The sequence below is a fragment of the Daucus carota genome, chromosome 2, assembly GCF_001625215.2.
Source record: "Daucus carota subsp. sativus chromosome 2, DH1 v3.0, whole genome shotgun sequence".
NCBI classification, from domain to species: domain Eukaryota; kingdom Viridiplantae; phylum Streptophyta; class Magnoliopsida; order Apiales; family Apiaceae; genus Daucus; species Daucus carota.
Genome location: NC_030382.2, coordinates 54,061,546 through 54,202,148, shown reverse-complemented (window position 1 = coordinate 54,202,148; position 140,603 = coordinate 54,061,546). Strand labels below are relative to the sequence as shown.

The window sequence follows — 140,603 nt, the reverse complement described above, 5'->3', positions numbered from 1 at the left end:
TTTAACTTGTGTCCAGAATATTAACCGGGTTTCAAAAGTGTAGGCTGATCAGCAGCTGATGGGCTACTGTCAGCATTTGACCTACTATGGACCGGGTCATTTGCTTCTGGACCATGCCAATTGTTTCGCATAATTCAACTTTTACCGAAAAAATTTCGACAGACAAAAATAGGTTCAAACCTAAAATCAGACTGATCTGAATATATTAGGACTTCATTTTATCAAATCCAGATTTGACCAGATTTACTAATTTTTTATTGAATGGTTAATTTTTTCATCTGTATTATCGGATAATCAGACCGGATATGATATATATTGAACAAATTATTTATATAAATAAAAAATAAATTTTTTAAATGCATAATCTTGAAATCTATTACTATACTTGTAATTAAAAGTTATCATATACAAATGACTTGTTTAACTTTCATATTCGAATTTTTAAAACTTTGATCATATGTAATAGTTTATTTATGTTATATTTCTTAAAATTGAAATATACATTATAAGTAGATTAAATAGACTTTCAATTGACATATAATTAAAAATTTCGTAACTATATATTATTATTTGTTAGTTAAGATTAATTTGCTTCGCAGCGGGTTTGAATAAGCGCCTGTCTGTCTCTATTTAAGGTCGGGACTTAAGTTTTTAATTTTAATTTGATTAATATTTGTTTGTGTAATAAATTAGAAGTCAACTTAAAATTAGAAATAAGCCGGAAACTGACTTAAAGTCTTAAGTTAGTTTGAAGTATTTTTTTAGTGATTTAATTATTTTAAACTTTTTTTTGATAAAATTTATTCACAAGACATAAGTTTCCCGTGGAATATTTTTATTTTTATTATTATATTTTTAATGACTCGTAAATAATTATATTTCAAAATTATCCAATCAAATATTATAAAATCCGAGCTTATCATATAAGTCACGTCAATTTATAAGTTATAAACTCAGCCAAACAAGCTCCAAGTTTAAAAATAGTATCTTACTATTTATGGTATTTAACATAATTATATGTACTTTCTGTAACTTTATATTATAAATAATTTGTGAGTCATTAAAACTGAAATAGTAAAACTAAATATATATTATACATTTTTTTCAGAAACATAAAATAAAAAATAGCACAGACATATCTACATAAGCATCAAATATGAGAAATACTAATTATTTAATTATAAACTAACTCATAATGAAGCTATATCATTACACAATGCGTCAAAAATAAAGAATAACCCACCAAATAAAATGTTCATTTCTTTACAGAGTGGGATCTCTAGCTACACACTACATGAATGATTTTTGAGGTCATATATCTTCGCAACTGTAATTTGTTTGAGCTATTATAATAGATTGTTTATGTGAATTTGAAATAAGTGTTTCTAAATTATATAAGTACAATTTTGAAAATTTTGTTGACCGGTAATAATTGACGTTGGAATAATATAAAAGTTAAGTTGAATAAAGTAGAGAATAAATAGTATAATATATATTTTTGACAAAGAAATCATTAAAATAAAAAGAGAGAGAATATATTACACTACTTTTTGTAGTCGTCGAACGAATATAACAATGCAAATTCAATTATCATAAAATCACAAAAAGGTAAATAAAAAGAAAGCATTTTTGTCACAAACAGTTTCCTTTAGAAGGATAACAACAGAATCTGAAAACAAACAGCCAAGAAGAACTCATACGCACTCGCCGCCATTGTTAAAACTTAAAAGCGTAAAGAATTTTATCTTCTACGGGCGATTTTTGACTGCTCCTGTTCTAATTTTTATAATCAAAACTACTCAATTTCTGTAATTTTTTTGGTTTGACTACCATTAAATCATCCAAGAACCAACCGCTTTTAATCAGATCAATAATCCGATGGAGGCGGCAAGTTCAAATCAATATCTAGTCCTTTCCGGGCCGGATTCACATCAACCCTAGAAGAAGAGGACACGAAGTCACTCCAGGAAGCAATGAGGTTGGCCCGAAACTCCGGGTACGTAAAAGGTAACCCGTAACCAGACCCATAACCGAGTGAAGACCCGACCCCACCATTGTGAGCAGCTAGGTATGGGTTCAAAGCCGCCGCAAACCTTTCCCGACCCGAAGACTCAAGGGTACTCTTCTGATTCGCTTCAGGCGTGGGAAAGTTTGTTATGGCCTTGTCGCCACGCAATTCTCGTGCGGCTGCATCATAAGCCCTCGCCGCCTGCTCAGCCGTGTCGAACGTCCCCAACCATATATAAATTTGGGTTTCGGGATCTCTTATCTCGGCACCGTATTTTCCCCACGGCCTCTTTCGCACGCCTCTGTAACGGACGTTCTGGCCGCTCCCACAGGGTTGGAGGGTTTTGGATGACTCCTCCCCATTCAGGCTGGCTGCCACTGCTTTGGATGACTCCGCCGCATTCTCTTTGGATGCCATTCTTTTTATTTTTGTTTATATGTGGGTGTATTATGTTTGAGAAAGGAAAACAACGTGTGGTGGTGAAGACTGTGAGTGATAGAAGAGAGTGTATGGGTGTATATATAGCTGCGCTCTGACAAAAGAAACCGGAAGCAGTCACATTAGGGTGGTGGGTGTTTTCGTAATTTCAACTGCTACTAGGGTTTATTGCGGCGCCCTTATTCTTTTTAGACTAAAGCGATTGTATGCCCTTTTTTTTCCCCTTTTAAAACAAATTTAGTGACAAGAATTAGCAGCTTGTAATTAATCTAAATTAGGGGAAGATCTATGGCAAAAAAAAATTTACTAGGGGAAGACTATTTAAGCTCCTGGGAGCTTTAAAGCTTTATTTTCTTTAAGATGATACTCCCTCCTTCCCATTTTAATTGTCTTGTTTTGACTTTCAACAGTCAAATTGACCAATTTTTGACCAAGCGTATAGAACAATTTGTTATTATTTTTAAAAAGTAAAAATTACGTTCTATAATATATTGTATGTACTTTAGAATGATATAATTTTTTTTATTTTTTTAAATTATACTATATGTGTAAAATTCAGTCAAAATTTGGTTAATTTGACCATTCAAAAGTCAAACTGGACAATTATAATGGGAAGGAAGGAGTAAATATTTCGAAAGACTACTGAAAACAACCAAGTCAATTTAATGACAAATCTCTTGTATTTATTTGGAAATTTTTGTAAGGTACTCTCCCACCTCCTAATATAAGGATTTTTTAAATAAAATTACACATATATTATAAATTCTAACATCAACACGTAAATTTCATCTTTGTTTAGATATACTATACATTTTTTTTTTGAAAAAGGAAAATAATTCAATAATGAAAAGTCATACGGCATTTATAGATATAATCGAAATTGAACAAACGCAGAATCATATCGCTGTGAATCCTTCCTTCTTCGGTAGGCAACCAAGCGATTTTTTGAAGAGATATGTACATGGTGTAATACTCCCAATGTTGTTTTGAGCAATCGACCATAAATGCATCACCATAAAAACCTTTATTACTGAATCAACATCATGAAAATCCCGCAGATCTGTAATCCCGGACATGATGAACACACAAAATCCAAACAATAACCAAACTCTCACAGAAAAAGAGACCAAACAAAACCCAAATAAATTGAGAACTTACTATACATCTTGATTTAATGATAAATAATTAATTTCAGTATAAAACTGAACTGACAAGTATTTGATATATGGAAAATGTCCAAACTTATTCTTGAAAAACATATTATTGACTAAAATTAAAATGAAACTAATTATGTACACGTATTCCGGAAAACCTGTTAATTAAAAGCTAGCATTGTGAGATGGATAGGATGGGTTATAATTTTATAAAAATTTTGCAATTATATAGAGGGGTGTATTGGATTGGGATTTTAAAGCAGTTTTTTGCATTTATGAAATCCGAGGGTATTCGATTGAGATTGTTTGAAATCTATTAAAATCTTGAAGTATTCAATTGGGATTTTAAATTATGCTACAAAATCTGGTGTTATTCAATTGGGATTTTAAATTATGCTTTAAAATCCGATGGGTATCAATTGGGATTGTTTACAATCTATTAAAATCTGATGGTATTCAAATGCTGATGGATTTTTTTTCATTTCATAAAATGATGGATTTTGTGGCATTCTTCAGTATATTTTAAGTTCTTTGAAATCCCATCAAATCAATGGGATTTTGAAGCATTGTACTTAAACCTATAAACTCTGCGACATTTTATCAAGAATCCGCACAAAATCAAAATCACATACAATACATTAAAATCCATAGACTAAAAACAATCCATTAAAATCCCAATCGAAGCCGTTAATTTCCAATCCGGGTCGCCAATGTGTCTGGAAAATCTGGTGTTATTCAATTGGGATTTTAAATTATGTTTTAAAATCCGATGGGTATCAATTGGGATTGTTTACAATCTATTAAAATCTGATGGTATTCAAATGCTGATGGATTTTTTTTCATTTCATAAAATGATGGATTTTGTGGCATTCTTCAGTGTATTTTAAGTTCTTTGAAATCCCATCAAATCAATGAGATTTTGAAGCATTGTACTTAAACCTATAAACTCTGCGACATTTTATCAAGAATCCACACAAAATCAAAATCACATACAATACATTAAAATCCATACACTAAAAACAATCCATTAAAATCCCAATCGAAGCTGTTAATTTCCGATTCGGGTCGCCAATGTGTCTGGAAAATTATTTAAAAAAACTGAGAAGTGTTCTTGTTTGGAGGAAATTCGATTGAGATTTCAGATGAATTTTTAATTCAGGAAGATGAGAATATTCAATTAAAATTGTCTAAAATTCATTAAGATCTTAAAATATTCAATTGAGATTTTAAATTATACGACAACAACTGATGGCATTCAATTATTCTAAATTATGCTTAAAATTTTGATAATATTCAATTGCGATTGTTTAAAATTCATTAAAGTTTAATGGTATCAAATGTTGATGGATTTTTTTGAATTTCATAAAATGATGGATTTTGTAGGATTACACTGTGTATTTTAAGAGGCTGTATTCAATTAAGACTTTAAAGATTTTTTTTTTCATTTATGAAATCCGAAGAGGATATTCAACTCGGATTTCAAAAAATGTATCAGATTCTTGAGGTATTCAATAACGATTTTAAATTATGATACAAATAATGGTGGCTATTCAATCAAGATTTTGATTATACTTAAAAATTTGATGTTACTCAATTGAGATTGTTTAACATCAATTGAAATCTGATGTTATTTAGATGTTGATGGATTTTGTGGGATTATTCAGTGTATTTTAAGATTTTTGAAATCCTACAAAAATAATAGGATCCTCAAGCAATGTGCTTAAATCCTAAATAATCTATATCAACTCTACGACATTTTATGAAGATAACATACAAAATAATAATCAAATACAATCCATTAAATTTCAAAGATTAAAAGAAATCCATCAAAATTCCAATTGAATACATCTCTAAATTTTTTGAAATCCAACCAAAATTCTTGAAATTTTGAAGTATTGTGGTTAATTCCTAAAATGAAAAAAATTGTCACTACTTATTTCGTAGTCGTCGAACAAATATTATAATGCAAATTCAATCTTCATAAAATCACAAAAAGTAAACAAACAAAGCATTTTATTGTAACAAATAGTTTCCATTAGAATGATAACAACTGAATCTGACAACTGACAGCCAACAAGAACCAAGTACTCGCCGCCTTTGTTAAAACTTAAAAGCATAAAGAATTTTATCTTCTACAGGCGATTTTGACGGCTCCTGTTCTAATTTCTATAATCATCACTACTCATCTTCTATAATCTTTATTAGTTTGAATACCATTAAATCATTCAAGAACCAACTGCTTTTAATCAGATCATTAATCAGATGGAGGTGGCAAGTTCAGATCAAGATCGAGTCCTTTCCGGGTCGGATTCACATCAATCACAGAAGAAGGGGAGGCCAAGTGACTCCCGGAAGCAATGATGTTGGCCTGAAACTCCGGGTTACTCGGCAATCTATAACCCTGCATCGGCACATAAGGCTTGCCATAATATGGGTACGTAAGAGGGAACCCACCACCAGACCTATACCCGAGTGAAGACCCGGCCCCACCATTCAGAGCAGCTAGGTTTGGGTTCAAAGCCGCCGCAAACCTTTCCTGACCCATCATTTCCCCATCATTCCTCCTCTTGTGATTGGCATCAGGCGTGGGGAAGTTTGTTTTGGCCGTGTCGCCACGATATTTCCGTGCAGCTTCATCAAAAGCCCTCGCCGCCAGCTCAGCCGTGTCGAAAGTCCCCAACCAAATGCAATTTTTCGTTTCGGGATCTCTTATCTCGGCGCCGTATCTGCCCCCTGGCCTCTTTCGCACGCCTCTGTAACGAACCTCCTCGCCCTTCGGTTCGAGTGTTTTGGATGACTCCTCCGCATTCACGCTGGCTTCGACTGCTTTGGATGACTCGGCCGCCGCCTTCTCTTTAGATGCCATTGTTTTTGTTTTTGTTTTTGTTTTTATTTGAGAGAGGGAAACAGGGTGAGGTGGTGAATAAGGTGAGTGATACAAGAGGGTGTATCCGTGTATATATAGCTCGAGAGGTGCGGTCTGAAAAAAAAAAAAATCGGGGTACAAAATGAGTGGGTGTTGTCGTAATTTCCTCATCCCTGTCAGTTACGTCCTCATTTTTTTGACTAATATTCCTTCAGGTCCCACCTGGCACTCGAAAATCAATTAAAAGGATAAAAATTGAGTAAAGTTAGACGAAACGTCTTTATTTCTTTTACTAATATTCCCTCAGGTCCCACCAATTGAATAAATTCGGTTGGCATTCGAAAATCAATTAAAAAAATAAAAATTGAGTAAAGTTAGACGAGACGTCCTTAGTTTTTTTACTAATATTCCCTCAGGTCCCACCAGTTGAATAAATTCGGTTGGCACTCGAAAATCAATTAAAAAGATAAAAATTGAGTAAAGTTAGATGAAAAGTGGTTATAGTAATATTTATTTATATCTAATAGAGTAATAAATTTGAAATAATGAAGAAAAGTAGTAGGTGTAATAATGTTTATTTTATTATAGAATGGAGACAGTAAAAAAAAATATTTGGTGTAATAGTGTTTTATATTATCAAAAATTATTATTTGTGAAACGTATAAAAATGATGAAAAATCTCAGAAAAAATAATATAGAAGTAAATGGGAAGGAGTGAACATTGATGGTATGCATTGTTTTCTCTTTTTTAGACAATTGAATTTAGTAACAACAATTAGCAGCTTGTAATTAATTATCTAAAATAGGGGTAGATCCATGACAAAGAAAAAAAATACCGGCAGGGGAAGACTGTGTAAGCTCCTTTGAGAAAATCCTAACCATGCACTTTAAAGATTTATTGTCTTTAAAATGATAACTATATCCAAAAAAAATAAAAACAACAAAGTCGATTTCATGGCAAATCTCTTGTACTTATTTCAAAATTATTAATTGTAAGGTGCTCTCCGATATCATACTTTAAATTCTTTCAAATAAAAATATATCAAAAAAATTTGGTATGAACATATTTTTCATCTTTAATTATGTATATTTTTAATCAACAAGAAATAATTAATTCTATCGTATAATTGAACTGATAATTGATTAATATATGGAAAAAGTCCACTTATTGTTGAAAATTTATTAATGATAAAACTTGAAATCAAAGTAATATGCACAAGTATTTGGGAATAAAACCATTAAAAGTATATAAGCTAGTATTTTGGGATGGATAAAATATATAACATGATTTTATTGTTGGATCAAAGGTGATATTTTTAGTTAGGCTCGTGCGCCTACGTAGGAAAATAATTATAAGTGTACAATCACAATATGTGTTATAAGCTTTTAAATAAAACAAACTATTTCAAACCTATACCCCAAAGTCCAAAATATGAATTTTTGATACGGAGAAGGGAGGTGGATATGAGAATGGATTTATTTTTCATTTTTTTATCTATTTAAATAATTAAATATTAATATTTGATATAAGAATACTCAGTGATGCAAAAATATACTGATAAATGCGTGGAACACAAAATTATAGGGACAGTTATAATAATAATTTTATTAATATTTTTAATGGATATAAATTAAAAACTTATTTTTTTTAAAAATTCGTATATATCTAATATTCAAAAACTAAAGAAAAAACATGATATCACACATTATATCTTAAACTCATGTCAACTCAACCTGATTTGTTATTCCAACCTCGTACCATTCCGCAAACATCAAGCTAATTAATTAAAATCTTTTTTCAAAAATATTATAAGAATTTTTTCAATTATCTTTTCAGAATGGCTTGAATTTGACATCATGACGTCTAAATAATATTACAAGAATAATAAGGACAAAAGTTTTCACGTGTGAGTATCGTAGTAATTAATTAAAAAGTCTTTCAATTATTAATCAAACAAATTTTTCTCCAAATTACGAAGAAATTGAGTATAAAAATTTAAAATGTCCAACTAGACCTTGTAAACAGGCATCATACATAATCATATACATTATTATGTTAGTTTAGGGCTCCAGTAAAAATATAGAAGATGGAGAGTATTAAATATACAATTTTGTCAAAAAAATTTAACAACAAAATATTAGATAATATATATGATGATTTACTGCATGATATATTAGATTTCTATGAAGACACACATATAATATTTATATTATTATATTTTTATAAAATAAATAAAATGATTATGTATTACTCAATAAATGAAGACATGTTAGATCGGCAAGCACTTAATCACTTTTAATTGATTTTCTAAAAATCGCTCCATGTCCCAGGTAGGTTGGGATATTTTTTTATTATTGATTAACAAGTTTGAGATTAATAGTAAGTATTAAGGATTGTAGTAATAAAATATATGTTAACTTTAAATTAATTAAAATGTCCCTAATTTAATGATTGTTTTCGTTTTCTATTTACTAACAGAGGACTGGACTCCTAAATAAAGAAATTATACTTATGAATATAAATTTATGTATTATATATTACAAATTATGTAAGGGAAATATGAATATAAATTATATATTTTAATTATCATAGGATGTTAAGATAAATATAGGAGATTACTTAATTTATTCTACTTAATTTAAATATAAGAGATGTGTTTGTCTATTTTATTTGTTGATTTATTTTATATAGTATGTCAAGTATTTATTAATATATGATGTTGTGTTGTGTATTAGTAAGCAAATTCTAGTGATGAAAAATGATTATAAAATTATCAGTGATTATGATTATTTTAAAATATATATTTGATATATGATTTGACATCACAATGTGATATTTAGTATTAAAATAGAATCATTTATACAATATTAGTTCAATATTTTGTTTTGAGTCTTCCAAGTATCCTGCTATTTGGAACCTTAAATTACATTTGTTACATAATTTTTTATTTTCGATGAGGTGTGATAATGTGTCAACTATAACTTCATTCATCTATTGCTCAATACTTTCTTTATTTTATACTACTTTATTTTTGAATTTTAACAAGTTAAATTAATCAAATTTTAATTAAAATTTACAAATCTTTTATACGATATTAATTATCTAAAAGTTACATTTTAAAATAAAATATTTATATACTACTTTTAAATGTTATTTTCAAAGAGATTATGCTATAAATCTGATAGATGGAACTTGCCCTTGCAACACATTTGGCTGTGGTTTGATTGAGGAAGCTCAATGGTGCACAAAATGTTCTCAGTCAGTATGGCAGAATATGGCCCACACAAAAACGCTCGTTGTTATTTTATAAACCCAGCCCGTTCACATGGGGTCCACAACATTAATACTCTATACATTCAATCATATGCCACCAAAAACTCATTCCAATCTGTTCTCTAAGTTGTACGTATTGAGGAAACGAGTGGAAGGATGTATTACACATGACGCAATAGCCGCAGCTCAACTCTTTCTTCCCTAAGTGGGTCCCCCATGAGAATTATTTCCGGTTAGTTTTTCACCCGAAACCGCTAATTTGTGGGACCCACATTTCTGACTGTTCATCCCGATCCCGGATCCCCACTTTATCTGCTCTTCTTTTTAACTCCTCGCAGTCGCATTTGCACACTCTTCCCTTCCTTACCGCTGTTTTATTTAATATTTTTATATCTTTTATTTTATGAGAAAATCATGTATTTTTACTCGGATGCTAATAATCAACATTAATATCAGAGCATTTGTAATTTGTCAATTAAAATAATACAAAAATTTATGCAAAATCAATTTAAGATGCATCAGCTTGTGAATATCATTTTATATTTCATAACATAAATTTCCATTCTATATGTGTTTATGACTTCAACATATGTGATCAATATTTTAAATTTGACTAAAATTTTAGTTGAACACATGTTCCGATGAAATGGAGAATTTTTACCTAATTCTATAGTTTGTAGTTACTCGCACCAGCTATCACCGTACCGACCAGGCAACCACTGCCGCCGACCAATATATGTGCAGTCTCCTGTTTAAACAAAATCAGTATCCAGTCATTGTGCACTGTGCAGTATATTACACTACTTTCTGCAGTCGCAGAACAAATATAATAATGCAAATTCAACATTAAAACATCTGAAAAAGTACTAGAACAAGACATTTTTCTAATGGATAAATTCCATTAGAAGGATAGCAACTTAATCTGAAAAAAACAGTCAACAACAACTAAGCACTCGTCGTTGTTAAAAACACATCACAGTCTTATGGTCTACAAGAGCAAAACTACTCCTGTTCTACTGTCATAACTCCTACACAATTAAATCATTTCATAACCAACTGCTTTTAATCCAATCAGTCCTCCGATGGAGGTGGCAAGTTCAGATCAATATCCAGTCCTTTTCGGGTCGGGTTCCCAGCAATCACAGAAGAAGAGTCCGAGTCACTCTGGGCAGGAAGCAGGTTGGTCCGAAACTCCGGGCTCCTGTTAAGCATTGGGGGAAATCCCCACTGCATCGGCACATAAGGCAGGCGATGATACGGGTACATAGGAGATAACCCATAGCTTGACCCGTACCCGATCCAAGACCCGGCCCCACCAGTAACTGTAGCTAGGGTTGGGCGCACAGCCGCCGAAAACCTTTCCTGATCCGCCGACTTACCAGTACTCTTCGGAATCAAGATCTTACTCAGCTTGGTTTGGCCAACATTCCTCCTCTGGTAAAACGCATCAGGCAATGGGAAGTTTGTTCTGGTCTTGTTGCCACGGAGTTCCCTTGCCGCTTCATCATAAGCCATCGCCGCCTGTTCAGCCGTTTCGAAAGTCCCCAACCAAACATTAGCATTCTTTAGAGGATGTTTTATCTCGGCAACGTATTTTCCGCTCAGCCTCCTTCGCACACCTATGTAACGTACCTCCTCGCGGCTTCCGCCGGCTTCGACTGCTTTGGCTGACACCACGGCGCTGGCTCCGGCTTCGACTGCTTTGGATGACTCCGCCACCTTCTCTTTGGATGCCATTGTTTCTATGTATTCGGAAAAGAAGTGAGGGGGTGAAGAATGTGAGTCCTGGGGGCTGTATTAGTGTATATATAGCTGGAGGGGGGGTTAACCAAAGAAAACCGGACGAAATCTTACTAGGGTGGTGGGTATTCAAACTTCATAACCAAACTTTGTCATTAATATCTCACTCATTTTGACTCTGTTTTACATGATTTAAGGGTATATTCATGTAACTTTTCGCAAGCATTTCAAATATACAATTTGTTTTACAGTCTGAAATCAATAGAGAGTAGATCAAAAGTACACGAGTGTACCATAGAGAGTAAATTAAAAGTACGAGGGTACCACTAGTAGAAGTCAAAAATGCGATGGTACCATTGAGAAAAACCAATTCTAAGAGTGTACCATCAAGAATTTTCCTTTTTTTTTTTCAAAAGGGTCATATAATTTGGAATGAAGGGAGTACTTGGTAACAACAGTTATCAGCTGATAATTATTCATCAAAAAAATAAGGAAAGGTCATGTGATCAATTGATTGATTTTATTTTTCAGAAACAAAAATTTATTTCAAAAAATATATATGAAATTATATCTTTACATTGAAATAAGTCTTCATCTTATTACCATAATCAAAACAAGAGAAACTTATGAAATTTTATGCTTAATGTGTGCCCATGAGCATATTATAGAAAAACCGTATTTATATTCAAAAAAATTAGAATATATATTTTCATAAAAAATAAATCCTTAATTTGTGATTTTTTTATGCCCCAAACAGACTCCATATAAGTTGTGGGGGATAAAATTCCTAAAATGTGCTTTAAAACTCCTTTTCTTTTAAGATTGTACTACTTTATAATTGTACTTTTTCTAAGATTGTACTACTTTACAGTTTACAATTGTACTTTCTTTGTTCATTATTAGTTGTCCAGTTCTATCTTTGTGTAATCAAACTATTCGATGTTTAACTTGATATTTGTGATTTTTTATAATTGTAATACTCAAAAATTATTAAAAGCCATAATACATCAAATATTTATGTACTGGGGGAGAAGGTCTAAACACAAACATAATAATTTCTGAAAACCATATTCTTCATAGCAAGTCACACTCACGTGAGACTAGTAACCGTCCCTCTCAAAAATAGTATTCATGCTAGTCATCGTCCACATATGTGAACATCATTGTATTACGACATGCTCTTTACGTACTTCTTTTAAGATTGTACTACTTTACAGTTGTACTTTCTCTATTCATTAGTTGTCCAGTTCTATCTTCGTGCAATCACACTACTAATGCTTGATCGGATATTTGTGATTTTTGATAATTTTAATACACGAAAATTATTAAAATACATCAAATACTTATGCATTAGGGGAGAAGGTCCATACACAAACATAATAATAATATCCGAAACCCATATTCTTCGTAGCAAGTCACACTCATGTGAGACCAGTAACCGCCCCTCTCAAAAAGAGTATTCATGCGAGTTATCGACCACTTGTACATAATGTGAACCTCATTGTATTACGACATGCTCTTTATATATTATAAGAATTTCTGTCACACTCAGGGGGAAGATACACTCATATGTGATAAGACCATAACTACACATGTATTCTATCTAAGATGTAAATTTATCTAAATGTTAATATAATTAATGGAAAATATGAGAGATACAAACTCCAAAATAATTTTGCGATTACTTATTTTTTATTTTGTTCATAATTTATTCGACAATCATTACACATATTATTTTCGATATAATTTCATTTTCTACCTACTTTTTTATTCGAATCGTCTCTTACTTTCACATCACAAGTGTTGTGGGACCAAAAATCCTTTCGATATCATTTATAAGGACCCATCTAGCAAATGCACCGCTTTATCACCTAACCAAAAATACATCAAAGAACAAGGACAAGGGAAAAATTTGGAGTTACATTTAAAATTTTAGAATAGATTAAACATACTTCATGTTCAAAAACAATCGTTTTTTTCTTGCTCTCCCTTACCAGCGGGAAAGGAGTTGATATAATATTTTTTATATTTTCTTCTAATTATATGATAAATGTACTATAAAAGTTAATGAATTTAACAAATTAAAAAGGTCAAGGACAACTAGTTAGAAATAAAAATAATAATTTTATTAGCTAAATTTTGAAATAAACAAATGAATAACTACATCAATAACAAACTCTGAATACTTACCTCCAAAATTTTAGAAAGGTAATAAGAAAGGACAAGCTTAGTTTCAATGGCAATTATCAAGCTGAAAAACACTAATCTTGTTAATAAGAATAACATGAAAATAAGAGACAAATATCTTAACCCTATAGGAATATAAATATAGAAAACGAAGAAAAAAATCAATTGAAACAATATTATATTATATATTTTTTAAAAATATAGTACATGCTAGTAAATATATAACTAAACTCATATCGTGAATTTCCACAAACAAGCAACTAATACCAACTCATCTCAGCTATTCCTAACTTGTTCCTTAACTCATGTTGTCGCATAAGTATTAGAGATCTAGTTTGCCATACTCTTTCAGCTAGCACCACTACTAGAAAAACGGGTAAAATTGACCGCCATTTTCGGTCAATTTTAGATAAAATTGACCGGGTTCGGTCGAATTTAGTTAATTTTGACCGGAAACGGCGGTCAGTCTTAGCGTAGTGGATTTTAGTCATTTCCGGTCAAAAATAGTTAATTTTGACCGGATAAAACTGACCGGTTAATTTTGACCGGTTAAAATTGACCGACAATTTGGACCGTTTGCGGTCAATTTTGACTGTTATTTTCGCACTTCAAATTTTCACGAAAATTCAAAAATCCCGCCTATTTTTAAATTATTTTGACCAACTCAGTCAAATTTATTTTTTTGACCACTTATATCCAGTCATATTTATAAATTTGACCACTTATTTCAATTGGTCAATTTTATATTTTTGACTAGTTGGGGTGGTCAAATTTATAATTTTGACTGCTGTTGGGTGGTCAAATTTATAATTTTGACTGCTGTTGGGTGGTCAAATTTATAATTTTGACTGCTCTTGGGTGGTCAAATTTATAATTTTGACTGCTCTTGGGTGGTCAAATTTATAATTTTGACGGGATTCGTTCAAATATAATAAGTTTAATTCGACCGAAAACAGCCAAATTTATCATTAAAATTACCAAAAAAAAACGGCATGACCTTGCTGTATATACTACTATCCCACCTGTAATCCAATCACAACAATCCAATTCAATCCAATCCAATCCAATCACAACAACCAATTTAATGTAAACTTAAATTAGATAAACATTGTAAACAAACTTGACTATGCACCATTCATAACTACTGATACCATTCATAACTGATAGAATAAGTTTTACGCTGCAAAATTAATAACTACAGCAGTTAGAAATTGTATCACCAAGGTTAGGCTAACAACTTACAACATTATATGCATACATCCACATGGTTTCAAAAGTCTAAGTGAGTTTCAAAAAGTTAGCCTCAAAAGATGAGTTAGTCGCTCATAAACCTTGCATCAGTTACAAGGGAAATTGATCTGCATCTTCGTCTATGTCTTCATCAGCATGGTTTCCTGAGATGTCGCGATCCACTGGAGCTTTTTCAATACTAGTACCCTGCACGCAATTATTATTGATGATTAATTATGCATCACTTTAATATTCTTATTTGAAGCCTGAGAAAACTATTACTTAAACTAATTTCCAGTATAAGGACTATTTTTAAGTATGTTTTATTAAGGCTGGTGAAAATTATAGCACCAGATGGAGTGCAGACTTAATTTCGCAAATTATATGGTTGTCTGTACTCACTGTTACCAATTCTATCATTGAAAACTGTAGTCTTTTTAGTTAAAGACAACTGCCTAGTTAATTAGCTCGGTCAGAACTTTAAGCTTATATTTGTACAGCTTGGTGGTGGTTATATATTACAACAGTACAACAGAGAATGATATCAAAAATAGCAACTTAAATACAAGAAAACTAAGTAGAAAACACTGAAAACAGTGATATCAAAAATAGCAACTTAAATACAAGAAAACTAAGTAGAAAACTATGAACAACGACAAAATGCAAGAAATGCAGAAAATTAAGTAGAAATCTGGACCAGCTGTATTTCCCCCAATGAAACTAGTATCTAAATGCAAGAAATTTTTATGAGCTCCTATTGTAGTTTGAGCAAAATCCATGAATGTGACTTAACCGGAGGGACTATCTTGCTGATTTTGATCACTGTACATTACTTAACCAAACCAAGTGTCAAAACAAAATCAAACATATTCAGTATAAGCAGACCTTAAAGAGCAGAGGGACTATTGTCTACTGTGCAAGTATGGCCTAATCAAGATCAAATTCCAACCCTACAAATCAATCAGCATGCAAAGAATTGGTCCAGCCTATAATCCTTGGATACTAAACTAAAACAAAGTCAAACATAGTTCCACTTGACCCATCACCTACATCTATCAATATATCACATCTGTTGCACCAGCTATGACTCTTAAATCGGATCACTGACACTTATTTTTGCCAAGATTTCCCCAAAAGTACAAAGAAAAGCAATGAAGCACGTTTAATCAAAAGAAAGTATGAAGCAGGTATAGAAAAAGAAAGTATGATGTACAACATTACCTCTAAAATGACCTTATCGTTCATTTTGAGGGCATCCACAACAAAAGCCGTTGCCAAGCGCATATACAGACTCCACGATTCTTGCTGCATCAGATCATCACGATCTGGAAAGGCCTCATCAGCTAGGCGATGCATCTGCTCATTTAAAAAGCTACGTGGGACCTCGCGCATCTCTAAAGAACGAACCATTCGATGCACCTCTGCTGAAACCCTCACGACGAGATCCACTGAATCAGTAGACAGCTGTGATGGAGTAGAATTCTGTTTGGGCTGGGTGCTCGCAAACTTGGCTGCCTCATAGGCTCCGAGAACCTCTGTCACTGGATGTCGAGGGAAAAGGATAGCTTTTCCCTTTTTCGGAGGCCTCACTTGTATTATTAAGCTCAATGCCTTCCTTCGCTGATTCATTTTGAGAGTATTCGGTGATGGTGGAGGATCTGTCATCTCCTCATCCTCTGGTTCTGTGGGTTGTGAAGCCAATGCCTTTTCAATATCTTCCTGAAAATATGTAATATTTGAAAAAATAAAAATTAATCCAGTAAATAACTAAAAGAGCTGCATTTGTGATAGACAAATTAATCTACATATTTAAGATCAGATCCAATAACTTGGACATCTATTTAAATGTAAGATTTTATTTTATAATTAAAAGTGCATTTACTTATAACATAATTTATGCAGCGAAAAAGCAACTCAAGCTATATCAATTTAATAAGCATAATATTAATATACCTTTAATTTCTGAGTTTTTGGATCGTCAAGGCAGTACACCTGGGATATGAAGTCCAACTCAGAAATTTTCCCATTATTTTTTTCTTCGAGCTCCTGTATGCCAAAGTAGAATATATTTTAATATCCATGAACATGTGAATTGCATTCAATATTGAGCAAGAAAATTGCATTCAATAACAGAGGGGGTACTAAACATTGAAATCCACAATATTGAGCAAGACAATTCCATTCGGTTAGTTGACAGATTTATAGCAGATAAAGTATAAATCAGTTAAATAAAAGTAGTTTCTGAATCAGGGAAGAAAGAAAACTGTTTAACAAATAAAATCTAGTTATAATTCCTGCCAAAATAAATCACAGTAAACAAACTTCACTTGAATCTAATGTAGATATCTAGACATGACAGCATTTACAAATTAGGTATCACTAATTGTATAGGGTATGTTGTTCTAACAAAGTGAATCGTGTATGAAATAACATATTTATAGTTTTAAGATCTGAACAGGACAGCCTAACAAGTAATATATAGTTTTAAGATCTGAACAGGACAGCCTAACAAGTAATATTCTAGTAGACAAGGTACCAAGTCTGTAGCGCTCGGGCTTGAACACATTGCACATTGACAGATAAAATATTATTTAATATTATAATAATAATTTAATGCTATTGATTTTTTTTCTGAATGACACTTTTTGAACTCCTTTTATTTAATAATTAAATTTATACATCTTTCTAGTAATATTAAAAAATATTAAATATCTCGAAAGAAAATTTATTTTTTCTCAAATCTTAGTTGTAATTGATTCCACCAGCTCGGACTCCTGTATATATATAAAATTATTCGATTAAAAATCATTTATTAGAACGCCATATCATTTTGAAAAAAAATTAAGACAAAATTTTGGGATACATTGCCATTGGTTCCCATGTTATTACACCTAGGAAACCCATTCAATGTGATCTATTCACGTGAATGCAAGCCTAAGTACACATGTAAAATGAAGAAAATTCCTTAATTTCCTTAACCAAATCATTAAAAAAAACAAAAGCAGATTGACATTCACATGAACTGCAAGTCCGGAAACAAGCAAACTCACCATCTCATCTCTTTTAACTTGCACTAATCAATGCTAAGCTTGAAAGAAGCGAAAATTACAATGTCATTGTCTAGCAATGGATTAGTGTCATGGATGTTGAGATTAATACTTATTTTTGGATTATATCTCTGCATTTTAATTTGCCTATTCTTCTTTAGCTATGAACCAAAATCCCTGTCTACAGACACTAACTTATCTCCTTATGATCTTGATACCAACGTTAGCCACTTGGTTATTGGCATTGCAAGTTCTATGCCACCCTATCGGATTTCAGAGGACACTTTGAGGTACAATGAGTTCAACAAGCACAAAGTAAACTAGGATGTACCAAATTATTATTATATTTACAGGCCACCAACAAAAGTTTCCGGTAAACCTTGCTGATAACTCTGATCAGTTGCTTTTGCCTAATTTATAACTTGACAAGTACGCATAATTACTATCTACTAACATTATTGTAGTGCAAAAGTTGCAATAGTTTTACAATTCTGGAGATAATTAAAATCCAGGTTGCCTAAACAAAATGTTTATCTAGGAAGTTCTGACACTGTAATACATTCGCAAAACAGGATTCAGCAGAGCAGTGAACATCTTCAAAATAAGACAGAGAAAAACAAGATAATATTTTTCCAGGATAGCAATCAGTAAATATCAACTACGATAAGTTAAGCAAAATATACCTGACGTCTCTCGTCAAAAGACTTGGCCCCGCTGTGATGGATGTGTTCCACCTTCTTTCGGGCTTCTTTTCCATTTTTTGACTTAATAAGAAACTCTTCGCTCTCCCAATAATTACACAGTTTATCCCAGGTGCGTTTGTTGAAGTAATGAGGCTTGAAATCACGCCGAGTAGCTGATTTCAGTCCCCCTTTCCTTGCATTTTCAGCTGATAAATCAGCCCGACTCTTTTCCTCATAAGGGATACTCTTCCATTTCTTGCTCATGAACTCTTTAGCAGCTCTATCCCCCTCTCCTGGCTTCAGTCCCTTTTCATAGACATAATAGTCCTATAAAAAAACAGTAAAGATCACATATGCAGTTCATGTAATTAAATACAACTTCTAATTGTTTGAGACATAGAGAGTAAATACAACCTTGAATTCTTTGAGGCATGAGTCAAAGAAGCCTTCACGTTCCTTTCCTTTTTTTTCATGTGTATCTTCATTCCATTTCACTTTCATAATATAACTTAAAGTCTTTTTCTTCCTTTTATCTCTAATACTGTAATACATAACATTACAATCAGAATATATTAAACAAGTGTATAGTGTATGCGTGTTACATATATATGAGATGGAATATAACATACTTTGCGCCATTCAGGAAATGGACGGTCTGCTTTTCTGCCTCCGTGGCTGGTACCTTACCATAATCACCAACAGAGCAGCTACGCTTGGCTCTCCCATATGTATTTCGTACTACGATACGGCTCTCCTGTCCTTCACTACCATTATCCCCCGAATTCTCCTCATCATTATCAGATCCCTCATTACCAGCCCCACGATCCCTTCCTTCTGCACTATCATTTCCCCTCCCACCAGCCCCGCGACCCCCACTACTGGTTCCCCGTCCCCTGCACCCTTTACTGCCCCTGCCCTTGCCCCCTCCACCACCGCTGGTACCAGCTCCCATTGCCATAAGAACCCAGAATACAACTAACAAAAACTTGACCTGCCAACCTGCATATTTAATAAGTAAGCAGGTCAACACCATTTAAAATCTCCTTCTACAAATTGTAAAAATTACACAAACACAGAACATAAGTGACACTGGTTCTCTAGACTTTAATTGTATAAATTACAAGTTACAAACAAATATATAAATTACAAATAGTTTTAACTCATAAGTTAGTGCTAAACATTCAACAAAAATAAGCCATAAGTAGCTTATAAGTACATACATATACTTAAATCTACTTCCCCACAAGCTTAATTAAGTACTGAAAACACTTGATATGTCTGCAATATCATCACCCACGAGCTCCTAAAAACCAGTACCCCGGATTAAAACCAAAACAAAACAAAAACAAAAATTAAAGAAGCAGAGCTACAATAAGCTAAAGATTAAGCTAACAAGACCCTAAAATGAAAAGGGGGCAATCGAATTGATTGTTCAATTCAAACCCAGTCGAAATGAGAACATAAACCCTAGTCAAACTCGCAAATGAAAACAAACTCGCAAACAAAAACAAACTGAAATCGCAAAATAAACTGAAATGAAAGGACTAAACTCAAAAACAAAAACAAACTCACAAACAAGAACAAACTCCAAACGAGACTGAAACTCGCAGGTTGAACACCAAGAAAAATCGATGTTCAGGACTAAACATACATATATATACATGTATATATAAGCAATCGAGGTTATTACCTGAGATATAGCCATGGATTGGAAGAGTTTTATGACAGTGAATAAACCCTAGTCTCAAGAGCGGCGCTGTGAAGAGGCAAATGTGAGAAACAAGAGAAAAAGGGCAACGTCGGTTGTTTTTATATGTTTGGTAAATTTGACCGTTTTCGGTCAGATAGGTAAATTGACCGGGATCGGTCAAATATAAGCGAACATATGGATTCTCGGCAGTAGCTACTGGAGTAAAACAGAGCAACCAAATAAAACAGAGTAACAAAACAGAGCAATTAAATCAATTTGATTTTAAATATTCAAAAGAAATATTAAGGGCATATTTATAAATTTGGATAATTTAGTACAAATTATCACAATAAGTATTAATACAAATTTGATTCAACCAACACTAAATTAAACTAAATCATCATTATCACTTTGGTCATCATCATTCATATCTTCATTTCGATCTTCATTGTCACTTGTAATTTGTTCTTCTTCATAGTCATCCAAATGATTGCTTTCAAACATTGTCAAATCAATAAAAAAATTCGTGGGATCACGAATAATCACTCTTTCCACATTTGATGATGACGAATTTGATACCTCATTTTGGAAAGCATCTTCATTTGCTCTATTTGTTTCTTTAGATGTCACGCTTTCATTTACTTCTCGACTCTTTGTTGTTAGAATTGTGTACCACGATGACTTCGGATTTGATATACTTGGCGCATAATATACTTGATGAGCTTGACTAGCCAACACAAACACATCTTCAACATTTAACTTTGATTTGATATCCACCGTAGTAATCCGATTTCTATCAACTTTGACGTGCCTTGTGTGATCAAACCAATGACATTTGAATACTACAACTTCATGACCATTATGATAATTAAGCTTTAGAACTTCTTCCAATCGTCCATAATTATTTTCATAACTTTCTTTGTAAGAAGTTCCTACAATGAAAATTTTATGAGATATATATATATATACGCACACAAATATCAAACTATGTGAATATTACAATTGTATTAAATATCTTACCAATCACAACGATGCCGGAGTTAGATGAAGTGAGGTCATGAGGATTTACACAAGCAAATTTGTAACCATTGCACTTGCATGTTTTATAGGATTCAACTTTAAATATAGGACCTCTTATTAATTCCATAAATTTCTCCTTTAGCTCTTCATCATGTTGTACCTAAAATATTATAGAAAATCAAAAAATGTACCCTTCTTTGAAATTTAAGGATGAGTATGACAATTATGTATAGATTAAAAAATGTACCCTTCTTTCAAACCAATCCGTAAATTGTTCCTTTTGAATTTCATCCATTTGAGCATCATTGTAATGCGGGTAATGCTTCTTTACCAACCGTTGGAATCCACTGCACATTCAAATAAATTCGTAAGTTAAATAATTATTTGGATTAAATATGTCTATTAAGATGGTAAAGAAGAAGATCTCACCGCAAATATTTTCCAACCTCGGGTGAATTGATAAGAACATAATATTTTATAAGTTTATGTTCATCATCACTCAAGTATCTATCTCTAATACGTAAACCAAGTAGTGTCGGATAGGTGTAAACTTCTAACAAATTGGGATCATGAGATTGTCGGGGTGCCTCATTTCGCCGAAGTTGATTATGCACTGTTGCCACTTTAGAGTCGAAATATAACGAACAAAAGTGGACACACTCTTCCTCAATATATCGTTCTGCAATCGAACCCTCTACTCGAGCTTTGTTTTTTACTTTCAATTTCAAGTTGTGCAAGTATCTTTCAACAAAATACATCCATCTCCCATTACATGGGCCACCCAACTTGGCCTCGGTAGCTAAATGTAGCGGCAAATGCTCCATTGGATCGAAAAGACTAGGAGTATAGATCACTTCAAGCTTGGACATTATTCTCACTATGTCTTTCTCCATTTTTTCTAAGTCGCTGTATTTCAAATTAGCTGAGCACAAATCTTGAAAGAAATTGGACAACTCAATAAGAACGTCGGCTACATGTCTCGGTAGCAAGTCACGACAAACGATAGGCAACAGCTTTTGCATAAAAATATGACAATCATGTGATTTCATACCATGAATAGAGTTCTTTTCAAAATTCACACACCTGGCTATATTTGAGACGTACCCGTCAGGAGGTTGAAGTTTAGAAATCCACCTGAACAACAAATGGAGCTGATCCCTAGAAAGCACGTATGGCGCGCTTGGTATTGTGCCATCCTCTTTTATCCACAACTCACGATGTATACCCAATTCCATGCAATCACGTCTTGCCTTCAAGTTGTCTTTCGACTTCTTTTTGTCATTAATCAATGTGCAAAATATGTTGTCAAAAACATTTTTCTCAGTATGCATGACATCAATGCAATGACGAAGTCTAAGTGTCTCCCAATACGGGAGCTCAAAAAATGGTGAAAAGTGAGTCCAATTATGTGTCACACCATAATCCCTGGGTTTTCTCCAGGTTGTCTTTCCCGGAGGGGGAAACTGTATCTGCTCGCACATTGTCTTTGCTATTATTCCAGAATGTCGATATGTGACTGATAGTGCCTTAGTTCTACCGAACTTTGTACTCCTTCTAAGTGGATCATCTTGGTCCAAGAAATATCGAGCAGTGCCATAAAAGCTAGGTTTACCACCATGTTTTAGTTGAGTGGCTTTAACTTCTCCCATACAAACTGGACAAGACAACTTGCCTTTAGTTGACCATCCACTAAGCATGGCAAGTGCGGGAAAGTCACTGATTGTCCACATTAGTGTTGCCTTCATCATGAAATTGGTACGTGAGAATCTATCATATGTTTCCACCCCGGTGTGCCACAATAGTTTCAATTCATCAATTAGTGGTCGAAGATAAACATGAAGGTCTTTTGTAGGATCACTCGGTCCAGGAATGAGAAGAGGCATGAACATGTACGGAGCCTTCGTGCACATAGATGGAGGAAGGTTGTACACCACAACCACCACAGGCCACACTGTGTATTCCCTTGCATGTGCATCACGAAATGGGTCAAATCCATCAGTGGAAAGGCCAAGTCTAACATTTCGAATCTCCTTTGAAAAGTGCGGGAATCTACTATCAAAATGCTTCCACTCATCACCATCAGCGGGGTGAGATAACTGGCCTTCAACTACAACTCTGTTGTGGTGCCACCTCATACACTCAGCTGTCTTTTCAGCCATAAACAAGCGTTGCAACCTTTGGGTAAGAGGAAAGTAGCGCAAGATCTTTCGTGCGATCTTCTTCTTCTTTGGATCCTTTTGCTCCTTGTATCGGCTTGTATAACATATATCACAATGTGTCTTGTTGATGTCTTCCTTGTAAAATAACATGCAATCATTTTCACAAGCATCAATTTTTTCATATCCCATATGCAAACCCGATATCATCTTTCGCACCTCATAATAGCTCCCGGGAAGTTTGTGACCATCAGGTAACACCGATCCAATAAGGCAAAGTAACTCATCGAAGCCATTATTACTACAATGATGCTTGTTCTTGAAATGTAGTAGCTTGTTTACAAATGACAATCTTGTGTAATCCTTGTTATTTGGATAGATTGGTTCAGAGGCATCATTCACCATATTGTAAAATTCTTTGGCATCGGCATTTGGTTCCTCCTCAAAATTCTCAAAATATCTATTTGCATCTGCAAAATCTCTTAGCATGTTATGAGCATCATACATGTCAGCATCATCATTACAACCGGAACTCATTCCAACTTCAACTCGGGGCATATCCTTCTCCCCATGTAACTCCCATTTGGTATACCATTGCATAATCCCATGAAGATACAAATCAACTTTCACACCACTAGGATCTTTGAAATACCTATTTTTACACTTTTGACATGGACATCTCATAAGGCCTTCATCTTCATCTTTAAGATTATCACAAGCAAATTTAAGAAAACTATCCACACCATTCTTGTATTCTTCCGTTATATATTTGAACTCATTGTATCGACTACGACCAACCCAACTACGATCGGATGTCATCTACAAAATATACACACAATTCAAATATAAATGGAAATAAAATAAAATCACAAAATTCTAATTAACTCATACCCTAAAATGTATACTAATACACACACCTATACTAATTTCATCATACATGAGTAACATAAAACATTCATACCAAGTTCAAAAACAACACTCTACACTAATTTAACAAATTTAGGAAACACAATTTAACTTATATAGCTATCATAATTTGGTATTGAATTTACATTATTTAAAGGAAAAAAACTAGTAAAATTTAAATACTAGAATGTGATACTTACTTGATGATCTCAAAGATTTGATGAGAAGAATATGATATATATGATGGCATAAAAAAAGAGAAATGGTGGAAAAGGGAGAATAGAAAAGAGAAAGGGAAAGAAACAAAAAAAAGGGAAAGCGGCGTGAAAGGAAGAGAGCAGTAGGTTTTCAATCTGGGAAGGTTAAAATTGACCGCTTTCGGTCAAAATATTAAAAATGACCGCAGACGGTCATTTTTATATATATGACCGACAACGGTCAAACGTTAACAACGACTGGAACCGGTCAATTTAATAATTTTGACCAATTTCTGTCAAAACTACATTTCGGTTTTTTTTAAAACTTTGTGCGGGGAAAATCCCGCCTAACAAATAATTTCGACCGAACTAAAAGTGACTGACGGCGGTCAATTTTATTATTTGGACCGCATCCGGTCAAAAATAGTTTTCACATATTTTTGAAACTTTGTGCGGGAAAATTCCCGCCTAGGCAATAATTTCGACCGCAGGCAAATTTGACCGCGAGCGGTCAATTTTAATGACGTCATCGAATTAAAGTTTGGCGGGAACTTTCCCTCCATTTTTTTCGGGGCCCGCCATTTAAAATTGACCGACTAAATTTGACCGAAATCTTATTTTGACCGCAAACGGTCAAAATTATGAAGCAGTCAAAATTAATCGGTCAATTTTAGCCTTGACTTGGTGGCATGCGAGTTTGACCTTATATTTGACCGCGTTCGGTCAAAAATAAGGCGGTCAAAAATAACCGGTCAAAAATAACCGGTTTTTCTTGTAGTGCACACTACTAAACAAAATACATAAAACTGTTACTTAAATAATAAATTTAAAATTATATTTCAACAATCACCTTTTTAAACTTAAACTTGTCTAGTAATCTTTCCACTCGATTAATGACCTCACCTTACTATCCATATAACAAAATCATTTGGCCATCTGACAACTTTTTTATCAGCTCATTTGAATTTTAACTGAGCCCGTTTAGTCTTTTATTTGTCCATTTCACACGTTGCTTCTTTGTCCATGTGACACTTCTTATTTACCTTGGTTGGTATTTTTTTACACCTTTGTTATCAACAACATTATGTTGCTTTCATGTTTGCACTCAACATTTATTTTATACATATACGAAGACGTTTTCACAAATGCTTCTACCCAAAGAACAAGCTTCCAAAAATTATGCGAAATCTTGATTCTAATAGTTCAATGGGACACAACTATGACACAGCCCATTTGTTGTGGATCATCATCTCTCTGTGCAGCCTCTCTGCTGCAACCACCTTCTATGATGATAAAAAATTCATTTTTCTTGTCTGTTACTATTGCTGAGGCTTCTTTGAAGACCCATCCTCGGGCCTTCTTATTTGGAGGATTTTTTTAAGAAATCAAAATCATATACCATAAAGATCAGTAGCTCTCGTATAATATATAGAATTAAAAACACAGGTGTTTTAAGAGAAAAATCAGCTGAAATTATATTGTATTATTTCTTGATAAAAACACAGCACTCCCTACTGAATACTCCCTCTGTCCCTCTCATTTATTTATAGTTACTATATAGGGATGTCCCTCTCATTTCTTTACGTTACCATAAATAGTAAGTTTTTTCCATCATTACATCCACTATCTTCCCTCACTATCTCATATTTAACAATAAAAACTACTATTACACCCACTAATTTCCTCCACTATCTCAAATCTATGATTAAATATTGATGGGTCCCACCATTTTACCCACTTTTCATCAAACTTTACTCATTTTTCATACATTGTCTTGGTCTCCGTGCCCCCCTCCAATGTAAACAATTGAGGGGGACGGAGGGAGTATATAATTGGTCATGTAGTGATGTCCTCAAACCGCAACTAATGCCTATATTATCCTCCTGACTTATTCCATTTACTCCTGTTACCACTTGAGAAATAAAGACCTAGCTAGTCTAGCTAACAATTATACAAACTAAATACAGTTGACTAAACCAAAAATTATAAACAGTAACTTAAATAATAAGTTTAAGAATATATTTGTACATATGCCAATTCCCGTAATTTGGTCTACAAATGAAATCAAACACAAGAAATTAATTTTCAAATTTCATCTTACATGTATATAATATATTTATGTGATAAACTTTTTTAGATATCTAATATTACGATCTTCGGTATATATATGAATAGTTGTCGAAGTTATGAAATTTTATTTTTGATTCCAAATACATGTTCTTGAAAAATATTAAGGAAACTGATTACTATTCATCTGGTTTATGAGATCCTAATATTATTACTCATAGAATAAGAGTAATGATATTTATCCTAAATTTTTATCTTGAATTTTTTTTCAAATAGCATGACAGATACATAAATATTTTTACAAACAAACTTATACCTGGCAGTGCAAATGTACTTCTGACTTGAGAGATCCAATAGGAGTACCATTTGCAGTGGTACAGAAGACCAAGTTTTACATTTCAGATACATATCAAAATTCGGCAAATATATAAATAATGTTACTAATTTAATCATTCACTTGATCATTCTCCTGACGTTCAAGACTATTATTAAAACATTAATCCTTCTTCATCTACATTTTTATGAAGTATTTTTCTGCATTCCCTTCTTCTTTTCATAATAGTTTTATAACATAATTTCTTGAAATTAGTCAAACTTTTGTACAAGAGGCGTGTTCAGAATCAAAAGAACGTTTGCTTAGCCCATTGCCCATTCATGTGTCTAGTCTTGCAACTGGGCAGGACATACGACTCTCTCGGCCCAATTAGAAAGTTTTTAACACCGCCTTAAAACGGATGCAACCAGTACTAACTTTCGGCCCAAAAAGGTCAATATACTTGGGCCTAACGCTAATCTGACGCGGCTAGTCATTTTGTGGTCTGTTCATTTTAAGCTAAATCTGGCCCACACCTACAGAAATGGCAGGGTAGGGAAATATATCGTTATTCTCATCAAAAATTATTAAGCATTACCCATTTGCCTTCAATTAAAACGCTCTACATATAGTATTATTATTACATGTTTTAAATACTTTTTACTATTAATTTTACCAATTCAGCAGAAAAATTGTGGCAAAAAAGATTCTACTTCACAATTATCCCTCGTTTGTAGTGAAGTCAACAATTTAAAATCTCGTATAACACTAAATGGGCGTACACAACTGTAATCGCACCATCGCTTCATAAACTTTAAGGAACTATAAATTAAAAAATGTAACTTATATTTTACTTTACTATTTCATGTCCCTGTCTTACAAGAACCAATGGTAACAGAAAAAAAGCAGACGACAAGATATTTTAACTCAACTAGACAACTTGTAATGAAAATATCCGCCGCCGCCTTTTGCCGTTTATAAACAAATTCACTTAGGCTTATCTCTCGTAAAATGGCGCCAATATACTATAAGTACGCGTCGCTGTCTTAAATTCAGGGACTTCGTCAAATCTACGAATAAATTCCTAGTCAACTATCTTGCTTCTCTCTCACACATTAACTCTCTCTCACACATTAACTCCCAATTTACACACACAATTGTCAACTTTCTACCTAACTAAATAAACCATGTAGTTAGCCAGATGATGAGTTGATTATTTGATATACAATATTTTATTTAGATTTTTTTGATGGCGTTTAATGCGAATAGGTTGGATCCTCAGAGAGCAGCGGAGAGTGCGGTGGTGGCCATAGGATCAGGGTATGATCTGACGACTGATTTGCGTTTGAGTGCGTGTAAAGTGGGGCCGTCTGGTAAAGGATTGATCGAGGTTGATCGGACACGGTCCAAGGAATTGGTCTGTCCTGGAGGGATTGTTGTTTCTGATGTTGCGGCTTCGATTAAGTGTGACAAGGGTGATCGGACTAGGTTTCATTCCGATGTTGTTTCTTTTAGTCAGGTCAGCTCAACTTTTCTGCGCTCGATCTCTTTCTTTTTCTGTATTGTATCTTAAAAGCTTCGTATATGTGTGTATATGGAATAATCTGAATTTTAAGATGTTGTCAAGTTATTGTTAAGGTAAGAGTTCTTGCCAAACCGAATTTAGAAAGTATGTTGTCAATTAGGAGTGGATTTAAGATGTATCTGGAGTGTAGCCGGTCAATTCCTTTGAGTTTCATTCTTGCGGGCATACTCCATCGACGGATGTCTTAGCTACAGAAATGTAGGGATTGACACGTGACTCCCCTTGCATTCATAGCTTATAGCTAGGACTATGAAAATGTGAGAATTAGGATTTTTGTGAAATGCTTAAAATTTTAGGAAGTTTTGAGAATATTTGAGAAGGTGAAGAAATTCAAAAGAAAAAAAACAAGTTTCTCTTTTAGGAATGCTGTGGATTCACATATATTTCTCACAAGGTTTTTGTTAAGTTTATGCATTTGAATCATCTCATGTAGCTTAAGTTTGTTCCATGTCAATTTCTTGAATTTTGCAGAATGGCAGAGTAACTCGAAGACACATTAGATTCACAATTCACAAACATCTTTACTACATTGGCCTTTGGTTATTTAGTTTACAAAGCAAAATTTACTATGTATGAATAAAAAATGATATTTTTGATTACTGAACTTTTAATTATATACAGATGTCGGAGCAATTAAATCAGGATGTATCCTTATCCGGTAAAGTACCATCTGGTCTATTCAACGCAATGTTTGATTACAAGGGGTGTTGGCAAAAGGACGCAGCAACCACTAAAGCTCTTGCATTTGATGGTTGGTTTATCACTCTATACTCGATTGAATTGGCAAGGTCTCACATTACACTTTTAGCCGATGTTAAGAAGGAAGTGCCTTCTTCGTGGGATCCTGCTGCACTTGCAGAGTAAGAAGTTTTACTTAAATTATCTCAACTTTTCTATTTGAGCACTTCTATTAGATTTCTACATCAGATGCGTGTATATAGTGCTTAGAATTATATGTATACAGAACCTCAGTACATATTTGGTAAGCATTCATGTTACCTTTATACTTTTGGTAGCTTATTACATACATCTCTTAACTATGAGGTGAGTACTTTGAGGCTATTAACCTCTTCTAATGATTTCCAGCCAGAATTGACGAGTTTGTAAATCCGTCTATGGTCTAATAAAAAATGATGAAGTATCTTTCACTTATTTTGTTATCAGATAATGTTGCATAGAGTATGTTCTGAGCACATATAGTTGACTGCTGCAAAATCTAGCACACAAAAACACATAGAATGGCATGCAAATCTTCGACACTAATATGAAGTACTAATGTCCCTCTGCCTACTTTGGCGGGGGATGTTCCAATTGGTTACCTATTTATGAAGAGTTTTGATGATTGCAATATTTAATTACACCACTTTTCAGGTTTATTGAAAAATACGGTACTCATATCATAGTGGGGGTGAAGATGGGAGGTAAAGATGTAATTCACCTCAAGCAGTTACAAAGCTCAAACCTTGAGCCAACGGATATGCAAGTTTTGTTAAAGAAATTAGCAGATGAACGATTTTCCGAATCTGAAAATGAGATTCTGACACAGGCACCAGAAGGAAAAAAGAAGGTATCTTAAAATTTACTATCGCAGTACCCTTTTTTTCCCAGTGAACTCATCATAATACTCCTAAAAACCCTTCAGTTGCAAACCCAACTTCTAATATGAATTCTCAGACAAGACCATGCTTTACAGGCATTTCTCGGTTTTTTTTGTACTAGATTTTAGAATATAAGATCCTGCTAAAATCCTTACCCTAACACCTCGAGTTGGACTCCCTATTCCCATCATTTATTTTGGACACGAAAGGCAAAATTATGCCCCGAAGATGGGCGCCCATGATCCACTCTCGACCCAGAAATGGGCTTTTGAGTGAAGGGGAGTGTTAGAGAGTTAGAATATAATGATCCTGCTAAAATCTTTTCCCTAACACCTCGTGGTTTTAGTCACTCAAAAAAAGTTGCTCTTAAGAGTTCCCAGAAAATTTGAGTTTTACCCCATAGACAGAAGGATCAACAGAGAATTTAATTTAAGCAGACAATTTTTTTGTATACCGCAAGAATAATGTAGCCATTAATTTTAGTTTTCTTGAAGTCTATTAGTACTATAAATACAATCTTATTCTTACACTAACTGTTGTATATATGTTTGTTACAGGAAACACAATCAGTGGTCTGGGATCTCAATCCACCATTTGCACACTCATTTAGACCACCTGTTGTTTCACACTCTAAAAATAATGTAAGCTTCTTAAAATTTAGTAAGTGATTTTTCAAGACGCATCATGTCAGAGATGTTATGCAATATCACATATATATTGCTGCAGGACATGTTGAGCATCCGTATTAGGAGGGGAGGTTTGGATAATGGTCAAAGTCATAAAGAGTGGCTTTCAACTATATCACAGTTTCCAAACGTCATATCAATGTCTTTTGTGCCTCTTGTTTCCCTTCTTAGTGGTGTTCGAGGTAGTGGATTTTTAAGCCATGCAATCAATCTCTACCTTCGATGTGAGTATGCTTATCTCACTTTATATTCTTTAATCAGTCAGGTTTTCTGCAGGTAAAACCTGTGTTTGGTTTTTGATTCTTGAACATTGCACAATATTTACTATATTATGACAAGTTTAAAACCGGCTGCCCTATGTCCCTAATTAAGTATTTAAATTCGAGGAGACTATCCAAGTAATTTGATGAACTAACAAAATTGTGTTGATCATTCTATATACATGCACATGTGATATGTATTATATGCATCTCGGTAGTGTCCTCATATATGAAGTTCCCATTGTCTACCTTGACGACATGACCCTGTGATTGTACCTAATGGCATATATCAAATGCAGATAAGCCGCCTATGGAGGATCTACAACAGTTTCTAGAATTTCAAGTACCTCGACAGTGGGCTCCAGCATATAGTGATCTTCCACTCGCTCCTAGACATAGAAAATTCGGATTTCCATCACTGAAGTTCACTTTTATGGGTCCTAAACTTTACGTCAATACAACAAAGGTAATTTTTCGGTGCTGCAGCATATATGTCATATCTAATATAGTGATGCTTGTCGTAGTTCTTTGTCATAGCATAATAACTAATATCAATATTTGGAATGGCAATCATACTTCAGATCATATTAATCTATATACTAGACATCGCACATTTTTCAACAAGAGCATGAAATCTAATTGTAGATGATTTTGACTGCTGGCATTACTCTTGCCCTTTTATTTGCTTTTGATTATTTCCTCCCTACCAATCTATATATCAACAAATAAATTGCAGGTTGACTCTGAAAATCGGCCTGTGACTGGAATCCGCTTATACTTGGAAGGTAAGAAGAGCGATCACCTCGCTATCCATCTACAACACCTATCAACTCTTCCAGAAACCTTAAAACTTTCAGATGATCTGAGTTATAATCCAGCTAATGATCCAATACAAAAAGACTACATAGAGGCTGTCAAATGGGGTGTATTCTCACATATATGCACTCAACCAGTTCAATATAATGGTGCACGCATTGATGACTCTGCTTCTATAGTTACCAAGGCCTGGCTCGAGGTCAAGGGCATGGGTATGAAAAAGGTCCTCTTCCTGCGGCTTGGATTTTCAATGGTGGAATCTGCAGAGATTCGAAGATCTGAGTGGGATGGACCTACAACTTCCACAAGAAAATCAGGGGTAATCTCGATGTTGATGACTTCACCATTTAGTACCGGACTGAATGAGCCAGAGTTGCCACCAAAGGTAGATATTAATTCAGCAATTTATGCCAGAGGACCACCATTGCCAAAAAAAGCACCAAAAATGTCGAATTTTGTTGATACAAAAGAAATGGTGAGAGGCCCTGAGGATCCCCCTGGTTATTGGGTGGTCACTGGTGCTAAGCTGTGCGTAGACGGAGGCAGGATCGGAATGAAAGTCAAGTACTCCCTCCTCACAATAATGTCAGATGAGACCTTGTCTATATAAAACAGTTTGTTCAGGACACGAACGTCTTCAATTGTATGATTTTGTATATGCTGCTATGTAAATCATCAGGTCAGCTCAATTTTTTTATTTCATTTGTTTACGTACATCAGTCAGCTTAAATCTGTTTTGATGACTGAAATATCAAAGGAAGAAGATCCTGTGAGCATAAATTCTTTTGTTCTTTAAATATAATTCCAAATTCTCGACTAGCTGCTACTTTGCAATCTACATTTCACTGTACTCTATGGTAACCTTTCATCCTACATTCTTATTGTAATATTTACTCTGCATTCTACATACTTAGCATACTTTTGTTCTTGAGTAATGGCTCGCCAAGCCATTACTCAAGTAAACCACTCACTGACAACAGAAAATGAATCCTAAACTTTTGCAAAATCTTCAAATGAGATTCTGGGAAGCTGAGTAGGAATAGGAAAACAGAAAGATAGAAGCATAACAATTATCCGGGTATTTCAGAACCAAAATAGAATCTGCAAAAGAATTACAATATATCCGCAAAAAAAAAAAAAAAAGCTCTATGATACTATTGTTAGTACTTTTTAATACAATAAACCGCCAAACTTTGGCGGAAAAGATAAACTATTTGTATATCACCTTTTGTCAGATAAAACTGCAGGAATGAACTGCTACAGGCCTTCAACAATGGGTAGTCATGTACACATTAGCATTTCTTCGACAAAGTGAAGTGTTGCTCAACGAATACTACCAATAATCACCACAAGAACACAGACCATCTTTAAAATGATGGAATCTGTTTATGTCTCTAATAATTAACTCTCGTGTAACGATTTTACTAATGAACTTAAATGAAGTATGGCAGTCTATACAAATTCGAAGATTCTTCTTCACCCTAATTGGGGCTCCTGGTGGAGTAACAATGAGTCCAAACGCCACAGCAAGCTTCTCACTATGGTAGGATAGAAGAAGCTCCTTTTCGCCATGTCCAACATTATGAATATCGGTCTCTAGCGCAGGAACATATCCAGCTTCTCCTATTAGGATGATGAGCTCCTCAAGTTTTGCATATATTTCCTTACTTCTTGAATGGCTTCTGTCTCCAACTATAAATGTGTAAACTTTGTCTTTCACTTCAATCCAACTCATTCCTGGCTCCTTCTTCACCTTGCTATCTTTCATCCGCCTCCTTACTTTCGCTACATCATCCCACAACCCAGCCGACGCATACACATTTGCAAGAAGAGCATGCGTCCCAGATTTTTCTGGTTCAATAACAAAGAGCATATCAGCAGCACGCTGCGCAACTTCAACATTCTTATGGATCCTTGCAGCACCAAGAAGTGCCCCCCAAACAGAGCCATTGGCTTCAAAAGGCATTTTCTTAACAAGTTCCATTGCCTCATCCAGTTTTCCTGCACGGCCAAGGATATCAATCATACAAGCATAGTGTTCTTGAGTTGGTTCGATTCCATATAACTCCTCCATTGTGTCGAAGTATTTCCTTGCTTCATTGACTAACCCAGCATGATTACAGGCACAGAGGACACTAGCTAGAGTTACATGATTTGGAGATATTCCATTTTCAAGCATCTCATCAAATAAATAGATGGCCTCTTTCCCATGTCCATGTTGAGCAAATCCTCCTATCATTGAAGACCAAGAAACTATCCCTCTATGAGAAACCTCGGAAAATGCACAACCAGCATCATCTATGCTTCCACATTTAGCATACATGTTGACCAGTGAATTGCCAGCAAAAATATCACATGTAAATCCAAACTTTACGATATGAGCATGTATCTGTTTTCCCTGTTCATAAGCAGATAAACTTGCACAAGCATTTAGAAGACTACTACATACAAATGAATCTGGCTTGAGCTCCAATTCTTGCATTTTCACGAAGAGCTTTAGGGCATCTTCCCCTTTTCCATGTTGAGCATAAGCGGTTATCAAAGATGTAAAAGATGCCAAGTCCCCAATACGAGATTCTTCAAATATCCTTGTTGCATCTTCTAATTGATTACATTTTCCATATGAGTCGATTAAGCTGTTTGTGACATATATATCTGACAGATACCCTGCTTTCTCGGAAAGTGCATGTATTTGCTCACTTATACTAGTGACCTGTGAGCTGGCAGCGGAGTTGAGGACTGCCAACAAGGTTGCCTCATTAAATCCCATTGCTTCTTTGTGCATATCACCAAAAAAAGATAGCACTTCAAATTCCCCTCCATTCTGTGAGTAACCAGAGATCAGTGCATTCAGCGCAACCAAGTCCTTCTCAGGCAATAAATCATAAATCACCCTTGCGTTCTTTGTCAATCCGCACTTGCAATACATATCAATAAGTCCAGCACTCACAAATGAATCCAATTTTAAATCAATTTTCAACAGTTTTGCATGCAACTGTTTCCCCAATAATTGTAGTCCCAGTGCCGCACAAGCTTTAAGAGCACTTGAAAAAGTGAAAATATTCGGAACAGTTCCCGAATCTATCATATTTTTCAACAGTTCAAGACCCCTCTGATGGAAATCATGAAGGATACATCCAGCAATAACAGCATTCCATGAAACAATATCAGGCATTTCAATATGATCAAAAACTGCAATAGCATCCTCAAAATGTCCCAGTTTGGCATACATATCAACAAGAGCATTTGCCGAGTACGGATCAGATATAAATCCCAGGTTCACCAAATACCCGTGGATTTTCTTCCCCTGTCCAATATCTCGTAAACTTGTGCAAGCATTCAATATAGTCGACAAGCTAAACTCATCAGGTCGAACCCCACTACTTACCATATCCTGAAACAAAGCCACCGCCTCTCCACAAAAATCACCCTGCGTATAACAAGCAAACAACGCATTCCAAGAAACAACATTTCGTTCAGGAATCCAGTCAAAAAGCCTCCTCGAATCCAAAATCTCACCACACTTAGCATACATAACAACCAAAGTATTCGCAACAAAAACATCACTCTCAAACCCCGTAACCACAACCACCCCATGAATCTGCCTCCCCTTCCCCAAATCCTTCTTCACCGCACACGCCTTAAGCGCACTAGGAAACGTAAACTCATTACACTTCAACCCCAACAAATGCATCTCACGAAACCCATCAAGCGCTTCTCCACAAAACCCATTCTTCGCATACCCCGATATCAAAGCAGACCACGCAACCAAATCCGGTTCAGAACTTTCATCAATCACCTTTCTTGCATACCCAAAAACAACACATTTCGAGTACAAATTCACCAAATGGTTGCGTATCGTCGCGTCTCCGAGCAACCCAATTTTTGTCACACGGGCATGAAGTTGTAGCCCTGAACTAAGAGACTTTGATTGACAACATTGTAATAAGAGTTGGGACAAGTGAAGTGAGTTGGGTCTGAAATTTTCATCTGGTGCTGAGTTGAGAGTGGAGATGTTGTGATTGTGTTGGGGATTGATGAGAATAGCTGAGGCTGATGAGGAGGATTGTGTCAAGTAGAGAGAGTGAGGAGGAGTTGAGAACAAGTGAAAAGGTAGGTAAAGTCGTTGGCGAAGTGAGATTTGGAGGGAACATAGATTGCTGAACATCATGGCTCCATTTGCCCTACGACAAGAAAACATTAACTCGTGGTTGATTATAAATTGTAAACATCGCAGCAAAAATGGGAAATTATAATTAATCAATTATCTAAATTTTTCAAGATTAGAAAATTTTAGAATACTGAATTATTGACGTTAAAATGGATTGTCATTTTAAAAATTTGTATATTCAAAAATAAAAAATAAAAAAAATTTGTATATGAGCACGAATATATTAGTCTGAGCATCGTTCAATGACACTCGCATGACTCCAGTATAATTTTTGTTTGAATATTCACGGTTGATTTTATAAAATATCATATCAATTCTAATTAATAAATTATTAATCAGAAATTTTTGAACCTTCTATGATCAAAAGTCAAAACCGCGTTAAAGTAGAGACGAGCATTCACCCGCCCCGCTCGACCCCGATCCAATCCCCGTCCTATTCAGATCGGGGATTTGCGGAATTTTCAGGATGAGGCGGGGAACGGGGAAAGTTCAATAAAAAAATTCAAGGATCGGGGCGGGGTCGGGGATTCGTGTCTCCCCGCCCCGATCCCCGACCCCGTTTGTATATTTATAATAATAATAATATATTTATACATATTATACTATATAAATTATAAAAAATAGATATCTTTAATAATATTTATTAAAATTAAAAAAATAATCTTTATTTTTACTGATCGATTATATATATATTGTAATAGAATATTTTTTATAATTTTAAAAATTGTCTTTTATTTATATTATTAATTAATTTTAATATGATCTGATGTTGATAATAGGAGATGTGTATTAAATTTGGGGATCGGGGATAACATTCCCGACCCCGAAATGCCCCGCGCCCATCCCTGCGTTAATGTTTTAAAAATTATTTCTACAACATATTATCTTATACATTACCTGTGACAGTCCAGGAATCCGGGGGTCTGGATTCTGACGTCACCACACAAAACCCTTTTTAAAACACTTGTGAAACCCTGTATTTTTATTAAAGATAATGAAAATCCACAAGAATTTAAAACTTGAAACATTTAATAAAAGATTTGTATGAGAACATAAATCAAATGATTTCAAAACCTGAATTTTAAATTTGAAAACCATCATAAAAGAACTTTTCAGAGAACATTTAAACTTTAATAGCTGATTCGAAAGAGAACATTTTAACCCCCAAAAACAACAGGATCGCTTCCAGGTTACAGTATTGAAATTAGAATCCACCACTAATACTACACAACATCCCTTACCAAATGAGATCATCTTCGATAAGAAGAATCACTGTCAACTTACTCCAGCCATGACTTACATCTGAAACTTCATAGCATAACTCTAGCTAGCACCAACCTTATCAACTTTCCTGAATACTCCTCGACCACTGGATCCTCAACTCTGTCTCCTCGCCTAGCATTAGCCTTATCCACAATCTCAATCAATCATCTTATCTTTCAGCCTTTCTGAAATGGTTAGAAAGGAATAGCAAGGGTGAGCAACAATGCTCAGCAAGTAATAATAAACAATGATAGTTCTGAAATGATATAACAGAAGTTCACGAGTTCAAGATATAAGAGAATTCAACCTGAGTTCATGAGTTCATGGTATTGTATAGAATGATTTACAATACCTTGCATCATTTAAACTGAGAAATTCAATCTTTCCAAAGAATTATTGAATTGGACTATTACATTTTAATTAAAACCAAGGTTAGGCAGCTGATCAGTTCCGCACTAACCCCGAGCAGGCCCCGCCATGCTCTATCACTGGATCCAAGGCACTCATTGGCCTAACATGACCACGAATCTGGTCCACAGGTTTATATAAAAACAATAATCCAATTCTATAATTCAATAACAGGTCAACGTATAACAACAGAACATAACCACAATCAATATCCATGATAAAATAATTCCAAATCAAACATTTGATAATCAACTTTTCATAAACCAGAGTCCATCCTTCCATAAATCATAATCCAGGAAATCCTTAACTATTCAGTATCCTCCATTATCGGCTAAGCAACTGAATTTAGCCTGCTAAACCAGCATGACAATGGCGGGTTGAATAATCAAGAAGATCCCAAGTCATTCTAGGTTCTAATCATCACTGAGCAACACATGCTTCAATGACAATCTGAACTTCGAATTAATTTGTAAAACTGGAATTATCTGAATTTTTTGAGGATTAGAAAAGGATGGATAAAAATATTTGCACTTGCCAAATATGAAAAAGAGAGGAACGAATATTTGCAACACATACGAGAATAATGGATCAGAATAATCGCAAGATATCCAAAAGAAGGGTATAGGATACTTGCCTTAAATCTGACTCCCGTCTCACAGCTCATTCTCAACTTTCCACTTTCACAATATATGCATCTTATAATCTCTAGACCATCTCTAGCTATACTCTATTCGCCACAGCACTTCGCTTACTCGACTCATTCTTTATTCGCTTTGGAACACCACTTGTCCTTCTGAACGTCTTCGGTCATCCACGTCTCGTCCAATCCTTAACGAGAATAAGATAATAATATAATCACTAATCAATCGATCGTATATACATATCACGCATATCGATACCCACTTATATACCCCTTTAAACTTATCACATATCACTTAACACGTATCATGCTTTGACTCTACCATATAGTCAAGTCATATTCCACATAACATATCACAAATCAGTTATCATATAAGTCCTATCGAAAATTTGACAGCATCTCGTCTATTTATTAGACTATCCACATGTTATCCTATCTCCATCAACAATCAACCAACCAAATCCAATCACCATAATCCATATGTTCTTATCCAATATTAATCAAATCATGACACTATGTCATATAAGTCATTTATCACATATATAATATCAGGAATAGACATATATATCACGTACTCATCAATTAATAGCAATCAAATAACATATAATCACCATTTGCACATTTAACAAAAATTATTCACATTCTCGACTCCATCATAATATTATGTTATATCAAACTAGACTTTATAAGCTTCTGTCTCTCTTTCGTTTCACTTGATTCCGACTTACGGATCAAAAGTTATGCTCAAAACAGTTTTCTCACTCTCCTATCGGCACATAACACATCCAACCAATAGCAGACAACACATTACACATAAGGTTTCCCACCCCGATTGATATCAAATCAACTCTTGGGTTAAAAATGATTTTTCGGGAATTTTCTGGAATTTTTAAACATTTTTTCGGAATTAAAACGGATAAAAGAATCATTTTTCAAATAAATAATCAAGTCCGGATGCTCAAAACTGGACTTGAAATTATTCATAAACAATTGTCGAGCCTTGAACATAATTTAGAAAAATATTTCAAAGCTCGAAACTATTTTTCGGAATTTTTAAATCAAAAAGGATTAATTAAATCCAATTAATTAATCAATTAAAATCAATTAATAATTAATTAAAATAATTAATCAATTAATATTTAAATTAATTGACTAATTAAAATAATTAATTACTAATTAAAATTAATTAATAAATCAATTTAGATTTATTTTTAAATAAAGAAATAATTAAAAACTATTTTTGGAATTTAAAATAATTAAATAAAACAATTTTTAAAAATTAAATCAAAAGGTTTATTTTGTAAGTTTTTGAAAGTTTCTGGCAAGGGTGTAAAGTGTAACTTTTCAAAGTTACAGGGGTCAATTCGTCAGAATTGAAACCCCAGTATCAAAACTTCACCATTTTCGTAAGTTGGGTGGCCAAACGGCAATTTGCCGCCGGCCACCCCTGCTCTCGCCGGAACTAGCGTTCCCGGCCACCCCACATCCCCAAAAACTCCAGATCTGTCCTTCAACCACTCAAAAACATGATTACACTCTTAAATCATGCTGGAAGCTCTCGAATCAGCCGGAAAAATCCGAAGAACGGACGCCGGCGACGTCCGTTTTCCAGATTCCGGCACCTCCATTACGGCTCCAACACCACAAATGATCATATACACATATTCTACTCATCTCCAGGAACATTTTTATAGCTTTAACATCTACCCAGGTTAAGCCGAAGTGATTCTCCGGCAAGAATTCAAAATTTTCCGGCCAATATTCAAGAACACCAAGAACATGACTTTTGAAGATTAAACCTCATTTTCTATATGTTATCGAACTCCGTTTTTGACATATAATATACCAAAACGACGAGAAAAACATGCTCTACAACGTGGAATCATCCAAACAATCAAACAAACACGTTTTCAAAAATTCACTATTTAACTCATAATATTTCGAAATTTGTAAAATTAATAACAATTCACCTGTTGAATCTGCACACAAACAGATGATTAAACTTGATTCTACGCATCGATATCTTCGTTTTGACTATTCATACGCCTCCATCGGATTCCAATAACACCTTCAAATCCTCGTTTGAATATGAAGAACACGAAGAACACCGCTCGGTTTCTCTCGATTATCGTGCGGAGAAACTGGTGAAATGATTTTACGGGTGAAAATAAGCTCTAGAAAGGTATATTTATACTTACAAATAATTGGTACCCCTTTGGATCGTTTATGACATGAAAATACGTATTTAATAGCTTTATATTAAGAAAGTGGGGTCCAATCGGTACTAGTTTTCAAGATAATCATCAAAACGGGGCTTTTTAACTCAATTATTGGTCTGCGGGTCCCACTGCAATTATTACATGATAAGGATGAAGAAAATATCTCGGTTCACGTTTATCGAGACAAACTGGATAATTATCAACAATTACAATACCCGAAAAACTCCGCCGGACCGACTACGGGGAAAACCGTACTCCGGATCGAAAAAGTCAAAACACGAAAAATGTCCGGAATATTCAAATTAGGCTAAAGGTGAGTTTTGTTGAAACTTCCGGAAAGAAAATTTGCTACCTCGTTACGAGTGGACGGTTTTACGGAAGTCAAATAATTAATCAATAAATATAAATATACGCAATTAAATCCGTAAATCGATTATAAAATCAACTAACATTCCATAAATCGATATGAAAATATCCAAATAAACTATATTTTCTCCTGAGCATATAGAAATTGAAATCTCTCAGATACGAACACATATGAGCAGTCAGCTCAATAAACTGGATAACACAAAATTCACAAAAATTCATATATTAATCATATAATATTAATAATTAATCATAACTAATTAACAAACAAATTCACCACTACCACTTCATCACATAACACATATACTCACATAATATTCATACAGAATTTTTATATGAAAATCCATTTTGAAATTACAATTATTTATCAATAACACAATAACCCGGGGTTTAAATATAAAACCTTGAAAACTCATTAAACTGGAATAAAATATTAAATCTTATTCCTTTCTTTTTAAGAAAATCATTTATAATATTAATAAAAATATTTTTAAAATCCGGGTTATTACAATCTACCCTCCTTATAGGGATTCCGTCCTCGGAATCCGAGAAAGAAGGAGGACGCATAATCAGTATAATCCATATTAATCCATAGAACAAGTATACTCATATAAAACTATTCACATAATCAATTCACTTTTCAATTAAAGCCAACAACAATATTTAGACAAATAGATTTATAATAATCAAATCTAAATTTAATAATACGGGATATTACATTCTACCCCCCTTATAAGGATTCCGTCCTCGGAATCCTCCGAAGAAACTAAAACGTATTACTTAGGAGATTCCACTATACGCTTCGTCATAACGTATCATCATACACCTTTGATCGGCCTTGGCATACCTTTAGCTTTAAAGAAATTGGAGAATCAACTTTCGCAATTGCAGAATTCATTTCCCAAGAATCAATCTTTGGGAATTTTGAATAGAACAAGATGTTTTCAAGGTAGATCACCTTTGAATAAAGGAGTGACTGAGAGATCTATATGATCAACGAACTTGGTGTTGCGTGTCCACATTAGACACTACTAAAGGTTGTTAACCTTCTTGTAATCACAACACACACAAGTGATGGCGTCCCATCCAACTCCTATCACACAGACAGGTATACCTTGTGTCCCCTATAAATAGGGTTGTTCATCCCAATCAAATTGAAGAAATGTTAAGGAATATCAAAGAATATCAAAGAATCTCGAGAATATCAAAGAACATCAAGGGATATCAAGGATGATGAAAGAATATCAAGGAATGTCACTATCTCTTCACAACAAACCTTTATCACACATCTTTGCTTTCCAACTCATACCAATAATCAATATCAATGTCACCTTAGAATTTGAGAAATTGAAAATCTCGTTTATCGAAATGATATCATAATAACTCACTGATGAAAAACATATAATCAAAAGAATCTTTAGTTGAAGAGAGGTACTGCCAAGGTCTTCTCAAATTACTGCTCTACTTCAAAAATCATCGTTCGTTGTATATCTCCTTTTCAACCTTCTCGATAATTGATCGACGTTCAATCGTAATAGCGTCGTAAGATGTCATTGTTCGTAATAAGTCTGGCCCAAGTAGTTTACATTATTTCATCCCAATTGCCTTTGAAGCCCATAGCATGACATGTAACATATCTTCAATCGTTTGGATCGTCAACCTGTGGGTTATGGGCCCACCTTGATATCGTTTGAAGTCCCGATTAGCTCGAAGCGTTGTCGTCGAGGACTAACGTTCTAACTTACTCGTAGACATCATCTCTAATAACTGGACTCAATTCCACGTACTCTCTATCATTCACTTCTCACCTATCAACTTCTATCTACCAATCTCTCCTTCTAATCCAATACAACTCATACTCTACACTTACTGTTCATATCTTCACTCCAAAACAATATACATCTTTCAAATATCTGACATGGTCAACATACTATGAACCATGCATTTATATCATCCTCAAATCAATACAATAATCTAATTTCAAATATGCAGTATAGTCAGAATACTCTGAACTCTGCATTCTCACCATTTTCAACTCAGTCATTCATTATCAAACTCTTCTGTATAGGTCTAATACTGACCTTTCTCACAATTCATCATCTCAATTAGTCAACATACTAAAAATCATATGTCTAACTTAGGAATCAAAATCTCTTTAAACTTATGCACTCAACTTAATCATTTAACTAGATTCTATTTCTCTATCACATCCCTAGACTATTTCTAAATAGTCTCACAATACCTCTATCCGAGGTCACCCAACATTCTTCTCTAGAAAACCTATAACTATGATCTATATTCTAATTTCAAATACTTATAACCTGTGGCTCTGATACCAACTGTGACAGTCCAGGAATCCGGGGGTCTGGATTCTGACGTCACCACACAAAACCCTTTTTAAAACACTTGTGAAACCCTGTATTTTTATTAAAGATAATGAAAATCCACAAGAATTTAAAACTTGAAACATTTAATAAAAGATTTGTATGAGAACATAAATCAAATGATTTCAAAACCTGAATTTTAAATTTGAAAACCATCATAAAAGAACTTTTCAGAGAACATTTAAACTTTAATAGCTGATTCGAAAGAGAACATTTTAACCCCCAAAAACAACAGGATCGCTTCCAGGTTACAGTATTGAAATTAGAATCCACCACTAATACTACACAACATCCCTTACCAAATCAGATCATCTTCGATAAGAAGAATCACTGTCAACTTACTCCAGCCATGACTTACATCTGAAACTTCATAGCATAACTCTAGCTAGCACCAACCTTATCAACTTTCCTGAATACTCCTCGACCACTGGATCCTCAACTCTGTCTCCTCGCCTAGCATTAGCCTTATCCACAATCTCAATCAATCATCTTATCTTTCAGCCTTTCTGAAATGGTTAGAAAGGAATAGCAAGGGTGAGCAACAATGCTCAGCAAGTAATAATAAACAATGATAGTTCTGAAATGATATAACAGAAGTTCACGAGTTCAAGATATAAGAGAATTCAACCTGAGTTCATGAGTTCATGGTATTGTATAGAATGATTTACAATACCTTGCATCATTTAAACTGAGAAATTCAATCTTTCCAAAGAATTATTGAATTGGACTATTACATTTTAATTAAAACCAAGGTTAGGCAGCTGATCAGTTCCGCACTAACCCCGAGCAGGCCCCGCCATGCTCTATCACTGGATCCAAGGCACTCATTGGCCTAACATGACCACGAATCTGGTCCACAGGTTTATATAAAAACAATAATCCAATTCTATAATTCAATAACAGGTCAACGTATAACAACAGAACATAACCACAATCAATATCCATGATAAAATAATTCCAAATCAAACATTTGATAATCAACTTTTCATAAACCAGAGTCCATCCTTCCATAAATCATAATCCAGGAAATCCTTAACTATTCAGTATCCTCCATTATCGGCTAAGCAACTGAATTTAGCCTGCTAAACCAGCATGACAATGGCGGGTTGAATAATCAAGAAGATCCCAAGTCATTCTAGGTTCTAATCATCACTGAGCAACACATGCTTCAATGACAATCTGAACTTCGAATTAATTTGTAAAACTGGAATTATCTGAATTTTTTGAGGATTAGAAAAGGATGGATAAAAATATTTGCACTTGCCAAATATGAAAAAGAGAGGAACGAATATTTGCAACACATACGAGAATAATGGATCAGAATAATCGCAAGATATCCAAAAGAAGGGTATAGGATACTTGCCTTAAATCTGACTCCCGTCTCACAGCTCATTCTCAACTTTCCACTTTCACAATATATGCATCTTATAATCTCTAGACCATCTCTAGCTATACTCTATTCGCCACAGCACTTCGCTTACTCGACTCATTCTTTATTCGCTTTGGAACACCACTTGTCCTTCTGAACGTCTTCGGTCATCCACGTCTCGTCCAATCCTTAACGAGAATAAGATAATAATATAATCACTAATCAATCGATCGTATATACATATCACGCATATCGATACCCACTTATATACCCCTTTAAACTTATCACATATCACTTAACACGTATCATGCTTTGACTCTACCATATAGTCAAGTCATATTCCACATAACATATCACAAATCAGTTATCATATAAGTCCTATCGAAAATTTGACAGCATCTCGTCTATTTATTAGACTATCCACATGTTATCCTATCTCCATCAACAATCAACCAACCAAATCCAATCACCATAATCCATATGTTCTTATCCAATATTAATCAAATCATGACACTATGTCATATAAGTCATTTATCACATATATAATATCAGGAATAGACATATATATCACGTACTCATCAATTAATAGCAATCAAATAACATATAATCACCATTTGCACATTTAACAAAAATTATTCACATTCTCGACTCCATCATAATATTATGTTATATCAAACTAGACTTTATAAGCTTCTGTCTCTCTTTCGTTTCACTTGATTCCGACTTACGGATCAAAAGTTATGCTCAAAACAGTTTTCTCACTCTCCTATCGGCACATAACACATCCAACCAATAGCAGACAACACATTACACATAAGGTTTCCCACCCCGATTGATATCAAATCAACTCTTGGGTTAAAAATGATTTTTCGGGAATTTTCTGGAATTTTTAAACATTTTTTCGGAATTAAAACGGATAAAAGAATCATTTTTCAAATAAATAATCAAGTCCGGATGCTCAAAACTGGACTTGAAATTATTCATAAACAATTGTCGAGCCTTGAACATAATTTAGAAAAATATTTCAAAGCTCGAAACTATTTTTCGGAATTTTTAAATCAAAAAGGATTAATTAAATCCAATTAATTAATCAATTAAAATCAATTAATAATTAATTAAAATAATTAATCAATTAATATTTAAATTAATTGACTAATTAAAATAATTAATTACTAATTAAAATTAATTAATAAATCAATTTAGATTTATTTTTAAATAAAGAAATAATTAAAAACTATTTTTGGAATTTAAAATAATTAAATAAAACAATTTTTAAAAATTAAATCAAAAGGTTTATTTTGTAAGTTTTTGAAAGTTTCTGGCAAGGGTGTAAAGTGTAACTTTTCAAAGTTACAGGGGTCAATTCGTCAGAATTGAAACCCCAGTATCAAAACTTCACCATTTTCGTAAGTTGGGTGGCCAAACGGCAATTTGCCGCCGGCCACCCCTGCTCTCGCCGGAACTAGCGTTCCCGGCCACCCCACATCCCCAAAAACTCCAGATCTGTCCTTCAACCACTCAAAAACATGATTACACTCTTAAATCATGCTGGAAGCTCTCGAATCAGCCGGAAAAATCCGAAGAACGGACGCCGGCGACGTCCGTTTTCCAGATTCCGGCACCTCCATTACGGCTCCAACACCACAAATGATCATATACACATATTCTACTCATCTCCAGGAACATTTTTATAGCTTTAACATCTACCCAGGTTAAGCCGAAGTGATTCTCCGGCAAGAATTCAAAATTTTCCGGCCAATATTCAAGAACACCAAGAACATGACTTTTGAAGATTAAACCTCATTTTCTATATGTTATCGAACTCCGTTTTTGACATATAATATACCAAAACGACGAGAAAAACATGCTCTACAACGTGGAATCATCCAAACAATCAAACAAACACGTTTTCAAAAATTCACTATTTAACTCATAATATTTCGAAATTTGTAAAATTAATAACAATTCACCTGTTGAATCTGCACACAAACAGATGATTAAACTTGATTCTACGCATCGATATCTTCGTTTTGACTATTCATACGCCTCCATCGGATTCCAATAACACCTTCAAATCCTCGTTTGAATATGAAGAACACGAAGAACACCGCTCGGTTTCTCTCGATTATCGTGCGGAGAAACTGGTGAAATGATTTTACGGGTGAAAATAAGCTCTAGAAAGGTATATTTATACTTACAAATAATTGGTACCCCTTTGGATCGTTTATGACATGAAAATACGTATTTAATAGCTTTATATTAAGAAAGTGGGGTCCAATCGGTACTAGTTTTCAAGATAATCATCAAAACGGGGCTTTTTAACTCAATTATTGGTCTGCGGGTCCCACTGCAATTATTACATGATAAGGATGAAGAAAATATCTCGGTTCACGTTTATCGAGACAAACTGGATAATTATCAACAATTACAATACCCGAAAAACTCCGCCGGACCGACTACGGGGAAAACCGTACTCCGGATCGAAAAAGTCAAAACACGAAAAATGTCCGGAATATTCAAATTAGGCTAAAGGTGAGTTTTGTTGAAACTTCCGGAAAGAAAATTTGCTACCTCGTTACGAGTGGACGGTTTTACGGAAGTCAAATAATTAATCAATAAATATAAATATACGCAATTAAATCCGTAAATCGATTATAAAATCAACTAACATTCCATAAATCGATATGAAAATATCCAAATAAACTATATTTTCTCCTGAGCATATAGAAATTGAAATCTCTCAGATACGAACACATATGAGCAGTCAGCTCAATAAACTGGATAACACAAAATTCACAAAAATTCATATATTAATCATATAATATTAATAATTAATCATAACTAATTAACAAACAAATTCACCACTACCACTTCATCACATAACACATATACTCACATAATATTCATACAGAATTTTTATATGAAAATCCATTTTGAAATTACAATTATTTATCAATAACACAATAACCCGGGGTTTAAATATAAAACCTTGAAAACTCATTAAACTGGAATAAAATATTAAATCTTATTCCTTTCTTTTTAAGAAAATCATTTATAATATTAATAAAAATATTTTTAAAATCCGGGTTATTACATTACCTCTTACAATTGTAAAATCCAAACTCCACGAGAATAAATAATGTTACTACTTCGGTTTGCTGCAACATGAAGGGGCCATTTAGCTGAGTTTAAAATAAGTTCTTCTTGATTAGAGTAAAAAAATGTGAAATTTATATACATTAATTAAAATTTTATACTCCAATTTACCAAATTTTATTGATGAAACGAGACGAGGTAAGTTTTCTTTTTCAATTTTAAAAGACTTAATTACCAAAAAAACTATTAAACTTATGTGATTTTTTCATTTTAACCATAAAACTGTTTTTGTTGCAGAGTAATGCAACTAAGTATACAAAATCAATTTGACATAACCCAATTTTAATGAATCTTTAACCATAGTTAATTCATAGCTGACATGAATGTCACATAAGACATCAATTTTTTTAATTTAATTTTAAAATTTTACATAATTTATTATACATACATTAAAAGTCAGCTATATTTACATTTTCTTTTTGTGTATAAAAATTCAAGTGATAAATTTTTATTTAGAAAAAATAATAAAATAATTTATCAAACTAAATTTTTTAGAAGTATTAAAATGCGTGTAAAACTCTCGTCATCAGATCACCAAAATATTGCAAACTACCACAATATTTTAATAATGCTAAAAAGAATAATATAGTGTTGATAATCAAATCCGAATCTAACATCAGTGACAAAAAAAATCCGAACCTAACACCAGTGACAAATAAATCATAATTTATTGCTAAGTTTCTAAATACACAATAAGTTTGGTGACGGAAAAATCTATTTTTTCTTAAATAAAATTATCAATTTGATATAAATTAATATAAATCGCATGATAAATAATCGATATACAGTACCTGATAGACGGTGGTTCCAAAAAGTCACACTAACATCGTCGCCTTCGAACATAAATTTTAGTACGCTCTGTGTTAGTGTAGATCGTGAATTAGGATTTTGACCCTTAATGAGATAGTAAAAGTATTAATAAAACCCATGTACCAAATAATTTCATTAATAACTTGATAATATATGTGGCACTCATCTTAATTTTAACTTAACCATGGTTATGAACTAGTGAGAATGGGTTTTTAAAATAAGTTTTTTAAAGTTACTTGCATTATCCTGCAACAAATATACTATTATGGTTAAACTGAAAAAAACACGATAGTTATATAGTTTTTTTGGTAATTAAGTCATTTTAAAATGGAAACTTCGTCTTTTACTTAAAATCAGTGCTATATAAACAAAACAATCTCGAAAGCCACACACATCCTCAATTAGGCGAAATCAAAATTAGGGTTAGGGTTTCACATTTCATCAATTTCAATGGCGACGACGAACACTAATCAACAACAAGAAGGAGCCGCCAGCGTGCCCGCAAAGCGAAAGCCTGTGTTCGTGAAAGTAAACGATCTGAAACCCGGCACGAAAGGCCACAATCTCACCGTCAAAGTCGTGTCTTCCACCACTGTTCTCGACAAGAAATCGATCCGTAATTCCGGCAATACTCGCATCGCTGAGTGCCTAATTGGTGATGACACTGCTTCTATTCTCTTCACTGCTCGTAATGACCAAGGTCTTTATTTCTATCCCTTTCTTGATAGCATTTTGTCTGTGTGTTTGTGTTTGTGTTTGATGAATTTTGTGGTTTGGATGTGTTGTCGTGTTTTGATTCGGTGAATGCTAGATCTAGATTCTTTTGTCTGCTCGTATGTTATGTCGATTACTGTCACTGTAGATTGGCAATGTCTGTGTCAGTGCGTGGAATTTTGTAATTGTTTGCGTATTTGTTACGTAATAATAATGTTGCCAAAGTTAGGTGTGTTTGATGTGCATATTTTTTACGTTTAGTGTTTAGACGGCGTGTGAGTGTTTGTGTACATGAATGTTGATTTTTTAACTGTTCGAGAGTATAACTAAATTGTACTAAGGTCTTTACTGTAGTAGAGCTAATAATTTCTTAAAACAAGGATAATAATGAAGAAGTGTTTGTGTGTGTGTGTGTGTGTGTAAAATATTATTGTTTCAAATATTACTTAGAGTGGCATCTTATAGGTATTAGTATCTTATAAGTTTTGATTGGTGGTTTTGTCTAGCACCTCTGTAATTTTTTTAACAACTAAAGCTATACAATATGTTTGCTATATCCTTGCTTAGGTATCAGAAGTCGATAATGTGCTTTCAGTTTCGGTTGTTGGTAATGTATAGCGGTTTTATAGTTTTTCTTAACGCTCTAAACCGAAGCTATGCAATATATTTGCTATACCCTTCATTTACTACAAAAGCCTGAGATTAACTATATTATTAAGAGATGTTACTCCTCTGTTCCCTTGTATATTGCAGTTTGAATTTTTTGCATGCATCTCAAAGCATTTTCAAAAGTAGTTATATTATAGTATTATATAAGTAAACATATTAATGATTATATATATTTTGAACTTTAAATGTATAAACATGAAAATTTTTAAAGCAGGATATGTATATGAAATAAAAAAGAAAAGGTAATATAAAATTTATAGCATTATATCATGCACTTTGAGATGCATGTGAAAATTTTGAAGTCCCTATATAAGGGACTAGGCACAGAACTATTTATATGTTTATGTTAGGGGAAGGAAGTGTTTGAGGCCAATGACTAATATTGTCAGTGCATACTTTTCTTTTATGCATAAGGATAACTGGAAGCAGTGATTTTCATATGCAGCCTTTACAAAGTCTATGCAACAGTGCACAAAATTGAGCCTGAGGTTTTGCTCAATGCACTTGAGTTCAAGTTTATATAGAAGTAGTAGATTAGTTGTGAAACTTAGAACGAGTTCGCAAGTGTATTGTAGATGAACAAGTTGAGCTTATGTCATTGAATTGGAGCTAGGACTAGGAAAATAAACATTTTCGCATCTTTTGACCATCTCAGTAGAACCAGTAGTCAAAACCATCTAAGTTTGACCATGCCATTGGTTCCTAACCATCGAAGTTCAACTAGTATGTCTTGTATGTAGAAATGTGGGCGTGGGTAATGTCTATTATGTACTATTGACTTATAAAATGTTTTTAATGCACGAACTTGTACAAGTGTTAAATGTACAAGTGACCTTTACCAGTTAGTTTTATATCTACTTCTTTATATTTGATGGTAGTGTACACAAATTTGTGTTGATTTTTACTCATGTTGTAGGCGACTCACTTTTATCAGCATTTTGTAAAATTTTGTTAAATTTCATAGTTGATTGTTGTAACTTTGCCTAGCAATGAGAAACGTACACTACATAATGGCATAACTTCTCTTCATAATGCTTTATTATCATTATATAGGTCAGTATTTCTTGTTAATGTAAAGGTGTCTTGCTTTTTTGCAGTTGACTTGATGAAGCCCGGAACAACAGTTATCATACGGAATTCTAAGATTGACATGTTTAAGGGTTCTATGAGGCTAGCTGTTGACAAGTGGGGCCGTGTTGAAGTCACTGAACCTGCGAAATTTGAGGTTAAAGAAGACAACAATTTGTCTCTAGTTGAGTATGAGTTGGTCAATGTTGAAGTATGATGATTAAGATTCCTTACCTTTAGTCTATCTTTATTAATTGCCATAAGATGTACTGACATAAAATTCTGTCACAACCGGTTTGGTATACAAATCTTTTGGAGTTATCTATGCCTGTCATTTGATAATATGGGTAATTGAATGTCAAGTTGAGTAGTTTGCTTGTAAAAGTGACCCCAAATTGCTTGCTTTGCTTTATACATATCAATGGGTGAAGATTTGACCACCACTAGACTATTGCACTTCTTCCTAAAAAATTCTGGTTTTAGCTTCCAAGATATATCTTAATGTGTGTTTATATCAGGTCTCTGTGGTCTAGCATTCCAGAACAAGTAAAATATTGATAGAATGAATTAATGCATCATGTATACTATTTGTGTACCATATATTCAATAGAATTAACTCAGGGGGTTCTATTAGAATTTCTGTCTTGTTTGCATATTAGAATAGTATAAAGTTGCTGCCTGATGCTAAAAGATCTTCAGGTGTGCAGTGTGCCCTGCATTTTTATTATATATTAACCTTCATTACTATTAACCTGTATTCAATACTAAGAACAAATTTCTGTTTTCTAGGCTCAAGGCTTGTCGCCTGTTGTGTGATTAGGGGAGGTGATTTTTTTTATGAATTCAAAACTTGGGGAAAGTTAGACAAGTGACAAGAATAATTAATATTTAATCTGTAATTGGTGACAAACCCATCTATGTATGAACTTGTGTAATGAAATCGTGGTAAGAACTTGTGAAGTGAGGACTGAGGAGTGACCTGTAGTCTGAAAATAGAAAGAAGCTGATATCAAGCACAAGGAAACTTGTACATGGAACAATTTTAATTTTTTTTATTCATCCGTTCCTTTGAAAACATGAATCGCCCATTTTTTATTAACCCTGATGTAGATGATAACTTTGCAAGTACAGATTAATTTCCAGACTCACCATATTATACAATGGCCTTTAGGCTGTAGCCAATTGATAATTGAGTGTTTTTTCATGTACTAAGCTAACATAAAACGACTTGATATACTCGTATCAAAGATTAGAAATTAGCAATCATAATTCATATGTACTTTATAAGTTTTAAACATACTGGACAAGAAATTATTTCCTAAACCAAATATTGTGGGAAACAAGGTGTAGCTGATAGTATGCACGCCATTTTATAAGGTGTAAAAAAGTGAATAAACACCGTTTGCAGCCTATAATTACATGCAATCTGTGGCATATAATCAATCTTTAAAGATCCTTTCAAAAAAAAAATAATCAATCTTTAAAGCCTAGGAGAAACACGTATTTTACACATTTTATAAATAAACAATTTGGTAAATGCCTCTGAAAGTTAATACAAAAATGGTTCGTGAATCTCATTCTGTTAATGCCGCTTGCATTCTCAAAAAGTTGCTTGGCAAGTTGATTTCTTTCCTAGTTATAACTTAGCATAGCACCGCCTGATGTTGCATCATTAGAGCATTCTCCCGACATGCAATTGAACTGCCGACAAATGCAGCCGTCTCGGCAAGTCACGGTCAGGAATCTAGAAAAGGAAACAAAAACCCATGCTTGTGATAGAGTAAGCTGTTGGAAATTCCAAAAAAGCAAGATGCAACCCATAAAACAAAAATTGCAAAATGACAAGTAAATAGAAATCATAATGTGCTGGACCATCGGCAGCAACTTTCTAAGTTCGGTAATTACAGCCGAAACTCAAAAGAAGAGTAGTTTGTTGGTCAAGATTTTAACAGAAAATATGTTGATACAAAATGCAGGATGCAGCAATGGAAGTAGTATATATCCAATAGAACATAGCTTATCAATTAAGCCGTCTAAGCTGAAATATAATTTGGAGTGTGTTGGACCATGCTGTGCCAGACAATCGAATATACATGTTAAGATGAAAAGTAAATGGCTACAGTAGAAGTAATATGAAGACTCTACAATTTAAGTCAAACATGATTAGTAATCACAACTCTAAAAAGAAATAATCTTGACAGGAATTGGTGGAAAAAAAAAAGATTTAAGAGCAGGGTGAACAGCGTGATTATTTCATGTGATGTCACCTTCTTTAGATACTTTAGTATTTATTTCAAATTAATAGAAACTGATAGTTCTTGGCTAATTACTTCATACAGGAAGCTTCTTTAGCTAAAAAAACCCAAAATTAATTAGAGTATGTAATCAAACAGATAACAGGGACACAGACTTCATGAACTTCATAAAACACAAAAAAGATTATATTAAAAGTAAAATGAGATTTAATATGAATTGACTGCTTGTGATGGTATCGAGATTCCTAGTCAGTGTCACAAGTGTTTCATTTAATAAAACCCAACTTTTATTTTTGCACTAGTGAAATAAACAAGCATTCAATACTTTCATGACCTATACTCGAGATGTTTCTTTACTCTTTAGGCTATACCTAAGATATCGCCAAGAGTAAACAGCAATATAAATCAGCAAACGTAGAGGATGTATAGGAAAATGTAATCAAAGTTCAAAGCTCTTGTTTATGGGACTACACAGATATCCCATTGTTCCGTAGTAATGAAGTAAAATATTATGCAATCACTTTCAGATAAGATTACACATATTTACAATCCATTTTATACTGTAATTAGCCTCCACACCATCTCCAACCCCCACCCCACCCCACCCAACTGAGAGATTCACTTTTCATTTTTTAGATTCAAAACTATTTGAATCACCTATTTACTTCACTCTATGAAACTACAAAAACATATAGTATGCTATAAATCAGAGTACTTCTAAGAGTCAATTCAGTGCACCACTCATCAAACCATTCTGTCTAAGTTACCTACACTAGATTAACTCAAATCCATGTTAACAGGTCTTACATTCTACTAGCACGATTAGACAATCTGATTGGTAAAAACTCTTGGAATAATATAATTATTATACGCATCACCTTCCCTTTACAAAAATAAAAATGCCAGGAAAATGCGAACCAAAATGTAACAATTTGGGAGGACCTAAATACTACACGCCTCACACCTTTGAGAGTTGAGACACACGATGGATGACAGCAAACCAGCAATGAGTGTCACAAGACTTCAATGCCAGCAGCCGACTATGGCGTAGCCCAATTCCCAAATGAATTTCCGTGTTGTATTCCTTTTTCGGCATTTCTTTTTAACTTAGGCGTTCATCGCATTTAAACTTAATTTGTTTTAATTCATTCCACGATTAACTTCATAGCAACAAAATTTCACTAACATAAAACAAATCATTCAGAAATTGATTAAAAAAGAATCACACCTTCAAGGGTCCAAATATAGAACCGGGGAGAGACAGAAAGCATAGAAGTGAGCGACACAGAAGCCGTAGCTGTATGGAATGGCAGCATTGTTCTCATAACAGCAGAGCTCATCTCAACTGGCATCCTGCAATAATCACAATTCCAAATATAAATATCAAAAATTAAAATTTTTATAAATCTACATACATATTTGTATTTATTGATTTGGGGTGACCTTGAAATTAGTGAAAATTGGGGTTTTTGGTTAGGGAGGTGAAGAGGGGACTTGTTGGGTTTGGCAACGGCCGCGAATCTTGTCGACCCGACCCGCACGGAGCGCAGAACTAACCTAGTACTTATGCCGGCCATGCTCCTTTTCTTTGTGTTCTGTTAGAAATTGTGTTTACTGTAAACCATAACTACGGCGGCCGAATCAGTTTACTCGCGATTCAACGGACTCTTCGGCTCACTTTATCTTTTAAAAATGAGGCTTATTTTTGGTGATGTTAAAATAGATGCGGTTATTGTTATAATTTGAAATCAAAAAATGGTTTTTGGTGCTAAAATGGAATTTATGATCCAATAGTAAATGCAAAATAACATCAAACATATCCAAATATAGTTATATTCTAATTACATAATCTTAAAGTACATAATTATATTTGTCACTATTACTTTATTAATGTATTTTGTCAATTGCATACTTATGTGGCAATTATAGCACCAACTATATTTGGTTCTATATTTAGTACTGAGTATAACATTTTGTTATTTTACATTTAAGAGCATCTTATTGGAGTTGAGTTTTTTGCTTGGTGCTATATTATTATAGCAATAGCACCTATTTTAGCACCACCAGTGCACTTGCTCTAAGAAACATATCTGAAACAAATTTTTTTGTTAAATAAGAATATAAAATATTTTTTGATATTTATATTTAAAAGTTATCAAAAACTTTTTTTTTAAATAAATATAAAAACTTATTTTCTGAAAAAAGCAGTTGTTAAACAGACCCAAAATATGATTGATTATCTTTTAAATTCGGCATTATAAAGAAGTATAAAATGACGTAATTTATTATTGATAATTTTTATATCTATTACATTTTCTTAATCATCGAACTCTATTCTTTATTTTAGGAGAAACAAATTCATATATTCTGTAAGACTTAAATAAAATATTTGAATTTCTAATACCTATATTTTATATGCAAACTATTTTTTATTTATAATTGGAAATTTGAAATTTTGAATTTCATGTATTTTTAAATTACAAATTGATGTTTCTGATTGCTTCTCTCCACTCTCAAGATGTTTTCTATTTAATCTTATTCTGTTTATCACAAATTAAATAAAATTGATATTATCGATTCCATTTTTGATATACTTCACATAAGAAAATAATAAATAATTATATACAACTGTGTAGTTCGCACATACAGTTGAAGCTCTGACTAATTGATAAATAAATTTGATATTTTTGCTGATCATAGTGTTCTTTCAGCCTCAATTAAATAATAAATTTCATAAACTAATATTTTTCCTTTCCCGGTTTAAAGAGATTTAACTGTATGTCCGGACCTTGGTTTACTGATAAGTGTTACAAAGAGAATTACAAGCGAGACAAACAAATAACCATTTTACACTACATCTGCCCAAACAATCTTTTGTCCATTGACAGCACCAGAAACAATTCAAACCAAAAGATCTCAGTATCTAGAACTGCCCTTGCTCTTGCTTCTCAACACCATAATATTCTGCAACAATGGAACACATATTCCCCTAAACATTTCCTTATCTCCATTAACACAGATGATATCACCCGATTCTTGTTCCACTTTCATCTCATGTCCTGTTTGTGAAGCACGACTCTTTCCTGGTATGGGATTCATCCCAATTAACCGGCCTAATGTCACACTTTGGTCGATGAAAAATGATGCTGTAGACTATAACAAGTATGTTCAACAACTTTAACTCGTCTATAATTTTTATCACAACTGCAGATCATAAGCAAACAAAATGAAAATATCAAAACCAGTACCTCGGTGTCCAGACCAGAAGATGCAAATGATGAGAAACTATACGATGGCACGTGACATGTCGAACTTGGCTCGGATGCAGCCTCTGTTGCCTGTGATGAGCTATCTGCAGGTGCAAGTACTAACTTGGTGCTCATGTTTTCGAGCCCTAGAGGCCATCCATTCGGCATCAAAATTTCATGAGAAGCCACTGGTTGAAAAAATCATCCAAAAAGCAATTGTTAAAAAATTTCATGAACAAAGAACAAAAATAATCATTTGCGTGAACAAAGAACTCACTTGTGTTATGTGTAATCATGAAAACCGCAAAAAGATTGATGATAACAAAACCAGGCAATCAAATACAACTAAAGCTCCGTTTTCCAAATAATCTCCAAAATTTTCCTTATAAATTACTACAAGGAGTTCTCTTGGGCCCCTTCTTGCAGTTGGGTCACCCTCATGTTCTCCTCTTGGATCTGCACTATTCTTTTTATCGCCCCACGGCCATGAATCATAATTACATATAATATTATGAATATTATTATATCAATTGTCTGATCATAAATTGTACTAATAATCTGAAATTCAATGCACCAAAAAAGCTAATGTCCCTTGAAGCAATTTTATCTTATAAGTGTGTTCTGATATGGATAGATTTGACTTGCACTAGACACATCAAGGTCGGATATAGAATTATTGAGCAAATAATTTGAATAAAATATAAATACAAACATATAAATCGTTTTATCTGAATTGTTTGTTGATGGCGTTTATCATGTTGCATTGAAAACCAACATAAAGTTATTTAAATAATGAAATTTAATTAAAGCATTGTCAAACGGTTGTCCACTTTGATTATTAAAAATTAACTGTACAAATAGATATAATTTTAAAACTTTTTTGCATTTAACGCTTTATTTTTCTGTGATAAAAAAGGTATTTTGTCTTCCTATTTTAAGTCGGTACCTAACTGGGTAACTAATTTTCTGTTTTATATTGTTCACGGTATTTTTATCCTTTTTCAATTCTACCGACACTATTCCAACTACCTAACTGAGCAAATGATACGGCAGTCGTTCGTCACTTTCATCTACGTTATCAACATCAGAAAAGTGTTAATTCAGATGATAGCCGTCCAATAATTGGCGTTACGATTTTTTCAAACGAAGCTCTGGTTGATGAAAGAAATTTTTTAATTTCATTTCACAAATAAATTTCAAAGTTGTACTCAAAATTTACACCGATTTTCAAAACATTGATCATAGTTTCAAATTTTCAAAAATAAAGATGATCAAACTGGTTTTTGATTCCTGAAATTCTCAAAAATTTCCGATTTCCTCATGGCTTGAAAAGATATCTGATTTTTCGACTCAAACCAGTGGGGATCAAATGGGATCGAGTAGAAGGTAGAAAATGCGCGTCCCTAATTATAATGTTTTTCAACAAAAAAAATCGACTTATTTTAAAAAATTTACTATCCACATTGGGATGGTTAAAAACAAAATCGACATAATAACTTTCAGATTATTTTTCTCAAATAATATAACAGTTTCAGATTCGATTCAAGAAAATATGATCACGAATTTGTTAATTGTTATTGTATCTAAAAATCGAGAGTGGTGTATGCCCATCCCAGTAACGCTATCCTCGTGTCCGCGCCAGTAGTTCACGAAACTTAAGACCGGAACTGTGACACTTGATAATTATAATGTATGCAATGCATGTCAAAGGGCCCTCTATTAAATACTGCCCACATTGCTTCCCTCGAGTCTCAGTCAATTGCAATAATTTCAGACAGACCCAAGGACCCAGATTTGTTAAATATATTCACCGGTTTATATCAACTCGTTGATGAAGTTTTGTTTTCAAAAGCAAAAGGGAAAGACAAAAGTAAAATGGAAAAAAGCATAATGTAGTTATATGTCTGCTTGAGCTCTCTCAATCATCCGATAATGTAGCTGAGCAAGTTTTTAATATGAGCCAAGAAAGAGTCTAACTGTTTACTTTATATGCATAAATTTTGTCTATACCCTTTGATAAAGAACTAGTTCATTGCCTACTCTGGTTTAAGCTTTAGTTCATTCTCGTTTCATTTAACTTCTAGTACCCACGAGGCCAACCAGAGTATGTCAGGTCCTCGATGGCTCCTTATAAGCCCCCTTTCCATCGAATTTTGGAAAAATTGGTCACTTAACAATTAACATGTAAGAATAAAATACGAACCTATAAATTGTTCCTTGCGTCCTTCTAGAGCCGCCACTGTCCGGTCTTGGTATCAGATCGTGATCAGTACTCATCAGTCATAACAGAAATCGGAAGGAAATATACAGGAAAAGGACAGTACACTCTGGTCTCACTAAATTTCATGCTCTTCAAAGTAAATGCCACAAAATATTTATTTCCACTGAGCCACTATGAATCATCACTGAACTCACTAACAAACCAGTACATGTACATCCACGCATGCATATACGAGAGAAAAAGAGAGTATTTTCATAATAACACACACTTCCATTCCAAGCATGGAGCTTAACTATATAACAGTACATAGTTGGTACTGACTACAGTAATTGATAACAATTGACAGAAGAAGGCCCCTGCAGCCACATATTTATCTAATTTCTCCTTCTAAAACATTTTACAACACAGAGATTGAAAATCACACTTAATAATTAAGATTCATTCCATGTAATATAGAACACAAAAGCTCAAGGCATGAACTGCTCATCTCGGACCTCCTGAAACTCCTCTTGGTTCCCATTGTAGCCTTCCATGAAATTCTCATTGTTTCCGTTTTGCCCTTTAAACGAGTTCCGGTAATTGCCTCTGTTGTTGGCATACTCATTTCTCGAGTTGAAGGATCTTGAATTCTCGTTGAGATTATTGTTGTAATTATTAAGATTGTAATTCTTTTCGGTGTTAAGGTCATAGTAATACCTTCCGTTCTCCATGACCCTTGTGTCGCTCATTCCATTTTTCTCATTTTCATACATGTTGCCTCCATTGTTGTAATTGTTGCCATTAGTCACACCTAGCTTTGCTTCTCCAATGTCATGCTCCCTATTGTTGTACATATTCTCACCATTGTAATTGTTGTCGTTGTTGTTGTTGTTCATGCCTTGTGGCTTCGTAACATAGGCATCATTGTTGTAGTACCGATCACCATTGTTGTTGCTTGTGATCGGAGTGGTGTAGGCATTCTCCATGAACCTTGTGTCACTCATGCCTTGTTGATTAGTAACATAAGCCTCATTGTTGCGGAACTGATCACCATTGTTTGAACTAGAGTAAGACTCTGTATTCACATTGGCATCATTGTTGTAGTATAGGCCATCAACTAAATTAGGGTTGCTTTCTTTGTTGTAAGAATTTTCTGTTTGGGTTCTGTAAGGGAGGTTCTCAGTGGTGGGGGGAAGCTGGCCGGACTCGTGACCGTTAAGGCCATAGCCCCCCGGGTTTTGCTGGTTTAGTGGGACAAAATTCGGCTCTTGCTCTTGTTTGTTCAAAGGCTCTTGTTGTTTTGTTGGGAGAACTTCTTTGGGAATGTTGTTACTTGTGACTTTGCTAAAGAACTGACTATCTCTTGCATGAACATGAAGAGAAGCAGCTAAGAGGGCAAGGAGGAGGAAATAAGAGAAGGTGGTAGAGGAAGCCATGAGGGTCTAGATAGAAATTATTCGGTCTCTAGGTGGAGAACTATCATCAGTGTGTTGTTTTTATAGAGAAGTTTTACGATATCGGGTTACTTCGGGTTCGGGATTATTTGACTGTAAAAATTTCAAGTGAAAAAAGTTTAATGAACTTTACCAAACATATATCCACCGAAATTGATGGCATTTTCAAGCAATTAGGTAAATGAGTAGGTAAAATGGCTGGAAAAAGAAGATGGGGATGATGAATGTGGCCCCTTGCTAATATTTGCACTTTAACAAAAGAGTGCCCCTATCTTTCTGGGGATACACAATCTATGCTTATTCTATGTCTGTGTAACTACCAGTAATTCTTTATCGTCCTCGTGTTTTTAAACCTTTTTGTACAAAATGGTTACTGCCATCAGTTTATGCGATCCATTACAGAAGATAACATGAACATGACTGTTTAATCAAATATTTTAACAACGGTTTTTCTATGATGTGCCCATGGGCACATGCTAAGCGCGGAAAATTTTGTGCTTGGATCATTTTGATTGGCTCCTATCTCATGATAATGGTGGACCCCCTGCAAATACACCAACCACACCAATCAAAATCTCCCAAATACAAAAATTTCCGCGCTTAGCATGTGCCCATGGGCACACACTAGCCAAACCGTTTTAACAATATGCTTTTCACTTAATTGTATACAATGCACACATTTTCAACTGAAGCAGGTAAAAGCTGGCTCATAGCCTACAGTCGCCTGTACCCCTAAAGCCTTAAGGAATCGATTCTTATTGCTGGTAATAAATTAAAAGAAAGCACAATGCAGTAACATTTACGATTGTTGCATTCATTCTATATATGATACTTCAGCTCTTTTGCTGATTGTATCTTGGTCCCGCTTATTTCATTACTTTCATTAAATTTATAATTACAATCAAAAGCTATAAAATTTAAAAATAAAAACATTATAGTCAGATATGAAATATTTATTACAACATGAGAAATTAACGGAAAAGGGGTGGAGAATTTGCTAAAACAAAAAGAAAAGGGGGTGGAATGTGGAGTGGGGGAGTAATTATGGGCTGGAGTAGTTTGGTGGGACCTTACATTCTGGGGACAGTCTCGACTCTCGAGTGCAAACAGAGCATGTGCCATGGATGAATATAAACCCTAAATCTTTTTATATATGGCAATTGACAAGAGGCCACAAGTTACTCATTGTGTACATTGACTATTGTTTTCCCTTTATGCAATTTATTAAGCTTTACTCTATTGCCAAAACAAAACAAAACAAAAATGAAAAATGGGGTTGGAACAAAATTCTCGACTAGTGTTCCGCTCTTAAAATGAGAAGTAAAGCATGTAAACTCAAATATATTTCACCGTATTTAGAACCACAATCTTTACTCAGATTTTTACTATTGTGCATACATGGTTATAGCTACAGCCTACAAATAAATTACCATGAGCATAAACTTTTATGTAAGAACCTCGTTCCACTTCTTTTTCTCACCTTGTTTGGTATCATTCACTTTCCCTTTTTAGTTTTAACTTTAATTCAACGAATTGATATCCATGTTAACGATATTTTTCATTCATTTTCTCCACATAAAAAATAAATATGTTTTAGTAACTTATCATAAATTTCTGTCCAAAAAAAAATATCATAAATTAATTCTGTTTTCTATACTCATACTGAGATATTATCATATTCTAAAATTTTGATATATGAAATTTAATATATCTTAGTTATTAAATATGAAAAAAATATTATGCGCAGGTCATATAAGAATTGTGGTCATGAACTCATGATGCTGGAGAAATAGATTTGTAATACACATGCATTAATACTACAATCATGAAATGTTGTTCAATATGTTACTCTGACAGTTACAATACGCGGTATTATACTAATCTGGAGCTTAGAGAAATTATGAGCTATATAGTTCAAATTAAATGTCAACGTGTGTGGTAGATAAATACATCAAGCTTTAACTTGACTCCATTGTCGTCTAACGTCTAATACAATTTGTTGCGCAATTGATGCTGCAGGTGGAGTTGTTTAGCGTTTAATTCAATTTTCTAAACATTTGTTCTTAAATTGGGGCTCTGATTATGCTCAATGATCTCCCTATAAAATTAAAACACAAAGTATCGTTTTGTCTACGTTTTCTTTTTCTATCTTAGTGGAGGAATCTTTTTTAGCATTATCATGAAAATCAAGAAATTAATGGCGGGACATTGGCATGTCCTAATTTTTTATACAAGTAAACACGATTAGGAGAGGAACCCGGGGGATTAGGGTTATGTAAACACTATTTAACTCATAAGAAAACTTTATATCGGCTCACTTAGAAAACTCAAGTGTAATATTTAGCCGCAGGTATTTTATCTTCCTGGTTCCTATTTTACAGCACGATGCTATGCTACTTGCAACATAAGGTTACAATGTCATCTATGTACGAATTATATAGATGTAATCAATTCGTTGGGAAAGCAAGCAAACCGGGATGTCCATTTGATGGCTAAAATCCCATGTTCAATGAACTGTTACAATGAAATCATGTATCCTCCTCCCTATATGGAGGAGACTCAGGAGCATGATGCTCTTTTCTGATTAATAAAACTCAGATTTCGTTCAAAAATAAAATATATAAGTACGCAAACGAGTAAATCACTTTTTTTGGTACTCTTAGTAAGCTTGTAACCTTCAGCATCTTAGGATAAATGAATCGAGGAACACCTAAATATATTCGTGTCTTTAACTTGGCAAAAGTAAAGGGAGATCCAAAATAAAAACAAATGAACATGGGACCAAGGCAGTTTACCAAAAGATAAGATGGGACTTGAGAACCATCTACGTATAATGGCAGTAATGATTTGTGTGTCTCGTCAATAATCATGATGTCACCGTTATTTTCACTGACTTCTATCGTTCGGTTGGGTTCACACAACACGATGAATAGTCAGCAAACAACCCCCTCCATCCCAAAAAAAACAAAGAAAGAAGAAATTACATAATGGTATGTTGGGAGAGTTGAATTTCATTTGAAATTCTGGATTTAATCAAATATGTTTGAATATATAAAGATATATTTGAATTTTATTTGAATTCTAGGACATTCAAATATCACTATAAAGCTGAAAATTTAATATGACACCTTCACATCATGTCAATTCACAATTGAAATCCTTGAAATTAAATACATGTTACCAAGGGTAATCAATTGTATCTGACATGATGCATGAACAAATTTTGTTACCGCGGACACTATATACAACCATGAGTATCAGTAAGATTTTTAAAATATTGGCAGGACAATATCAGCAAATTTAGACCCAAAGACTAAATTCAAACAATGAACTCTCATCCATACAAACGTAATGTGGATAGCCATTTCAACATCTTATACTGTTTGTCACAGTGCGAATTCAAGTATGACAGCCCATTAAAATTGTGTGTTGATCATAACCTAATTCTGTTTATAGGAAGAAATATAATTGTATCCCTAAAATAAGAATTACCATAAGAGTTTACTAATTAATAAAACAATCAATGAATCAAGCACTAATTATTGTATTACTATAACTTAAGCAAGTTACTAACCTTCAGAGAATTCTAATATCATTGCCCTCGGGGGAATATACACATGTAACACATCTATGAGAATTTGTTATGAATCTGCTCTGCAGGCATAACATAATTATAAGCAATAGCAATATTTACACTTTCCTTAATCTAAGAGATAATTATCAGAATTTGCATAATACATTTACATTTTACATGTTACCATAATTAGAATTACCAAAAAATCGAACAAGCAGGTGTTGGGACAACTTGATTGCAAACTGTACTTGACCATTTTATATACAGATTGCAGTCACAAGAAATGATTCCATTGTGATTGCAGCATGAACAAATCTGAAATTTGTGTACACCTCATGCATGCATTGAGTTTGCGTAAGACGTATCAAAGACAAAAAAGTATCTATTGATCTTCTATCACAACATTATAGAATCCATTACGACTTTTGTAACATCAAGCTCATTTCAGCTTGAACTTTTCTGTAAACCAGCCTAACATAAAGATAAAAAGTTTTCTTCAGAAAATATTTACTTAATAAAGATATCAAAAAATAACCAGCACATTCCATGTAGAAGAATTATGATGTGAGGAACATCCAGGCACTCAGTATAGGGAAAGTGATCAGAGCAGATGCCTAAAACATGGAAAGTATGGTTAAATCCAGTTTTAAATGGTTTCACAAATAAATAATTTATTTTTTGCCTAGCAAATTTCATCAGATGAAGAAATGAGATGATACTTACAATGACAAATACCACCTCGTTATTTGCAAAAGCTGCAGTGAATTCATTTCCTTCCATTTCTTTCTTAATATAGCCTTGCAACTGTAAAGAAAGAGGATACTACTAAGGTATCTAGTTTAATCAAAAATATCAAGTTGCTCAATATGACAATGACTGTACCAAATGTATATACTGTTTAGTGTTCATTCATTCAAATGATATATAAATGTTGTGTTTGGTTGGAAGAATGATAGTAAAGTAACTAAACGGATCTGTACTATTTTCAATATAAATACTTATAGTTTTGTTCCTTCATCCACTCCATTCCCAGTCATTTGAATGAGATCTAAAATCCACTAGTATAAGAATGAATGCTCTATTTCCTTGTTACTCAATATCCTCCACAATCTTTATTAGAAAAACTGTACTCCCTTTTTTCACTCCTTCCTCTGACCCCCCCTTCCCCCCCCCCCCCCCCCCCCCCCTTCCCCCCTCTTCTCTCTCTCCAACTTCTAATTATTTTTCACAATCTTATATTCAAACCTGTTAAACCAGACAGATCACAAGGATCTTTTCTAGTGAGTATTCAATTGAAATTAGTGCATTTATGCTACGTTTTCTGGAAAAACCAGCAGATGCTTGGGAAATGACTTTAAACTGTAGGAACTTTTATGGGAAGGTATCTAGAGGATTTAATTGGAATGAGTAACATGACCAAAAAGAGAATACAGAGACTCGCTAGGAAATTTATAGTTTTAACTCCATTTAAAGATGCATCTGTATCAATATTTTCTCTAGGAACTTAGATACATTTTAAGTAGGTCATAGGTGGCTTACCTGGTGGTGATGATACTTTGCTGCTGCAAATATTCTTTTCAACTGATGCGTTACTTGAGACAAGTAAGAATCTGGTGCAGACCAATTCTCATATAAGTTTGGATCCAGCACCCTCATCAACTTTTCGAAATGGCCTCCAAAAAGGTTATTGAAAAACTATAACAAGCACGAAACACAGCCGTTTTAAATCTGATAATGGTTAGAAATACAGAAAAAAGGTGATTAAAACATCAATACTTTTATAATCCAAAGTTCTACATAAAAATTCCGAGTACAAGTGACTAAGAGAGTTCAATTTGGTCAAGAAAATATACAGGTGGTTGCTACCTTGAAATATGTGCATCTTGTAAATCTTAGTTGCCACTTGGCCTTCCAGGTTCTCATCTAGGTAATAAGATTAGCATATTTAGCTTCAGTACAAATTCCAAATGTTTAATTTATCATCGCACAAAATTTTGTAAGCAGGAAAGAAGTGGTAAGAACTAAGATTATGTAAGTACTTGTGCCATCTGAAGAGCCTGTTCAAGCCGCTGAACTTGAATCCACTGTTCAGTCACAATGTCAGCCATCTGCATTCAAATTAATTAAAGAGAATTTAATTAACAGTTAAACTTTTAGAAATAAAGTTTAGAGGGTAACAGTAAAATTTGGCAGATTTTTACAGGTGATACAATATGACTAACTCAAAATATATATTTAATGGAAGCATTACCATGACATAAATGTCAATTAGCAAAAGACAACCAAGCTCGATATACCCACCATAGATACAGACTTATACTTTCTACCCATAAGACTACCCATTATGTCTTTTTGTATGAAAGACAGCCATAGACTTGAACATAGTGGCACTAGTGAGGGCGAGATGCGAGTCAAGACACAGTCATTTCTAATTCGGTTCATTCAAGTAAGATCCAAACGGGATTCGATCAATAGAAAACCTTACCTTTTGAGCTTTTGACGCAACTGTATCTAATCTTTCCTCAGCATCTTGTGCTTTAAGCTCTAGAGTATGGAGATCAAAGTTATTTGTTCTTGAAACGTCCCAGAGAGTTCGAACCTGAAACACCCCAATATCCACTGCCTAAACATGCCAAGCAGTTAATTAAACAGGTACTGTGAAATAACACAATAGAAGAAAATAACCTCTTCTTCAAGTAGTGCAAGTCTTTTGTCTGCATGAGATGGATCATCCTGGAAAACAGAGGCATTACAAAATTGCTAAATTCCTATTAATTTAAATACAAAAACACCAGAAGCATAGCCTTCATCAGATTATACACATACACGTTTATTTTCCTTCGAGATTGCTGTCACATTATATCAAGAATGACTTGACGAATTTATCTGGAATTAAAGATGAATGATAATCTTGAATGATAAATTTTAAAAGTGTACTAGCTGCTTCAGTTAATTTTTTTTAATATAAAATTTTAAAAAAAACAGTAGCCTATTGTGCTTATGTACTGTATCACCTTTGTGCATTTTGCGGAAAAAAATCATAACCAATAGACTAGGTCAGACGACGGACATAGTTGCTACGTCATAACACTTGGTTATAATGATAGAGTTTGCATAAGATAGATATATCTTTAACAATTAAGATGTAAATGGAAGTTTCGTTGGAACAAATAGCGCAGGCCAAACTGCTAAATTTCTAAAAAGAGCAAAACACAAAGGACTGAAATGAGGCGACAAGGCCACATCCATGTTCCTCAAGAAGCATAAATGTGTCTGCCTTAAGGATTTGAAGAAGTTCTTTACTATTAAAGTGTAACCAAAAATAATATTGGCTTATATGAGAAATCTAAAAGGCATATATGAAGGGTAAGTAAAACACCTTCAACTAAAAGCCTAACCTTCAAAATAAGCAAAACAGATTGTAGATGATCAATCTCATGATTAATCTCCTCCAGCTGCTTTGTATATTCTCCAAGATGTTGGCTCTTAACATCTAAATCATGCATGCGGTCTTCAAGGACAGATTCTGCATTTATACCCATTATCATCAGAGCATACACAGTTAAAATGGGGATTTTTTCCAAAAGTTGCAGCTTTAAGTGCCAACAAATCGACAAAAACTCAATCAATGTTATGGTCATATAATTTTCATAAGAACAAATTAGCAAAGTGCCTTCTAGTTCAAAAGAGTTTGGCAACAAAATATTATTGACTTACGAATAAAATAAATATTTGTCTTTCAGGGGGATCATCTTACCATTGGAATCATGTTAGGGATAATATGGGAACCACTTGAGAAGAGCATACAAGTACATTCATACATTGTTTCTTGGGTCCTGTTCCCTGACCATCGGTTGTCAGGGAACATTTACCCAACACATTGTGTCCTAGCCGTTGGATCGTCGATCCAACGGCTGGGACAAAAGGAAAACTTTTTAAGTATCCGCGGTAAATAACCGCGGACACTAGGTCTTTCCGCGTGTTTCTCCCGCGGACACGCATGACTATCCGCGGTTAATAACAGCGGACAACACATACTGTCAAAACCCTAAGTGTCTACTTCTAAAAAAATATGAAATTATACTCTTTTTTTTTTTTTGAATTTATGGATTTAGATGATTATTATGATTAAACTAATTTTGTTTTGAATAAATAACAATTAACTTTATTTTATATTATATGTTTAGAATTCTTTGTTTATATATTTTTAATAGTTAGTAGATTATTATTAAAATTATCATTATTACCTATACATTCTTATGTTAGTATTTTATTATAAATTTAATTATTTTTTTTAAAGTTTTTTATATTGATTGACTAATTTTTTTTGTGAATAGTTAATATATAATTTTTATTCTTGTCACATATTATATATTATAAGTATTATTTATTTTTTGTGTTATATAAAATATATTTAAATTTAATTTATTTAACAAAAATATAAAATGCTACTTAGACAGTGTATATTTTTTAGACGTTTTTCTTATTTTAAGTTTTAAATTAATTTAAAAGAGAATAATATTTATGTGGTATATATATCCAATAAAAAGAATAATATTTATATATTTTACAGAGAATAATATTTATGTGTTATATATACCACATAAAAGAGAATAGTATTTATTATATATTCTCTTTAAGTACATAAATATCACCCTAACCACAAAGTCTTTTACAACATTACACAAGCTTGTTAAAGTAAAAGAAAAAAACAATATAAACAGCAAACCATGCAGCTAGAAAGCAAGAAGGATCGAGAAAATACAAAAATATTTAGCATAAACGTCTAAAAACATACATTGTCTAAGTAGCATTTTATATTTTTGTTAAATAAATTAAATTTAAATATATTTTATATAACACAAAAAATAAATAATACTTATAATATATAATATGTGACAAGAATAAAAATTATATATTAACTATTCACAAAAAAATTAGTCAATCAATAAAAAAAATTTTAAAAAATAACAATTAAATTTTAAATAAAATACTAAGATTAGAATGTATAGGTAATAATGATAATTTTAATAATAATCTACTAACTATTAAAAATATATAAACAAAAAATTCTAAACATATAATATAAAATAAAATTAATTGTTATTTATTCAAAACAAAATTAGTTTAATCATAATAATCATCTAAATCCATAAATTCAAAAAAAAAAAAAATATAATTTCCTATTTTTTTAGAAGTAGACACTTAGGGTTTTGACAGTCTGTGTTGTCCGCTGTTATTAACCGCGGATAGCCATGTGTGTCCGCGGGAGAAACACGCGGAAAGACTTAGTGTCCGCGGTTATTTACCGCGGATACTTAAAAAGTTTTCCTTTTGTCCCAGCCGTTGGATCGAAGATCCAACGGCTGGGACACAGTGTGTTGGGTAAATGTTCCCTGACAACCGATGGTCAGGGAACAGGACCCTTTAAGTAATTAGCAAGAATTCTGATAAATGCATTATGTATAATGGAACAAGTATACATAAGTGACGGAACCAGGATTCCGAAACAGCGAAATAATGGAATACACTACGGAATCAGGATTTCGAAACGGTCAGAGAACGGGAGATTACCTAATTGTGAGATTTTACGCTTGGCTTGGTCGAATTCGCAGATCAACGGGCGTTGAGTACATGAGTTGTGAGCAGCTACTAGATTGTGTGAAGCGAGAAATAATAAAACAACAAAAGGGATCGTCGAGACAAGTTTAGTACCGGTTAATGGAACCGCCATTTGGGGGCTCGGCGGTCACACAGCACCGCTTCAAAACGCAAAATAGAGGCAAGTCAAGTCAAGTCTTGACTCTATCAGCAACGGTGGGATTTTAGAAAATATATTAAAATTTTGAGATATTAGCTATGATTTGATATTAGATTATAAAATCAGATGTTATTAGTTAGAACTTTAAATTATGTTTAAAATTTTGATATTATTTGATTAAAATTACTTAAAATTTATTAAAATTTTATTATATTAAATGATGATAAATTTTTTAATAGAATAAAATGTGATTTTGTTAAATTGTTAAGTGTGATTTAAATTTTTGAAAATCACGACAAAATTTAAGAGATTTTGAATATTATTCTAAAATTCTAAAATTCTATATCAATTTTATGATATTTATTTAGAATCCGCATAAAATTAAAATAAAATATAATTCTTTAAAATTACATTTAATTACACTCTTTAATATTAATCTTCTTGAATCCTAATTATTATTATTTATGATAATTTGTTAATTTATATGGAGAATTGATAAATAAGCTCTAACTTTATTATTTAAATTCCAATCCAATTTTTTTCTTTATCCGAATCACATTACCACCTATTGATGAAACAGGTGTAGAAAGCATTGATAATTATGATATAGAATTTAGAATTGAAGTTTAAATAATAAAATGTGGAATTTATTTATTAATTTATTTATCTTTTTAAAAATAGCTTTATTTGAAGAACCCATTTTCTAAAATAATTATTATGTAACTAATAATTTATCGTTAAAACTAAAGTTTTGAAAATCAGAGATTCTACACATCTACGTGCACTACGAGTCTAAGATTACAGATGACTGATTATACCAGGCCCACTTATCCCAAATCACCAAGAAGTCTGATCCAAACATAATAATGAACTAGTTGAGTTTTTCTTCAAAAATTTAAATGAACATTATAAAAAAAAAATCCAAAAAATAATTTTCTTAATCCATTATACTATGATAATATTTAATATTTAATTTCATGCAGTGCAAGGACGGTAAGATTGTAATTGATCCATGATATTAAACAACTTTTCGGGAGCTTTTCTTAGGTAAATCTTATGATTCTTTAATTCTTGAGCATATGTTCATTAATATGTTTACTATATACTGATCATTTGGTTTAATATATTTTTGTTTGTTTTTTTCTTTGCGCTTAGTCTTTGATGAGGTTAATATTACGGATAGTTATGTCCAGTTCTGCGGACTCTGATAGATGAGCAATTTGAGCATTGTACTCGGAGTGTGACCAGAATTTAGAAGTTTTTGTCATTGTGAAGAGGATTCTAAAGAAAGTTCATATGTGATGTACTAAGGTCGATGCGCAGTTGAGAACCATGCAACACATTTTCAGTCTGACTAATGTGATTTAGATCAGTCACTATTGATATAGTCTTAAATTTAGCATATACTATAGAACTTACTTGAATACATTATACATGTATAGAAGCTCATGTTTTCCTATGGCAGTTTTGGTAGTATATATAACTACAAGCCAGATAAGCTCGAATTGTAATTTATAAAATAAGACAATAAACTTGAAGTGGAGATTTATTCCTCAGTTTGCAGTGACTTGAGGAAAGATTGAGTTGAGCTGCTCTTTATCTCTGCCGGATCTTCTTTTGTATATAAAAATGGTTTAGGAGGCATTACCAAGTGTTCAACAGGTCCTTCTAGCATTTCAATAACTTTGTTCATTGGAGGACGGTCACTCGGTTTCATTTGTATACACCACAATGCTACTATTATCATCTTCTTCACCAACTTCCGTTCTTCCTGGGTAACATCTTCCATCTCAAGCTCTTTACCTTCGCTAAATTGGTTGTATACCCACGACGGGAAGTGAACCTGGCTAACATGATCCACAAATGGATTTGAATTTTTCCTTCGACCAGCCATCTCCATGAGCAACATTCCAAAACTATAAACATCTGCTTTGTATGAAATTCCACCAATATTTTTGTAAAACATTTCTGGAGCCATGTAGCCCATTGTACCTCTTGCTGCAGTAAGAGTCACAATGCTATCGTCGGTGGCATATGATTTTGCAAGCCCGAAATCCGAAATAATTGGATTGAAATTCTTATCGAGGAGAATGTTGTGAGGTTTGATGTCAAAATGCAAAATTTGCATGTCACAACCTCGATGTAAGTAGTCAATTCCACTTGCTACCTTGCAGGAAATATCGTACATCTTTATCCAACTCAAGGAAGCAATTTCTTCTTCTGTTCCTTCCTTACAGAAAATGTATTTCTCTAAAGATCCATTAGGCATGAACTCATAAATTAGAGCACGCTTGGAACCTTCAAAACAAAAGCCAAGGAGTTCCACCACATTGACATGATGAATTCTTCCACTGGTAGCAACTTCATTAATGAATTCTTGGCCAGTTGATGAAGACTTGCCCAGTATCTTTACTGCCACAAAAAGACCACTGCGAAGCTTTCCTTTATATACGGTGCCAAAACCTCCTTCACCCAGTTTATCTCCAAAATTATTGGTCATCTTCTTAATATCAGAGTACGCATACCTTATAGGCATCAAGTTGTTTTGAGCTTGAAGAAAATCCTCAATGGTGTTATACATTGATAAATGCCTTCTTCTAGCTCTATAAGCCACCACAGCGAGCAATAGTAGTAATCCTAAAAAGAATCTTACACCAAAATATATTCCTGCAATTTCATGATGAAATTGTTTGAAAGATAGAAATAAATTATCTAGAGATAAGTCCGCAAGGAGACAAATTTAAGCTTCTAAATGCCTTTTAATTCCAATTATACAGCAATGATATATATGTTGTGGGAATAGGATACAGAAAGTAACAGGAAAATTCATTTGGGGGGCATTTGGTTGAAATACTCCTATATGGGACTTGCCTGAGGCCCTCGGACTAGATTCTTTTCGGATCAGGCTTTTGGATTTACATTTTGTGCATCTCTATACTGGGTACAGACATGCCATATATTTGTTAAACATTGGTATTTCTTTTCTTAGTTCTAGCCTAATTGTGTAAAACCTGTTATTTTGTAACATGTGTTAGTACAATCTAATATACATGGCCATGGCCCATGGACATTCTAACAACACAGGTATGGTAAATTATGAATAATTCCTAAATCTAGTTTCGATAGGATAAAAAAGGAATACTAATAGAAATTATGTCAAAAAGGGACTATATTATATGTAATTCCTACAACTTCGAAGGTAGAAGCAAAAGAGAAACGAAAAAGAAGTATCTTACCAATGGCCCTTTGATTTTTCCGGCCTGTCAGGCAACAAGCAGAAGAACAGAGTCAGAAAAAGAATACTTACTACATGGACTTTATAATGCAAAACTGCAATACACATTAGCAAAAAAAACTGCAGTACTCACTTGTTACGATGTCATGTATATTTTTACGGATGCCTGCACAGTTCATGAAAATCTCAGTCTGTAAATTATTCTGACAAGCATGTACTGATTAATTAGAAACTTAGCAATATGTCACTTAGGTAAATGTTTAGAAATGGTTGGAACATCTCAAAATGAAAAAAATAATAATTAAAAAACGAGTATAACAGAGCAAGTAAATGTTGTAAGCCTCGTTTATTTGAAAAAAGTAATGAAATCAGATCTTGAAGATGAAGGGAATCGAATTTCACTCACACGAAATTGTAAGATTGTAAGAGCTTAGATGACCGACGTTGCAGTGTGAGTCGTAATTTTTGCAAGCCCAGTGATGATAATCGCGATTTTGGGTATCACATGAATCCTCTCCGGACAGGGTTGCATCACACTTCAGGCAGTAGAAGTAACTCCAGGGAATTTCAAATCCATAAAGCATTGCATCGTGAATTGCAGACATATTGGATGAAATTGAGGGTCTAGAAGGCGCTCGTAGTGAGACCCAAGCTAACTTGCTAATCCTGCAATTAACCTTCAATTCGGATATAGGTATAAATCCAACCACCATATAAGCATAAGCGTAGATATAATCCTTCCCGAACACTGAAGAGGTATACGAAGAAGTTGGTGAAGTTGTATTGATGTAACGATTAGAAGTTACAGGAGACGGACATTCTATCATTGCAATAGGCTGATTAAGCTCGCTTAAGGAGAGCATTGGTCCGGTTCCTGAGATACTGCCATCCTCGTAAAATACAGCACGATAAGCGGATTGCTGTAGGTCTTCTTCTGTCAACGAACGAAGCGGACGAGAAGAAGGGTTATTCTTTCGAACGCCTGGATCAACGATCCTAATCGAAAGATTATCATAGTTTATACTCTGGACATAATATAGGAGCTTATCTGGAAGCAAATATAAGATGGTACGATTATTGCGGCAGGACAGCTCCTGGGTGAAGAAAGAAGAATCGCATTTCTGACGATCACCTTGCAGTTTGAAAGGACAGCTTATGTTTCGAATATTACCGCAAGAAGAAGGAGATGCAGCAGCTTCGCAGCAGTATGAGCTTAAAGAAGAGACTATTATTGTAAAAATGAATATGAACAACAATGAGTGTTTTGTGGAGATTGGAGATACAGATGGCAAAATCTTCCTTCTCATATTGTTCTCCTTTTCAGTTAGGCGCAGAGCCATAGTTAGTATTCTACCTTGGTGATCTATAGTAAGTTGGGTCAACAAGTTGTGCATCGTTTTTGTAGCAGCTTAGTTCAACTTAGAAACACTTAATAATGAAAATAAAATAATAATTTCAAAAAGACAAGTTCCCATCATCAATTGAAAAATCAAATACTTTGGTTAAAAATAAATGTCTTATTGTACATGCGTGGAAGGACCCGAGGGACAAGGGGGTCTTTAGTCTCCTTGTACACAAGGGGGTCTTTAGTCTTCTTGTACAAGCGTGTGAGGACATATCTCAATAAGTGACTTCTTTTTTACTAGGGATTGGGTCTCCATTCCCCAGCTATAACTCCAAGTTGTTACCGGACATTATACTTTATTTGACGTTTTGATCAAAATTCATTTACTATTTTCTATTCCATGAGAGTTTGAACCGGCTACTTCATTCCATGGGATTTGTATTTGTTCATCTGATACTAGTGTTTTCAGTAATAGGAGTCGTAGCAGCAGGAGGTGAGGAGTGCAGACCGATGAGATGCTCCAGTCATGGTCCAGAAATTTGGTTCCCGTTTCAGCTCAAAGGCCGGCAGCCTGAGCACTGTGGCCTCCCTGGTTTACAAGTTTCTTGTCGCAGAGGAAAGGCTTTAATGGAGGTACACTATCTTGAAAACACATCCCTTTCAGGAATCCAGCTTTTAACTTCTCAAGAGGTACATGTCGTATACATCGGTTATCAATATCAAGACATAGAGTATAGGATTATTAGCACCACTCTAAAACTTGTTTCCACCTCAAGTTCATCGTCATTTTCCATAGCTCCTTTTCCCCCTGAAAGCAAGATCACTAGCTTTAATTCAAAAGCTACATGTGTCAGTTGTTCCTCAAGATATGCAACAGAGCTTTACCCGCCCCCCAAAATGGTCACTATGGTCGGCGGGCAAGATTTCCCAATTAACTGTTTTTCCAACTCCTTAAACGTTAGTGAACTATCCCTAACCTCCTGCACCATAGTTTTTACTTCTTCACTCCCGCCAGAGTATCTTGGACCAGTTTCCGAAGGATATGTGACCTCCTGGTCAATTCCGAATTGTACAAGATGTGAAGCCAATGGAAACTACTGTAAAGTGATCAAGTATATTAACTTTCTTAATAACACCGCACCACCTGATTACAGAACTACATGTGTAAGCAGAGGTAGATTCACTATAACTTTTGTTCTCGTAACAAACCCACTTGCTTTCACATAACTATGAGTTGAGCATTTATATAATATAATCTACTCTAATATATTGCAGCAGTTCCGCATCAGGATTCAGTCAAGCCTATTGCAGGTATAATCCCAGGTGTTGCTCTTGTTGTGCTTATCCTCATAGCTTTACTGTATTATGTAAACCGAGCACGCAGACAAAAGAAATATGATGATTTGAAAATCGAAATGTTTCTGGCGAATTACCAAGCCATGAAGCCGACACGATACTCCTACGCTGATATCAAGAAAATCACCAGCAACTTCAGTGAAAAATTAGGACAAGGAGGTTATGGATCCGTCTACAAAGGTCAAATTACAAGTGAAATTATTGTAGCAGTTAAGGTCCTAAATAGTGACCCAAACGCTGACGGGGAAGATTTCATCAATGAAGTGGGAACTATTGGACGGATCTATCATGTTAATGTGGTTCGCTTGGTGGGGTATTGTGCTGATGGCTGCAACCGAGCTCTTATATACGAGTTCCAACCTAATGATTCTCTAGAAAAGTTCAAATACTCTGGTCGAAATCACAACAATTTCCTAGGCTGGGAGAAGATGCAAGGAATCGCTCTAGGCATAGCTAGAGGAATTGAATATCTTCATCAAGGGTGTGCTCAACAGATCCTGCATTTTGACATCAAACCTAATAATATCCTCTTGGACAGTAACTATAATCCCAAAATTTCTGATTTTGGTTTAGCCAAGTTGTGTTCCAGGGACCAGAGTCTTGTGTCTATGACAATGGCCAGGGGGACCATTGGCTATATTGCACCTGAAGTATTTTCTAGAAATTTCGGAAAGGTGTCATCCAAATCAGATGTATATAGTTTTGGTATGTTATTGCTTGAAATGGTAGGATCAAGGAACAACACCGCGGTAAAAAACGACACTGAAACTTACTTTCCTGAATGGATTTATCATCATCTGGAGGAAGGTGGAGAAGTGGCAATCCAAATAGAAAAAGAAGAAGATTCAAATATAGCAAAAAAGCTAACAATTGTGGGACTATGGTGCATAGGGTGGCATCCGGTGGACAGACCATCAATGAAACGTGTTATCAATATGCTAGAAAGTCAAGAATGTCCGGCAATGCCCCCTAATCCTTTCGGAACATCAAGCGTTAGGTCCTTTGCAACTGATCTCGAAGCCATTTCTGATTCTGAGTGACACAAATTATATAGTCAAAAAACTACCTTCCTGTTTACCATGCCAGGCTATTTAGTTATACTTTTCGTACGAATGTTGTGTTCATGTATTGTCTTGTTTGATGTATGTTGCTGTAACTGTTACTTGTTTGTAGTAGAACTTAGAAGCTGTTTTCCGACAGTAATCACCAAAAAGATCAAACTCTGCAACTAAAATATACGAAAACCAGAACCATGCAAGTGTAGAACTATAAAGATCTGATTTGAATGTACATCAAAAAGACTCTTTCTGAACAGCAATCACCAAAAACACTCTTTCTGTTTACTGGAGAAAAAATTATTCTCCACAAAATTACTTGTTTGGTTTTCTGGCATTTTTTTAACCTCTGGCCGAAAGTCAAATAAATACAGGAAATTATTTTTTTGGTATTTGTATTGTATGTATCGTGAAAAGTAAAATATTTTTCAGAGCAGGGAAATTGTTTAAATATCGATTCTCTCTCAGATTTTCATAATATTTTTTAAATTAGTTATTATTTTTCAATAAATTGAGATTTGAGGAACCCGTTATAATCTTAGCCGCGCGCAACCAAACCAAACCAAACCAAACATACTCAGTATATCCCGCTTAGAGCAGGGTCTGAGGAGGGTAAGATGTACGCAGCCTTGCGCCTGCCTTTAAAGCAGAGAGGCTGTTTCCGTGAAGACCCCCGGCTTAGTGCACAATAAATAAATAATATAGTATAATATTAATATACCTTAGCCCATGGCCTTCTTCACATGGGACTTACCTAAACAGTTCCCGTTTGTCGATGATGGGTGACAATGATCTGAAACGGGGATATCAAACTGGATAAGAACTGCCACTATTTGCACACTTTTTTGAATTAACTTGATTTCTTCTTTTGTAATCCATCTATGTCGGTTCTGCTTCATCAAATCCTTCAACAAAACAACATCCTGATGATCCATTAGTACGCACTAAACCTTATCAAATCCTTCAACAAACCAATATCCGTGATAATCCATCCGTGTCGGTTCTCCTTTATCTACACTACCAAATCAACAACCGCCGCTAATCTAACGGAGCCTATTTCATTCCTGCCCCGACCCCATGTAATACCATTGTAGACTATGTTGACACGAATTCAGACACCCCCACCACAAGAATACGATTGCCACGTCAAAATCATTTGTAAACAACGTGAAACCTTGTCAAATCTGTCGACGAACCAACATCCGTGATGATTCATTGGTATGCACCGATTAACGTAGATGATTCTAAACTATGAACGTTGATCCCATGTATTCCAATTTCAAATTCAAATAAAATCTAATCAAATTTCATTACAAGAACTGCTCACCACACAGATCTTTGGTGTGATTAAGTTGGATGAAATTTGAAATGCTCGGAGAAGGAAACTCAAATAAATTTTAATCAAACCCATCCACTAATAAACAAAACATGTTATGATTTCATGGCGCGGGTGGGTCTTTTTAAAAGTATATACACTATGAGACAATCTCCTCGTTCAAGTATTAGAATATGACGATGCGTTCCTGGGCTGCAAACCTTTTTCGATATAGTCAAAACCCATATGGTTTTTGTTAATCTCTGCTCTGTAATGACAAACCCTCGTGGTTTAGATTAGAGTATGTACTTTGTATTATTTCATGTCGCCCAGATGCATTTCTATTAAACTAGGGGATCAAAGTAGGTAACGCATTCACATTCAAACTTTTTGACGGTTTAAAGGGAAGCAGCCAAGGACAAGGTATCAATGAATAAAAATATTCGCGAATCATTTGAATTTAAATCGTTAAATATCTCAATTTAATTTAATAATAATTAAAGAGAGCTTAAAATCAAATTATTCGAATAACTTAACGAGTCATAGTTTAAGCTTGAAATTACTCAGTTCTGCAACACTAACTTAACGAGTCATAATTTAAGTTTGACCAAAATTTAGGTCAAACTATTGGAATGGAAAGATAGTTCGGTCTAAATTTGGAACAAAATTCAGGCCAAAAACAGATTCCACTGTTGGAGATGGCCTAATACTCCCTTCGTCCCAAAATATTTGTCGCATTTGAGTTTGTGCCGGTCAAATTGACTAAAGTTTGACTGAAATTTATTAATATTTTATCAATTGACAAAATAAAAAAAAATATCACCGGAAATAACTTTTAATCTACATTAAAATGTAATTTTCAGTTTTTTAAAATAATGAGTCATTGACTTATAATCTTTGGTCAAAACTTAATCAATTTGACAAATAAAAATAAAAATGTGACAATTATTTTGGACGGAGGGAGTACTTCGGAACGTCAAGCATAACGTTGTTTAGAATTGATCTTGAAGTTATTCATGAATCCGAATGAGACAAATCATATATAAGAATCAAACAGCCTTCCTGTCTAACATGTCAATTGTTTAGTAATATTTTCTGTACGCATGTTAAGTTCATATAAAGTTTAACTCGATGTTTGTTACTGCTTGCCGCTTGGAGCTCTTAAATTGTGTGTAGTAGAATATGGTTGTAAGTTAGTGACCACTGACCGCGTAGGAGAAATTGAAATACCTGAAGAGGCTGCTGGCAAGTACGAGTGCGATGCGGATGTACGGTACGGAGTTATGAAAATTCGAAATTTCGAAGACAAAGATATGAGTGCGGGAATATGGGAAATGTTAAAATAACAACATTTAGTCAAATTTATGACTACTTTTTCAATTAAACTTATTTATACTAAGCATCCAACTAAATATTTTCAATATCCAGAAGTATATTTTTAAGTTTATTGTAATCATTCAGTGGCTCCGTGTTGATGGTATCTCTCGTTTGTAGTTTACGAGAGAGGCTACGGTGGTGGCCAAAGAGGATGACGGTGGCCGAGGTTCAACATTAAAATATTGTAATTTACGAAATTTTGAGGATAGCCGATTGAAAAAGATATAAGTGTACACATCATTGGATGCTAATTGGGCAATAATTGTACCTTAATTAAGAATAATTAAATATTCTTAATTAATGGTTTTTGTACCATTTATGGCGACCATGATTGGGGCATTTATGGCCCATAGAGGCATTTAAGTGCCATAATGTTGGCTCATTTATGTCTTTATTTTAATTTTTTCAAATTCGCTCACTTTCCTTCATTCGATTTTGTCTTATTTTCAGGATGGTTGAAAGAGATTTAAAGAATTTACTTATTAAGGTTGCTTCCAACAAGACGCGAACTTTGGTGTCCCAGACAATTGAGCTACAAAAATTGATCGAAAGGAATAAAGAAGACATCAGTTTTTAGTCTGTTTTGTTATCGATGTAATTTTTGTAGGGCACTCTTTTTCCCCCTTGAGTTTTTTTCCCACAGGGTTTTACTCTTGAGGGGTTTTAACTAGGGGTGGCAATCGTTTCGTTTCGTATACTTTCGTTTCGTGTATTTTCGTGTTTCGTGTACTCGAAGGTGAAACCCGTATCCGCCCGTTATTAATTTCGTGTACCTAATTTAAAACCCGTATCCGTTTCGAATCGTTTCGTGTATATTTCGTGTACTTTTCGTGTATATTATATATAAAAATATTAATATATTTTTTAATCAAAAAATGGATTTAATATATATTTTCTTTTATAAATTTATTAAATGTGAATGATATATATTATACTTGTATACAATTCTTTATAAATTTGTTAATGTATCTACAATATATATCCACACATACATATAAATATATGCTTTATACTCAATTATATATTTAATATATCATTACATATATATAATAAATATAATCTACAAATATTTCGTGTACTTTCGTGTATTTCGTGTACCCCAAATGAAAATCCATATCCGACACAAAATTTATCGTGTAATTTCGTGTTCGTGTACTTTCGTGTTTCGTGTATCGAAAATCAAAACCCGTATCCATTTTTTTCGTGTCGTTTCGTTTCGTGTTAGCGTGTTACGTGTCAAATTGCCAGGCCTAGTTTTAACGAGACCTTTTTTTGTGGGTTATCTCTTCTGACTTGAAAGGCTATGTTATCTAAGCTTCCAGAGTATTTACATACTTTCGGTTAGATGATATACCTTCTTGAATGAAGGAAACTCTGTCCATCCGGATTTTGTAATTTTCAATCTTGGTATAATACAACCGTCTTATGACAAAAAAAAAAAAAAAAAACTTATTTATACCAAGCATCCAACTAAATATATACTCTCTTTGTCTTTTATTAATTGACGCTTTAACTTTTGGCACACATTTTCAAGTGCTTTGATCGGGTAGTTAAAAATATTATTTTTGATTAATTTTTTTGTGAATTGAAATTATGATTATATATTTTTATTCAAAAAAAAGAAAATTTTAAAAAATAATATTTTTAACTACCCGATCAAAACACTTAAAAGTGTGTGTCAAAAATTAAAGCATCAAATAGTAAATAACAGAGGGAGGATGGTGTAATTTTTCAAACTTTTGCTTTTAAAGAGAAGATTTAAGAAATGATATCAAGTATTTAGCCGGGTGTAAGATTTTATATGTCAAATTCATAAAAATTGAGTCATTAATTTCAATTCATTTAGAATACTAGTAAAATTATTATTATAAACATATTATAATATTAATAATATAATTTTACTAGATATTTATATTTAACTAGTTTCAAAAGAGATGAAAATACTAAACATAAGATTGATTTTCATATTCCACTCTAATATCTTTGGGCATCAAAAACTCATCAAAGTTTCAAATTATATTTTCTAGACCAAATATCAAGTGTAAAATTAATTAGGTGAGTTTAAAATAACCAAATTAATGGGGGTGTTTGTTTCCGGCTTAAAAGCCGGGCTTCTGTTTTATAAGTTAGAAGCATTTATTCGTACCGTTTGTGTAAAAAATCGAGAGCACTTATAAAAAACTAGAAATGCTAACTTTTGTTTCAGAGCTTCTGTGTTTTTCCCAAACACTTTAGTCACTTATAAATCTTAATTTGCTTCTAAGTTCTACTCTTTTTTTAATTTTAAGCAAAAAGTATTTATTTTAAACCCATCCAAACGTTCTCAATATCATGATTCTGATCCCTCTATTAATAACAGTGCCTACACGAAGTCTTTCGAGAAGGGATCTCAAATAAAATCTTATCAAATCCCCGACCTCCTCTTATTCTTTTTGTTTTTTGTTTACATAAATTCATCTCATCTTTCCGCATCTTTAAAGTACCGCAAAGAAAAAAATGACCAAGTACACGTCTCACTTTTTATCGGTGCTTAATATTAAAACATATATTTTCCTATTATTTGTTACCTTTATTGTTCAATTCTAGTACAGAGTACAGACAGAATAAAAAATATCGGTTTAAAATAAAAGGTAAGGCATTCACATTCAACTTTTTTTATTTTAATAACGCATGACTCAGCTGACAAAAAAAATAATGCACGGGTCTTGTATTCGATTGGATATGGGTAAAGGGCGACGCTTACGATTATAAAGAATCACGAATGACATAATTTGTTATTTTTCCAGAGTTGTTGCAATTCATTTTTAATCTTGTTTATGTGTAACAGGATCTCAGGACTTGAATAGTGTAAAGTTTTAGCTAATAATAAATAAAACTATGAAAAAAATTTTATGACGATTTGTTGGCGCCGGGCATTGCGTTTTGCCATAGGGGCCTGAATATGTTAAGATGATCCTTTCCCGTGAGTAAAAGAAAATAAATCGCAGTATCTGTATTAGGGAGGAAAATGAAGTGTTGAAATATAATCATTCTCTCAAACACTTTTAAATTTTAGATTGATCTCTGTCAGTATGGTATCAGAGCTCTGGTCTGAAAGTCTCGGATTTGAGCTCCTGCCGCCCTTCAATATTCTCACACTTTAAAATGGACAAATAATAAGATTTCGCTTGGCTAAAATTGTTATATCTGAGCCATACCTGTCGAAAACTAATAAATTCATAAATTGATCCATGCTAATTCAGTCCAATTTTGTTTATTTACCTACTTGACTCTGTGATCTTCCATTTAATGATTCATAATTTTGTTCGTTATATATATAATATTATTTATTTAAATAATAAAGAATATTATTATTTACTGGTATCAAAGTATATAAGATTTTACAGTATTATAAATTTAAATATCCGAAAGGAATCAGATGGGGTCTCGATGAAATTGAATTTAGTTTTCAGAAAGAAAATAAATTTATTCAAAATAATATATCGCAGAGTAGTAGAGTCCCTTCTTTCATATCATCATTTTCGGTTATTTTTAGATTTTAGTACACATTGCAGGAGTGCTGGGCGTTGATGTTGTTTACTTTCTTTTGAGTTCCATGGATTGTATTTAGAAGCTTATGCTCCATGTGAAGAGGGTGCTGTAGAAAGTTCATATGTGATGTATTAAGGTCCCCGACTCCCCCGGACAGTTGAAAACCATGCAACCGGATTCTCATTCTGCTAATGTGATTTGTATCGCTCGCTGTACAAGAGATATATAGTCTTAAATATATCACATAGTACTATAGAAGACAAGAACTTGCTTGAATACTTACACATGCACCGAAGCTCATGTTCCTATGGCAGTTTTGGTGGTAAATCTACGAGCCAGATAAACTCGAATGGTTTATAAAATTAGAAAATAAATTTGAAGCGGAGATTTATTCCTCAGATTGCAGTGAATTAAGGAAAGATTGAGTTGAGCTGCTATTTATCTCTGCCGGATCTTCTTTTGTATATAAAAAAGGTTTAGGAGGCATTACCAAGTGTTCAACATGTCCTTCTAGCATCTCAATAACTTTGTTCATTGGAGGACGCTCACTGGGTTTCATTTGTATGCACCATAATGCTACTATTATCATCTTCTTCACCAACTTCAGTTCTTCCTCGGTAACATCTTCCATCTCAAGCTCTTTACCTTCGCTAAATTGGTTGTATACCCACGACGGGAAGTGAACCTGGCTAACATGATCCACAAATGGATTTGAATTTTTCCTTCGACCAGCCATTTCCATTAGCAACATTCCAAAACTATAAACATCTGCTTTGTATGAAATTCCACCAATATTTTTGTAAAACATTTCCGGAGCCATGTAGCCCATTGTACCTCTTGCTGCAGTAAGAGTCACAATGCTGTTGTCCGCGGCATATGATTTTGCAAGCCCGAAATCCGAAATAATTGGATTGAAATTCTTATCGAGGAGAATGTTGTGAGGTTTGATGTCAAAGTGCAAAATTTGCATGTCACAACCTCGATGTAAGTAGTCAATTCCACTTGCTACCTTGCAGGAAATATCATACATCTTTATCCAACTCAAGGAAGCAATTTCTTCTTCTGTTCCTTCCTTACAGTCACAGAAAATGTATTTCTCTAAAGATCCATTAGGCATGAACTCATACACTAGAGCACGTTTTGGACCTTCAAAACAAAAACCAAGGAGTTCCACTACATTGACATGATGAATCCTTCCACTTGTAGCAACTTCATTAATGAATTCTCTGCCAGTTGCCGTAGACTTGCCCAGCATCTTTACTGCCACAAAAAGTCCACTGCGAAGCTTTCCTTTATACACCGTGCCAAAACCTCCTTCACCCAGTTTCTCACTAAAATTATTGGTAATCTTCTTAATATCGGAGTAAGCATACCTTATAGGCATCAAGTTGTTTTGAGCTTGGAGAAAATCCTCAATGGTGTTATACATTGATAAATGCCTTCTTCTAGCTCTATAAGCCAACACAGCGACCAATAGTAGTAATCCTAAAAAGTATCTTACACCAAAATATATTCCTGCAATTTCATCAAATTTCACCAAAATCCATAGCATTCAAATACCAGTATAAAATTAACAATTTGAAATGACACCTTAATCATGTTATTTGAAATCCAAAATTTGAAATGAAATACATGGTTCCAAACATGAAATCCATTTCGGGTTTGTAACGCTTATTAGTACAATCTAAACTACATGGCCATGTACATTCGAACAACACAAGTTCTCCATGCTAAATAGTCAATTATTCCTATATCGAGCTTCTGATATACAAAGCGTATACTAATTGAAATTATGTCAAACAGGGAACATAAAATTAAGAAAAGAAGAAACGAAAGAGAGGTATCTTACCAACGGTCTTCTGATTTTTTCTGCCTGTTAGGCAAGAAGCAGAAGAACGATGTCAAAAGAAAAAAAACACGGACTACAGTGGTTTCATAAAGCAAAACTGTAATACTAATTAGTAAAAGAAAACAAAACAAAAACTGCAGTACTCACTTGTTAAGATGTCATGTATGTTTTTGCGGATGCCTGCAATAACATGTACATGTAATAATGAACTTAACAATTTGTCACTCTGGTAAGTGTTGAGAAATGGTTGTAACATCTCGATATGAAAAAAGTTAAGACATGGGTATAACGAAGGAGAATGAATGCTATATGCCCCTTATTTGAGAAAAAGGTTATTAATGAAATCAAATCTTAAAGCTAGATGTAATTGGCAGGGAATTTTTTTTACTCACATGAAGCTGTAAGATTGTATGAGCTTGGATGAAGGACATTGCAGTGTGAGTTGAAGTCTTTGCAAGCCCAACGACGAAGATCTGGATTTAAAGCATCGCATGCCTCTTTTCCTGAGTAAGTCGCATCACACTTCAAGCAGTAAAAGTAACTCCAGGGGATTTCAAATCCATAAACCATTGCATCGTGAACTAGAGATTTATTTGACAAGAAAATTCGTCTAAAAGGCGACCGGAGTGAGACCCAAGCTACGTTGCTAATCCTGCAATTGACCTTCACTTCTGGTATAGCTAAAAATCCAACCACCTTATAAGCATAAGAGTATATATATTTCTTCCCAAACACTGAAAGAGAATAAGATGAATTTGGTGAAGTAACGTTGATGTATTGAGTAGAATTTACTGGAAAAGGACATTCTATCATTGCAATAGGCTGATTAAGGCCACTCAAGTGGAACAATGTTTCGGTATAGAGACTTCGATCCTCGATGTTTCTACTCACACCTCTGTAAGCGTATTGCTGCAAGTCTTCTTCTGCCAATGAATGAAGCGGACTAGAAGAGAGATTATTCTTTTCGAGGCCTGGATCAACGATCCTAATTGAACGGTAGTCATAATTGATACTTTCAACATAATACCAGAGCTTATTAGCTGGTGGCAGATACAAGACAGTCTGATTGTTGAGGCACAAAAGCTCCTGGGTGAAAGCTTTGCATTTCTGATGATCACCTCTGAGTTTGAAAGGACAGCTTATATTATGAATATTGCCGCAAGATGAAGGAGACGCAGCAGCGGCTTCGCGACATAGGAATGTAAAGATGAATATGAAGACTGAAGAGTGTTTTGTGGAGATTGGAGATAGAGATGGCAAGCTCTTTCTTCCCATAGTGTTCTGCTCTCAAGGATATGCAGTTTGGTGCAGAGCAAAATATTGCATCTCTGAGCATAATCTTCTAAATTCTAAATCTTCATGAAATTAAGTCTAGTCAAAAAGTTATGCAGTATGATTGTGGTCTGTATTGTTATTAAAATTATATATATAATTATTATGTCTTTTTCTTTTTCTCATCCACTCGGGAACCTGGACAGATAATTTGGAATTTTTTGACTTCCTTTGCAACAGGAAACTGTGTCTATACTCTGTGTTTCCCAAGTTATATATCCACCCCAAGTTAGTGCACCGCAAAGACATGAAACTTTACTTAGCAGAAAAGAAAAGAAAATAATACTTTGTTCAGCGTTATGATTACAAATCTTTAAGTATAATTAACCTTGGGAAAGTTGGAACTGTCTAATTCATTCCATGGGTGTGCGACTAGTTGTTCATCTGATACTAGTATTTGTAATAAGAGGAGTTGTCGCAGCCGCTGCAGTTGACGAGTGCAGGCCTATGAGATGCTCCAAATATGGCCCAGAAATTCGGTTCCCCTTTCAGCTCAAAGGCCGGCAGCCTGAGCACTGTGGCCTCCCCGGCTTTCAAGTTTCTTGTCGCAGAGGCAAGGTTTTAATGGAGTTCCAATACTTAAAAAACACATCTCTCTCAGGAATCCAGCTCCTCACTAGTCAAGAGGTAGAACTCCTATTTATTGATTACACAAGGCAAAGCACATCATACGGTATTAATTACAGCAAACTAAGACTTGTTTCGACCCTAGATCCATTGTCATCTGCAATAACTCCTCCTCCCATGGATATCTACGTCTTATACGAGGACACCACATGTGTCACCTGTTCCTTAAGAACTGGATCTGAAATTTACCCGCCCACTAAAATGGTCACTTCTCTTAGTGGAGAAGAAATTCCAGTCAAATGTTTTTGGGACTCCTATATGAACATTAGTGAACCATCTATGACCTCCTGCACCATACTTTTTAGATCTACTATCCCGCCAGATTATACTGATGCTAGGCCTCCCATTGGAATCGTGACTAATTGGGAAGCTCCAGATTGTAAGAAATGCGAAGCCAAGGGGAAGGCCTGTAAGCTTTTAAAGAATGTCAGCAACAGTACCAGACCAACTGATTACACTACTACATGTTTTTCCAGAGGTATGTTCGTTATAAATTTTTGGTATCATAATTACCTACCTGCTCTCACATAAGTAGGAGTTAAGCATGTAAATAATGTACCCTACTCTATTATTTTTCAGTTCAGCATCATGATTCAATCAAGCCAGTACAAGTTGAAATCCCAGGTGCTACTCTTGTCATGATTGGTCTCATAGTTTTACTGTATTATTCAATCAGATCACATAGACAAAAGAAATATGATGAATTGAAAATCGAGCTGTTTCTAGCGAATTACCGAGCCATGAAGCCGACAAGATACTCCTATGCTGATATCAAGAAAATCACTAGTAATTTTAGTCATGAATTAGGACAAGGAGGTTTCGGATCAGTCTACAAAGGTCAAATTACCAGTGACATTATTGTAGCGGTTAAGGTCCTAAATAGCGATCCAAAAGCTAATGGGGAAGATTTCATCAATGAAGTGGGAACTATTGGACGAATCTATCATGTTAACGTGGTTCGTTTGGTGGGGTATTGTGCTGATGGCTGCAACCGAGCTCTTGTCTACGAGTTCCAGCCTAATAATTCTCTAGAAAAGTTCAAATACTCTGGTAAAAATCACAGCAACAATTTCCTAGGCTGGGAGAAGATGCAAGGAATCGCTCTAGGCATAGCTAAAGGAATTGAATATCTTCATCATGGGTGCGCTCAGCAGATCCTGCATTTTGACATCAAACCTAATAATATCCTGTTGGACTGTGATTTTAATCCCAAAATTTCTGATTTTGGTTTGGCCAAGTTGTGTTCCAGGGACCAGAGCCTTGTGTCTATGACTATGGCTAGGGGGACCATTGGCTACATCGCCCCAGAAGTATTTTCTAGAAATTTTGGAAAGGTGTCATCGAAATCAGATGTTTATAGCTTTGGAATGTTATTGCTTGAAATGGTAGGGGCAAGGAACAACAATACAGGTGAAAACATAACTGACACATACTTTCCCGAATGGATTTATCATCATTTAGAGGACGGTGGAGAAATAGCAATCGAAATAGAGAAAGAAGAAGATTCAAACATAGCAAAAAAACTTACAATTGTGGGACTATGGTGCATAGGGTGGCATCCGGTGGACAGACCATCAATGAAACGTGTTATCAATATGCTAGAAAGTCAAGAATGTCCGGCAATGCCCCCTAATCCCTTTGGAACATCAAGCGTAAGGTCATTTGCAACTGATCTAGAAGCCATTTCTGAGTCTGAGTGATATATTATAGTCAGAACTACATTCCTGTCTAACATGCCAGATTATTTAGTTATACTTTCCGTATGAATGTTAATATGTTATGTTCATGTAGACTGTAGTGTTTTATTTGAAGTATGTTGCTGTATGGAGCTCTTAATTTGTTTGTAGTAGAACTTAGAAGCTGTTATTGGACAGCATTTACTAAAAAGATCAAATCTGCTAGTAATATGCTAAAACCAAAACCGTGCAAGTGTTGTAACAGAACTATGAAGATCTGATTTGAATGTACAATATGCTGGAGAAGAAATCAATTTCCTCAAAATTTGGTTTTCTGGCATTTTTCTAGCTTCTGGCCAAAAGTCAAGTAAACACTGGAAAATTTTCTTTAGTATTTTTATGTTTTCTAAAAAGTAAAATATATTCTGGGGAAATTTAAAAAATGTTATCAATTCTCTCCCAGCCGCTCATAAGTATTTTCGTGATAGTCAAATTATGAAAACATATTAACAGATTAAACTTTGGAAAATATATTTTTCAAAATCTAGTTATCTTTCGACAAACAGAGAATCGAAGAACCTGTCCCTTCTGATCTTGGATGCGAACAAATATGGACATGGGAAGGAATTGAAATGCTCGGAGGAGGAAACCAAATAAATTCAAATTTGATTCTATTATAATTATTAAAATTTTAATTTAAATGAAAATCGTTCAAAATAATTTTAGATACATAATAAATTTAACATACCAACAATGATATCATGTTTTAATTAAAATTATTGAAAAAATTATAAATCGGTGGAAGAATAAAATATTTACGACTTTGCACAAATTATAAGTGGGTACTTTAAGGAAATGGGAATGAAGCAGATGTGAACATCTCACAGCGGCTCATTAGTAGGGTTTTTTTTTTTTTTTTTTTTTTTTTTTTCAAGATAAGCGGCTCATTAGTTATATCAGAATTACTCTTTCGATCCAATTTAATTGTCACCTTTGATTTTGTGCCGAGTTTAACTAAAATTTATAAATAATTTATTAATTTAAAAAATAAAAAAAAATATCACCAGAAATAATTTTTAATTTATTTTAAAATGTAATTTTCAGTTTTTTAAAATAATGAAAGAGTGGCTTATAATCTTTGGTCAAAAGTTAGTCAATTTGATCAACAAAAATAGAAATGTGACAACTAAAATGGGACGGAGGGAGTAATTAATATAATACATGAAATTTACAGTGATCTATCCTAATTATAAATTCTATTTGTTTTTTTAACCTTTTTTCTGATAAATATTGGTTTTGATCAATTTTTAGTGCTTCAATCAACACTCTCGTCTCGTCTCATCTAATCTTTTTTTTTGAAACAATTATGATTTTTACTTGATCTAAATAAAATTTGTAATTATTTAATCAAAATTAATCACTGTAGAATAAAGAAGAAAATATATAAAACAATCGCATGCAACCTTTTTAACGGGTTTTAAAAAATTATAACTAAGATTAGTGTTGATCAAAAAGCATTACAATGCGTTCAGACTTCAGCCCCATTTCTTTGACCTAACTCGTGTTGAAAAGAAATATACAAAAGTTCCCTTTTGTTTATTTTAACATGCTCGGCTCTTCCCCTGGATTGGCATTGGAAATAGATACTTTTCCGTCAATAAAAAAATATCCACGTGACTATTATATATGCTTAATTTGATACTTTTCCGCGTGTTGCTTTTCTTTTTAATATTTATTTATTTCTGTCTTCACCCTTAATTACTGGTTGATTGAGAATTTTTCAAATATATTCGATTGGTTTGCTAGAATTTTAGGTACCTAACACGTGACTACTATTGCTTTTAAACTCAAACGGAACCTGACAAATATAAAATAAATTAAATTTCCGTCCAAATCGCGTGTCAAGTATTTAAATATTTTTTTTTGAAACCAAGTATTTAAATAATTAAATCTCAGTTTCATACTCTCGACTCTCGTCACAGAAAATCCACAAACTCACAGTTTTGCGAAGAAAATAACCACTGGACCAATCAACCCGTGGGCCCAATTGGATCTTTTAATATTGATATGGTGAAATTTAGGTGCTGCTCATCTGTTGTTTTTATATATGGGCCTGACTAGGTATTTGATAAGCTGCCTTGTCCAAGGCCCAAGTAACGAAAAATCAAATAAATTGCAGTTTTTTTTTTGTCAGGAAATAAATTGCAGTATTTTGTTTTAGGGAAAATCATGATTCTAATTTCTAAACATCTGTTTGGCCTATTGGATAAAGTAGTAGTATAGTTTGGGCGTATGTTTTTAGATATTTCGTTATAGTACTTTTTTTTTTTGAACTTATATGTGATTTATTTGTGTAATAAATTCTACATAATCCGTTATCTTTAAATGATTCAATCATCCTCGTATTATATCATTTATTTATCAAAATATAGATAAATTATTACTATATAACATAATTATAAGTTGTTTTCTGTAATGAAAGTATTAATATATATATATAAATAAATTTAGTAAAAACCTTGGTCAAGTATAATTCACTTAAAAAGAATATTTATTTTTCTTTCAATCTCGATAAAGTTTCGCTATGAAACGGTCTTTCATATCCTCTCAATTATTTGGGCCAGACATGTAGCCCAAACCCAAAAGGTGGAATGAAATGTTCAGGCGTATAGCCATTGTGTATTTGGGTTTCATTGTTTCACAAACTTTGCAGTTTGCAGTTGAGTAATCTAATGTTCCAATGAACTCCGTTAAATTTTTAGTTCCCTGGAAAATAATGTATCTGCTACATTGAATTATTGTGCTGATCTTCCAAAACAAGGAATTATTTCTCAGCTTCAAAGTTAATTCTAGGAAAAATGAGTTGAGTTGTTTGACTCAGCTTGATCCTCCTGCAGAGGATAAAGAAAAGGCTTAGGAGGCACTGTCAAGTTCTCACTGTCTCCTTCCAGCATTTCAATAACTTTGTTCATTGAAGGGCGCTCACTTGGCTTCATTTGTATACACCATAATGCTACTATTATCATCTTCTTTACCAACTTCCTTTCGTCCTCGGTAACATCTTCCATCTCGAGCTCTTTTCCTTCGCTGAATTGGTCGTATACCCATGAAAGAAAGTGACTCTGGCTGACATGATCCATAGACGGATTTAAATTTTTTCTCTGTCCCGTCATTTCCATGAGCAGCATTCCAAAACTATAAACATCGGCTTTGTATGAAATTCCACCAATATTTTTGTAAAACATCTCCGGAGCCATGTACCCCATTGTTCCTCTCGCTGCAGTGAGAGTTACAATGCTATCATTTGTGGCAAATAGTTTTGCTAGCCCAAAGTCGGAGATAGCTGGATTGAAATTTTTATCAAGAAGAATGTTGTGAGGCTTGATGTCGAAGTGCAAAATTTGCATGTCACAACCTCGATGTAAGTAGTCAATTCCAGTTGCCACCTTGTATGAAATTTCATACTTCGTCTCCCAGCTCAGAGAAACCATTTCTTCTTCTGTTCCTTCTTTACAGAAAAGGTATTTCTCTAACGATCCATTAGGCATGAACTCATAAATTAGAGCACGTTTTGGACCTTCAAAACAAAAGCCGACGAGTTCCACCACATTGACATGATGAATCCTACCACTTGCAGCGACTTCATTAATGAATTCTTTCCCGGTAGCCTTATAGTTGCCCAATATCTTCACTGCTACAAGAAGACCACTGCGAAGCTTTCCTTTATATACAGTCCCAAAACCTCCTTCACCTAGTTTTTCTTTAAAATTATTGGTAATCCTCTTAATGTCTGAGTACGTATACCTTATAGGCATCAAGTTGTTTTGAGCTTGAAGAAAATCCTCAATGGTGTCATACATTGATAAATGTCTTCTCCTAGCGCTATAAGCCACCAAGGCTAGTAAAAAGGGTAGTCCTAAAGAAAATCTTGCAGCAAATATTATTCCTGCAATTTTACCTGATATTTTGGAAGAAGGAAAAAGAAAATTTATCTTAGATACACAAAAGATGAATTAGCAATAAAGAGTGCAAAGTGGAGTCTGTATCTTTCTAGTACCATTCATGTTTCACTTTCTTTGACCTAATAGATTATTAGAAACTGGATTTTGAGCACAAATTTTTTGGACTGTCCAATATACAAGATAAATTCTGTTTGATGTGTAATTCCTGATAAGAACTTGATATAACAGACACCATGTTACATGTAGCTAAAAAGGAATATCAGATAGCAAAAAATGAAAGAGAAAGTATCTTACTAATCCTTCTCTGAATGTCTGCACCTGTTATGCAACAAACAGAGAAACAAAGTCAGCAAGAATGATGATATTTCTTCCCAGCTAAAGTTAAATGTGCCAAAAACTGCAATACTCACGTTCAAAATACTCAACGATTCCATGCCAGTTTTCGCGCAAGCCTGCATTTTCAAACAAATCTCAGCTAGTATGTATTACCTCTTGAAACTTTATGTATTGGTATGTATTAAACATTACTCGATTCTCCATCCTAATCGATTTTCTTTGTAAATCTCATTATAGAATATTTATCTTTCTCATTCTTTTTCCTCCCTAATTAAACAGACATAAGACTGACTCAAAAGACCACTAAAAAGAGAAGACTTAAATGTTTGATAAGGCCAAAATTTTCACTTACACGAAATTGAAAAATGGTATGAACTTGGATTACTGAGGTCGCACTGCCTATAGGATTCGCAATTCCAAAGATGATGGTCCAATGCAGTAGTATCACAGTAGTCACCCACCCCACACTTTAAGCAGTAGAAGTAACGCCAAGAAAGATCAAATCCATAAACCATGGCATCATGAATGTCAGAAATACGAGAGGAAACGTTACTTAAAGACGACTGGTTTGAGACCCAAATCATGTTGTTAATTCTACAATTATCCTCTAGTTCAACTATATCTATGGATCCAACTACTAAATAAGCATAAGAATAAACATAAAACTTTTCCAACACAGAGGAAGAATAAAAAGAAGAATTCTGGTAAGAAATATTGATGTATCGGGCAGAAATTACAGGATACGGACATTCTATCATTGTAATGGGCTGATTCAATTCCCCTAAAACTGTCCTGTAGAAAAGTGATATCATCAAGTCACCCTCTGAGATAAAATGAGACGGAAGAGATGAATAATTATTCTTTTGAAGGCCTGGATCAACAATCCTAATCGAAAGATCCTGATAATTGATACCCTCAACATAATAGTATATATCCGGAATTAAATATACAATGGTACGATTATTGATGCAGGACAGCTCATAGCTGAAAGAAGCATCACATTTCTGATCATCACCTTTCAGTGTAAAAGGACAGCTTATGTTTAAGATATTACCGCAGGATGGAGAGGCAGCTTCGCAACCAGATGAGCTTAAAACAGATAACACTGTAAAGATGAATACTGTTACTGGGAGTTTTGTGGATATTGGGATCATAGAGTGCAAGCTGCTGCTCCCCATATTCTTCTTCATAGCTTAATATGCAGTTTGGCACAAAGAAAAATTATAGTACAGATCCGTCTTTCTTTACTCAGATACAAATCTTTGAAAATATATTTTTCAACTGGAAAATTAATTAACGCAAGCCAAGTCAACAAGTTTTTATGCTGTCTGGTTGTAAGTTTTAGTCAAAACAAAGAAAAATTCAGTGGAGTATATTGATTGTCTTCTTTGAAAAAGAGTTCTGGTCAAATTCATGACTTCATTATTGAACCAAGTTATCACACGACTAAATAATTTGTACCATAAGTTGGATCTATTGAATGTCGATATGTTCTGAAAATTTCAATTAGCTAATCCATATTATCCATGGGTTTCCAGGTTATAGTTGATCTTCTCGTGATTATGCTAGTGCTTACAATAAGAGGAGTTGAAGCAGCAAAAGCAGAAGATTCTGATACAGAGGAGTGCTGGAACAAAAGATGCTCCCATCGCGGCCCAGATATCCGGTTCCCATTTTGGCTCAAAGACCGGCAGCCTGCGCACTGTGGCTATCCTGGTTTCGGAGTTTCTTGTCACAGAGGTCAAACTCTACTGGAGTTCCAATACCTTGCAAACACATCTCTCGATGAAACACAGCTCTTTCTTTCGAAAAATATATCCGTCCAATCGATCAACTACTCATCTCAAGAGATAGTGTTTGTTAGTCACCAGCTAACTAACAATCTTAAACTTGTTAACCTGTCAAATTCATCCCTGTTTGCACCTACTCACTTTGAAAACATACGTCCTTCTAGGTACGCAGAACAAATAGCAGGAGGTCATTATATATACTCAACTGCTACTTTTGTCAGTTGTTCCTCAAGAATCAAAGATAATTATGCTTTCTATGGATTGCTCCCTGGAATGCTTACATCCGTCAGTGGGCAAACTTTCCCAGTCTACTCTTTGGGGGATGTAAGACGCAGGTTATTTCTACCATCCGTAACCTCCTGCACCAAGGTGTTTGATTCTACTCTCACATATGAACTTCTTGAGGCATACAATAGCTTTGTCATGAAATGGTCAACTCCAAATTGTGGGAAATGTGAAGCCAGGGGGCAGTACTGTAAGCTGATGAAGAATAGTAACAACCAAACAGCTGGTCTCAGTACTATATGCTTCTCCAGAGGTATGTTTATATTAACTCTAATAGACTTTAGGCATTGGGATGCATGCTAACAATCTTTGCAATCATTATAATCCTTATTGTTTCTATTACAGGTCGACGACATAGGGATTCAGTTGAGCCTATTACAAGTAAAATTGCAGGTGCTATTATTCTAGTGCTTGTCCTCGTAGTATTACTGTATTATCTAATTAGAACATATAGACAAAGAAAATATGATGAACTGAAAATCGAAATGTTTCTGGCGGATTACCAAGCCATGAAACCGACAAGATACTCATATGTTGATATTAAGAAAATCACTGGTAATTTTCGTGATAAATTAGGACAAGGAGGTTATGGGTCAGTCTACAAAGGTCAGATCACCAGTGAAATTTTTGTAGCAGTTAAGGTCCTAAATAGCGACCCAAAAGCTAATGGGGAAGATTTTATTAATGAAGTGGGAACTATAGGGCGGATTTATCATGTTAATGTTGTTCGTTTGGTGGGGTACTGCGCTGATGGCTGCAATCGAGCTCTAGTTTACGAGTTTCAACCTAATAATTCTCTAGAAAAGTTCACATACAGTGGAAAAACTCATCAGAACAATTTCCTCGGCTGGGAGAAGATGGAAGAAATCGCTCTAGGCATAGCTAAAGGAATTGATTATCTTCACCAGGGGTGTGCTCAGCAGATCCTGCACTTTGATATCAAACCTCATAATATCCTATTGGACCATAATTTTAATCCCAAAATATCTGATTTTGGGTTGGCCAAGTTGTGTTCCAAGGACCAGAGCATTGTGTCGATGACTATGGCTAGGGGGACCATTGGCTATATTGCACCAGAAGTGTTTTCTAGGAATTTCGGGAAGGTGTCATCCAAATCAGATGTTTACAGTTTTGGAATGTTATTGCTTGAGATGGTGGGAGCAAGGAACAACAACTCAGTAGAAAACAGCAGTGAAACATACTTCCCGGAATGGATATTTCATCATTTGGAGGAAGGTGGAGAAGTAGCAATTCAAATAGAGAAAGAAGAAGATTCAAAAATAGCAAAAAAATTAACAATTGTGGGATTATGGTGCATAGGGTGGCATCCAGTGGACAGACCTTCGATGAAGCATGTTGTTCATCTGCTAGAAAGCAAAGAATGTCCGTCGATGCCACCTAACCCGTTCGGAAAATCAAGTGTCAGGTCCTTTACAGAAGATCTAGAAGTTATTTCTGAATCCAACTGATAAATTGATTGCTACTGTGTCTGTGACCTGTATATTGAAAACCTCTTTATTGCTGGCAAGAATCGTTCAGCATCATAAAGGGATTTTCCGTCAATAAGATTGTTTTTATATCACACTATTTAATGATTTAGGTTGCTGTACTATTAAATAACAGTCTTAAGAATTTTTGACATGCATGTTTAGGAATAGAAATTCATTATTACCTTTAGTAGTACTAGTTTCTTAATCCTTATATCAAATAAAAGTTCAGATTGTAATAAGGTTCAGCTTACGAGTATTCACAGTACACAAGTAACAACTTGCAACTGCAGGCTATTTTCTCATCAAATATTAAGGTGACGCTAAAAGAAATGATCATTACAACTCTGTTGAGACTAACCTGGAATCTGGATATCAAAATTGGCACACTGAATGCTTACAGATGTCAACTCAACAGACAAGGTTGGCTCTGCATTCCCTTTGGCGATGCACCACCTTTTGTAACCTAAGAAACACGAAACCAATCTGGACTTAATTGGAAAAAGGAAGGCAGAGTTACAAGTGCGACTAGCAGTTGTCACTCCATTTTAGAGACTTACTATGCTGGTATTACGAGAAGTATGAATGACATAACATATATATCTCATCATAAACGTTCCCATCTTTGCCATACTTGACCAATAATTTAACAAGAAGTCATCAGATACCATACATCATGTTCACGCAATAACATTTAGCAGAAATTAATATGTCAAAGAAAGCTATAGAGGGTATTTGGTTGCCTCGCTTCTCAGCATAAACTTGCATGTAAAAGGGAGACAACCACCAAAAACTTTGCCTCTTTTCAGGTCGTAGCTTTGAACTTCCTTATCAAGGCAACCACATCGTTCCCGAATCGAGCATATGCCTCGTGTTTATCTTCCTTATGCCAGGCACGCTCAGTCTCTAATTGCCGATGAAGGTCTCCGAGTTCTTGGTTCTTCGCATTCAGCTTCTCTTCAAAGAGTTTAGCTGCAGCATCCTTTTCTAACTGGGCAGCATCAAGTCCAGCTTTCATGGCAGTGAGCTCAGTTCTCAAAGCAGCTATGACATCATCCTCTCCCAACCGGCTCTTAAGATCTTTAACCTCTTTCTTAGCACTCTGTACTTTCTTCTCCATATCGTCAAGCTCGGCCTCGACTTTGCTGAGACTCTTTTTTGATGTCTCGATCTCCTCACCCGCATTTTGGGACTGAACCACAAAGTGTGATCTAACGCAAGCAGACTTTATAAGCAAACTCTGAGCCTCTTTGGAAGGAGGATATTCCAATTTGAGTTTCTTATGTCGAGATCCCTCCACAACCGTACCATCAGAAGAATTAGCAGAGCATCCCCGATGTCCAGTCAATGCTGTTTAAACAAACAACAGTAAAAAAAACCTAAACAAACTTCCAACAGGAAACATAGCAACAACATATTCTGTTCGCTGGCTGAAATCATCAGCAACGAAGAGTGCAACTTTGGCATTTCAACTTTCAAGTCACAACAATCTATATATAATGAAAGCTTGACATATTCGAGCAAACACAAATGTAAAAAAGTGTAACGCTTGAGCAAACCATCATGCGCGAGTAATTAGAAAAAATACCATGCTCGAGTAAATTAAGTTTAGGATCCAACTTCTTTCTGCTATATATTTTTCATGCACAAAGGACTCGGTCCAATTGAAAATTTCTATCAAGTGTGATGAAAGATCCCACATGCCAGTAATGCAATAATATGAAGATCATGACAACATTTTACTTTAAGAAAATAGGAATTTCCGGCCTTTGATTGGCTATTTCCATTGCTTTCATCTTTTTTATAACCAGTTGTTTTCATTATAAGTTTTAATTTAATACACAATGAAAAGACAGGATTTGTGCTGAAGTTAATTATGTATGCAAGCAGGTACAATCAACCCATCAAAGAAATTACACCACTCATACTAATGGAAATAAATGCGTACTATTTCCAAATATATTAAAAATACAAAATTACTAATTCAACAAGGGTAAAGTAGACTCAGAATCGTATTATTTCCAAATATATATAAGAAAGTAAAATTACTATTTCAACAAGAAAAAAAATCACACATTTGCAAAGATAACAATATCACCAACAAAACAAACCTGCTGCATTAGTAGGCTCCTCATATTCATCAGGAGTAATTTCGCCAAACTCATCTGACTCTGATTCTGATTCATCACTACTCGAATATCGGATCATTCTCTTCTTTCTCCCCGAAACCTTAAGAGACCTTTTTCCCGGACTCTCCTTCTTATACTTCATTCTTCTATGGTAAAACCACATCCGTACTTGGCTCTCTAATAACCCCAATTTCGCCGCAAGTTGATCCATCTCAGCCGGAGTCAAATACTTTTTGGCTATTCAAACCATTAACCATAATGCACCCATTATAATTTATAAACCCTAAAAATCACAAATACACGTTATAATACAACATGCAGAAAAGAAACGAACCAGTAAAGGCTTTCTCCAAGGCTTCCAGTTGAGAAGGAGTTTTCATATGACGTTCGCGCTTGGACCTGTTGAAACCCGCGTCTTGTTGACTACTATTAATAATGATCACTGCTTCTGGATCGCTATCCATGGATGAATTCATCGATTTAACTACTACTAGCAAGATGATGATGATGAAACGTTGATGAATTAATGTTTTATACAGGGTTTGGGTAGCTTAAGATTTTTACAATCCCATGCCCCCTTTATTTAGGGGATTAATTTTGCATAATATTGTTTGCCTTATTTTAATTTTTTTTATTTAATTTTATTATCTTGAATTATATCAAGATGGTTTATAATAATTAAAGATAATATAAGTTAATTATATCAAGTGAATCAACTGACTTATCTTTATTATTTCAAAAAAAAAACTGACGTATTTTTATATGATTTATAATAATTATTAAGATTTAAAATAAATATTTATAATATTTAATAAGAGTCTTTACTTATTATGAACAGTATAAATATTTTATTAGAAATTATTTAAAATTTAAAATTATAACTATTGAATAAAAAACATGAAAATATAATATAATAAACATAAATATAATATAATAAATATAAATTAACTTTAAAGATCATATTTAGAATTAAAATTATATTATTTAGCAATATCATCTGTTATAAACTAGCAGTTCAACAAAACTAAAGACAGGAATGTATAAAATTTGGAAAATATTTATGTTATCGTTGACGAAAGTATGATAATGTGTCTGAGATTCGAGCATTTTATAAAAACTGAGAGCAAAATTAATATTTAATTCTATGTGCAAACACAATACTTACAAAATCCTAAATCGCCGCTCGAGCGTTAATAGTGAGCAACAGTGCAACACAGCTCTCTTGTCTAGGTATGTCCCCTGATTTAATATCTCTTTCAACATTCTAATCCATTACTTCTATGCATCAAAATAGTGTTTTTAGCTAGTTTATGATGAATACACTTGAAAGTAATAATGTCCAGATAATTATATCACGTCAGAAGCTGGTTTGGAGCAAGTATATGATTATTTACGTCAGGTGTTTGATCAAAGTCCCCAGTGAGTATTATTACTGTGAGTGTCTGTTTTGCTGCCTTTTGTTTCTGTTTGGTTTGGCGTTTGCCCAATGACATCTAGTAGTAAGATAATTTAACTAGATGTATTACAAGGATTTGCTTGACTTCATTCTACAAGAGTACAAGTGCGTGTTGTTAAACCCTTGTGTTAAGTCAGCTCGAAGAAAATAGTCCTGCATGTCGTTAAGTCATTTCTGATTAGAAAAACTAAGCCGGTTATTTTTTTAGGAAAGGTCGATTACAAGCTGGCCAGAACCTCAAAAGGACCTAAGATAGAAGTTACCAGCTAGAAGAGCTTAAAAAATATTATTGGTACCCGACCAAGCTATTTTCTAGATTTACTTGAAAGAATCTGTATAGTTGTAGAAGGAACAAACACAGAAGACTCTACTCGGCAAAAAAGTATATATTCCATGCACATGTAAACTAGTCACCATAATAATCATGTAACAGATTTACTGATAAACCAAACAAATGTTATTTCTGATTATAGATGTTATTGAAGGCAGAACTATCGATTGTTAGCAACATACAAAGAGCATTTTTTTTCTGGCTGGTAGACAATGTAGCCCTCTGCATTCACATTAAAATTAGGCTTAATGCCTTCGCAGCAAAAAAACCGTTGTTAGTATGTTTCATCAATAGCTGGTCAGGGACCCGGACCCGTCACTGAAACATCTAGACAACGGTACAACTAGTCTCTTGCGGACATTTCTTTATCTAATTTGTTTTACTGGTAATTGTAAATAGTATATTACCTACACTGATTTATACATTTGAGCTAAAAGATAAATTAAAAGGAATGTGAACTCTACTGGTTCACTTTTAAGATATTTATAAATCAGTCAATACTAAAAACCTGAAATTATTGCAGGAAGAGGATACTTATCTGATTTTAAATGTTATTAGATATTGGAAAAATAAATCTTAAAAAATATTATATATATACCTATATATATATATATATATATATAGAGTCAAGTTCTATGGAGTACAAAAAATATTGGAGTATTGGAGTACAAGATTAATACAATATAATCTTAATTTTTTGTTCTACAATATTTGTAAACATCCGACAACCTGCAGATTATGTTCCACAGCATAAACATTGTAATCAAAAGATAGAACAGTTACTTTTATAAATCGTAGGACGTTATGTTCTGCAATATAACTTATAAGTAGAACAACAATCTTAATGCTTGTTAAAGTTGAAAGACATTAATGATTAATTGATAATTATGTGTAATACTACTTATAAATGGTAAATTATATATAAATTTGGAAAATCAGAGATATTATTTATGATTAAACTAAAAAATTATGATTTGTACTCCAATACTCCAATGTTTTTATGTACTCCATAGAACTTAACTCTATATATATATGTTATAATATATCCTTTCTGCTCAAAATCAATATATTGTCATTACTTTGGAAACGGATATGTAAGTATGGAATAAAATGTCTGCTCAATTGATTACACAGTTGAGAACATAGGAGAAGAATTAGTATATTCATTTTGCCTTTTTGTGACTAGTCTGTGGAACTATTATTTTTTAAATTAATGCTAACTATATGTGCACATGTATGTTGTGTATGTGCATAGTTTATATATATGCGAAAATTTATTTTGTGTGTGTGTGTGTATTAAGGGGGGCTGTACATGTTTGATCTGTACGCCTGACAAATTGTTCACATCTTTCTCAGCGAGCAGGTTTGATGACATTTCATCTATTGATGGTTACTGCTGAAAGATAGTCACCATGGATGCTGTGATAAAAAATAAAATGAGTAGCGTATATATCAGTTGGAAGTGACACTCTATCGGTGGTCAGTTGAATATTTGTGAGCCTGAAGTGTATGTTTTGTAGTATCTAAATGCAATGGCAATCAAAACAATGATCAAATGGCCAAAAAAGATTTCCAGATCATTAGTAGAGCAGCTTATTCGAGCTGAAAAAGATCCACAAAAAGCTCTTGTCATATTTGATGCAGCTGCAGCCGAGTATGCTAATGGTTACAAACATGATCACAACACCTTTGGTCTCATGATCTCAAGATTACTTTCTGCAAACCAATTTAGGCCAGCAGAGGATCTTCTAAACAGAATGAAGGATGAGAAGTGTAAAATTACTGAGGACACTTTCCTCTCTATTTGTAGAGCTTACGGGCGGGTTCACAAGCCTGGTGAAGTAATCAGGATATTTCAAAAGATGAAAGAATACGACTGTGAGGTCACTCCAAAATCTTATGTTACTGTTTTTTCGATCCTTGTTGATGAAAACCAGTTAAAAGTGGCTTTGAAGTTTTACAAATATATGAGACAAATGGGTATTCCACCAAGTGTTGTCTCTCTCAATGTTTTGATTAAAGCGTTATGCAAGAATAGTGGAACGATGGATGCAGCTCTACAAATTTTCCATGAGATGCCCAGTCATGGGTGTTCTCCGGATTCTTACACATACGGTACATTGATTAATGGGTTCTGTAGGTTGAAGAGGATTAGTGAAGCCAAAGAGCTTTTCGCAGAGATGGGTATAAAAGGTTGCTTACCCAGTGTTGTTACATACACAAGTTTGATACATGGATTATGCCTTTCAAATGATTTAGATGAAGCCATGGATTTATTTGAAGAGATGAAAGAAAAAGGTATTGTTGCCAATCTGTATACATACAGTTCTCTTATGGATGGGCTCTGCAAGGGTGGGCGTTGTTCTCAAGCCATGGAATTATTAGACATCATGACCACTGAGCATCTTCAGCCAAATACGGTGACTTACAGTAGCTTAATTAATGGGCTCTGTAAAGAAGAAAGGATTAGCGAAGCTGTGGAGTTGTTTGATAGGATGAAGTTGAGGGGTTTAAACCCTGATGCAGTCTTATATGGGAAAATTATCACTGGTTTTTGTGATGCCCAAAAGTTTCATGAAGCTGCAAATTTCCTTGATGAGATGGTATTTGGACGTATCTCACCAAATAGATTGACTTGGAGCCTTCATGTTAGAATCAATAATACAGTTGTCCGAGGACTTTGCAAGACCGAAGCTAACCGAGCTTTTCAGTTGTATCTTAGCATGCGAACCCGGGGAATATCTGTTGAGGCTGAGACTTTTGATTTACTTCTTAATTGCTTTTGTAAGAAAGGAGATCTACACAAAGCTGCTCGTATTGTGGAAGAAATGGTGCTTGATGGATGTATTCCTAGTGAGACAACTTGGAGCACCATTTTGAGAGGATTTTCGGACAGAAAGAAAGTGTGGGAAACTGCTGAGTTGGAACTGGTTGAGTTGGTTGACAAATTTACCGAGTCTCATTAGCTGAAGTATAAGAATTTTAAAATAAGGTTTCCTGTTTCATTTAAGACCCTTCAAGGAGTGCCATGTCTTTTGGGTGTCACTGTACATGTGTTGTGTATTTTGCTTTTCAAACTTTTCCTTCACTTGCCTGCCAAGTAGGGCTGCTCATGGGTTGTCCAACCCGCTCAAACCAACCCAACCCAACCTTGAACTAGGCCGACTAACCCGACCCATTCCAAACCGTGGGTTAATCGGGTTGATTTTTGGTTGAGCCGTTTATAATGGGTTGGGTCGAAATATGACTTTTAAAAACCTTAAACCAACCCAACCCGGTCAAAATATATCTTTAACACTCTGATACTCCCTCCGTTTCTTTATTCTTTTCTCATTTGATATGTCGGGACTGTTCATAACATGAGACTAATTACTAATTTACATTTAATGTATAAGACTAAATATAGTCGTGAGTGATCTTGTTGGATTCGTATTCACGAGTACTTTAATACAATGAAGTTTTTATATTTAATACTCATACAAAATTAATGATATTAAGAATCAAAAGTGTGTATTGGCAAACATGCTAGAGAGAAACAGAAAAAGTAATAAGAGACAGAGGGAGTAGAATATTTTTGGTTGCTCACGGAACTATATTTACTTATTTGATGATAGAATGTGCAGTGAGTGTAGTGCAGTGTGCAGAAACAATTAGAAATAAAGCTTTATAGTTCAAATCAAACGACTCACATTGCTAGTTCTTATGATTATATATCATGGCGGAAACATGATTTTTAATAGTTAGTAGTGTATTAAGATTCAGTTGTCCACCTTAGTATGAAGAGAATATCTGCACTCTAAAAGCACCTGATATTTTGTATCCGTGCAATGTCCTATGTTATTGCTAATTGTATACAACAAAATGGTGCAAAACATATTTTGGATTATGCTTATCTTGCAAATTTTTCAACCCGATCAACCCTACCCTAACCAACCCAACCCGTCATACAATTAGTAGGGTTGGGTTTCTAATTCTTTTTATGATTAATGGGTTAAATTTTTCTAACCCGTACTAAATGGGTTGGGTTGCTTGAATGGCCGAAACCGACCCAACCCAGCCCATGTGCAGCCCTACTGCCAAGTGTTTTAATCACATAATTCGTGCAACCATTTATATTTTTTGATAGAACTTAGCCTGACCCTCATTTTAATACCTCCGTGCCTCTGTACTTTATACACTGTAAAAAGTGATTTACAAAGCACGAATTACCATATTTTATGATTTTGAATTTTTGATAATGCTAATCTTGCAGCAGAAGATCTTAGTACTGCTTTCTTAATTGACTAAAGTAAGGAAAAAGCCCAAATACCAAAGCTCTGCTTCGCAGTTAGTTACAAGATTGGAGTTGGAGATAAGGAAAAGCTTTAACCAGAGGTAAGAGAAAGCCATTCCCATGACACTGCGTAGGAACCACAATAAATGACTCTGATCGAACCAGCAATTTCAGATGCTATGCCGCCCCAGCTGATAGTGTTGGATAGAAGCAGTTCACCATCTTTTGATCAAACAGTGCAAAAGCTGCAAAAATCAGAATTATCAGAAGGCATGCATGAAATTGATGATTTCAGAGATATTTAGCTGCTAGCTCAGGTGGTAGAGTTATGGACCCATCGAAGACCCGGAGACCGTATATTGTTGCAAAATTATAACAAGGGGAAAATCAAATTACAAGTCCCTAAACTATTGACGTTTTATTTTCAAGGTCCCTGAACTAAAGATTCTGTATTTCAGGTCACTTAACTTTTCCGTTTTCTGATCTAAGTCCTTCCGTCAAAAAGATTCTAACGGTGTTAACTAGGGTTCTTGAGATTCATACAAATCAAAACAATTTTGAAGGTGTTAGTGATATCCAAATTCAAAGTTCAAGTAGTCGAATTGAAGCTTGAGTCGCTAGCGACACTCATGTGACACCAATTTTCACAAACTATGTTCAATTCAAAATTTTATAAATTTAGGTCTCTAAATTCGATAAAGAACCCTAAATTTATGGTCCAATTTGGGTTTTTTTAAATTAAATCTAATTTGTGAAAATTGTTGACATATGAGTGTAGCTAGTAATTCAAGCTTCAATTTGACTACTTGAACTTTGAGTTTGAATATCACTAACACCTTCAAAATTGCTTTGATCCGTATGAAACTTAAGAACCCTACTTAACACTGTTAGAATCTTTTTGACGGAAGGACTTAGATCAGAAAACGAAAAAGTTAAGTGACCTCAAATATGGAATCTTTAGTTCAGGGACCTAGACAATAAAACGTCAATAGTTCATGGACCTATAATTTAATTTGCCCTTATAACAAGTGTTACCCGTTTGATCCCTAAAGCTATGAAACAATGGACTTCCCAGCTGAGTCAGTCACCTTGGTTTGTGGAAATGGGGGGTATCAGTTGGAAACAAGAACAGAACCAGTACGTAGAAATTGGCTGATTGAGCTGTGCTTTGAAACATTTGAAGCTTCCTGTATCATAGATCTTTTTAATGTTTTCTGTAACAGGAGAGTAACATCTTTGTCGCAATGATATTGAGGTACACCCACCATTTCAATCTTTCATATATGTCATGATTTAGAATTTGTTTTCTTTCTAATATTTGAAGTTAGTAATGGGCTTGGGTAGAATGCTGCATTATATATAATGCACATATTATATTAGTCATCTTTATATTACACTATTAGTACATTTTTTAAGCTCATTATGCTGTCCTAAACATGAGCTGTCCTTTTGCACTTGAAGGTGACAGTCAGAAATGTAATGTTTCTTTCTTCATCCAAGAGCTGTCCTGCATCAATAATATTAAAATTTTATATAACTAAAAAAATATGTGCATAGATATGCGTACATTCCCAGAGTTCAAACACAACTCGTTGACACCCGCCGAAGAAACCCTAACAATGGAGTGGAAAGAAATTAATATTGAAATCGGAGAAGCTTGAGATCGGTTAGATTCTATTAAAGACGATGGAGTTATTCATTTGTATTCTACAGGACCTAATTCTCACGGAGGTCGATTATCCTAATTATCAACAACTTTTCAACCTATCTATATTCGAAACCAGAATTTGCTGCCCATCTTCGACCTCAGGTACTTAGGAACACTTGTTTTTATGTAATGTAAATAGTTGTTATCGGTACGATGTGATAATCTGAAACTTAATGTTGTTATGTAATTAACAGGCAATTGATTCAAGAACTCGTATGGTGTTCAAATTGCTGAATCATGCTATATATGATGACTTAAATAGCCGCATTTATACTGGGAAACAAGTATATTTCATTTACTATGCAAATATTACACTCTTTTTTTTACTATGTAATACTCGCTCAATGATATTGTTGTCCTTGTTTAGAAATTTGTGACCCCTTTCCCCTTTTATTGACAGGCCAGTGTTTATCACACCACGAAACACGATGGTCAAGAATTTGCAGTTAAAGTATTCAAGTAAGTCCACTTGTATTTTTAGCTTGCTTTTACTATTATTATGCCACAATTAATCTCCCAGTAATATGTATGCAATTTAACTTCGATACAAGTCATAGTCCATTTACCATTTTTTTTAAATTGAAGAGATTTGTTTGGTGTTTCAAAGTGAAGATTAACCCATTTATTATTATCTGTGTACTTACTTGCAACGTTCTTGTTGATTTATAGAAGAGTGATGAGAAGAGTATGATGATGATGGATTTTTATATGTTGTCACTTCAGGGATAGGGATCGTAATACACAAGGGCATTATCATTCCAGGCTTGGGAACTTTAAGAGCAATTCCAGGAAAATAGTTAAGACTTGGGCAGAAAATGAAATGAGGTAATGCTTGCGATAACCCTCGAGTCTCTTTTTGTTTCTTTTTGTATATTCCCTGACCCATATGCTGCTTTGTGGTTGCTGGGACAGTAGGGATGGGCATCGGGTCACTTCGGGACCGGGGAGTGCTATCCCCGACCCCGATCCCCGAATTGATACCCATAACCCGACCCCGCCCCGATCCCCGACGGGGAGTATTTTTGTTTTTCCGTACCCGCCCCGAACGGGGAACGGGGATCCCCACGGGGTTTCGGGGTTTTTGCAAATATATTAAAATATATTTAAATTTAATGATTATACTATATTTTAAGGAAAAAGTTGACTTATAACTACAGTGTTTAACAAAAAAGTAGCCTGATCACATGCTCCAGTGACCATGACAAAAATAAAATCACAATAACACCCTGTAATATATACAGGAAGTAGTTAAGAGTAATATGTTATGAACATTTAACAAAGCAACATTCTTTCAGATCACCTTGTCCACAAAAATAACTTCTAATAAAATATTCAAGAATGGAATTCAAGTTACAAAATGATAAGAATATTACTCAACTCAAATTTAACATGCTAAATTTTTCTTGACTTGCAGCTTCTTGCAGAAACACTCCCCCTGGCCCCTGCTAGTAAGTAATATGCCTGGAAAATCATATAAGCTATTAGAAAATTATATAAATATTTCATTTCATATTTCTTGGCCATATATGCAAAGCTAACTTAGGTCATGTGAATAAAAACATAACATGCACATTTTTTAACCTGATTATACATTTATTATTTTGACAAAATCTAAATAATAAAAAAATGTATTAAAATTATATATCAACCTATACATATTTTTGGTTTTACATAATTTAAATTAGTTTTGAATTGAAGCTATGTTTATTTCTTCATAAAATTTTATTTCATATATTTTATCTCATAAATACAAAAAAAGTTTTACATTTTTTTCAGTTCCATAAATATTAGTTATTTTTGTAATTTAGTTTATTATGAGTCTGATTTTAATTTTTTTTTTTAATAATGTTTGATCATTATGTTTTTTAGGTTATTCATATAAGCATATTAGAAAAGTTATATATATATGATCTAATATTAATAAAATATATGATCTAATAATAATAGTATATGTTAAAAAGTTATAAATATATGATCTAATAATAATAAAATATGTATAAAAAGTAGTTGTTTTTACATTTGACTTAATAATAATATATGTAGTAAAAGTCCTAATCCTAGAAATTTAAAAAAAATAAAAGCTAAAAAATTAATAATTGCACATGCAAGCATAATAAACAGTATAGTTAAGAACCTGAATCATGCAGTGGTTGATATATCATATGCCAAGCACTCATCATCATCATCTGAATCTTCATCAATAGTTGGAACTTCTATTTAAAAAAAGAAGAAGATGAATTAGAATAATTATCACATAAATATAACCAAAGATATAACAACCCCAGAAATAGAGAATACTACCTCCTTCCTCAAGAGCAGTTAACCAACTTTGACAACACATGAGTGATTCTAAAGTTTTGGGAGTAAGTCTATTTCTTCTCTCATTCAACACTCGGCCACTTGTACTAAAAGCAGCTTCTGATGCTACTGTAGACACTGGCACAGCAAGCACATCCCTAGCTATGGCTTGTAGAATAGGATACTTTAAATTAGTTTTCCAATAAGCCAATATATCAAACTCCTCACTCCTAGGCAACTGCTTCTCTTCTAAATAATTATCCAATTCAGATTTAACATGTGAAACTTTCCCCTTCTTTTCTTGACTGAGAAAAATTTCATAATCACTAACTCCTCTATTACTCAAAGAGATAGAAGAAGATTTAGACGCCAAAGTAGACTCAGAATCATTCTTTTTTTTCTTCATTTTACCTTCGTACAATGTGAGCAAGTCATAACAAGAACTCTTTACTCTCTCCACCATTTTTGGACCACGTTCCCCAAAAAGTTTAATATAGTAGTACTTGATAAGGCTGAGCTTGAATCTTGGATCCAAAACAACTGCGACGGCTAAAAATCCATGTGATTCATTCCAATATTTTTCATATTTCTCAATCATTTTGTTTGCCATATTTTCCACCACCTCATTGCCACATAGAGACCAATCATCAAGTGTTAGCTTCATATTACACACCTCTGAGAAAAATAAATTGGCAGTAGGATAATTAGTACCACTAAACAACAAAGTTGTCTTGTAAAATATTGCCAATCTTTCACAAATATCTTCAGCTACAATCCAATCATCATCACTGGGGCAACATTTATATTGTGTTTCCTTTAATTTCAGTCGACTAAAAACATTCCTGTAAGGTATGGCCGTGTCAAGCATCAAATAGGTGGAGTTCCACCTTGTAGTACAATCAATAGCCAATAATTTTTCATATTTGACACCTATTTGACGAGCTGCCTCTTCAAATTTCTGCCCTCTCTTTGCAGTAGCGGTCCAATAGGCTACACTATCTCTCACATTTTCAATCAAAGGCTTAATAACCTCCAAACCTTCTTTCACTATCAAATTAATAATGTGAGCTGCACATCGGATATGAAAGAAATTTTTTAACCAAATTTGGTTACTACCAAATTTATCCAACAGGAGATTGATCATAGCATCATTAGTGGTACAATTATCCACCGTTAAAGTATTTAACTTACTATCAACATTCCACTCTAAAAAAGTCTCCATCAAAACCTCACATAATGCTTCTGCTGTGTGTGGACATGGCACATATGCAAACCTAAACACACAAAAATTAAAAATAATAATATTATTAGTACCAAGTACACACACACACATATATATATATATATATGTAACTAGTAAAAATTATATATATATATATGTAAATAGTAAAAATTATATTTATAAATATTAATAGTACCTCATAATGTGATTCTCCAACCTCCAATTATCATTGATAAAATGTGCAGTGATTACCATGAACCCCTTTTTTTATTCTTAGATGTCCACATATCTGTAGTGAATGAGATTCTGCTTTTAACTCTTTCCAAATGCCTCATAGTCTTCATCTTCTCAACATCATAAATCTTGAAGATATCCCGTTTAAGAGTGGTTCGAGAAACTACTTAAACGAGGGTTGTAAACTATGACAAAATCTTCTAAATCCAACATGCTCCACCATACTGAGAGGATATTCATGTATTATGATCATGTAAGCTAGGTGTTTCCTAGACTCTTCTTGGTCAAAATTATAGTTCTGGAGGTTGGCCTTTTTCCCTCCACCCATCACAAAACTAGGTGTTAAAATCTTTTGTTTGCCATCAACCATTTTTTTTTTCAGACAAGATTTAGAGTGGTCCTGCAAATGCTTCGTTCCATTCTTCCCATCTCCAATCAATTTTTTATTACAAAATAAACATCTGGCCTTGAAACAATGGACTTCCCAGCTGAGTCAGTCACCTTGGTTTGTGGAAATGGGGGGTATCAGTTGGAAACAAGAACAGAACCAGTACGTAGAAATTGGCTGATTGAGCTGTGCTTTGAAACATTTGAAGCTTCCTGTATCATAGATCTTTTTAATGTTTTCTGTAACAGGAGAGTAACATCTTTGTCGCAATGATATTGAGGTACACCCACCATTTCAATCTTTCATATATGTCATGATTTAGAATTTGTTTTCTTTCTAATATTTGAAGTTAGTAATGGGCTTGGGTAGAATGCTGCATTATATATAATGCACATATTATATTAGTCATCTTTATATTACACTATTAGTACATTTTTTAAGCTCATTATGCTGTCCTAAACATGAGCTGTCCTTTTGCACTTGAAGGTGACAGTCAGAAATGTAATGTTTCTTTCTTCATCCAAGAGCTGTCCTGCATCAATAATATTAAAATTTTATATAACTAAAAAAATATGTGCATAGATATGCGTACATTCCCAGAGTTCAAACACAACTCGTTGACACCCGCCGAAGAAACCCTAACAATGGAGTGGAAAGAAATTAATATTGAAATCGGAGAAGCTTGAGATCGGTTAGATTCTATTAAAGACGATGGAGTTATTCATTTGTATTCTACAGGACCTAATTCTCACGGAGGTCGATTATCCTAATTATCAACAACTTTTCAACCTATCTATATTCGAAACCAGAATTTGCTGCCCATCTTCGACCTCAGGTACTTAGGAACACTTGTTTTTATGTAATGTAAATAGTTGTTATCGGTACGATGTGATAATCTGAAACTTAATGTTGTTATGTAATTAACAGGCAATTGATTCAAGAACTCGTATGGTGTTCAAATTGCTGAATCATGCTATATATGATGACTTAAATAGCCGCATTTATACTGGGAAACAAGTATATTTCATTTACTATGCAAATATTACACTCTTTTTTTTACTATGTAATACTCGCTCAATGATATTGTTGTCCTTGTTTAGAAATTTGTGACCCCTTTCCCCTTTTATTGACAGGCCAGTGTTTATCACACCACGAAACACGATGGTCAAGAATTTGCAGTTAAAGTATTCAAGTAAGTCCACTTGTATTTTTAGCTTGCTTTTACTATTATTATGCCACAATTAATCTCCCAGTAATATGTATGCAATTTAACTTCGATACAAGTCATAGTCCATTTACCATTTTTTTTAAATTGAAGAGATTTGTTTGGTGTTTCAAAGTGAAGATTAACCCATTTATTATTATCTGTGTACTTACTTGCAACGTTCTTGTTGATTTATAGAAGAGTGATGAGAAGAGTATGATGATGATGGATTTTTATATGTTGTCACTTCAGGGATAGGGATCGTAATACACAAGGGCATTATCATTCCAGGCTTGGGAACTTTAAGAGCAATTCCAGGAAAATAGTTAAGACTTGGGCAGAAAATGAAATGAGGTAATGCTTGCGATAACCCTCGAGTCTCTTTTTGTTTCTTTTTGTATATTCCCTGACCCATATGCTGCTTTGTGGTTGCTGGGACAGTAGGGATGGGCATCGGGTCACTTCGGGACCGGGGAGTGCTATCCCCGACCCCGATCCCCGAATTGATACCCATAACCCGACCCCGCCCCGATCCCCGACGGGGAGTATTTTTGTTTTTCCGTACCCGCCCCGAACGGGGAACGGGGATCCCCACGGGGTTTCGGGGTTTTTGCAAATATATTAAAATATATTTAAATTTAATGATTATACTATATTTTAAGGAAAAAGTTGACTTATAACTACAGTGTTTAACAAAAAAGTAGCCTGATCACATGCTCCAGTGACCATGACAAAAATAAAATCACAATAACACCCTGTAATATATACAGGAAGTAGTTAAGAGTAATATGTTATGAACATTTAACAAAGCAACATTCTTTCAGATCACCTTGTCCACAAAAATAACTTCTAATAAAATATTCAAGAATGGAATTCAAGTTACAAAATGATAAGAATATTACTCAACTCAAATTTAACATGCTAAATTTTTCTTGACTTGCAGCTTCTTGCAGAAACACTCCCCCTGGCCCCTGCTAGTAAGTAATATGCCTGGAAAATCATATAAGCTATTAGAAAATTATATAAATATTTCATTTCATATTTCTTGGCCATATATGCAAAGCTAACTTAGGTCATGTGAATAAAAACATAACATGCACATTTTTTAACCTGATTATACATTTATTATTTTGACAAAATCTAAATAATAAAAAAATGTATTAAAATTATATATCAACCTATACATATTTTTGGTTTTACATAATTTAAATTAGTTTTGAATTGAAGCTATGTTTATTTCTTCATAAAATTTTATTTCATATATTTTATCTCATAAATACAAAAAAAGTTTTACATTTTTTTCAGTTCCATAAATATTAGTTATTTTTGTAATTTAGTTTATTATGAGTCTGATTTTAATTTTTTTTTTTAATAATGTTTGATCATTATGTTTTTTAGGTTATTCATATAAGCATATTAGAAAAGTTATATATATATGATCTAATATTAATAAAATATATGATCTAATAATAATAGTATATGTTAAAAAGTTATAAATATATGATCTAATAATAATAAAATATGTATAAAAAGTAGTTGTTTTTACATTTGACTTAATAATAATATATGTAGTAAAAGTCCTAATCCTAGAAATTTAAAAAAAATAAAAGCTAAAAAATTAATAATTGCACATGCAAGCATAATAAACAGTATAGTTAAGAACCTGAATCATGCAGTGGTTGATATATCATATGCCAAGCACTCATCATCATCATCTGAATCTTCATCAATAGTTGGAACTTCTATTTAAAAAAAGAAGAAGATGAATTAGAATAATTATCACATAAATATAACCAAAGATATAACAACCCCAGAAATAGAGAATACTACCTCCTTCCTCAAGAGCAGTTAACCAACTTTGACAACACATGAGTGATTCTAAAGTTTTGGGAGTAAGTCTATTTCTTCTCTCATTCAACACTCGGCCACTTGTACTAAAAGCAGCTTCTGATGCTACTGTAGACACTGGCACAGCAAGCACATCCCTAGCTATGGCTTGTAGAATAGGATACTTTAAATTAGTTTTCCAATAAGCCAATATATCAAACTCCTCACTCCTAGGCAACTGCTTCTCTTCTAAATAATTATCCAATTCAGATTTAACATGTGAAACTTTCCCCTTCTTTTCTTGACTGAGAAAAATTTCATAATCACTAACTCCTCTATTACTCAAAGAGATAGAAGAAGATTTAGACGCCAAAGTAGACTCAGAATCATTCTTTTTTTTCTTCATTTTACCTTCGTACAATGTGAGCAAGTCATAACAAGAACTCTTTACTCTCTCCACCATTTTTGGACCACGTTCCCCAAAAAGTTTAATATAGTAGTACTTGATAAGGCTGAGCTTGAATCTTGGATCCAAAACAACTGCGACGGCTAAAAATCCATGTGATTCATTCCAATATTTTTCATATTTCTCAATCATTTTGTTTGCCATATTTTCCACCACCTCATTGCCACATAGAGACCAATCATCAAGTGTTAGCTTCATATTACACACCTCTGAGAAAAATAAATTGGCAGTAGGATAATTAGTACCACTAAACAACAAAGTTGTCTTGTAAAATATTGCCAATCTTTCACAAATATCTTCAGCTACAATCCAATCATCATCACTGGGGCAACATTTATATTGTGTTTCCTTTAATTTCAGTCGACTAAAAACATTCCTGTAAGGTATGGCCGTGTCAAGCATCAAATAGGTGGAGTTCCACCTTGTAGTACAATCAATAGCCAATAATTTTTCATATTTGACACCTATTTGACGAGCTGCCTCTTCAAATTTCTGCCCTCTCTTTGCAGTAGCGGTCCAATAGGCTACACTATCTCTCACATTTTCAATCAAAGGCTTAATAACCTCCAAACCTTCTTTCACTATCAAATTAATAATGTGAGCTGCACATCGGATATGAAAGAAATTTTTTAACCAAATTTGGTTACTACCAAATTTATCCAACAGGAGATTGATCATAGCATCATTAGTGGTACAATTATCCACCGTTAAAGTATTTAACTTACTATCAACATTCCACTCTAAAAAAGTCTCCATCAAAACCTCACATAATGCTTCTGCTGTGTGTGGACATGGCACATATGCAAACCTAAACACACAAAAATTAAAAATAATAATATTATTAGTACCAAGTACACACACACACACATATATATATATATATGTAACTAGTAAAAATTATATATATATATATGTAAATAGTAAAAATTATATTTATAAATATTAATAGTACCTCATAATGTGATTCTCCAACCTCCAATTATCATTGATAAAATGTGCAGTGATTACCATGAACCCCTTTTTTTATTCTTAGATGTCCACATATCTGTAGTGAATGAGATTCTGCTTTTAACTCTTTCCAAATGCCTCATAGTCTTCATCTTCTCAACATCATAAATCTTGAAGATATCCCGTTTAAGAGTGGTTCGAGAAACTACTTAAACGAGGGTTGTAAACTATGACAAAATCTTCTAAATCCAACATGCTCCACCATACTGAGAGGATATTCATGTATTATGATCATGTAAGCTAGGTGTTTCCTAGACTCTTCTTGGTCAAAATTATAGTTCTGGAGGTTGGCCTTTTTCCCTCCACCCATCACAAAACTAGGTGTTAAAATCTTTTGTTTGCCATCAACCATTTTTTTTTTCAGACAAGATTTAGAGTGGTCCTGCAAATGCTTCGTTCCATTCTTCCCATCTCCAATCAATTTTTTATTACAAAATAAACATCTGGCCTTGACTGCACCGCTTCCTTTAACCCTTATTTTCTGAAAGTTTTCCCACCATTTACTCCTTAAATTATCTTTAGGCAAAACTTCATCACCTTCAGAATTATACTCTTTGTCATCAATAGGTTGAGCATTTTCGGCTTGAGAATTTTCAAGGTTTAATGGTTGAGACTCATTTGACTTCCCATTTTGATCCCTATTATATTATATCATCGGATACTAAGATTTAGAGAAGTAGAAACTATTGATACATAAAAAAATATAAGAAACAAGCATTATACAAGAAAAAATAGATCAAAGGTAAGAGAAGAAAACACTTACAAATAGATGATAAAGGATCCATATGATGATGTTTGAATGCAGTGTTAATCTCCTCGAAGCTGAATCGGCAGGATGATGGTGAGAGCTTGCTTGATAAGTCTGATGTGTCCGGCTCTCTGTGCAATGACCTTACAAATTCTTTATAGTGAAAGCAACCTTCTAAATTCTTTCTAATCTGACGTTTCTCTTCTCTTTTTTTTTTCTTATTTCTGTTATTATATTATTTTCATACTTATATATCACTTCTTAATTATAAAAGAAAAAATTTAAAATTATCCTCGAAAAAATATTTGTATTTTTAAATATATATATATATATATTTAAAAATATTTGTATTTTTAAATATTTGTATTTGTATTTTTATATTATAATTTCAATGTGTTTTCCTTTCACATCAATGATAAATATATCATAAATATATTTATACAACAAGAGATTATAAACAATATACTATTAATTATATTATTCAGTTATTGAGATTTAAGATTAATAAAGTTAATTTTTCAAAAAAAAATTACAAAAACTATTTCTATTTAGTTGAAAATAATAAATTTATGGACATTAAGTTTTGAACATAACAAAATACTCATATTAATATATTAACTCATTTTCTAATGAACACAAATAACTTGAAATAATTAATTTATGAATGAGTTGTTTCTCATATAAAAAATCATACTTAATTTTCATAAAAGTTGAAGTCTTTCTTATCTAGTTGTAACTTACTTTTTATTTAATAAAGAAAATATTTTTTCCATCTGTTTGTCCTCGAAGAAAATATTTGTATTTTAAAATATAAGTATTATATATTTTTTTATTGGTTAGGATTATTCAATTAGAAAAGTGTTGAAAATTTTCTTTCATAACAATTTTTGATATCATAACTATGTTTATGCAAAATTTCATTATAAATAATATACTATCAGTTATATCATTTAGTTGAGAATTAAGATTAGTGATGTAAATTTTAAAAAAGCTATCAAACAAAAAATATTTTTTTTAGTTATTATTTTCGGACAATAAATTTTGAACATAACAAAATACTCACACACACACACACAGATATATATATATATATAAACTCATTTTCAAATGAACACAAATAACTTGAAATAATTAATTTTTTTCTCATATAAAAAATCATACTTAATTTTCATAAAAATTGAAGTCTTTCTTATCTAGCAACTTACTTTTTATTTGATAAACAAAATATTTTTTTCAATCTGTTTGTCCTTGAAGATAATAGTTGTATTTTAAAATATAAATGTTATATATTCTTCATTGGATAGGATTATTTAATGAAAAAAATGTTAAAAGTTTATATATGATGTAATACTGTTTATTTATAATAAATTTATAATGAAAATCAATTTGTATACAAAAATTAAGTCTTCCCTTCACATCAATTAGCAATATATCATAATTATGTTTATGCAAAATTTTATTATCAATAATATTGTATTAGTTATATTATCCAAGTATTGAGAATTAAGATTAGTGATGTAAATTTAAAGAAAATTATTACACATAAAGTATTTATTTTTAATTGAAACAATAAATTTATGAAAAATAAGTTTTCAACATAACAAAATACTCATATAAATATATTAACTCATTTTGTAACGTACACAAATAACTTGAAATAATTTTTTTATTAATGAGTTTTTTCTCATATAAAAAATCATCTTAATTTTAATAAAAGTTGAAGTCTTTCTTATTCAGTTACATCTTATTTTCATAAAAGTTGAAATCTTTCATTTGTAAACAAATATTATTAGTTATATTATTCAATTGTGTTGAAAATTAAGATTGATGATCACATTACACAAAATGTATGGTGATTTAAATTTTAAGGAAAAACTATTTAGTAAGGGTTGGTAAAATAAAGTAACATAAATTTGGAGGTTAATAGAAAAAAGTAAAATATTTTTGTGCTATGTATGAGTATAATTTTTTTCCGAAGAGTTGGTGTGTTCATATGTGTTTAGTTGACAAGATATAAACAAGGTAACATGTAGCACAGTGGTCAGCATATCCCATTTCTCATGGGAGGTCAGGGGTTCAAAATCACATTCACGCATCATCATTTAAACATATATATTTTATATAACACTTCTTGTTCGGGGGTTCGGGTGATCAATCGGGGCGGGGATCGGGGTTCGGGGTTCGGGTATTATATCGGGGCGGGGTCGGGGTTCGGGGCGGGGATCATGAGAAACCCGACCCCGAAAATTTTTAGAAAAAATCCCCCGAACCCGAAAAAATCCCCGATTCCCCGCCCCGATCGGATCGGGGTCGAGCGGGGCGGGGTGAATGTCCATCCCTATGGAACAGATACTCTCTATTTAAGCTAAAAAAAACAAATATGTACTTAGTTTTCCATTGTCTCCTTGACTGAAAATATTGAGCTACAGCCAACAGATTTCATCTCTGAGAATTTTAACAGTGAGGCACAATGCTGCATATTTGATAAAAAAAGAAAGAGAAAATATTTCTTTCTTAATCTGATTGCAGATAAGGCTGTGATGTTGACTGTTAGAGCTCTTGATTTCTGAGTTCAGGCTAAAGGCTGCAGGGATCAGGTGCCCAACTCCAATAGTTTTGACTTTTGAGGCTTCATGTCGTAGTCATGGAATTCATAGGTATGTCTTCTTCTCTCTGAAACCTCTTGATTTGAACTAATGTTGTTTTAAGTATTTAGTAGTAAGCTTTCTTTTTTCCACTTTGATTAATGGAAGTGACCGCAGAGGCCAGAGAGACCTTTACTTATGGTGGTGATTCTTTAGCTTATTTGTATATAAATACCACCAGATGCATCTATCTCGTCGCTTGAAAATTTCCGGAGTTTTTTTTTTTTTTTGGAAATTAAGCTTATATAAAATTTCTTACAGGAAAATTAGGGTCGCCTGCTCCTTGTCTTAAGGATGCAAATCTTTCTGAAGACAAGATGCGGGAATGTTATATACAGGTGTCTCCACATCTCTTAAAATTGTAGAAACAATTTTGTTCAACAGTAAATGACAAACCCAAGTGTAGTGAACAGAACCCAGAACAGGCGGAAATGAGGTGGGGGGTGATGATGATTCTAGTGATTCAGGAGTAAATCCTTACGATACTATGAAGGTACACAGAAAACACTCCCTGCAGACAAAAAAGCAGAGAGAAAAGAGAACAAGAAGAAAGTGAAAGAAGAGAAAAGAGAGGCTCGCAAAACTAAGACTGCGAAGTATGTCAAGAAAAAGAAGAATAGTGTAAAAAAAACATCAAAACCATGTGATACCATTAGGAGCTTCCTCTATATAATAAGATAGCGTAGACTCGGCTTGGATGTTTGATTCTGGTGAAACTCTTTTGCTTTGAATGAGTGCATAATCTCCGCAAGTTCAGAAGTAATGAAATTGATCCAAATATATTGAAATTTAATTTGTTTCCGAGGATATACCGTAATTTGCATGATCTAAAGCTGCTGCAGAAAACAAAAAAGTGTTGGATTGATCCGTATACAGGAAGTGAACTTCCAGAACTGCTTTGCATGAATATATGTTATCAAATGTAGGAAGCAGAAACAGGATTATTGAAAATTTTAAAATGTACACTATTTTTTCTGGTAGTAGCAATTTGTGACATAGGAATATGGTCATTTGCAAGAGTGAATTTTTTAGGTTTCAATTCTTTTATGGTGAATCCTTGTAAGAAGATAGTGTTTGCAAGTAAATGGCATTATTTTTCTAACGGTCATTTTTCTCATGTTATTATGTAGGAGATATTTGTGTTTTTAATGTTAAAATAAAAGAAAATGTTTTTTTTTGAAGGAAAAAGGGAATGTATTTCTAGTCAGTGAACTCTATACATAATTTTTAAAACATCAGACACCAATTGTTTAAAAAATTCATAATTTTACCCTAAAAACTGATTTGATTGCATTCTTAAAATTCATAGACATTTTAGACCAAAGAAAAAACACAAATACACAGGGTAATTTTAAAATTCTTAATGTTCCTCTGCAAACTTTGATTTCATTCGAAATTCTTTACTTGGTCAACTAAGATATTTGAAAATTTGGGTTTTAAATTTTATTTCAAACATAAGATATTCATATATTAGTGTTTTAAATGACAATTCAAATCTCGTTATTATTACAAATTTTGAAAATTGAAACTATTAGATTGATACTGATTTATGATTTATTAGTCGATTTTACAAAATCGGATAATTTTTCGACGACTTTTTAAAAATCAGCCTATTTCTGTAATCATGTTCTATCATTTGAAATAAAACTTTAAAGTAAATTACATATCAAATATACCATCTCAGGTGGTAGTTGAAATTGAGATTTAGCTCATACAATTTACTTACATAAAGTTTATTATTATGAGCTATTAACCAAAAAACCCAATCAACTTGTCATTTTTTTGCCAAAAAACCTTTAAACTTCTGTTTTCATTAACAACCCCAATAAATTTTATTAAAATATATAAAAAAATACAAAATAAACCATGGTTAAATCTGCCGATCTGACTTGTCAAATATATTTCCCAGATTTATATCTTTTTATACATGTGTGTGCCATGTCGTGCCTATTCATTGATAATAATAATTTATCCTTTAATAATTTATAATATTCTAATTTCATAAACCCATTGAATATCTGAGAGTTTCATCATCTTTATCAAAATTACGCTTATACAAACAAATTTGATTTTATATAATTGCTAAATCCCGGAAATGATTAAAACTTCTCGGTGACTTTGATGTTCAAGATTATAGTCACGAGCAATCTGCAAGGCATGTATGTGATTTTGAAAGAGTTATGCACGCGTACTGGAGATAGTATTCACAGAGAATCAGAGTAGACCTTTGTATTTAATCATGTCTTTTAGTGAGAACATTCTGAAATTAGATTTTAAAGATTGAAAATCAATAGATATAAAAATTTGACATGTTGAGCTTACAACGCAAGCCAGTAATATCATAATTTTTCTTGAACTTTGTTATTCATGAATTCATTTATCCAGTCAAATTTTAAGCGTTCACTATAGTAGTGCATAACAGTGAAGTTACTGTGTGTATTAAGGAACTGCATCATAGTGAATTACCAGAGCAATGCTTGTTGTAACAAGAAGGGGAAAGGTAGCACTGATGCTGATCAACCCATCTTAAAGCTGATTTTAGTGGTGCTGATATATTTTTTTAATTATTTTTACTATTTTTTGATTAATTGTAATTAATTTTTCACGTAAGATATAATATGATCATGGTTAGTCCACGTCAGCTGTAAGTAACTCTAGTTAATTTTTTTCAAAGATTTAGTAAAGTTTATTGAGGTTATTAGTGAAAAAAAGGTTTAAAGGTTTTTTGGCAAAAAAATGACAAGTTAGTTGGGTTTTTTGGTTAATAGCTCTATTATTATATAGCAAGAACTATTCAAATAAAGCTATATAATTAATATCATGTTTTAATTCATGGATGAGTATAAATTGGGAAAATTTCAGAGAAAACTCCTTAGCATTTTACCCTTTATAAATTATTTTCTGCTTTTTGTCTAGTTTCTCTAATTATTTAAAATAACTAGACATATAAGATATATATCCATAATTGAAAACAGAGTGTCATTAAAAATTCCTTAAATTTGGATCTAAAAAAATGATCTAAAAATTCTGAAATCAAGTATGGATATATATCTTACATGGGACTATATAACACAAGATTGTTAGTGATTATCAACCTAACCCAGAGAGAATTGCCCTCTAGTACAGAAAAATATTGGATCTCTATACTAGTATACTGTAATGCTTTTTCCTCCACAAAAAGCACTCATCATCCCTTTCACCTCCATTTCTCACATTCACACTTCAAACTCTCTGCAACCCCCCAATAATAATAATCTAGTTTTAAAAAAATAATAATAAAATTCAGACAACATTTCAGAACACTCTCTTTCAACTTAAGTCCTTGTTTGACAGTTCATTCCCATTAAATCTCCAACACCCATCATCCATACAAATCCCCTCCTATTATACTTACACCAATACACACACAAACACTTTACCACTGTCCTGTAGGCTGTACATACTAAATCAAGATTTTCGGTACAAAAATCAAGAATCTCTAGATGTCCTCAACTATAGCTCGTGAGCTTCTGTTGTCTTTGCTGTTGCTGCTTATCCTCAGTTTTGCACAAGTAAGATTAACCATTTTGAGGATACTATGTTATTCATAGATCTAGATATTTTTCTTGCAAAATCTTGGTTTTTATTTTATGGGATTTTGTTTTTTTCGCTAAAAAATTTCTGGTTTTTTTTTTTTTTGTTAATATGTGAATTGTTAGTGGGTTTTAAATTTTGAGCATGTTTGTGTGAATTTTAGGTTAATTTGATTGCTTAAGTGTGAGCTTACGAGTGACCCTTTATAGTGTACATTTTTGGCATGTGTGGGATTTTTTGGTTAAGTATATGTGAATTTTAGGTAAATTTGATTGCTTGTACCTTGTAGTGTAAGTTTACCAGTGAGCTAAAGACCCTTTATAGTGTAAATTTTAGGAATTTTTGGATTTTTTGTGATTATAAATTTGGATTAATTATCATGAACATATGTTGAAAATAGGCTGAAAATGTGAATTTCAGGCGAATGGGTTGGTAATGGAGAATGGAACAATGGTGGAAATGGTTCCACTGATTGAGCCAGGAAAGACGGGGGAGATGATGATGATGATGAATGATAGCCGGAGGCGGCTTGGGAGCTTTCAGATTTGTGCACCTTGTACTTGTTGTGGTGGGGCGAAAAATTATTGTGTGCCTTCTCCTTGTTGCTATGCAATCAATTGTAACATACCGAACAGGCCTTTTGGGTTTTGTTCGTTTACCCCGAAGTCTTGCAATTGTTTCGGATGCCATCTCTAGATTGTTTTGATAATCTATTTTTTTGGCTGTTGGTATTTCCAGTGCAAAGGTTATTGTTACGGGCTGGGTTAAGTTGTAGGTGTTGGTACTGTGTGTGCATTTAAGAATTGTAGAATTTGTTTTATTGGGCATTCATCAAAGATGATAAACTTTGAGCTGGAAATATCATGTGCTTATTCATGGGGCTGTGGATGTGTTTGGGAGTGTTGAATGAAAAGAATATATGTTCTTGGACTATATCTTGTTTATTTTTTGTGAGTAGGGATTGCAATTTGGGTTTCAAGTTTGTGCTTGTGTTTACAAACTTGTCAATATAGTGTTTTTTAAAATGTATTCATTTGTGATGATGAATATAGGCTCAAACATATAGACGAGTCATTTCGGCCAATATTCAAGCTGATCAAGTTGGGTGTGTGTGCGTGTTATCTAAAGATTTGTTGTCCTTAAAATGTGGTGATATCAAGTTGGGTTCAGGATTATGTCACATATCGCTGTTCCTCCCTTGAGAAGGTAAGTTATTTGCGGCCCTAGACATCTTGGGTAACATTTGGTTGGTCGAATTCTGTTTGTTATATATTTAGATTTCGTCTTGCTAAATTGGCGATCATCGATCAAGTTAGGCTTGTTTAGCTCTTTCACAGGTGAATTCAGTTAGATGCAAATCTTGCAACTCATTGTCAATATTATTGCAGATGTGATTTTATATTTCCTTGGTAGTAGCTGAAGAAGCATTGCATTAAGATTACGGAAAGCTTGTACAAGACAGTTTTGCCTTTGTTTATGCAATCCAGTAGTGTTTTATAATCTATGTTATATCTATGAAATTGTATAATGTTTGTTTTGTTGTTGCTTTGGAGGGGATGTTGATTACTTAATTAGATTTAAGCGTGATTGTTACTTTAATTAATAATGTATTAGTATATGTTTATCGTGCATTGGTGGATGTAATGGAGAATTGCGACACAAAGATATACATTCATTATAGTACTTGGTCATTTCCACTTCCACTTGATGTTTTTTTATACTGGCACATCTTGCTCTTGTCATAGCACATGGTATGAATTGTTTAACCACCTAGTTTACCAACTAATGTGTACAAATATTTGCATGTATGGAAGGTTAATCGATAAAAATCAATGGATACAGCTCCTAAATAAAAAGCTAAACGAGATTGGTATATCTCGTTCGGGGCAGGGTAAGATGTATGCATATCATACTTTCCGGACAAGAAAATCAGAAGTCTTTCTGCTAAGAACTTTTCTGACTAGGTGATAATACGCGGAAAGCTTTGTTTACAGATCAGGATAAGAGATATTGTTAGTGAGGGAAAATACAGTAATAGAATTGTTATGATTGTAGGAAGGTTGGGTCATGGGTGTGGGTACTATGTATAGAAATGCTAACAGTTGAAGTAGGTTAGAGTTTGGTAAGACTTGAGAGCTAAATTATGCCCATCTACCTTTTGCTGCAATTATGATACAGAGGGATGATCACTGATGTTTCTAATATTATATACAGTTAAATAAAATCTTGATAAATGAATATGGTCGAGATCGAATTTTTTTATCCATTTAACGAGTTTATTCATTTATTGAATTAAAAATACATTGTTTCAAGTATTGCAATTTTAAAACACAGATTTTTTTTTTTTTTTCCGAGTTAAAACACAGATTTAGTTTAACTAACCATTTTTAAGAAATAAGAGAACCTAAAAATAGAAAAAGCAAAGTTTACTATTTAGAAATAGGCAACCCAGCCCACAAAATGTTCATGCTTTTAAGAACTTATATGGACCATGGAGCATGGGCCATAATAAAGCCCTTTGGCATTTAGAGGATTTTTACTTTGAATTGTGTTGAAACTTAAAAAAATTGGTAGCTACTCGTTTAAAAAGATAACAAAGATGGACAATACCCGAGAGGTAGGGGTGTTCATGGTAGGGTTGGGTCGGTTTTACCCAAAATCCTAACCCAACTCATTATATTCAATTTTAATAAATTCTAATCTAATTAAATTTCGGTTTAAATTTTATCAGTTTGAGTCGGTTAGAATTTAGTTCGGGTTGGGTCGGCTCAAATATCTTTTTATTTTTTACGGTTATATTTTTTATTTGGGTTGGTTAGAATCTGTTCTAATTGATAATGCCGTAATTTTTAGTTAACTGCAAAGTAAGCCTCCATCAATCTCTCATGTTGCGCTACAAAATATAAAACAAATGCATGTTTCAACAGTTCTAGTGCCGTGTACACTATAATACATAAACTCATATAAATATGTGTGCTTTCAAAAATAGATCATAATAGACTCTGAAGTTTCAAAAATTGAATATTAAATTATGAAGTTCTAAAAATATAAATTAAATAATACAAATGTCCTATATTTTATGTAAATACTAAATTATATCAAAATAGGGATGTATTGCATAATTAAATGTCAGTTGGGTTGGGTCGGTTAAAAATTAAGTAAAAGCATAACCCAACCCATTTAATTCGGGTTTTTAAATTTTTAACCCATTTAGTTTTCGGTTTTATTTTTTTCGGATTGGGTTAGAGTTGGGTAGGGTCGGGTTTTAAAACCCATGAAAACGCCTGTCGAGAGGTGTCCCAGCTGATTGGATCTTAAGAGTTAAAACTTGCTCCCTTGAGGTTATAGTTCAATTTCTTATATATTTCAGAAGTAATTGGGCTACTATGCTCGGGGTATAGATAGGCTAATCAGATTAGTTGAGGTGCGCTTGCAGATTTTGGAAACCGAAATAAGACGGAGACACTTTATTGAGCGACGAAATTGAATAATTTTTAAAAAATTGATCAAATATCAAATGATTTTTCTGTGATTTTTGAAAAATCGGCTAATTTTTATAACCATGGCTATCATCAGTAACGATATCAAGTGAACTTTTTAATTTATTGAATAATTATTATTAGTATAATAAACTTCCTCAAAAAAATTTAAAGAAAATTAAAATGGATTCAGTTATTCAGATGGCAAAATTGCAAATATAATATCCGGTTATTGAAATCAAATAAAATTGAGAAAATAGATTTTTTTTATCACCGAACTTTTTATGTTTTTAGAAACTTGCCACTCAACTAATTTTTTTTTCTTTTTAGCCACTGATGTTAGGTTTGGATTTGTTTTTAGTCACTAACTTAGGTTCGGATATGATTATTAGCATTGTGATAATTTTTTGTAGTATCATTAATACATAGAGATAGTATATAATTTTTTGATAATATGATGTATGTTTATATCTTTGTATATAGCAATAATAACATAAAATGAGGTGATATAATATGAAAATCAGGAAAAATCGGAATTAGAATTCTAGAAATTCATTAAATCATCAATATAGAATCAATGACGTCAAATAATCCATGCTCTCCATGATAAAATAAAGTCTAATTGAGTGATACGATGCATCATCTTCACTATTAAAGTTTCAATCACCTAGTTCATCCTAATTAGATCTCTCTTAAATTTCTTCATAATTTTTATATAACTTTATCTTATTATAATTTTCAAGATAAAGATAAATAAATAGAGAGGAAAACTTAATCTTCGATGATTTATGAGATTTTCTTTTTGCGTATAAAAATTCAAACACTAAATTTTTATTCGGAAGAAAAAATAAAATAATTTATGAGAGTACATCTTTTAAAAACCGTAAAATGCGTGTCAAACTCTTATCAACAAAAATAAACGATCTTGGGTACATAAAAGTTCTATATATAAAGATAGACATATATCAAATCATCAAAATATTACTCCCTCCGTCCCCCTCAATTGTTTACATTGGAGGGGGACACGGAGACCAAGACAATGTATGATAAATGAGTAAAGATAGATGAAAAGTGGGTAAAGTGGTGGGACCTATCAATATTTAATAATAGATTTGAAATAGTGGAGGAAAGTAGTGGGTGTAATAGTAGTTTTTATAGTTAAATATGAGATAGTAGGGATAGATAGTGGGTGTAATGATGAGAAAAACTTACTATTTATAGTAACGTAAAGAAATGAGAGGGACATCCCAAAATAGTAACTGTAAATAAATGAGAGGGACAGTGGGAGTACAGATCATCACTATATTTTAATAATACTACAAAGAATTAATATAATGGTAATAATCAAATTCGAACCTAACTTTAGTGCCAAAAAAAAATCTGAACCTAACATCAGTGACTAAAAAGAAAAAAAAATTAGTTGAGTGGTAAGTTTCTAAAACCATAGAAAGTTCGGTGACAAAAAAATCTATTTTCCCAATAAAATTCAATAAAATAACTCTGGTTTTTTAATTAAATCAACTATCAGATCAAAATTTTAAAATATAATTTTCATGTATGTGATTTTAAATCGTCAAATATCACTGCAGTCTGCATTGAACAAAATTTTATTTACAGAAAAGTCGCGGCCAAAATCAAGAAAGGTCAGCGGTAATTTCACGCAAGTAATCTGTATAATTGAAATCGGATACGTAGAGAATCGGAGAAATTGGAAAGGCCTGAGCAAGAAATCGATCGATATTGGCAGATGTCGTCGAAGAAAACAATGATGAGTCGTGGGGGTTCCAGAAGAAACGACGAGTCCTTCGTAACTCGGATGGTCAACTCAGTTTTCTCCTTTGTTCGTTTAGCTGAGTTCGAGATTCTCTTTGTTCTCTTCTTCCTCATCGCTTTTCTCCTCTTCAAAGATCTGGTCTCTCTCTCTCTCTCTCTCCATCTCTCTATGCACATCAGCACATATATTATTTGTTGCTTTTACTTTGCTTTAAACCCAGTGAATGATATAACAAGTTCTAATTTGGCACACTAAATATGAATTGATATGGAATTGATTGTCGATACGAATCTGATACACATTAGGATAGTAGCATTGCAAAAAGTGTATGAACCTCCAGTACATGACTTCCTTTTTTTTAAATTTGCTTATAATTGAATGCTTATACGTAGCAATAAATAATGACGGTTGTGCATGATAAAAGAATTGACCGTTACTATCTGCCTAAAAATGAGATATTGTCTATGTAGAGGATTAAGTTTTTCCGGGAAGCACGAACTTGTTTGCCACTTTTGGATAGTTACATGATTTTTCACGCAGCCATATAATTCAAGTGAAAGGGGGGGGGGAGCTTAATGACACAATAAAGTTATGCGAAAGGTTTTGCGACTGAACTTCTATATAAATCGTAGGAAACTTGGTTATATATATAATTATTTTACCTAATAATGGCATCTATGCACAGAGCACACAGATTATTTGTTTCTGCGTATGTTGGCATTTCCCTTACTTTAAGACTCTCTTTTCATAAAATAAGTGGCTACCTCACCTATACATCTAGAATATGTTTTAACTTAAATGTTGAGTAGAGATCTATATTTATTAGCAGTAAGAGTATAGTTGTCAATATTGTCAGGTGCTTAAGTGTTTATATGGCAATTGGCAGCTTCTAGGTACTCCAAGAACAACTAAAAATAAGTGCAAAGTGATTCTAGGGAGTTGGTACATACTATCTTTGGATTAGTACAGAACATTCCAGCAAGTAAGAATGCATAATTTTTCAAGAAAGTAACAAGAAACAGCAATTGAGAAGGCATTTGAAAATCAAGAACAAAAAATGAATTAGTTAAATTTAGTGAAGTTCAGAATATTTGCTATCACTACCGTCTTCAATATTATATCAAAGTACAATATAAGAAAAATAGATGCGTGTTTAGAGGTAATGAAACTCCTATATTTTCAGTGAACCTGAAAAGTGAAAATGGTTTGCTAATATATTTCTACCTAGTAATATATTCCTAAATCAATTATAAAAAAATTCTGGATTCCTGAGAAGACAAGACGGTATAAAAATTTAAATACATTATTGACTGCTATAAAATTTTGGCAAACATCTGAACTCTTTCTTTTCCTTAATACGATTGAAGACTACACCGATAGAAAGTTTTTCCAATTTGGCCTTTAGAAACTCCATGCCCGTTTGTTACAACCCTTTCAATTAATTTGTCAAGCCCAGTGTCTTTTAATTTGTTTGAAAGGCTTCAGAGAACTCTGTAAAATATTGTTTCTCCACTATTATCTTGGTAGCTTAAATGTAGCTTTGGTTGGCTCATGACCACATGCTATGCTAACTGCACTCTTGCATTTTATGCTGAACTGTTAACAATTTTTATAGTGTGCTATGTATTTTTCTGCTTCTTTTTTTGCTCATGGATGTATCATTTCAATGAACTCCATAAGTTTCCTCCCTTCTTAAGAATTTTTTCTTGACATGCTCTTTAATTTGCCGAATGTAGAGTATGTACAAAATACGAACTTAATGGTACAAAGTAGGAGCACCGCGTGATGTGTTAAGTAACTGAGCTGGATACAGCTATTTTCAACATAAATTGAACTCTGAAAATATTCGAGCTTATTTGTAAATAGATCAGCCTCGCTTAGAACTTGGGCGAACGTAATGAGGAAAGTGAGCACACAAAGAAATCGAGGACTCAACACAATAGATTTTAGTAATATTTTCTGTTACTTGACAATACAAACTATAAATTGTGTACTCCTGTCCTGTCTGTTCTTTCCAGGCCAATTAGTTTAGATTGTTGTATACTATTTCCCCAAGCAAACAAAGCTGTGGTTTCTCTTTCAATTTGTGTTAGATTAGTTTTGCTGTTTTTAAAGTTGGAGTAATGGTATGTTTTTGTGAAAAAATGTTAGGACCTGGTGGTGTTTACAAATTTGATACCAAATAAAGGGTCATTTTGCATCTCAGTCATGATATTCAGAATTTGAATTTATTCTTCGAATGTGCTGTACAAAAAGGTGCTTTGTTTATCATTGGATTCTAAATCGGTTAATTGGAATGGGGATGAGACTTTAATAAATTTTTGTATTGAAATTTCATTTGCATTTCCTTTAACCAGCCCGGAATCCCCCCGATTTGAATTGCCAATGGCCTTTAAGTGTCAGATTTTGTGAATTTATTTTATACTTTAATTAAGATATTTTCGTGTTTTACCTAAATATTTGTGAAACCAGTCGGATTGATCTCTTATTTTCTTGCAACAGACTGCGAGGCCAGAATACAACCAGATTCTTGTAAAGAAGCCTGGAGCAGCTGAGTGGTGGAACTATTAGGATGTATGCATATATAGTCCATAACTCCATATAAACATGTTTTTTTTTAACAGGATTAAAATTATATTGTAATGATTTGTTTGGGTCTCTGTTTCTTTTCCTGCACAAGTTGCATTTGCAACCCATGCATGGTCTATCTCTAAATTTTCGGTTAACCATATTTTCCTGCAAAAATAGATTAAACAAGAATTTGTATTCGATCTGCATTTTATAGTTAATCGAATCATTGGAGTGATTTTTTGACACCAAAAATCTCACTCCCTCTTGTATGTATAAGACGTTTTAGAATTTGTAATTTGTTTTTTAATACATGTAGTTCTCAGTGTTCTAGGTGTTACCAGAAACAGAGGAATCACTTTTGAGATCAGTTGGACCTCTTTCTTGCTATAAATATAAGTATATTACAATTATTGTTATATAGTTTAAGGGTTGTTTTCTTCGTTATTCTCTCATCTTAGCCCCTTGTTCTTCTTCAGCACATTGCTGGAAGATACTGAGCATGCATGGAAAAGACACAATCGTGAAGGAAATTGTTTATATACATACCATTTCAAAGGCGCCTGTTGCAACTGCAGCCTGATTCTTATTTTAATACAACAGACTGCGAATACAACCAGCTGAATCTTGTAAAGAAGCTTGGAGCAGCGTTTTACGTGTAACTTAGTTGGGCCTCTCTTTTTTCCCATACGAGTTGCAGTTCTATTAAATGAACTAGTTATTTAATTGGCAGGCAGTGGATATGAAATTTTGAAACAAAAGACAAATCATCTTTGCATGGGCCTGCACAATGAAATTTATAGTTTTCCTGTTAAACTAAATGGCTTCAGTCAGTACTCAATCCACAATCATGTTGGCAGATATAGGGATAAGGCCATTCGGACACTTAAAGCCCATTTTTGAGTTTCACCTTCTAGTGATCATGTTTATTGGGCAAGTTGTGCTCAGCATTGAATTTTCAATTCATAAGGTTTTACTTATTAGTGATGGTGTTGACTGGGCAAGTCCTGTCAACCTTCATTTCCACGTGAAGTGATTCTAATCTTGACGTTCATATTTGTGTTATCTTTCGTTTCAGACTATCAAGTGGGGTATAATGCGTAGACCTCAATGAATTAACCAAGTCTTTTGCTACTTGACCACAGAAAAAGACAGGAGTCCACTAGATCCAAATTCTAAAATGGAAGCAACACGGCAGTAAGGCAATTGCTACACCAGATAAATTCATCTTTGCATGGGCCTGCATAATGAAATTTATAGTTTTTCTTGTTTAAACTAAAAGACTTCACGCTTCGTCAAAAAAAAATAATTAAGAAGGGTCACGCAGTACTCAATCAACAATCATGTTATTTTAGCTGTTTAACTACATAAGTGGTTGTTTGTGAACAAAAAAAAAAACTACATAAGTGGTTGTTCCTCGATAGAATTTCACTTTTAGAGATCGTGATAATTGGTCAAGTTGTTCTCAGCATTAAATTTCCATTCCATAGAATTTACCTAGTACTGATTGTGTTGATTGGGCAAGTCATTCTAAACTTTAGATTTCTAATCTATGAAAAAAACCTGATCCTGTTGATTGGGCAAGTCTTTATTAACCTTTACTTCCGTGTAACTTGATTCTAATCTTTTGTTGATTTTGTCTTCTACTCCCTCTGTTTTGAAATATAAATTGTTTAGTTTTTTTTACATGTTTCCAAGTCCTTTGACCGCATGCTAAAAATTATTGTTTTTGAAACTTTTTTTTTTTTAATAAAAATATATGATTGATATTATTATGCAAAAGAAGAAAATTTCAAAAATAACGATTTTAAGTATACGGTCAAAAGATTTAAAAATACGTGTAAAAAAATCAAAACAACTTATATTCTAAAATGGAGGGAGTATATACCTGCTATAGTCTCACTGAGATTTTCAAATGGGCCAGAGAACCATAAATGAGATATGACTGTGGAAAATTGATTCAAACTGTGTCCAGAGGTTTAATACAGTGTGGAAAATAATGCATAGACTTCAATGAATTGACCAAGTCTTCTCCTCCTTTTTGGCAAAAAGAAAAATTAAAAAACAAACCAATTAAGGGGCCGTTTGGATGAGCTTAAAATAAGTGCTTATTGCTTAAAATAAATAAGCGGAGTAGAAGTTAGAAGCAAGATAAGACTTATAAGTGATTAAAGTGTTTGGGAAATAAGTAGAAATCCTGAAACAAAAGCTAGCATTCATAACTTTTTATAAGTGTTTCTTGACTTTTTACACAAACGGTACGAATAAATGCTTATAACTTATAAGCCGAGAGGTCCGGCTTAAAATGGATTGTCAAACACCCACTAAGTCTTCTGCTACTTGAGCAAAGAAAAAGGCAAGAGTCCTAGATCTAAATCAAATTCCGAAGCAACACGGCAATTGCAACACCAGGACAAGTATTCTAAAGATAATATCGTTCACACTTGTTCTCTTTTCTTTCTTACTGTATTTTTTTATTCTAAAAATAATATATTGTGCACACTCATTCTCCTTTGGACAAATGACAAGTATGCATTCTCTAGGGTCTTCAAACTTACAAGATCATCCTGATATAAATTAGCAACAGTGTATAAGGTCTATCGATCCCACTTATATTAAAATTTTGATAAGTCTTTGCCAATATACTCTTGCCAATTATGCAAAAAATCTTCAATCCCGACAACCACGAGGCATCTGCTATCCTTCACTCGATCTGGCATATGCATGCGCTGGTCATAGCCAGTACTAGAAGCAACTGCTTTCAATTTTAAAGACAGAGTTTATAACTAAGAATATGGTTGAAGTGTATAATGGTATGAACTTCAAAGAAGTGTCCAAGTCTTTAGCCACTACAGTAGTTAAAATGGCATGATCCGCTTTTCTACGTAGAAAAGTAAGTGGTTGTGACTAAATGTGAGTAGTGCCTATCTGCTGAAACTTCCCCTTTGAAATGATCTGCTCCTTCCATCCCAGTTTAGATGAGCCTTTTGCTCATTTCACACATATTAAGAAGTACTATTAAATGATTGTTATTTTTTTCATTTCTTTTCATATTTATTTTGTTGAATTTCAATGATATAAGCTTGATTGTACATTAGGAATGATAAATAAGAAAGGGCAAGAGTGAAAGATAGTTGATAAATGTGCATCGAAAAAAGAGAGGCTCAACTATTTTTGGATAAATTTTTTTCTCAAAAGGGTCATCTAATTTGGGATGGAGGGAGTAACAAATTAGACAGGTCACTCTTAGCATTTATTCCCGAGAAACCTGTTATTTATGTGGAATTTTTTAAATGCTCCGTAGTCTTCCCCTCCATCAGTTTCAATTAATTACATGTAAGACCGAAAAATATAAAGATAATTAACATGATGATTTTAAATCATTTCGATGATCTTTCTCCGGTTTGTTCACTCTGACTTTATAAAATTCAAGTTATCTAAAGACAAAAGAGGTCGTGATTTGCTTCTAATTCACATGATTTGAGTCCTTATCAATGATCAGTTCATACCCATATATTGGTATAAGGTTTTGGTTTTAAAGTTGAATCTCTGTGTGATGAATTGACTGTCGTTGAACTGTTGTATAACATAACATACAAGTTAAGAGCTCCATGCATAAAAATTAAAAAGATAAGGAATAAAATTCAAACCAAACATATTAGCTACAGAAAACCATAACCATGTCATTGAAATGTTGTTCGAAGAAAGTTGTTGTCTCCATTTATAACATAAACAAATGTAATTGATGAAGACCAAAAGGACTTGACGACTTAGCTTATGATATATTGTTTATAAGTAATATAATTATATATGTAATTCAAATGATATTTATATGCAAGTGGATATTTTCGTCACTCAAACTCCGAAATGACTTCCAGATCATTTGTAAAGGATCGGACATTTGATGATCTAAAAGGATTAGGTGGCATTTTCGGGCATTCCTCACTTTCTAGCATATTGATAACATGTTTCATTGAAGGTCTGTCCACCGGATGCCACCCTATGCACCATAATCCCACAATAGTCAGTCTCCTAGCGATATTTGAATCATCTTCCTTCTCTATTTGGATTGTAACTTCTCCACCTTCCTCTAAGCGCTGAAAGATCCATTCAGGAAAGTATGTTTCGCTAGTGCTTTTCACTGCATTATTGTTCCTTGCTCCCACCATTTCAAGTAATAACATACCAAAACTATAAACATCTGATTTGGATGATACTTTTCCAAAATTTCTTGAAAATACTTCTGGTGCAATATATCCGATGGTCCCCCTAGCCATAGTCATAGACACAATGCTCTTGTCCTTGGAACATAACTTAGCTAAACCAAAATCAGAAATTTTGGGATTGAAATTTTGATCCAACAAAATATTATGAGGTTTAATATCAAAATGAAGAATCTGTTGAGCGCATCCTTGGTGTAGATATTCAATTCCTCTAGCTATACCTAAAGCGATATCTTGCATCTTCTTCCAACCAAGGAAATCATGTTGCATTTTTCCAGAGTATGTGAACTTTTCTAAAGAGTTATTTGGTTGGAACTCGTAAATAAGAGCTCGATTACAACCATCAGCGCAATATCCCACCAAGCGAACCACGTTGACATGATAGATTCGTCCGATGGTGCCCACTTCATTGATAAAGTCTTCCCCATTGGCTTTCGGATCACTATTAAGTACCTTCACCGCAACAATGATTTCCTTGGTAATTTGACCTTTGTACACTGATCCATAACCTCCTTGTCCTAACTTATCGCTGAAATTATAAGTTATTTTCTTAATATCGGCATAAGAGTATCTGGTGGGCTTCATGGCTTTATAATCCGTCAGAAACATTTCAATTTTCTGTTCATCATATTTCCTTTGCTTGTATAATTTGATGATATAATACAATAATATCATGATGGAAAGTACAAAAATAACGGAACCTGGGGTTATAAATGTAATAGGCTTAATCGAAAACCGAACAGCAGGACCTGTTAAACAATAAAATAGCCCAAAAAATTAATTCCATTAGATCAATTAATTTGCACTATGAAATAGTGTGCATGAACATTGGGATTAAAAAAACAGTTGTAATATTATTATATCAATAAAAATATTTCTTAAAAAACGATTAATAAAAATATAATTTATTTGAAATAAAATAGGAAATTATTGATTATATGTGAATTATCAGACTTGTCCGAGATAAAACTGTAGTGTTGGGTTTAGATTTCAAAATTGCAATTTGGATTGAAAATTTGTAATTCTGATTCATATAGAGTTGATATGATTCAGAGAATGTGCAAGTGAGACAATATAAAAATGAATTATGTATATTCATTTTGAACATACCTTTAGGGAAACATATGGTACTGTAATCGGCTGCTTCAATGTTACTACTAGCATTACTCTTCCTCCTACAGTACTCCCCTTTGGCTTCACATTTACTACAGTTTGGAGCTAGCCAACTGATAGAGAGAGCATCCACAACTCCTGCGGGAAAATAATGATACCGACGTCTTTGCGACAGAAAAGGAGCTGGGAGACGAGAACTGAAAATCTTGGTACAGGAGGATAATGATTTTTCACCAGAAAATGCAGAGTAGTGCGTGTCCTCCAGACAATAGACCGGGAGAGTTTTCCCTTCAAGGGACGTGAGCATATCAGGGGTACGACTTTTAACTCCTGCGGAACAACTGAAACATATAGTACCATAGTCAAATGGATAGTGATTTTCAAAGTAAGGTGTAGACGGCAATGACGTTGACGACGCGGAAAAGAGTTTAAGATTATTGGTAAATTGGGAACCATCAAGTACGTAAAGTTCTACTTCTTGTGATGCGTAGTTGATACTATAGATGGATACATTTTTAGAAAGGAAGAAGAGGGTATCGGTGAGGGAAGTGTTTGCGAGGTATTGCAAGTGCATCAAAGTTTTTCCCCCGTCACAGAAAACTTGGAAACCAGGATAGCCACAGTACTCAGGCTGCTGCTTCTCTTTGATCCAGAAGGGGAACCGAATTTCAGGGCCATGATGGGAGCATCTCGTCATCCTGCACTCTTCACCGCCTGCACCTGATACATCAACTACTCTCACTGCGACTACCAGTATTATGCAGGAAAGATGAAGATATACTTGGAAACCCATGAAAGCCAACCCAAATAATTTAAGACCTATTGGAATTTTGATAGTGTTTGTAATAACTTGGAGAATAAAGAATGAGTCCCCAGATATATTTGAAGAGTCTCTCTACTGTTCCTGCAGACTCTTCTTCAAGCCGGTACAAATTTATAAATTTTAGAAGCAAAAAACTTTTATTTTTATTTTTTCTTCTGTTTTTTTTTCAATTTGTAAAAGTTTTGAGTTATTCAGTTGAAGTAACAGTTGCGGAGACAGTAGAGTACTTGAAAGTTCCAGAGACGATCGTATTGTTGACTTGGCTCGACTTGAAGGCTATTTCATTTTAAATACACAAGTTTTTTTTTTTCACTACAGGACAACTGATTCAATACTTGGCTCTGTACCTGATTAGATATAAGTTGAGAGGATATCTTAAACATAAACTCAAAATCATGCCTTCTGTGACTTGGAGACACTCTTCAGTATTCATAATCATCTTTACACTATTATCTCTTATTAACTCATCATGCTGCAAGTCTTCTTCTCCTTCTTCTTGCGGTGATGGCTTAAACATAAACTGTCCTTTCAGACTCAAGGGGGATAACCAGAAATGTGGTGGTTCTTTCTCCCAGGAGCTGTCTTGCCGTGGTAATCGCACTGTCTTCTATTTGAATGAGCTCTGGTTTTATGTCCAGGAAATCAATTATGATGATCATTACATTAGGATTGTGGATCCTGGCATTCAAAAGAATAATTTTACATCTCTTCCATTTCATTCCATCACACAAGATGATTTAACATTAGCAGCCTCACCTCTAAGCGGGTATAATCAGCCAATTACAATGATAGAATGTCCGTCTCCTCTAACATCTACAAGCTACATAAATATTACCGACAGCTATGTTTATTCTTATGCCTATTTAGTCACCGGCGGCTCGTGCAATTTTGACGAGGTGGAAATGGAGGACAATTGCAGGATTAACAAGGTAGCTTGGGTAGCAGTACCAGAACCATGCTGGGAATTCTCAAGTATGTCTGAAATCCATGACGCCCTGGTTTATGGATTTAAACTTCCCTGGAGTTACTTCTACTGCCTAAAGTGTGAAGATATGGTTCTCACCGATCAAGGCTATTGTGAAACTTATGACACTGATTATCGCCGCTGGGCTTGCATAGACTACAATTTGTGCAACATCCTACATTTAAGATCATACCATCTTTCAGTTTCGTGTGAGCAATAAACTTGACCCCTGTCACTTTCTTACAAACCCCAATTTTATATATTTTTTATGATCAGTCACTTGCAATTACACTCTTCCTTGAACCTCAATGAATATATATTACGGATTCTGATCATGTAGGTTTTCGCAAGAACTGGCATGGAATTATGGAACAATTCACAAGTGGGTGCACTTTTTGGTATATTTAATGCTACAAATGATCGTCACTTTTCTTGTTAACTTTGTTTCACTGTTCTTGTTGCCCTGCAGACAGTAATTACCGAGAACGCGATGGTAAGATACTTCTCTTTCGTCAGCCAGAAAGAAGGATAAAAGATACTACTTCTTTATCATTTCTTGTTTTCCTCTTTGTACAAGCCAGAGTATATCGTAAATAATTTTATCTAGGAACCGCTTATCTTTTTGTGGAAAACTATGGATGAATATGAGTCATACGAGATTAGGGGAGAAACTGAATTTGTTACAAATTACAGATTATTGTTACTGGAACCATTTTCTGTGATCAGATAAAGATAATAAAAAGCTATCAATTGAAAAGAAAAAAAACAAAAAAGATTCCAAAAGAAGAACTGTAACATTGAAAAACAATTATGTTGTTAGAATATGTAAATGTTCAGGTATAGGCTAGTCGCTAGATACAGGGAAAAACCATTCTAATTTTCTAAGAAACTCTCTGGTAAGTTATGCTTTTAATTTTTAAACGCATTACAAGCTCAAATCTGTATTCTTCATTGCTAACTAATCTTGGGATGCGTGCTTTCTTTCAAAAAAAAAATTATAGGTAAACTTGCAGGTAGAGTTGCAGGCACTATTTTGGGTGCAAGATTTTCTTTAGGAATACCATTTTTGCTTGCCTTGCTGGTTTATAGAGCTAGGAGAAGGCATTTATCAATGTACGACACCATTGAGGATTTTCTTCAAGCTCAAAACAACCTGATGCCTATAAGGTATTCATACTCGGACATTAAGAAGCTTACCAATAATTTTAAAGATAAACTAGGTGAAGGAGGTTTCGGGACTGTATATAAAGGAAAGCTTCGTAGTGGTCTTCTTGTAGCAGTAAAGATACTGGCCAACTCTAAGGCTACCGGAAAAGAATTCATTAATGAAGTTGCTACGAGTGGAAGGATTCATCATGTCAATGTGGTCGAACTTCTCGGCTTTTGTTTCGAAGGTCCCAAGCGTGCTCTAATTTATGAGTTCATGCCCAATGGATCTTTAGAGAAATACATCTACAGCAAAGAAGGAACAGAAGAAGAAGTTGTTCCCTTGAGTTGGGAAAAGATTTATAAAATTTCATACAAGGTGGCAACTGGAATTGACTACTTGCACCGAGGTTGTGACATGCAAATTTTGCATTTTGACATCAAGCCTCACAACATTCTTCTTGATGAGAATTTCAATCCAGCCATTTCCGATTTCGGGCTAGCAAAATTATATGCCACTGATCATAGCATTGTAACTCTCACTGCAGCTAGAGGAACAATGGGCTACATGGCTCCGGAGATGTTCTACAAAAACATCGGTGGAATTTCATATAAAGCGGATGTTTATAGTTTTGGAATGTTACTCATGGAAATGGCTGGTCGGAGAAAAAATTTGAATCCATTTGTGGATCATATCAGTCAAATTCACTTCCCGTCGTGGGTACATGACCGATTTAGTGAAGGAAAAGAGCTTGAGATGGAAGATGTCACCGAGGAAGATAGGAAGTTGGTAAAGAAGATGATATTAGTAGCATTATGGTGTATACAAATGAAACCAAGTGAGCGCCCTTCAATGAACAGAGTTATTAAGATGCTAGAAGGAGACATTGAACAATTGGTAATGCCTCCTAAGCCTTTTCTTTATCCACAAGAGGATACAACTGAGATAGACAATCCAATCCATTCTTCCCCCAATTTACTACCAGATGAAGATTGAATGTTACTGAAATTCAAGGAATGAAACTTGGTTTGTTTTGTCAATTCATCATTTAGTCTTGTTTATCTGCCTTTGTAAAATAAGTACAGAAAGTGTCACTAGTAAGATGACAACATCTACATGTATTCAAGCAAGTTCTAGTACTCTGTGTTGTTACACATTGTAAACTATATTGCCTTCTTATTGTGACCAATACAGGAAACATTAGTCGGAACAAAAATTTGTTGCACTGTTGTACAGAATCTGTTTTCAATGCTGTATACCTTAATACATATAATAATTCTCTCTAGCATCCTCTTTCCTCTTTCTGCTCACAACACAGTGCTCATTATCACATTCTTCTAAACTCACAAGATCCTAACCTTTTAAGATCCCCATTTTCTTTCCTATCAACACCTTCAGCACTTTCACCTTCGACAAATTCCCCATCATCCATAGGAGGATTAATGATAAGGAGGGGCCCCTAGTAGCAGTGAAAGATGTCAGAGGGTGTAATGAAGTTTGTGGTGAAGCATTTGGTGACGTAAGAGCAAAATTAGTAGCTCTTCTTCTAGCTACGTTTTTCTTTGCCTTCATTCACCATTTCTTAAGACCATATTCCAAATCCACTCCCTCGGGAAAAACAGATTTCCTCATTGATGTACCCATCTGTTAAAATATCACATAGGACGATTTCTCAATAGAAAACGATATATCATCAGGAAAAAAAAAAAGCCGTGTAAGTGACCTTAGTCAGCCAATTACAATGGTAGCAGTGAAAAAATGGCAGAGGTACGTGTAATAAAGTTTGTGTTGAAGCATTTTCTGATAAAAGAACAGAATTAGTTAGCTACTTCTAGCTAAGTTTTTTTTTCGGCCTTCATTCACCATTTCTTATGACCGTCTTCCACTCTTTCAGGGATACATATTTCCTCGATGTACCCCTCTGTTAATATCACGCATTCATGGAGAACCAGAGGAGGTGCTAGATGAACATCTCCAACAAAACTATTATTTGAACTTTGGCTGTTTGGTAGATGTAACTCACTAACTCTTTTATTGAGTTATTGATCATATGCCTCTCCTGAGTCTATAATCCAAGTGCTCGTAATATTATCAGATTATGGGATGATCACGGATCTAAGGCCATTGGAAGTTGGAACACTTAAGCCCATTTTTGAATTTCTCTTAAAAATAAGTAAGTTCATTGTTCAAGTCTCAAATTCAGTTGTGCTATGACTACATTAGTATTTGTGATTGTAAAACTGATGCAATCGGCTACCAAAAAAGGTGTAAAAGACTATGAATCTGACCCACTGCATGAGGTAAATAGAGCACTTAACGCCTCTGGTGATATATGTTTAGCATGATCCGCTGCATGTCGTACTCGTACATAGAAAAATAAGTGGTTGGGCCTAATGTGATATTTCCTAGTCACCCAACTTCCCCTCTGAAATGATCTAATCAATTAGGCAAGCTGTTCTCGGGATCACTCTCAGCAACTTGCTTCTTTTGTGGCATCTGCTTTTTTAAATACTACTCTGTAGTCTTGACATTAGTTTCAATTGATTCCATGCAAGACAAACACTGTAATGATATGGAAAATTAACACTAAAATGGATGTAGTTATTAATGGTATCTTGAGATTGTAGATTTGCTTGTAGCATGATGATGAGATTAATGAGTGGTAAAATTGAAATTCACCTGCCAAATAGTGTATAAAAACAAGAAAAAGTCACTTATTTTGGGACAACAACCAAATTCTAAAAAGGCTGATAAAATGGGACGGAGGGAGTATCTAATTTCCTTGACATTTCTA

At 33.7% G+C, this 140,603-nt stretch overlaps 22 protein-coding genes, 1 long non-coding RNA gene and 1 other non-coding gene across 36 annotated transcripts; 9 read left to right on the top strand and 15 right to left on the bottom strand.

The window, feature by feature from the left end:
• Positions 1-1,867: 1,867 nt before the first annotated feature.
• Positions 1,868-2,425, bottom strand: LOC108207787 (ethylene-responsive transcription factor 11). The gene has a single exon (XM_017378217.1). It carries the CDS (start codon positions 2,423-2,425, stop codon positions 1,868-1,870), a length of 558 nt encoding a protein of 185 aa, XP_017233706.1.
• A 3,171-nt stretch (positions 2,426-5,596) lies between these two features.
• Positions 5,597-6,512, bottom strand: LOC108207786 (ethylene-responsive transcription factor 8). The gene has a single exon (XM_017378216.2). The coding sequence runs from the start codon at positions 6,464-6,466 to the stop codon at positions 5,855-5,857; it is 612 nt and encodes a 203-aa protein (XP_017233705.1). The 5' UTR covers positions 6,467-6,512; the 3' UTR covers positions 5,597-5,854.
• Positions 6,513-10,674: 4,162 nt separating this feature from the next.
• On the bottom strand, positions 10,675-11,557 carry LOC108207785 (ethylene-responsive transcription factor 4). Its single transcript, XM_017378215.2, has one exon. The coding sequence runs from the start codon at positions 11,475-11,477 to the stop codon at positions 10,812-10,814; it is 666 nt and encodes a 221-aa protein (XP_017233704.1). The 5' UTR covers positions 11,478-11,557; the 3' UTR covers positions 10,675-10,811.
• Positions 11,558-14,738: 3,181 nt separating this feature from the next.
• LOC108208272 (uncharacterized) lies at positions 14,739-20,393 on the bottom strand. Its single transcript, XM_064088258.1, has 7 exons — positions 20,318-20,393; positions 19,257-19,626; positions 19,042-19,168; positions 18,628-18,954; positions 16,851-16,943; positions 16,119-16,616; positions 14,739-15,104 (listed from the first exon to the last, which is right to left on the bottom strand). Exons 2-7 carry the CDS (start codon positions 19,583-19,585, stop codon positions 15,009-15,011), a joined length of 1,470 nt encoding a protein of 489 aa, XP_063944328.1. The 5' UTR covers positions 19,586-19,626; positions 20,318-20,393; the 3' UTR covers positions 14,739-15,008.
• Positions 20,394-20,704: 311 nt separating this feature from the next.
• Positions 20,705-24,312, bottom strand: LOC108207784 (uncharacterized). Its single transcript, XM_017378213.2, has 4 exons — positions 21,767-24,312; positions 21,585-21,684; positions 21,338-21,497; positions 20,705-21,249 (listed from the first exon to the last, which is right to left on the bottom strand). Exons 1-4 carry the CDS (start codon positions 24,310-24,312, stop codon positions 20,705-20,707), a joined length of 3,351 nt encoding a protein of 1,116 aa, XP_017233702.2.
• A 3,667-nt stretch (positions 24,313-27,979) lies between these two features.
• Positions 27,980-32,740, top strand: LOC108205623 (MACPF domain-containing protein NSL1). Its single transcript, XM_017375603.2, has 7 exons — positions 27,980-28,495; positions 29,183-29,421; positions 29,933-30,128; positions 30,717-30,800; positions 30,886-31,069; positions 31,405-31,571; positions 31,842-32,740. Exons 1-7 carry the CDS (start codon positions 28,226-28,228, stop codon positions 32,529-32,531), a joined length of 1,830 nt encoding a protein of 609 aa, XP_017231092.1. The 5' UTR covers positions 27,980-28,225; the 3' UTR covers positions 32,532-32,740.
• A 239-nt stretch (positions 32,741-32,979) lies between these two features.
• On the bottom strand, positions 32,980-47,830 carry LOC108205867 (pentatricopeptide repeat-containing protein At5g04780, mitochondrial). Of its 4 annotated transcripts, none has more exons than XM_064088255.1 (4): positions 46,712-47,830; positions 40,374-43,878; positions 36,990-37,540; positions 32,980-36,105 (listed from the first exon to the last, which is right to left on the bottom strand). In XM_064088255.1, the coding sequence occupies exons 3-4, from the start codon at positions 37,118-37,120 to the stop codon at positions 33,255-33,257; spliced, it is 2,982 nt and encodes a 993-aa protein (XP_063944325.1). In that variant the 5' UTR covers positions 37,121-37,540; positions 40,374-43,878; positions 46,712-47,830; the 3' UTR covers positions 32,980-33,254. The 4 variants fall into 4 exon arrangements, 3 of the variants coding, with proteins under 3 accessions (XP_063944325.1, XP_063944326.1, XP_063944327.1); XM_064088256.1 differs by having other exon boundaries at positions 37,334-37,540; XM_064088257.1 differs by having other exon boundaries at positions 37,431-37,540.
• Positions 47,831-49,066: 1,236 nt separating this feature from the next.
• Positions 49,067-51,479, top strand: LOC108209004 (uncharacterized protein At4g28440). Its single transcript, XM_017379677.2, has 2 exons — positions 49,067-49,407; positions 51,188-51,479. Exons 1-2 carry the CDS (start codon positions 49,158-49,160, stop codon positions 51,373-51,375), a joined length of 438 nt encoding a protein of 145 aa, XP_017235166.1. The 5' UTR covers positions 49,067-49,157; the 3' UTR covers positions 51,376-51,479.
• Positions 51,480-52,488: 1,009 nt separating this feature from the next.
• LOC108209005 (uncharacterized) lies at positions 52,489-55,031 on the bottom strand. Its single transcript, XR_010289240.1, has 3 exons — positions 54,857-55,031; positions 54,642-54,766; positions 52,489-52,902 (listed from the first exon to the last, which is right to left on the bottom strand). It is a non-coding gene; the product is annotated as an uncharacterized LOC108209005 (transcript).
• A 1,099-nt stretch (positions 55,032-56,130) lies between these two features.
• On the bottom strand, positions 56,131-57,146 carry LOC108209002 (uncharacterized). Its single transcript, XM_017379675.2, has 3 exons — positions 56,939-57,146; positions 56,662-56,849; positions 56,131-56,566 (listed from the first exon to the last, which is right to left on the bottom strand). Exons 1-3 carry the CDS (start codon positions 56,955-56,957, stop codon positions 56,330-56,332), a joined length of 444 nt encoding a protein of 147 aa, XP_017235164.1. The 5' UTR covers positions 56,958-57,146; the 3' UTR covers positions 56,131-56,329.
• A 1,965-nt stretch (positions 57,147-59,111) lies between these two features.
• On the bottom strand, positions 59,112-60,353 carry LOC108209000 (protein E6). The gene has a single exon (XM_017379674.2). The coding sequence runs from the start codon at positions 60,295-60,297 to the stop codon at positions 59,350-59,352; it is 948 nt and encodes a 315-aa protein (XP_017235163.1). The 5' UTR covers positions 60,298-60,353; the 3' UTR covers positions 59,112-59,349.
• Positions 60,354-64,163: 3,810 nt separating this feature from the next.
• LOC108206793 (uncharacterized) lies at positions 64,164-69,698 on the bottom strand. The gene is made up of 9 exons (XM_017377200.2): positions 69,464-69,698; positions 67,288-67,415; positions 66,575-66,622; positions 66,375-66,488; positions 65,929-65,997; positions 65,756-65,812; positions 65,429-65,584; positions 64,613-64,693; positions 64,164-64,503 (listed from the first exon to the last, which is right to left on the bottom strand). The coding sequence occupies exons 1-9, from the start codon at positions 69,621-69,623 to the stop codon at positions 64,447-64,449; spliced, it is 870 nt and encodes a 289-aa protein (XP_017232689.1). The 5' UTR covers positions 69,624-69,698; the 3' UTR covers positions 64,164-64,446.
• A 1,297-nt stretch (positions 69,699-70,995) lies between these two features.
• Positions 70,996-74,424, bottom strand: LOC108208254 (LEAF RUST 10 DISEASE-RESISTANCE LOCUS RECEPTOR-LIKE PROTEIN KINASE-like 2.1). The gene is made up of 4 exons (XM_017378774.2): positions 73,292-74,424; positions 73,019-73,051; positions 72,887-72,910; positions 70,996-72,317 (listed from the first exon to the last, which is right to left on the bottom strand). Exons 1-4 carry the CDS (start codon positions 74,277-74,279, stop codon positions 71,197-71,199), a joined length of 2,166 nt encoding a protein of 721 aa, XP_017234263.2. The 5' UTR covers positions 74,280-74,424; the 3' UTR covers positions 70,996-71,196.
• Positions 74,425-74,449: 25 nt separating this feature from the next.
• Positions 74,450-76,695, top strand: LOC108206212 (rust resistance kinase Lr10). Of its 2 annotated transcripts, none has more exons than XM_017376436.2 (2): positions 74,450-75,404; positions 75,509-76,695. In XM_017376436.2, the coding sequence occupies exons 1-2, from the start codon at positions 74,660-74,662 to the stop codon at positions 76,624-76,626; spliced, it is 1,863 nt and encodes a 620-aa protein (XP_017231925.1). In that variant the 5' UTR covers positions 74,450-74,659; the 3' UTR covers positions 76,627-76,695. The 2 variants fall into 2 exon arrangements, with proteins under 2 accessions (XP_017231925.1, XP_017231924.1); XM_017376435.2 differs by having other exon boundaries at positions 74,453-75,404; positions 75,506-76,695.
• A 6,395-nt stretch (positions 76,696-83,090) lies between these two features.
• On the bottom strand, positions 83,091-86,508 carry LOC108206210 (rust resistance kinase Lr10). 2 transcript variants are annotated; one of them, XM_017376433.2, is made up of 5 exons: positions 86,374-86,508; positions 85,106-86,068; positions 84,861-84,893; positions 84,714-84,737; positions 83,091-84,379 (listed from the first exon to the last, which is right to left on the bottom strand). In XM_017376433.2, the coding sequence occupies exons 2-5, from the start codon at positions 85,986-85,988 to the stop codon at positions 83,253-83,255; spliced, it is 2,067 nt and encodes a 688-aa protein (XP_017231922.2). In that variant the 5' UTR covers positions 85,989-86,068; positions 86,374-86,508; the 3' UTR covers positions 83,091-83,252. The 2 variants fall into 2 exon arrangements, with proteins under 2 accessions (XP_017231922.2, XP_063944324.1); XM_064088254.1 differs by lacking the exon at positions 84,714-84,737.
• On the top strand, positions 86,406-88,486 carry LOC108206211 (rust resistance kinase Lr10). Its single transcript, XM_017376434.2, has 2 exons — positions 86,406-87,150; positions 87,252-88,486. Exons 1-2 carry the CDS (start codon positions 86,406-86,408, stop codon positions 88,370-88,372), a joined length of 1,866 nt encoding a protein of 621 aa, XP_017231923.1. The 3' UTR covers positions 88,373-88,486.
• A 2,603-nt stretch (positions 88,487-91,089) lies between these two features.
• Positions 91,090-93,946, bottom strand: LOC108207953 (rust resistance kinase Lr10). Its single transcript, XM_017378409.2, has 4 exons — positions 92,999-93,946; positions 92,721-92,762; positions 92,605-92,628; positions 91,090-92,306 (listed from the first exon to the last, which is right to left on the bottom strand). The coding sequence occupies exons 1-4, from the start codon at positions 93,834-93,836 to the stop codon at positions 91,198-91,200; spliced, it is 2,013 nt and encodes a 670-aa protein (XP_017233898.1). The 5' UTR covers positions 93,837-93,946; the 3' UTR covers positions 91,090-91,197.
• Positions 93,947-94,031: 85 nt separating this feature from the next.
• Positions 94,032-96,360, top strand: LOC108207957 (rust resistance kinase Lr10). Its single transcript, XM_017378418.2, has 2 exons — positions 94,032-94,974; positions 95,067-96,360. Exons 1-2 carry the CDS (start codon positions 94,173-94,175, stop codon positions 96,188-96,190), a joined length of 1,926 nt encoding a protein of 641 aa, XP_017233907.1. The 5' UTR covers positions 94,032-94,172; the 3' UTR covers positions 96,191-96,360.
• A 460-nt stretch (positions 96,361-96,820) lies between these two features.
• On the bottom strand, positions 96,821-98,892 carry LOC108207783 (uncharacterized). The gene is made up of 3 exons (XM_017378212.2): positions 98,672-98,892; positions 98,320-98,574; positions 96,821-97,558 (listed from the first exon to the last, which is right to left on the bottom strand). The coding sequence occupies exons 1-3, from the start codon at positions 98,811-98,813 to the stop codon at positions 97,014-97,016; spliced, it is 942 nt and encodes a 313-aa protein (XP_017233701.1). The 5' UTR covers positions 98,814-98,892; the 3' UTR covers positions 96,821-97,013.
• Positions 98,893-99,354: 462 nt separating this feature from the next.
• On the top strand, positions 99,355-119,247 carry LOC108207960 (pentatricopeptide repeat-containing protein At5g46100). Of its 8 annotated transcripts, XM_064088252.1 has the most exons (15): positions 99,355-99,567; positions 99,681-99,771; positions 101,481-104,498; positions 104,572-105,652; positions 106,111-106,207; positions 106,300-106,389; positions 106,506-106,564; positions 106,829-106,930; positions 110,496-110,527; positions 110,830-111,082; positions 111,175-111,264; positions 111,381-111,439; positions 111,704-111,805; positions 118,077-118,157; positions 118,407-119,247. In XM_064088252.1, the coding sequence occupies exon 3, from the start codon at positions 101,657-101,659 to the stop codon at positions 103,088-103,090; it is 1,434 nt and encodes a 477-aa protein (XP_063944322.1). In that variant the 5' UTR covers positions 99,355-99,567; positions 99,681-99,771; positions 101,481-101,656; the 3' UTR covers positions 103,091-104,498; positions 104,572-105,652; positions 106,111-106,207; positions 106,300-106,389; positions 106,506-106,564; positions 106,829-106,930; positions 110,496-110,527; positions 110,830-111,082; positions 111,175-111,264; positions 111,381-111,439; positions 111,704-111,805; positions 118,077-118,157; positions 118,407-119,247. The 8 variants fall into 8 exon arrangements, with proteins under 8 accessions (XP_063944322.1, XP_017233911.2, XP_063944318.1 ...); XM_017378422.2 differs by lacking the exon at positions 99,681-99,771 and having other exon boundaries at positions 110,986-111,082; XM_064088248.1 differs by lacking the exon at positions 99,681-99,771.
• Positions 119,248-121,247: 2,000 nt separating this feature from the next.
• On the top strand, positions 121,248-122,747 carry LOC108207961 (uncharacterized). The gene is made up of 2 exons (XM_017378424.2): positions 121,248-121,696; positions 122,139-122,747. The coding sequence occupies exons 1-2, from the start codon at positions 121,628-121,630 to the stop codon at positions 122,412-122,414; spliced, it is 345 nt and encodes a 114-aa protein (XP_017233913.1). The 5' UTR covers positions 121,248-121,627; the 3' UTR covers positions 122,415-122,747.
• Positions 122,748-126,765: 4,018 nt separating this feature from the next.
• LOC108207963 (uncharacterized) lies at positions 126,766-129,629 on the top strand. Its single transcript, XR_001804249.2, has 2 exons — positions 126,766-127,109; positions 129,474-129,629. It is a non-coding gene; the product is annotated as an uncharacterized LOC108207963 (long non-coding RNA).
• Positions 129,630-133,180: 3,551 nt separating this feature from the next.
• On the bottom strand, positions 133,181-135,668 carry LOC135146774 (rust resistance kinase Lr10-like). Its single transcript, XM_064088247.1, has 2 exons — positions 134,873-135,668; positions 133,181-134,511 (listed from the first exon to the last, which is right to left on the bottom strand). Exons 1-2 carry the CDS (start codon positions 135,666-135,668, stop codon positions 133,391-133,393), a joined length of 1,917 nt encoding a protein of 638 aa, XP_063944317.1. The 3' UTR covers positions 133,181-133,390.
• Positions 135,669-135,672: 4 nt separating this feature from the next.
• Positions 135,673-139,038, top strand: LOC108207955 (LEAF RUST 10 DISEASE-RESISTANCE LOCUS RECEPTOR-LIKE PROTEIN KINASE-like 2.7). Its single transcript, XM_017378412.2, has 5 exons — positions 135,673-135,801; positions 136,017-136,871; positions 137,003-137,044; positions 137,132-137,155; positions 137,664-139,038. Exons 2-5 carry the CDS (start codon positions 136,094-136,096, stop codon positions 138,803-138,805), a joined length of 1,986 nt encoding a protein of 661 aa, XP_017233901.1. The 5' UTR covers positions 135,673-135,801; positions 136,017-136,093; the 3' UTR covers positions 138,806-139,038.
• Positions 139,039-140,603: the final 1,565 nt, after the last annotated feature.

Coding starts and splice junctions, on each gene's coding strand:
- LOC108207787 (XM_017378217.1), bottom strand. CDS start 2,425: ATGGCATCCAAAGAGAATGCGGCGGAGTCATCCAAAGCAGTGGCAGCC.
- LOC108207786 (XM_017378216.2), bottom strand. CDS start 6,466: ATGGCATCTAAAGAGAAGGCGGCGGCCGAGTCATCCAAAGCAGTCGAA.
- LOC108207785 (XM_017378215.2), bottom strand. CDS start 11,477: ATGGCATCCAAAGAGAAGGTGGCGGAGTCATCCAAAGCAGTCGAAGCC.
- LOC108208272 (XM_064088258.1), bottom strand. CDS start 19,585: ATGGCAATGGGAGCTGGTACCAGCGGTGGTGGAGGGGGCAAGGGCAGG. Junction 16,944..18,627: donor CTTTTGACGAGAGACGTCAG/GTATATTTTGCT, acceptor TTTGGCATACAG/GAGCTCGAAGAAAAAAATAA. Junction 16,617..16,850: donor CAAAAACTCAGAAATTAAAG/GTATATTAATAT, acceptor ACATATTTTCAG/GAAGATATTGAAAAGGCATT.
- LOC108207784 (XM_017378213.2), bottom strand. CDS start 24,312: ATGACATCCGATCGTAGTTGGGTTGGTCGTAGTCGATACAATGAGTTC. Junction 21,498..21,584: donor CGGATTGGTTTGAAAGAAGG/GTACATTTTTTA, acceptor ATAATATTTTAG/GTACAACATGATGAAGAGCT. Junction 21,250..21,337: donor CTCCGGCATCGTTGTGATTG/GTAAGATATTTA, acceptor TTTTCATTGTAG/GAACTTCTTACAAAGAAAGT.
- LOC108205623 (XM_017375603.2), top strand. CDS start 28,226: ATGGCGTTTAATGCGAATAGGTTGGATCCTCAGAGAGCAGCGGAGAGT. Junction 28,496..29,182: donor ATGTTGTTTCTTTTAGTCAG/GTCAGCTCAACT, acceptor AATTATATACAG/ATGTCGGAGCAATTAAATCA. Junction 29,422..29,932: donor GATCCTGCTGCACTTGCAGA/GTAAGAAGTTTT, acceptor ACCACTTTTCAG/GTTTATTGAAAAATACGGTA.
- LOC108205867 (XM_064088255.1), bottom strand. CDS start 37,120: ATGTTTCAAGTTTTAAATTCTTGTGGATTTTCATTATCTTTAATAAAA. Junction 36,106..36,989: donor GGATTCCTGGACTGTCACAG/GTAATGTATAAG, acceptor TTCTTGTCGTAG/GGCAAATGGAGCCATGATGT.
- LOC108209004 (XM_017379677.2), top strand. CDS start 49,158: ATGGCGACGACGAACACTAATCAACAACAAGAAGGAGCCGCCAGCGTG. Junction 49,408..51,187: donor CACTGCTCGTAATGACCAAG/GTCTTTATTTCT, acceptor GCTTTTTTGCAG/TTGACTTGATGAAGCCCGGA.
- LOC108209002 (XM_017379675.2), bottom strand. Junction 56,567..56,661: donor CTTCTGGTCTGGACACCGAG/GTACTGGTTTTG, acceptor TACTTGTTATAG/TCTACAGCATCATTTTTCAT.
- LOC108209000 (XM_017379674.2), bottom strand. CDS start 60,297: ATGGCTTCCTCTACCACCTTCTCTTATTTCCTCCTCCTTGCCCTCTTA.
- LOC108206793 (XM_017377200.2), bottom strand. CDS start 69,623: ATGGCGGTTCCATTAACCGGTACTAAACTTGTCTCGACGATCCCTTTT. Junction 67,416..69,463: donor GCGTAAAATCTCACAATTAG/GTAATCTCCCGT, acceptor GTATAAATGCAG/AATCTGTCCTTGAAGACCGC. Junction 65,585..65,755: donor CAAGATGCACATATTTCAAG/GTAGCAACCACC, acceptor TGCTTGTTATAG/TTTTTCAATAACCTTTTTGG.
- LOC108208254 (XM_017378774.2), bottom strand. CDS start 74,279: ATGCACAACTTGTTGACCCAACTTACTATAGATCACCAAGGTAGAATA. Junction 72,911..73,018: donor TATACATGACATCGTAACAA/GTGAGTACTGCA, acceptor GTTGCCTGACAG/GCCGGAAAAATCAAAGGGCC. Junction 72,318..72,886: donor GAAAAATCAAAGGGCCATTG/GTAAGATACTTC, acceptor ATGAAATTGCAG/GAATATATTTTGGTGTAAGA.
- LOC108206212 (XM_017376435.2), top strand. CDS start 74,660: ATGGGATTTGTATTTGTTCATCTGATACTAGTGTTTTCAGTAATAGGA. Junction 75,405..75,505: donor AACTACATGTGTAAGCAGAG/GTAGATTCACTA, acceptor AATATATTGCAG/CAGTTCCGCATCAGGATTCA.
- LOC108206210 (XM_017376433.2), bottom strand. CDS start 85,988: ATGGGAAGAAAGAGCTTGCCATCTCTATCTCCAATCTCCACAAAACAC. Junction 84,894..85,105: donor ATACAATCTTACAGCTTCAT/GTGAGTAAAAAA, acceptor ATGTTATTGCAG/GCATCCGCAAAAACATACAT. Junction 84,380..84,713: donor AAAAAATCAGAAGACCGTTG/GTAAGATACCTC, acceptor ATGAAATTGCAG/GAATATATTTTGGTGTAAGA.
- LOC108206211 (XM_017376434.2), top strand. CDS start 86,406: ATGGGTGTGCGACTAGTTGTTCATCTGATACTAGTATTTGTAATAAGA. Junction 87,151..87,251: donor TACTACATGTTTTTCCAGAG/GTATGTTCGTTA, acceptor ATTATTTTTCAG/TTCAGCATCATGATTCAATC.
- LOC108207953 (XM_017378409.2), bottom strand. CDS start 93,836: ATGAAGAAGAATATGGGGAGCAGCAGCTTGCACTCTATGATCCCAATA. Junction 92,763..92,998: donor ATACCATTTTTCAATTTCGT/GTAAGTGAAAAT, acceptor TTGAAAATGCAG/GCTTGCGCGAAAACTGGCAT. Junction 92,307..92,604: donor AGACATTCAGAGAAGGATTA/GTAAGATACTTT, acceptor CCAAAATATCAG/GTAAAATTGCAGGAATAATA.
- LOC108207957 (XM_017378418.2), top strand. CDS start 94,173: ATGGGTTTCCAGGTTATAGTTGATCTTCTCGTGATTATGCTAGTGCTT. Junction 94,975..95,066: donor TACTATATGCTTCTCCAGAG/GTATGTTTATAT, acceptor TTTCTATTACAG/GTCGACGACATAGGGATTCA.
- LOC108207783 (XM_017378212.2), bottom strand. CDS start 98,813: ATGAATTCATCCATGGATAGCGATCCAGAAGCAGTGATCATTATTAAT. Junction 98,575..98,671: donor CTTGGAGAAAGCCTTTACTG/GTTCGTTTCTTT, acceptor TGGTTTGAATAG/CCAAAAAGTATTTGACTCCG. Junction 97,559..98,319: donor GGAGCCTACTAATGCAGCAG/GTTTGTTTTGTT, acceptor TTGTTTAAACAG/CATTGACTGGACATCGGGGA.
- LOC108207960 (XM_017378421.2), top strand. CDS start 101,657: ATGGCAATCAAAACAATGATCAAATGGCCAAAAAAGATTTCCAGATCA.
- LOC108207961 (XM_017378424.2), top strand. CDS start 121,628: ATGTCCTCAACTATAGCTCGTGAGCTTCTGTTGTCTTTGCTGTTGCTG. Junction 121,697..122,138: donor TTATCCTCAGTTTTGCACAA/GTAAGATTAACC, acceptor TGTGAATTTCAG/GCGAATGGGTTGGTAATGGA.
- LOC135146774 (XM_064088247.1), bottom strand. CDS start 135,668: ATGGGTTTCCAAGTATATCTTCATCTTTCCTGCATAATACTGGTAGTC. Junction 134,512..134,872: donor TACCATATGTTTCCCTAAAG/GTATGTTCAAAA, acceptor ATTGTTTAACAG/GTCCTGCTGTTCGGTTTTCG.
- LOC108207955 (XM_017378412.2), top strand. CDS start 136,094: ATGCCTTCTGTGACTTGGAGACACTCTTCAGTATTCATAATCATCTTT. Junction 137,045..137,131: donor AATTATGGAACAATTCACAA/GTGGGTGCACTT, acceptor GTTGCCCTGCAG/ACAGTAATTACCGAGAACGC. Junction 137,156..137,663: donor TAATTACCGAGAACGCGATG/GTAAGATACTTC, acceptor AAAAAATTATAG/GTAAACTTGCAGGTAGAGTT.